Here is a 144,179-nt window from a genome sequence, read left to right on the forward strand (position 1 = left end):
TTGCCTACCTTCGGTGTATACCATCAGCAGAAACTGGGCCAGATCCGGATCGTCTTTGATTCCAGTGCGCAGTTTCATGGAATCTCATTCAACAATGTGCTTCTCACGGGACCTGACATGATCAATAACTTGTTAGGAGTAGTGATCCACTTCAGAAAAGGAACAGTTGCTGTGACAGCTGACATCCAACAAACGTTCTACTGCTTCGTCGTGCACTAAGACTACAGAAATTACCTAAGATTCCTATGGTACCGTGACAACGACATCAATAAGGAGATTGTGGAATACCAGATGCGAGTGCACGTCTTCAGTAATAGTCCATCACCTGTAGTAGCCACATACGGGCTCAGAAGGACAGCCCAAGAAGGAGAAAAAGAGTACGGCGCAGATGCCACACACTTTGTAGAAAGGGACTTCTATGTAGATGATGGACTAAAGTCCTTACCTACTGCAGAGGAAGCAATTGATTTAATATGGATGACACAAGCAATGCTGGCAGGCACCAATCTAAGACTCCACAAAATAGCCTCCAATAGTTCTGAAGTAATGAAAGCATTTCCTTCAGGTGATCATGCCAAAGACTTAAAGAACTTGGACCTGAGAGTGGACACACCTCCTCTCCAATGAAGCCTTGGATTAAATTGGGATCTAAAGAGAGACGTCTTCCCATTCCAAGTCTCAACCCAAGATAAACCGTATACTTGCCGAGGTGTCTTGTCCACAGTCAACAGCCTGTATGATCCACTGGGGTTTGTGGCTCCAGTCACGATACAAGGAAGAGCCTTGTTAAGAGAGCTCTCATCAAGTACTACCGAGTAGAGATGTGAATCGTTTTTTGACGATTTAAAAAAATCGTCAAAATCTGATCGGTAGAGATGTGAATCGGAATCGGTTCCGATTCCAATTCACATCGCTAATTTTTTTTTAGTGAGGCCCGATCAGATAAAAAAAAACCCACCCCGACTCTTTAAAATTGACCCCTTAGCTTCCCCCACCCTCCCGAACCCCCCCAAAACCTTTTACATGTACCTGGTGGTCTAGCGGTGGGGGGGAGGGGGGGTGTCCGGGAGCCATCCCTGCACTCATACCCTCCGTGCCGGTATCAAATGGCGCCGATAGCCTCTGACCTACTATGTCACAGGGGCTACCGGTGCCATTGGTCAGCCCCTGTCACATGGCCATTGGCGCCCTCTTGTGCTCCTACCATGTGACAGGGGCTGACCAATGGCACCGGTAGCCCCTTTGACATAGTAAGGGCAAAGGCTATCGGCGCCATTTTGCTTACTGGCAGCCAATGGCACGAGTGAAGGAGATCGCTCCCGGACCCCCACTGGACCCCCAGGGACTTTTGGCAAGTCTTGGGGGACCCTCCTGACCCCCACAAGACTTGCCAAAAGTCCAGCGGGGGTCCGGGAGCGACCTCCTGCACTCCGGCTGTCGGATGCCAGTACTCAAAATGGCGCCGATCGCCTTTGCCCTCACTATGACACAGGGAGTGACGGTCGGCCCCTGTGACTCAGGCCGTCGGCTGCCAGTAAGCAAAATGTCGCCGATAGCCTTTGCCCTTACTATGTCACAGGGGCTACCGGTGCCATTGGTCAGCCCCTGTCACATGGTAGGAGCACAAGAGGGCGCCGATGGCTATGTGACAGGAGCTGACCAATGGCACCGGTAGCCTCTGTGACATAGTAGGTCAGAGGCTATCGGCGCCATTTGATACCGGCACGGAGGGTATGAGTGCAGGGGATGGCTCCCGGACACCCCCCCCCCCCACCGCTAGACCACCAGGTACATGTAAAAGGTTTTGGGGGGGTTCGGGAGGGTGGGGGAAGCTAAGGGGTCAATTTTAAAGAGTCAGGGTGGGTTTTATTTTATCTGATCAGGCCTCACTAAAAATAAATTAGCGATGTGAATCGGAATCGGAACCGATTCCGATTCACATCTCTACCGATCAGATTTTCTTCTCCCTCCAGCCGAACCCGATCGTTAAAACGATCGGGCACACGATTCACATCCCTCCCACCGAGTGGGACACCCCACTACCTCAAGCAATGAAGCCAGAATGGGAAAAATGGAAGAGCTCCCTAAAAGTGCTTGAACAGATCCACATCCCACGCACTTATGTCCCAATACCACTTAACACAGCCAGCCACAAAGAGATCTGTGTTTTCTCTGACGCATCTGTGAAGGCCATAGCTGCGGTAGCCTTTTTGAGAGTGGCAGACGCAGAAGGAATATTGCATGTGGATTTCATCTTCGGCAAAACCAAGTTAGCACCACAGCCTAACCACACCATACCACATCTGGAATTGTTTGAAGCGGTGCTAGCAGTGGAAATAATGGAGTTAATAACAGCTGAAATGGACATGCAAATTGATGCTATTCATCTTTACACGGACAGCAAAGTAGTACTGGGCTACATCTACAACCAGACAAGAAGGTTCCATGTGTACATCAGCAACAGAGTTGAGCGTATACATAAGTCAACATGCCCAAAACAATGGCATTATGTGCCCAGCGACCAGAATCCAGCTGATCACGCTACAAGAAGTATACCAGCATCCCACTTAATGAAAACGACGTGGCTGACGGGGCCAGATTTTCTCCGGAAATCAGAACACAGGTCCCCTGAGCGCTCACTTGATCTTGTAGACCCCGACGCTGATTCGGATATTCGCCCAGCCACAACTACTCTTCTCACCAGTATTGTTCCTGAAAGCAATTTGGGAGCTCACCGTTTCTTTCGCTTCTCAAGTTGGACAACACTGAGAAGAGCAATAGCGCACCTCAACCATATAACACTCTCAAGACACCAATCAGCTGATGACAGGCCGGACACCTGTCATCGATGGCACCTTTGCACAGAACCCCTCTCGGTGAATGAGCTTACCCAAGCGGAGAGTGCCATCTTATGCTGCGCACAACAAGAAACATGCAGAAGAATGGAGATGCATCAGCAGAGGTACGAACTTACCCAAGGACAGTACCCTTCGGAAGTTGAACCCTTTCATTGATAAAGACAGCCTGCTGAGAATTGGTGGCTGCCTTACCCATGCAGAACTAGATTGGGGTGAGAAGAACCCTGTTGTTGTTCCCGGTCCACACCACATAGCCACCCTGCTCGTGCGACACTACCATGAACAGGTCAAGCACCAAGGCCGGCACTTTACAGAGGGAGCCGTCAGAGCCGCAGGATTATGGATCGTGGGAGCAAAATGATGCATCACCTCTGTAATTTACAAATGCATCAAGTATCGCAAATTACACAGCAACCTTTAACAACAACAGATGGCTGATCTGCCAGCAGATTGACTCAGCACTGAGCCCCCGTTTACCTATGTGGGGCTAGATGTTTTCGGACCCTGGTCAGTTATGTCCAGATGTTCCAGAGGGGGATGCATGAATAACAAGCATTGAGCAGTGATATTCACCTACATGAGCATTCAGGCTGTGCATATCGAGGTCATCGAATCTCTGGACACTTCAAGTTTTATAAATGCATTACATAGATTCTTCGCGATCAGAGGTTCAGCCACTCAGATCCGCTCTGACTGTGGAACTAACTTTGTGGGAATCTGTAAAGAGTTGAACATTGCATCTGTTAAGATTGACTATCCTACCGTAAAAAGGTACCTTTGTGATCAGAAATGTATGTGGATATTCAATCCTCCCCATTCTTCATACATGGGAGGATCATGGGAGCGCATGATCAGCACAGCACGCTGCCTTCTTAACGCCATGTTAACAGAAACCAAGCCAACTCGACTCACCCATGAAGTCTTAACCACCTTTCTGGCAGAAGTGGTAGCCATCATAAAATCAAGACCGCTGGTTCAAGTGTCATCTGACCCTGAGTCGCCACTGATCCTAATTCCAGCTATGCTTTTAATGCAAAAGACTATTAGTATTCCTGAGCCACATGGAGACTTTGATGGAAAATAGCTCTACAAGCGTCAATGGAAACAAGTCCAACAGCTTGCCAACTCCTTTTGGAGTCATTGGAAGAAGGAGTACTTGCCAACTCTTCAGTATTAGAGCAAGTGGCAATCCAACAAGCCCAACATTCGAGAAGGTATCCTCATCCTTCTCAAAGGCAGTCAAACCCATCACAACAGCTAGCCTCTGGGACTCATCATCAAGACTTATTCTGGAAATGACGGATGTGTTCGCAAGATTGAAGTAAAGACTGTGAACCAAGAGACAGCTAAGATCTTCTACAGGCCCATCAATGAGGTGGTGCTCCTCATGCCGCATAAAGAGACTTGAACTCTGTGGACCGTTGTCCACTTTAGAGACTCTTTCTCTCCTTGTGTTGTCTGTCTCTCATTTCAGCTTGGTGAAACCCTTTGAAGAAGATATCGTCTGGATGACTGAAAGACAGAGATGATCATGAACCTCCCTGAACATCGAAGGATCCAGTTATAGTGATCTTTGCACTGTTGCATAATGATATAAGAAGTGATATAGTGGTATCTTGCGAAACCAGACGGGGAGTGTTCTGTCCCCAGCAGTGGATACATGTTTGTATCTGTCTATATTGTAGTTAATTGTGTTTAGTGCAGTCCTTCCTTCTGAGGATTCTTAATACTGAAGCACTGTTTGTAACCTATGATAAAAATCTGTGAGGCTTTGCCTTTAAGAGAGGCCCCTCCCACCTCCACTTTCACCATCGGGAGAGCTTGAATCCCACTCAACCTAACTTAAGTTTTCCAGGGCGCCTTATAGGTTCAAAGGACTGCCCTTCATGCTCCCTCTGTGTTACATGGTTCTTAGGCTCGCTGCCATTGGACCCTGACCCTTGCCTCTAGTTTGTGGAGGTGTTTCCTTTAGTAGCTCTCGACGAGAGTTCAGTTTGCTCCATGCTTGCTTCCAAGTAGCAGTGCTCTGTGTGACCCCCTGAAATGGATTGGATTTCACCTTCCCTTTATCGCCTTTTTCTAAGGACTAAATCAGCCTCAGATTCCTCTTACCTTCTCATCCTTGCAACACAAGAAACTCCATTCTCCCTTCTCCTACCTCATCTCCAGTTACCAAAGATTCTTGCCTGGGGCTCGCGTTTCAAATGCAACAATTGTGAGTAGAATTTACTTGTACAATAAATGATTTCAGGCTTACAGAATCTTTGTCTTGAGGACTGACTGGAAGGAAAGTTTAGCTGCCTGGATAATAAAACACATATGTTTTATTTGATCCAGAACACCCTAGTTCACCCAGACCTCCAACCCAGTCAGTACCACACAATAAACAACTTTATTATCCCTTATGCCAGATAATTAACAGGTGTGAAAAACAACTTTTGAGGAAGTTGGCAAATTTATGCACGTCATCAAAGTTTATATTGACAGCCTCTTAGCCAGTAATACCAAATGCTGAGAAAATGGATTGAAAATGGATTGAAAATAAATATGGATATGTTTTCTTCCAAAACATTAGTCATTCTTTTCTATTGCATATTCAGTTTATGGTTTTTGGGATACATATGTACTTAAGGTGGATTTTCAAAACATTGTGCCTGTAAAAATTAGCATATACGCACGGAAGTAGCATCTAATCGTGTATTATGTATTTTATGAAAGTTGAGAATACGCACATATTTTCACATCACACACAGAGAAATGGGGGCAGTATAGGGGCATTCCCAGTGGTGCCAACATTTACGCATGCAAGTTACTATTTTAAGACAGTTACTCAGAATAATCAGGATTGGGTTGAACTAGTGACTTAGTTGCAGTGCTGCGAGCTGCTAGGCTGAAAGTCTGAGTATAAATCCCAAATTCAGGTTTTCAGGGTGGCCAGGGCTTGGAGTACAATGAAAACAGCTCTTACAATTCCCAGGGAAGAGGAAGCCATAGAAATCGTTCTGTGCCAGCTAATGGATTGAAAATATCAGCTTTGAATTAAGTGCTCCAAAAGGAATGCTATGTCTCTATGATTGTATGCTATGGCTTGCTGCTTTCCTTGGTTCCGTTAGTCAGGATTACTTGAGAGTTCCAGGTCACAATAATGATCAGAGAAGAGGAGGGATATATAGGACACTGGGCTTGATGGATCCTTTGTCTGATCCAGAATGGCATATCTCATGTTCTTAAAGGAGAAAGTAAGAAGCCTGGTTATCATTTATGAGTTACGTATTCAGTGGCTGTGTGGCTCTGCTGGCTAACAGGATAAACTTCCCTGGCAAACCAGTGCTGTACATTCAGTGGTGCCACTGAATATACCTGATTATCTTAAAGTTAGCTGGTTAAGTTTATCCAGCTAATTTTAGCACAGATTGATGAGACAACCAGAGTTTTCTGGAAAACTTAACTGGAAAACTCAATTTCTCTCTGGACCGCCCCTGGAATGCCCCTGACTTACCCAGAAAATTCCAGCCAGATAAATAGTTATCCAACTAGAGTTTAGCCAGATAAGTGGCCAAATTTTCATTTAGTTGGACAACTCCTTAGTCATCTACCTAAATGCACTTGAATATGGACCTCTATAATTATTATAGGTTACTTTTTAGACTTAGATTCCCTAGTCTCAGGCTTAGTGTTGGGTTGGAATAGGTCCTCATTAGGATCAGAGTGGAAGAAATCACTGAGGGAAAAATGAAAAAGTAAAATGTGACAAAAATTGCTTATGATGAATCCTAACTCTTGAAAGCATGACAAGGAAACTTAAACAAAATTAGCACTGTTCTAATTCTGAAAAAAATAAAATTGCAGAAGAATTAGTTTGGTTGTCATCCTTTGTTAACAGATAAAGAAATGCCATCATTCTTAGCTATGTCAGCTACTTCCCTGTTGCTAAATTATAAGTTCTTGCTCTATAAACCTTCAATATGGCTGGCTGAAATAAAAGTTTCTTCAAAGTTTATAACAATAAACACCAGGAAGTCAAAACGCAAAACAATAGCATACACAAACGTCTGACATGCTATCTCATGATAGAAAATAAATGCTTCTCCCCTTCTATGCACACACACACACACACACACACAAGTACACACTCACTGAAATGCAATGCAAAAATAAAACGGGATCATGGTAAACACCTTATGCAGGGAGGGGGAGAGAGAGTGAGGAGAACCTCTGTATAAGGTCAGTCTGACACTCTCTCTATAGGTAACACTGTAGAAGGGCCCTTTGAATCGAGGATGGGTTTTTGGGAGGTGGGTTGGGGTTGGGGGGAGGGGGTGTTACAGATACATTCAGAGGTATTCGTTGTAAAACTGACATCACCTAGTTTGATGCTCTCTCTACCTTACTGCTATCAAGCTAGATTGAGAGTACAATCTACAAATCTCATCTTTTTATACCTTTTATCACTCCAAATCACATCAAATCTTCACTGATATGTACTGTGCTGTTCATACCTCTGACTGTGCATTTAAAGTGCCCCCAAAACTTAGGCCACCACCAAAACTTCACCCCGAGTTATTAGTTATCCCTCTTACATGGTATAAAAAGTTGACTGATATGTGTGCCTTTTAAAGAAAATCTCTCTCTCTCTCTCTCCCCGTCCCCTCCCTCCCCTTCCCCCCACATGGTAAAAGCCTGTCTGGGCACTTTTCAGGGTGTGTTACAGTATCTCAAAAATCACCCATTTTTGCTATACATATAGCAAAATGTTAAATGTAGGTCTTAGTTGAATATCACATATATCCCGCTAAGTGCCTGATTTACTAAGGCCTTTCTTCCATTCTGCATTTATAGGATAAAAGCTTAATAAATCAGGTCCCAAGTTAGCCAGATAACTTTAGACCTGCTGCAGAGTTGGTCTGAATTTGTCTGGCCTTGTGTGGCCAGATAATTTTACACTTAACCAGTTATATTCAAAAGAATATAGTCAGTTAAGTTACGTTCCTGTTTAAAAAAAAAGAAAACATTGCAGGCCTACAGGCTCAAACCTGTTCCCTGCCTTCTTTCCATCTGAGTTCCAAAGGCCCTACAGGGCCGAACCTGCCACTCCCAGCCCCACACAGCCCATTTCACTCTTAAAAAAATTATTTGGGTTGGGAGTCCCCCCTCTCCCAGTCCCTGCTTTTTTTTTTTTTTTTTTTACATTTCATTGGCTCCAGAACCCTCTTCCCCTCACTGCCCACCCCAACCCTTTCCCTTCTTTGCCTCCCCGCCCTGTATCTTACCTTGTAGTAGTTTGCCCGGATCGCGGTAGCCTCCTGCCAGGATCCTGACCCGGCGCTTCTGCCGTTCCCAGGCTACTATGAATATCCGTTTATGTTACATAATGGCTATGGTTAGTCGGTTAACTTTAATGGAGAATAACTTATCCACTAAACAGCGAACTGAATACTGGCCTCACAGTTATCTTCCCTCACATCCCCTTATCCTACTGTTGTGAGTCCTACTCTGTTCACTCTGCATACAATCACAGAAAGGCAATTTTTAAAGGTATTTCCGCCGGTAAAATAGTACGTTACCCGCGGAAAGGGAGTCATTGAAAACCGCATGCCCTATCTGCGGATGAAAGTACTCGTGTTGTACCACTGCATGCGTATGTGGCGGACCCTCCTCCCCCCACCCCCGATCTGGCCACCAGATGTCACTGTCCTTGTAGTATAACTCTCTGGTGAGACGCCATCCACACCCCTCAGTCCCTCCCACCTGAAGGACCTGGATTGGATGCTTGAACACTTTTTATCCCAGCCATCTTAAGACACATTGGGATAATTTTGAGGAAGCAGTTGAAGAGTAAGCATGTATACGTTTTACACCCTGGCCTCCCAGCTTCACCCAAATGGAGTTTCTGTTAGACGTGATACCTCATCGTGCACTCCCTGCCAGAGGGTCCTCCTTCTGTTAATCTGCAGACAGATTTTCAACCTGATACTCTTTAGGGGCAGAAGGGCTCTCTACAGGGGCCCAAAGACCTGTCAGACTACTCTAAACCTTAAGTGGGCAAGCACCAGTGATGGATCCTGCTGTGAGAGTCAGTGAGGGCAGAAGATGTATCCAGTTTAACTTTTGAAGTATTTTTTTGGACTTAAGCAGAGTGGGGAGGATTTTGGATCTCCTTTCCCCACTGGGCTTGCAGTGCTGACAACTTGCCTGATCCCACTGACTTTTCCCCAAGAGAAGTCCCCCAGAAATATTAATAAATAGTGGATAGAAGAACAAGATTGGGAGACCCAAACCAAGGGATCAGTTGGCTGGGTGTCCGAGGAGAAGATGACCAAAGGTAAGATTTTTGCAGTAAAGTCAGGGATCCCCTCCAGTCCACTACGATTCCTGGACAGCCACTGGGAGAATTAATGCATTAAATATCACCATGGGCTCTACCAAGGGGTCTGAATAAAGGACACCTATGTACAGAGGAAAATCAGAGATGTACCTTCATTTGGATGTAAATTCTAGGGATGTGAATCGTTTTTTGACGATTTAAAATATCGTCCGATATATTTTAAATCGTCAAAAATCATTAGAGGCGATATATAATAGGAATTCCCCCGATTTATCGTCAAAAATCGTAAATCGGGGGAAGGAGGAGGGGAAGGGGGAGGGCGGAAAAACCCTAAAACAACCCTAAAACCCACCCCGACCCTTTAAAATAAATCCCCCACCCTCCCGAACCCCCCCAAAATGTTTTAAATTACCTGGGGTCCAGTGGGGAGATCCCGGTGTGATCTTCCACTCTCGGGCCACGTCTGCGTTAATGGTGCCGGCGCTATTTCGGTTCCTGTCCCCCGACGTCAAGAGCGCAGAAGATCGCTCCCGGACCCCCGCTGGACCCCCAGGGACTTTTGGCCAGCTTGGGGGGGCCTCCTCACCCCACAAGACTTGCCAAAAGTCCAGCGGGGGTCCGGAACGACCTCCTGCAGTCGAATCGTATTGCCATATGGCCGGCGCCATTTTGCACAAAATGGCGCCGGCCCCCCTCTGGACCCCCTCTGGACCCCCTCTGGACCCCCTCTGGACCCCAGGTAATTTAAGGCATTTTGGGGGGGTTCGGGAGGGTGGGGGATTTATTTTAAAGGGTCGGGGTGGGTTTTAGGGTTGTTTTAGTGTGCCGGTTTTCCCGGCACACTAAAACACGATTTAAACGATATTTACAAACCTAAAACCGCGACGATCCGATTCCCTCCCCCCCCCCCCCCAGGCAAAATCAATCGTTAAGACGATCAATGACATGATTCACATCTCTAGTAAATTCACACTTCTGTACAATGGACTTTAATGATTTCCAATCAGTAAACTATTATTTTCACACCAGAATTTGCCCTGACTGAATTATTACAGCCTCTCACCTCATGAGAAGCACTAATAGATTATAAACACACACTGGGAGCCTTTTAATATCATCTGGGCCACAAGCAAGGGCTTACCACCATACAAAGAATCCCCCTCCCCCCAGGGATTAAAAATCAAGCGTGGGATGGAATTACTAGCCAGAGCAGCCCCTAAAGTTATAAATTAGTTGTGTGTCCTGAAGGGAGTTACTACTTCCCAAAAAAGGGTTGCACATACTTTTACCAGCAAAGTGGGTAGGACATTCCTGGGGGATGGAGTCACGGCAGGATTAGCATTTACACACGTACTTTTTGTTTTTAAAAATTTCCAAGAAAAAAATACCTGCACAGAGAGCAGGTACAGGTCTGCATGCATACTTTTTCCAACTCAGTTTTCAAAGGGAACTTTTTCTGTCCGTGGGTAAAAAATACTCACAGAATTTACACTTTGGAATATGGTCTGAAGGTTGCTCACAGAAAGGATAATTATTATTATTGCTATTTATCACTTCTAGAGCACTACTTGACATGTGCAGCACTGTACAAAAACTCATGAGAGACAGTCCCTGCTCGACAGAGCTTACAATCTAATCAAGGCAAACATATAGGGTAAAACTGGGAATTTCATTTATTAAGAAAAGGTTCCTATTCAATAAGGGGCGGATTTTCAGAGCCCTGCTCGCGTAAATCCGCCCAAAACCGGGCGGATTTACGCGAGCAGGGCCCTGCGCGCCGGGAAGCCTATTTTACATAGGCCTACCGGCGCGCGCAGAGCCCCGGGACTCGCGTAAGTCCCGGGGTTTTCGGAGGGGGCGTGTCGGGGGTGTGTCGGGGGGGCGGGCCCGAACTGCGCGGCGTTTTCGGGGCGTGTCGGGAGCGTTCCGGGGGCGTGGCTACGGCCCGGGGCGGCCCGGGGGCGTGGCCGCGCCTCCGGACCCGCCCCCAGGTCGCGTCCCGGCGCGCAGGAGGCCCGCTGACGGGAGGCGTAAATCCCCCGACAAAGATAAGGGGGGGGTTTAGACAGGGCCAGGCGGGTGGGTTAGGTAGGGGAAGGGAGGGGAAGGGAGGGGAAGGTGAGGGGAAGGGAGGGGAAGGTGAGGGAGGGGAAGGTGAGGGGAGGGCAAAGGAAAGTTCCCTCCGAGGCCGCTCCGATTTCGGAGCGGCCTTGGAGGGAACGGGGGTAGGCTGCGCGGCTCGGCGCGCTCCGGCTATACGAAATCGATAGCCTTGCGCGCGCCGATCCAGGATTTTAGCGGATACGCGCGGCTCCGCGCGTATCTACTAAAATCCAGCGTACTTTTGTTTGCGCCTGGAGCGCAAACAAAAGTAGGCTATTCGCGCTCGTTTTAAAATCCGCCCCCTAGGATGTGAGCGGGAGGCAAGGTGGGGGTCGACCAGGACAGCGACCATTAGGCCCTGTCCCGGGGAAACATGCACTGGCAGCCAGCCGGTGCGCATAACTTACTTCTGCTCATCAGAGTAGATAAGTTTAAAAACAAACAAAAAAAGCAAGGTAGGTAGGGGTTAGGGGTCAGGAAGGTGAGGGGAAAAGGTAGGAATTATAGTTAGGGGATAGGAAAGTTCCCTCCCAGACTCCTTCTTATTTAGAGCGGACTGGGAGGGAACTGGGAAAAAATGGGATTGCATCACTGCAAGTATTTAAAAAAATTCTGCCCTGCGCACACGAGTGTGGCACCCGCGTGCACATGCGCGCGCTGATACAAAATTGGGCATGCATGGGCGAGTGGGCATCGGATTTTATAAAATGCGCGTGTCAGCGCACATGGATTTTAAAAATCTACGCTTCCATGCACACTTTCCCTGCTTATTGTTAAAGCAAGTGCAAAGATCCCCAGTGACCTTGCAGAAGTGAATTTTTTTTGCTGGGAAACAAAATCGGGCACGCATGTGCATGCAGGCATCAGATTTTATAACACGCGCGCGTGTCGATGTGCGCATGTTATAAAATTGGCGCGGCCATGTGCGTGCACACGGGTTTAAATATCTATCCTTAAGCAAATAGTTTGTCTGTGAAAATCAACTTGAAGGTCGGCAGCAGGGCATTTGGGAAGGTAGGGCAACAAAGGCAGCTACTCAGGGCACCGGGCCAGAGGGGGCACCGTGCCACCGCTGCTGCTGAGCACAGCTTCTACATGGCCATTCCCACATGACTACATCATCGGAAGGGGACCAGCAGATGTCATCTGGACAGGTCTCCCTCTGGGCCGGCTACACCACCCCAGGGAAACTCTCTCTTCAACCCCCCATGATATCAGAGGAGGCCCATCCCCGACCACCTGAGTCACTGTAAAGAGCAACAACAGTCCTGGGCTGTGCATGCAAAGATATCTGTGGACTTTGAAACTATCCGTCCTTCTGATGATTGCCCCCAAGAGGGGAATTTTTCAAAGAGACTTTTATGAGTAAGAAAATGCGTTGTCTGTAGAAATGGTCTTTTGAAAATTGCCTGGTCGATATGTGCATAAAATCGTAAGCATACACCTTGTAGGCATGTAATTTTAAGTGCAGCGGGAAGAAGTATTCTGGGCGTAGGGGAGGCTGGAGTCCTGGTAGGGTTTGCATGTAACTATGCACATACTTTCTGCTTTTGAAGAGCATGCATGTGAAAATTTCCCCTAAAACTTTCCCTGCCCAAAGTAGCAGATGTAATTGCATGCAGGGTAGTTTGGATGGGATAATTTTCAAAGTGAATTTATGTGCTTAGGGATTTACTTTGAAATTTGGTGTTAACAAATTTAGGTAGGCTGTTGTAAAATCCCCCCCTCCCTCTGTGTGTCAGCTACCCAGCTCACTGTGTTACTGGAAGAACATTTAAATCGCCCATGACTACAGAATGACAAAACATCACCAGGAACCTGCTCTGAAAAGCTGCTTTTTCCTCCTCTTCAGAGTAGCACACCCATCTGATTTCCCAGCTGAAATGATGGGCTGCACGCTTTGCCATAGTCAGTTTTGTAGACAGCGGCACTTCAGGGGTTGTAAGTTTATTTTCTGAACAGTGCTGTTAAATATACTTAGCCTACATTCAGCCTGAAAAAGAAAAGAGAGCAGAAGATGGATCTTGCTGTTATAATGCAGCTGTCAGAAAATCATTATCCTCATTAAATTATGGTGGAAAAGGAGAACATAACATTAGTTATGTGTCCAGATTTTTCATGAAATGTCAGCACCACCACATCACATAATATAATTTTGTTTTATTTAGCATTTTTCAGAGGAAATGCTTCTCAATGAGCTTTACAGTGACAGCAGAAAACACAGCAGCGTAACACCACACACGTCATGAGGTAGGAGAAAGCAGAGACACAGCTCCAGGATGCTGTGTTTGGGATACACCAGAAAACTGAAAGCCAGTAAAACGCGAAAGATCAGGGGACCTAGTAGCTGTCTAGGACTCCAAAAGCTTTTCATTTTCAGATTCTTTGATACAACCTGAGCCAATTTCTGCTATGTTTCACAGCTAGGAAAGTCCAATAATTCTATTAGATTGCTGTCTTATCAATGCCAATATAAATGATCTAAACAATGATTTGTTAGCAAACTAATAACCACATTGAATTGCAGCTTTTCACAAGCATGCTAATATTTATTTATTGACATTTGAAATTCCTCTTTTTGCCATGAATGGCCTCAAAATGAATTACAATAAATTTAAAGAAGGTTACAGTAGTGTTAAATCAACAATATTGGTTAATGATCTATACATTTATATAGGTGATCTATATATATGTAGTAGTTTATTTCAATTTTTGTGTCTGTGTTGGTCATTTTAATTTGTTTTACTGATATCCTGCTCAACCACAAAGGAAACTAACAACATGCCACATTATATTACTTCTACGTGCAGGTCCCCAGAGGCAGGCAGAGCTCCAGAGTTTCAATGCGTGGATGAGACGATGGTGCAGGGAAGAGGGATTCAGCTTTGTAAGGAACTGGGGAAACTTTTGGGGAAAGGAGAGACTTTTCCGAAAAGATGGGTTCCATCTTAACCAGAGTGGAACCAAGCTGCTGGCACTAACTTTCAAAAAGGAGATAGAGCAGCTTTTAAACTAGAACAAGGGGGAAAGCCGACAGTCACTCAGCAGTGCATGGTTCGGAGAAATGTATCCTTGAAGGATACTAATGAAACAGGAGAGTTGGGTATCCCAACAGAGAGGTTCCATTAAAAGTAAACATAATTCATATGCCTATATGTAAAAAATCACCAAAGCAAATGATTTCCGAATTATCCCAAACAACTGAAAAGCAGGTTGTTAAAACAAGCAAAAACCACACTTTGAAATGTCTGTATGCCAATGCCAGAAGTCTAAGAAGTAAGATGGGAGAGTTAGAGTGTATAGCAGCAAATGATGAGATTGACATAATTGGCATCACAGAGACTTGGTGGAAGGAGGATAACCAATGGGACAGTGCTATATCAGGGTACAAATTATATCGCAATGATAGGGAGGATCAACCTGATGAGGGTGTGGCACTTTATGTCCGGGAGGGTATAGAGTCCAACAGGATAAAGATCATACAAGAGAGTAAATGCTCAGTAGAATCTATATGGGTAGAAATCCCATGTGTGTTGTGTAAGAGTATAGTGATAGGAGTATACTACCGTCCACCTGGACAAAATGGTCAGACAGATGATGAAATGCTAAGAGAAATCAGGGAAGCAAACCAATTTGGCAGTGCAATAATAATGGGAGATTTCAATTACCGAAGAACAATAGTGCAGGAACAAATCTCAGTTCCACCAAATGTTTCAAATAGTGTGTTGTTTATTTCACAGTGTTCAACTGGCAACTCCACAAGTAACAACAATAACTTGTCAAAGTCCCCCGACACGGTCCCGTGTTTCGCTGTGGCTGCATCGGGAGGGACCAGGCATATAATTGCAATCTACAACAAAATATACATGTAAATAGTGGAACACAAAAACAGGGCTACCATATTACAATAACATTATAGACACATACCTTTTGTATCAGTCAAAGGAGCGTGAATGCCCTCAAAAGTGATAGCCATTTAAAGAAGAAGAAAGGCGCAAAACGGGAGTCTATCGCGAGATTCATAGCAACCAATCACAACAGAGCACAGAATCACTCACTCAGTCAAACAGATACCATTCAATCTCTTTGCTCAAACCTTTCGGAAAAACAGTATCAAGGGTAAATATCCATCTCTGCTCTCTCCGACCCAGCACCTCGGTAAAGTCACCCTCCCCAGGATGGGTGGGCAACTACCTCCAATACAGAGAAGGAGAGATCAGAGATGGAATGTCCGCTGTGGGACCAATGGGACACCAAGGGCTCATCCATTCTTTGCTGCCGGATATTAGAATAATGTTCAATCATCTGTGTTTTCACCATCCTAATGGTCTTACCCATGTACAGGAGGGGACAAGGACACCTCACTATATATTCGACACCTTTTGTGGTACAATCAGAATTAGAACGAAGTTGAAAAATACGACCGGTGATGGGGTGTTCAAATGATGAAACTGTCCGTATGACTACACATGGTGCAATGCCCACACGGTCTATAAGTCCCCCCCGTGCTTAATGCTCTGACAGCACCTGGAAATGCAGTGTGAACCAGCTGATCACGTAAGTTTCTACCCCTCCGAAAAGTGAACCGCAGGGGACCATGGAAAAGGTTTGATAGTGATAACGCATGCCAATGCCTCCTGATCATATGGACACAGTTTCATGATTTTATGTGTATCTACTCAAAGTAGATCAAATTCCCACATGAAACTCAATAGGGGTGTGTATCAATAAAACTTTCATTTTGTTTCATTTTGTTTTTCTCCCTTATTGTTTTATGTTTTTTGTTTCAATAGATTTTCTTTTGTTTTTAATAAAATTTAGTTTAGTGCACACTATTTTGATTTAGTGTACACTACTTGAGTTAGTACACATTATTTGAGTTGTAATAGTGTGCACTAAATTGTAATTGTGCACTAAATCAAAATATTTATTTATTTATTTAACATTTTTCTATACCGAACTTCATGACAAGGTTCATATCAGACCGGTTTACATGGAACTTAGGGACTAACTAAACATAACTATATAACAGGAAGACCGAAGCGCAGTTACATATAACAGGGAGATAGAACTTGGGGGCTAGAGTAGCCAGGAAATAAAAGGACAGTAACGAACTAGAAGCTGAGAAAATATATCTATACTGTGGCTGGACCGGGCGTCTAGCCAGTTGGGCTGAGTCTGATAGAGAGTAATGTTGAAATGTTAGAACTTAAGGGAAGGCTTGGAGGAAAAGCCAAGTCTTGAGTTTTTTTCGGAAGGTTAGCAGACAGGGTTCCAATCTTAGATCAGTTGGCAGGTTGTTCCAGATGGTGGGGCCCACTGTGGAGAATGTCCGTTCTTTGGTGGAGGTTAGACATGTGGATTTAGTTGGGGGGACTTGAAGGGATCCTTTATGTGCTTCTCTGATGGGTCTTGCAGATGAGTGTAATTTGAATGGGAACTGAAGGTCTAGGTGTAGTTGGTTGAAGATGGATTTGTGGATTACGGTGAGTGCTTTGTGCAAGATTCTGTATTTTATTGGCAGCCAGTGCAGGTTTCTAAGTATGGGAGTGATATGCGCTCCCCGGTTGGTGTTGGTTAAGATCCTGGCAGCTGAGCTTTGGAGCATCTGTAGTGGTTTGGTAGCAGAAATCGGGAGTCCTAATAGGAGAGTGTTACAATAGTCAGTTTTAGAGAACAGTGTTGCCTGGAGGACAGTTCTGAAGTCCTGGAGATGAAGAAGGGGTTTGAGTCTTTTCAGAACTTGAAGCTTGTAGAAACAGTCCTTAGTGATATTGTTGATTGATTTCTTTAAGTTCAAATGGTTATCAAGGATGATTCCTAAGTCTCTAACTTGAGTGGTCTGATGGATTGAGCCTGTCTGATCGGAGCTGGCTGAGCGGTCGGGGGAGATAAGAAGGATTTCTGTTTTGGCTGCATTGAGAACCAGGTTCAGGCTGGTGAGAAGGCTATTAATGGACTTAAGGCAGTTCTCCCAGTAGGAGAGTGTTTTTGGAAGGGATTCTTTTATACGGATCAAGATCTGAACGTCGTCTGCGTATAGGTAGTGAATTAGGTTTAGGCTAGAGAGCAGCTGGCAGAGGGGCAGTAGGTAAATATTGAAGAGGGTACGGGATAGAGAAGAGCCTTGAGTAACGCCTAGAGTAGATTTGAAATTTGGGGATTCTTTGTTATTGATTGTAACCTTAAAACTTCTGTTATTGAAGGAGTTGAACCATCTGAGGGCATATCCAGATAATCTAATGTCTGAGAGGCGATTTAGCAGGATGTTATGGTTCACGGTGTCGAACGCCGCAGAGATGTCTAAGAGGACAAGCAGAAATGAAAGCCCTTTATCTAGGCCCAAGAGGATGTGGTCTGAAAGAGAGATGAGGAGGGTTTCAGTACTGGATGACTTATGGAAGCCATATTGGGATGGGTATAGGATTTTTGTGTTCCTCCAGGAAGTCCGAAAGCTGTGTGTTCACCACTTTCTCTGTGAGTTTCACTAGAAAAGGGAGGTTGGATATGGGTCGGAAGTTGGAGAGCTCTTTTGTGTCAAGGTTGGGTTTCTTCAAGAGGGGTTTAAGGGATGCCGTTTTAAGATCATCCGGGTATATTCCTTGGGCTAGGGAACAGTTAATGATGTCCGTCAGAGATCTGGAGACAGTGCCTGGGATGAGGAGCAGTAGTTTTGTTGGAATGTGGTCCATCGGATGGTTGGATGGTTTCAACTTCTTGAGTATCGATTCTATCTCCAGTGGGGTAGTGGGCTCGAAGGAGTCTAGGGTGGCTCTGGGGGAAAGTGTAGTGGTGAAGTTTAGAGTTGATGGGGTTAAGTTAGTAGGGAGAAGCGCAAGCGTGTTTGCAATTTTATCCTGAAAGAAGAGTGCTAGATCATTAGCTTTGGATTGAGCCTGATCATCGGGAATGGTAGGGGCGGAAGGTTTAGTGAGTTGAGATACATAGGAAAACAGTGCCCTGGCGAAATATTGAATATCATGAATTCTGCTGGCATAAAAGTCTTTTTTTGCTTGTAAAAGAGAGATCTTATAAAGATGCATGGTGCGTTTGTAATTGGATAGTGTTTGTGGTGTTGGGGTTCTTCCGCCAGGTGCCTTCCTTGTGTCGGAGGTCTTGCTTCATCATTTTAAGTTCTGTTGAGAACCAAGGTTGCTTCCTTTTTTGAGTCCAATTGATGGTTTTCGTCCATCAGTAGTGTGTGTTGCATTCGGCGGGCCACGCAATAGTGTGTTTTGCATTCGGCAGGCCACGGACCGCGGACCGCCACTCTTACCTCCAGTCCCAACACCACAGCGGTCCCCCACGAGCGACAATGCGACCGGTTGCCACACTGAAACAGGCTTGATATCGCTTGCTGCAGGACACCGCTGACCTCGCTCAGTGCAACCTCTAGGTACATGCACGTCTGCCTCAGATTTAAAGGGTCCACAGCAGGAAATCCCTCTTGGTGCCCACTTATAATGTCACTGACTTCAGCCCTTAAAACGGCCTTACTGCCATCAATCCACACCACAGCAATAAGTCGACTACTTCCAGTATAGCAAATTGCCTCAAAGTGTTCCTGGTCTTGGTTCCTGCATTCCTGGTCCTTGTCCTGGAACTCTGGTCTTCACTCCTAGGTTCTTTGTCCTTATCTTGTGGTCAGTCTTCAGTTCTTCATCATCATCCTGTGGTCAAGTCTTGGGTTCTTCAGTGTCTTCTCCTACCAACCTGTGCTGTTCCTTGCCTCCCTGCCTGCCTATCCATCCCTTCTTCCTTCTGATGGATCTCTGGTTCTGACTTCGGCTTGCCACTTGACTATGACTGAACTCCTCCTGCCACATACCACTGCTTGATTTTTGTCCATGATTGAACTCTACCTGCCTCTGACTACTGCCTGACTCCTGACCATAACTGAATGCCGCCTGCCCTGACTGGTGTCTATCTCAGACAACGCCTGCACTCAGCCTGCTCCGGACACTGGCCTGTGACTTGATTACCCCTACAGATCTCCACGTCAGCCACAGAGCTCCATGCCAGAGTCCTGCTGGCCCTGGCACCCAAAGGTTCAACCTAAGGGGAATAAAAGCTGATATATTGAAACTCCAGTGGGGCCTCTGCCACAGCCAGCTCCGCCAGTCAATGGTGGACACTAGTAGGGCTCCTCCCTGCAGGTTGCGCCAACTCCCCCTCAATCCAATAGTCCACGCCTGCAACAGTGCGCACTAAACAGAAAATTTTAAAAACCGAAATTCTGTGACTTTTTTCTATTGTTTCACTTTAGAAATGATATGAAATGAAATAGAAAATCTATGTTATTAAAACAAAAGCACATTCCTAGAACCCAAACCACAATCCCACTTAGCCCCTTTTAGGGCTGCAACTGCCACTCTGTGCAGGTTACCCCATACTTTCAAGGGGAAGGAGTGAGGTTGGCTTGAACAAGCCTGCTTTGCCCCCTCCACTTCTTCCCTGCAGGATAGCAGGGAAGGGAAAACAACAGGAAGGGATGGGCTGGATGCTTCTTAATGATGCATATACAGTATATAGACAGATAAATAAATAGATATAAATATAATTTGTAGTCACTTATTCTGTATTTGGTAGAGTTTTTCTGTGTACTGTTTGTGTGACCAAATGAGGTATTCTGCTAACTTGTATCTTCTTTGTACTCCAGCTTGTCCTGTTTTCCCAATAGAAGGCATATTGCTATTAATAAATTTGTATTTTAGCCTGCAATTCCAAATATTTCAGGTACAATAAGTCCTTGATCAATGAAAAATTACTATTCATTTGCTGATTTTAACAAATTAAAAATAATAAAAAAGTGAACACAGCATATGCAAATATTTGTGCAACATCTCAGCTTTGACTCAAAAGCTCTATTCGCCTTCGTTTCCAGCCTCACTAAACCTATCACTCCAGATATCCCACCCGAACAAGCCCAAACTAAAGCAGACGAACTGGCTCTTCATTTCAACAAAAAAATATCGGATCTTCTTAATCAGCTGATTCCAAACACTACTTCTCCAGATAACACATATCTCCCCCAAAACAAAGACATCCAGCTTAATGCCTTCAAACCCATCACAATCACAGAGATACAAACGGTGTTAAAAAGAATGAAACCGTCATCACACCCATTTGATCAAATCCCTTCCAAAATGCTTCTTCTCATCCCGGACACAATAGCAAAAACCCTAGCAGATATCATAAACTGCTCTCTATCACATGGTATCTACCCAGATGACCTAAAAACTGCCTCAATCAAGCCACTGCTAAAAAAAACCAAATCTAAAGGCATGTGATCCCAACAACTTCCACCCTATTTCCAACCTCCCATTCATAGCTAAAATCATGGAAAAATTGGTAAACACCCAACTATCCAACTACTTAGAGGACCACAGTATTCTGTCCCCAAACCAATATGGTTTTCGCAAAGCCGCAAGCACCAAAACGCTACTTATCTCACTCATGGACTTCCTACTCTCTGGAATTGATAAAGGCCAAGCATATTTACTAATCCTCCTTGACTTCTCGGCGGCCTTCGACACCATCAATCACGCCCTCCTTCTAAATCAGCTGGCAAACATTGGCTTAACAGGTGCCACACTAAACTGGTTCAAAACATTTCTAGAAAACAGAGGATATAGAGTCAAAATTCACAATAAAGAATCCCAATACCACCCTTCTAATAGAGGGGTGCCGCAAGGTTCATCACTTTCACCCACCCTCTTCAATGTCTACCTGCTACCATTATGTCAACTACTTACAAAATTAAGCCTGAAACACTTCCTTTTCGCAGACGACGTACAGATCGTGATCCCCATAGAAGAATCAATCTCAAAAACAATGGAATTCTGGGACAGTTGCCTATTAGAAATTAAACGTCTCCTCACCAGTCTAAACCTTGTACTCAATGCTTCGAAAACAGAATTCCTGCTCATATCACCGGAAAACAATAACACACTTCCAAAACCACCCACACTCCTTCAAACAGCCCACGTAAGAGATCTAGGAGCCATCCTAGACAATAGTCTCAACCTCAAACCATTCATTAACCAAACCACCAAGGATTGCTTCTACAAATTACATATCCTGAAAAGAATTAAACCACTTTTCCATGCTCAGGACTTTAGAACAATCTTGCAAGCAATAATCTTTTCCACTGCGATTAGCAATGGTTACATGGAATAGACTTAGTTTTTGGGTACTTGCCAGGTTCTTATGGCCTGGATTGGCCACTGTTGGAAACAGGATGCTGGGCTTGATGGACCCTTGGTCTGACCCAGTATGGCATTTTCTTATGTTCTTATGTTCATTACTACTAGGCCTCCCAGCTTCTTATACCAAACCTCTACAAATGGTTCAGAACTCTGCAGCCAGAGTACTTACAAATTCCAGGAAAATTGACCACATTTCACCTATCCTCAAAAACCTCCATTGGCTACCGATCCACTATAGAATCATGTACAAAACCATCAACATCATATACAAAACTATCAATCAACACACGCAACTCAACCTACAAATACCACTTAAAAAATACACTTCCGCCAGACCCATCAGGGAATACTACAAAGAGTCACTCCAAATTCCAAAGGCCAAAACCTACCAACATAAATCCTTGAGTCTCAGAGCCTTCTCTTCAGCAGGTCCAGCTCTCTGGAACTCTATCCCACCAGATGTGAGACAGGAGCCATGCTCTCTAACATTTAGGAAAAGACTAAAAACTTGGCTTTTCAAAAAAGCATTTCCAAGCCTTGAATAAAACCTCCACTCAATAGCACAAACTCGTATGCAATAACTGGATCTAAATACGAATTAACCAACCTTAAACCTACACTCATCAATACCTGCTGAGTTTTTATCATACCATTACCATTCACATCTGTGTCATATTTATTCATTATGTACCGTTTCATAGTGATGGACCGTCACATTTACTCACATAGTCTTATTTATTCACTTTACTATTCTATTACATTAATAGGCTGAAATGTAAATATTGCTCTGTTCAATCTCTCCCCACTTCCAGTTCCAAGTTAATTTTCCCTGTTTTATTGTAACTTTCTCACATCCTTTATCTGATTCTCTGTATTTAAAGTTCAAGGTTCTTATTGAAAATATTGTTTTTTACGTTACGTTATGCTTTACACTCTTTGTTATTTGTAAACCGGGTTGATGTGATGCCTGTCATGAAACTCGGTATAACAAAAACAATAAATAATAATAATAATAATAAAATAATAATAATAATAACATGTCAGTCATTACTTTGCAACACCTCTTATGGTAGAAATAGCAGCTTCCAAAGGTTTCCTGTAGCCAGCTATGAGACTTTCTATTCTTGCTTTTGGAATTTTTCCCACTCTTTCTTGCAGAACTCTTCTACCTCAGATATATTCATAGGTCTACTTGCATGCACTCCCGATAGAATTTCCATAATATCCCCACAAATATATAAAGTTTATACACTAAAGTTTAACATTTAGAAGTATGAGGTAATTTTCAAACTATCCATTTTGGTACTTTACTCAATGGCTTTGCACTAGTTCTCAAAGGGAAAGTATGAACAGGTTTAGGAACTTCTAGGGTGAGCAATTTTCAAGTGGTGTGTAGTTTAATGAAGCATATTAGACATTGATCAATCTGCAGCTGCATCATGATGTGTATAACACTACATATTTCTATGAGTCACCCTGAGAAAAGTTCAATTTAAAATGCTACTATTGTATTTATAATACAACAGATAAAGTTTATTAGCATGGTGTTATTAGTAATGTGGTTTATCATATGACCTATTCTTAGCACTGCTAATCTTAGATTATAATGCTATATATAGTGATATGAATTATGGGAGCAAGTTCCAGCACCAACCCACTGCCAGCATCATACCAATGAATAACACAAGGTTCTTAAACATCCCATCTGCCTGTCTATTTTCACCTAGGATTTGAGTCTGCCAAATTCAGTGGTAGGTGAAAAGTGACTAACAGTGATACTTGGAGTGAGCAGTGAACACAAGTATAAAAGGAATAATCCCACTGAGAGTACACATGTGTAGGAGTGATGTACTTCTGTTCCTGCCATTCCAGAAATTCCCACGCACTCTCATACCTCCTCTCCAAGAGTATTTCAGTAGAAATCCTGAAAACCAAATTGCAAAATACTACACCATGTTTTATCTCAGGCCTAGTAGGCAGCTAAATATCACACTCATCAGCAGCAGTGTAAACTCCACCTCATCCCCACAAGAAGAAGATCCTCAATACTCCCCCCAGAAAAAAATACCTTCCTCCTCCCAAAAATCACTTTAATTATTCTTCTAAAAATTTAATAAAGCTACTTTTTAGTTATTCAAAAGAATTAGTCTTAATATCAGTATATTTTTGTTATTACAGATGCTGGTGTATGTGCAATGTGTGTTTATGGTCTGTTTAGAATTTTTGGAGAGGATCAAGTGAGAGCTAGAAGCACAGAATGGTTAGAGTAGGAGTGGGCAAACTTTTTTTTTAACAGGGTTCATATTACTAGTTCCCACTTATAATAGGGGCTTGGGGTTCCTTTGGAGCTCCTTAAATGGGAGGTGTCTCCCTTGGAACTCCTTGGCCTCCCTAAATCTCTTTCTCACTCATACACACTTTCTCTCAGACACATTCTCTCCCTCACATACCTCTCTTCCTCTCAAGTGCTCTCTCACTCATACATGCTCTTTATCTCTCTTTCATACACCACTCTGCCTCTCTCACTCCTTCCCTCTTTCTTGCATTCATTTCTGCTGTGGACAACAACCCCCAGGAGCTTCCATTCACATACCTGCTGTGGATAACAACCCCAGGAACTTCCATTCACATACCTATCTCCCTTTCATACATTCTGTCGCTCACACTCTTCCTCTCTCTTATCCACATATCTATTTCCCTCTCTCACACACTTTACCCCTCTCTCTTACTCCCAGTGGCGTATCCATGGGTGGGCCATGGCCCACTCACTTGGGACTCAGACCCACCCAATCAGGGTCATCTGACACTAGAAGAGGCCTGAAGAATGGCCACCACCTATCTCCTCTCCACTGTGACCAAAGAAGAGGGCCTGGTGTAGCAAGGCTGCTGTAGGATCCCATCCACATGGCAGCAAAGAAGAGGGCCTAGTGAAGTAAGACTGCCATGGGATCCCATTCTCATGGCGGGGAAAAAGAGGCCCTGGTGTAGCAAGGCCACATGGATCCCATCCCTGTAGTGGTGGAAGAAGCGACTATGTGTGTTTGTGTATGAGAATGGGAGTCTGGTTGTTCATATGTGTGTGAGAGAGAGAGAGAATGTGAACCTGGGTGTGTGTGTGTGTGTGTGTGTGTGTGTGTGTGTTTGTTTGAAAATGGGAGCCTGTCTGTGTGTGTGTGTGTGTGTGTGTGTGTATGAATGTGAGCCTAGGTATGTGGAAAGTGTTTGAGAGAATGGGAGCCTGTGTGTGAGTGAGAACCTGGGTGTGTGGGAGAGAACTTGTATATGTGTGGGTGGGATGGAGCCTGTATGTGTGTTTGAGAGAGAGTAGAATTTGTGTGTGTGGGAGAGTATGTGAGAATGAGAGCTTGTGTGTGTGTGGAAGAGCATGTCAGAGTGAAAGCTTGCGTGTCTGAGGGCATCTCTGAGAGAAAGCTTGAGCCTGTGTGTGTGTGTGTGTGTGAGGGAGGAAGGGAAGAAGATAGTAGGAGTGAGAAGAAACAAAAAGAGAAGAGACACCCTGAAAAAGGAATTAGGAAAAGATATAGAATGGGAAAATGGAAAAAAAGAGACTGGGGCCAACCAATTAGAAAAATAAAAGGATCAGACAACAAAGGTTAAAATATATATACTGTAATATATATATATAAATATATATATATATATATATATATGTATGTATGTATTGTGTTTTTAGCAATTGGAATATCCATCTTTGGCAATGTGCATTTCTTATATTTTTATATTTTGCTTTTTCTTTAGAGTTCCGCTGTTCAGATTCTGGTTTCTCAGGCTTTCTATTTCAGTTTTGCCTACATATTTTTGTTTCTAATTTGTAGTCTCTTATTTCTATATTAGATAAGGGTCGGTCTATATTCTGCCTGTGCGTTTCTGAGATGCAGTATTTCTGCTAGCGTGTAATTTCTCTGTAGGGATTTGAAGCAGTCCAGCTTGTTCCCTTACCCCAGTAGGGGATGTAGTAATGTTCTGGGGCCTGGTGTAGAGTCTGCATTGCTGCTTTTTCATAAATAAGCTTGCTGTTATTTGAGTCCTGAGAGTTAGTGCTAGGATTGATTGGTATGGCAAGGTTCTAGGCATCTTTTTTTTTTTTTTTTTGCAGTGGTTTGTGTTACTTCACAAAATGTTTAGCAATGATCAGATGTTTTTTTGCTAAGGTGACATCAGAATTTGAATATATTTTTTTCATGATGGGTCGTAATGTGAACTGTCCTAATTCTGCTCTGCACCCTTTCATATGATTATTATTATTGCTATTTTATTGTAGTTATGATTATCTCTGCCTTTCTGGAAAGAGGATTCAGGAAAGAATACATTGTTATTTGATTTATTTCATGATTGATTGAATCTGATATTTGGGTTTGTAACCCTTTATTTTTTTTTGGGGGGGGGGGGTGGAGGGGAGGAGGGAAGTGCTGTATCCCAAAGGGCCAAAAAAATATTTCCTTATTGGGGCTGCTTCCAACTGCTCTTTTCCCAATATCTTGTCCCAAAGGGTGAGTTCTTTTCTACTAGGGGGCAGGATGACCCTATTTTATTTAATTGTAGTGGTTTACATCGTTGCAAACAAAATTAAACGAGTATTACATTAAAATAATAAAAATAGCAAAATAATGTTTAAAAAACCATGCAATACAGGTTGAAATGACCTTCTAAAAGATCAAAAAGTTGTTACTGTCTTCAGAAACATTACATATAAGAGGACTGCTGCTCCCAGATGGAAAAAATTGTTATGGGGGTACTTTTGAACTTATTCTGTAGCATTTCAATGTCAAAGGCCTTTTTACACAAGAAAGCTTTTAGATAGCGTTTAAAAGCACTTAACTCTGTGCAAGCAAGTACATTGTTAGGCAAAGTGTTCCAGAGTAGGGGGCCAGCAGCAGTAAAAGCTCTCTTTCTAGTAATATCAAGCCCAGCTGTTTTCATGGTAGGGACATCTAGCAAATTTTTTTCTAATGTGCGTAATTGTCTTGTCGGTTTGTATAGACGTAATGATGTGCAGGTCCAGATAGAAGTTTCATTATGTATAAGTTTAAATATCATTGTCACTACATTATATTGAATTCAGAAATGTACAGGTAGCCAATTAATGACGCTAAAGCGGGGGATATAGGACTCCTGTGATTGGTATTTGTTAGAATGCGAGCAGCTGAATTCTGGTCTAGTTGAAAGGGACATGTGTATGCTGGTAAGCCCAGGTAGAGGACGTTACAGTAATCTAGTTTAGTGACTGTTAAAGCTTGAAAAACCATTCCAAAGTCATACATATGCAGTAAGGGCCAGGCAGGTGAAGGGGATCCACAGTCATTTGTCTGTTACTCTGGTGCCTTGGGATAGGTACACATACGAACCAGGCTGGAATCACTGGATGGCTGTTCAAATAAAAGTTTACTGAGATATGTTGTAAGGTTATTAAGAAGTATATAAATAACATAATGTCCAGATACATCCAGGTTTAGTGATAGTAAGAGAGTGTAGGTTTAAAGTCTCTGTAAACTTGTGTAAGTGTCCCTCAGTGTAGGGCGTTGAGATTTGCGTGTCCTCCATGGGGTGGAACAATAAGTTTCCCAACATGGCCAGGGTGTCCTAGCAGTAGATAGGGTCCCCTTTCTCCCATGATACCCGAGGTCCACAGAGTAATCCCGACCTTCAACCCGGCTGTTGTCTTGTATCCCAGGGTGGAAACCCTGATGTGGGCTTCCAGGTGTGTTTTTCAGTCCTCTTCACACAAATGTTTTTGGGATCTTCCAGGGGGAAAGGTCTATAGTGGCAGCAGGTCTTATCTTTCAATGCTGGGTAAGGAAGGGGGCAGAAAAATACTTCCTTCTCATTTAGATGGAAGAAAAACTCAATTCTAGAAGAAAAAATGCTGGAACCTCATGGTTGTCTCTGCAGACTCCTCTTACTGGGGAAAAAGGGTATAAAGATCCATCCTGCACATCCGGAGAGGGGGTTCCTGCCTCTCAAAAGATACAGAACTCAAACACAAAATTTCAAAAAGCTTAGCCAATAGGACAAAAACCTCTCTCTGTCTCTCTTTCCTCCAGTCTTTATCCTAAAGACCTGGTAGGGTATTGACTCTCCCTTCCTTATCTAGGTGGGGGGGCCTAAACTCAAGAGAGTGCACCAAAACACTTCTGTCTCCTCCTAAATCAAATCTACACTGCTGCACACTACCTTAGGCTAACTCCTCCCCTCCCCCCCCCCCACACCTTCTGGACTGGGATTCTATTACCTCAGGTATTTTCAGGGGGAGGTGCTGTAGGGAATGGTATCTCCCTCCTAGTTGTCTAAATTCAAGGGCAAGGATCTAGGGTGATCTAGTGGAGACCTAGGGGTCTGTACATGATATTCTCATATATTTACAAACTGTAATATATATAAAATAAACCAATATAGATTACTAAGGCAATTTACAGATGGTAAGTGCTTGAAATAATTGCATTAAGATATTTTAAAGTGTCACTCATGAATCATGATGGCTGTTGCAGACTACTTAGAAACCCATTGTAGGGTATATGCTAAAGCATATTTATCAATAAGAATGCAACTAGTAGGGCTCAAACCTATATGCCTATGGCCCAGCCATATTAACTGTGGACCCATCTAAAAAATCAGCTCTGGGTATACTACTGCTCATTCCATAACTCTCTCCCTCTCTCTGACTCACTTCTGCCACAACTGATATCTTAGGATCCTCTATTTCTCTTTAGCTGTTGGCAGGATGGATTCTGCCAGTGGCTCCATGGCTTCTCCTTCTCTTCAGCTGTTGACAGGTTGGGGCTCTGCTGGTGACCCCGGGGTTTTCCTATCAATTCAATCAGTAACAGCCATTATGAAGGATTATAACAACCCACCCACTCCCCCCCATGCCCCCATCCTCCAGCAGCCTGCCCAAGCAGCCTGACATCATCAGTGATGGCTCATGTTGCGTGCATCAGCATATCATTACGGGACATTGGGCAGGGTGCAGGAGGATGGTGGTAGCACAGCAGGCTGGATCCTATAGTGAATGCTTGTAAGGTAAGCAGGCCATGAGGATGGGCGAGATAAACTGGTTCTGACCCACATGCCATAGTTTGCTCATCTTTAGGGTTAGAGGGTTAAAGGAAGAAGAAAGTATGTGTGGGTTAGTGTAAGCCATGGACTAAGGGAGAAAAAGCATGATGAGGTGTAGAAAGCCAAGGAAGAGTGAGGTTGACAGCAAATAGATCTTCTTCACCCCAACCCCATTCCAAAAGATTATCAAGAATATCATTTGCAACTTAAATTCTAAATGAAGGAAATAGCATGAACCGAAGTAGAGCAGTACGGTATAAGAACATAAGATAAGAACATGCCATACTGGGTCAGACCAAGGGTCCATCAAGCCCAGCATCCTGTCTCCAACAGTGGCCAATCCAGGCCATAAGAACCTGGCAAGTACCCAAAAACTAAGTCTATCCCATGCTACTGATGCTAGTAATAGCAGTGGCTATTTTCTAAGTCAACTTAATTAATAGCAGGTAATTGACTTCTCCTCCAAGAACTTATCCAATCCTTTTTTAAACCCAGCTACACTAACTGCACTAACCACCGCAGTATGTCAATTCTTACAGGTATAATTTTAAGCAAAGTATTAGGATTGCCACATTAGTCCACTTGAATATGTAGAAATAAGCATTAAATAAGTTGTAGGTGAGACATTTTTATTGGACTAACTTACTGACCTGATTAAGGGAAAATAGCTCTCACAAGCTAGTCACAGTTGTATTGAGTTTGTCCAATTAAGAAGTATTGTCTATAAATTGTATGTCCCATATTTCTACAAGTATAATTTTAAAGAATTGTGCATGCACTATATAATTTAATACCACAGAAAGTAATGTATTCCAAAAACTAAACTAAAGATAGAAGATTTTTTTTCTACTTATGTTGTCCATTTGCTTTACCCCCTTTGTACAGTTCTACTCATCTTTGCTTTCATCTTATCTGTCATCTCTTTGCTCCTTTCCTGGAGAGTTAGCAGGCATCTCAGGAATCTCCCAGAAAACTTTGGCTATCAAGAGAGGTGAAATGTTTTTGGGGATTAACTGAGCCCAATCCTGCAGCAGTAAATAAGGCAGTAATGTAATTGGATTTTAAAGTTTAAGGTGACTACTTTAACCTTGTTTCTTGATAGCTCACCAATGTCCCTCCACTCTTCTATGCCTGGATCACCTCGTGAAGTAAAAGAATCATTTAGACTCCATGTCTATTCAATTTTTGTCCTCTCTGCCAACAACAGTGCCAATTAAGGCCTAATTGTGAAGTTATTTCTAATAACATGGTTACCTATATACTGGCAACTGGACAGAAACCATCAGCTCATTTCACACAGGCCATCAACTGATAATGATTCTCTGTCACTAACAGTTTGATCTGGAATTGAACTCATGACCCTTAAATGAAAGCTCCTGTAATTCTGTGCCAGACCCCAAGTTATCCAGTTCTCAACTACTTCATAAATTATGTGCTATGAAGAATCATGAAACCATCAATAATGAACTCTATAAACCCAATGTTGCGCCGGAGGTGGACCCTTGGGCCGAGGTGGGGTTGACGCAACCCGTAGGAGGGATCCTACAGGTCCACACCATCGGCAGCCGGACTGGGCTGAAGGACGGAGTGGAATGGAGAAGTCTGTACTGGACGAGGCGGAGTCCCGGAGACCTGGGCGCCAATAGAACCAAAGTCAGACAGGGGACGCCCGAGCAAGAACAGGCTGAAGCCTGAAGAGGCCAAGTCCAGGACATAGACTGAAGAGGCGTCGTAGAGCAAGCTGGAGTCATGGCCGGTGGCAATCAAGAAGTGGTGGCAAGACAAGGCTGAGAGGTCTGGATGAGGAGAGAGTCAGTAGCGTAGTCAGACGATGCAGAGATCTGGGCTTGGAGAGAGTCAATGGCGTGGTCAGGCAATGCAGAGGTCTGGGCTTGGAGAGAGTCAATGGCATAGTTGGGCAATGCAGAGGTCCGGGCTTGGAGAGAGTCAATGGCGTAGTCGGGCAACGCAGAGGTCATGTCCGAGAAAGCAATCCAATGAAAGGTTAGGAATCAGGAATGAAGGAGTACAGAAACAGGAACTTGCGAGGATCAGGAACCAGGAATGCAGGAGAATCACCAGGAGGCAACGAGTACATGACCAGCGTGGAGACCTGTTGCAAAGGCAATCATTGGAAGCCAAGCCTGGCCTTAAGTACCGGAGCACTGGTGACATCATCATCTGGGTCCGAGGCCAAGTTCCCATCACAAGCTCTTCATAAGAGTCAGCGATGCACGCGCGCGCACCTAGAGAGGGGTGCAGCGCTGGACGGCGGCGTCTCTCCACGGGCCATGCGGAGAGGCCTGACGTGGAGCACAGGAATCTGTAGCTGAAGCTAAGGCACCGGGGCCGGCCCGAGGATGGAGCCAGCAGCCCACCGCCGCCAGGGATGAGGAACCAGGCACTGGATTCACCAGAGAGAGGTGAGGGGGCTGGACCATGGGTCTGCCGCAGCCGACACATGTAACACCCAATCCATAATTTTTCTAAATTTCATTGCAGTGACTGCCATTAGGACGCTGGAGAGGAGGCTGGTAGCACCTAAATTAAACTGAAGAGGAGTAAATGGCAACATTACATGAATAACGGGTTGCAGCGAGACGGTAACCCCTGAAGAAGGACTTCATTCAAAACTTGTAAGTCGGGTTGAGCGATCCATTTAAGAACGAGCAGAGGATACCATAAACTTCAGCTATGTAGTCGATCATTGGCGGTTGTTGAATATAAGAATGCTGTTGATGGCTCAGTATGAGCACATAAATTAACTGAGGTTGCACATTAAAATAGTAAACTACAAATTTTATTGTTTGTGGCACAATTTTGATAACACAAGAGGAGGGAGGCTGGTGTGTTTATGATTATACAAAAGGACGGGACAATCTGGATGGTTCCTGCTTAAATATTATATGAAACCACCATCTTTCACTTCAAAAAATTTTATTCATACATAATTGTTATATAATTTGTATAGAAACATAATATGTGACTTAATCAAAGTAAGTGCTAGTTGAATCCTGAATTGAAGCCTACCTCAAATAATACACATACTTCGCATAAATTGGAGAAAAAGTGCCAGTCACATCATATGTCATTCAAATGCCATCTTAAATAACAATATTTTCAACAATGTTTTGAACTTATGAGAATAAGTTATCAACTGCCGTTGGTCTGGTAAGGTATTCCAAAATAGTAGTCTAGAAACAGAAAATGTGTCCCAGGTCTCTGTCAGGTGTGCCAAACATAGTGAAGGAACTTCATGAAAGCCACATCATGCTGATCGCAGTGCTCACATTGGTTGATATATTTTTAGCATGGCACAAACCCATGATGAAGTGTTGCTGTTCAGGAGTTTATGAATAAGGATGGCAATTTTATATCTTATTCTCCATTGAAGTGCTTGCAGAATAGGGGTTACATGATCTCTAGTGATTGTACCAGACAAAATATGAGCGGCAGAATTCTGAATGATCTGAAGCACACAAATTGCATAGGCTAGAAGCCCCATAATCTGGGTTTTCCTGAATAGCAAGTGCAATCAAATCAGCTATTCAGGAGATATCCATATAAAACTCCTAAATATTAGTCACAATTGTAAAAAAAAGTTTCAGAATGTGCAGAAGGATCCAGCATAGAAACTTTAACATCTTCTACTCTCCCAATGCATCTGCCCTCAAACACCTATTTGCCTATCTATGTATGTACTTCTTATTTACCTCCAGCAGCCCAAAAATCTTATTAGATTTACTCCAGAACACCATTCCTAATATCCACTTTCCTCCCCATTTCCTCTTTTGTTTCTCTTTTAATACTATTCTCAGTATTTGCTCTCTGCTCTAAAACTGGTACCCTGCATGATGTCTCCTCATCCTATGATCTTTCTCTTCTTATTACCAAACATAGGGGGTTATTTTCTAAGGACTTATTGAGAGCATTAGGGCCTTATCGCATGCAAAAAGGGCCTTTTCATAGTGGTAACATTAAAATTAGGGGGAGGGGAGGAATCAGGGCGGAGTTAGGGAAAACTTGGCGGCAGAACTGCTGCTGGTGATAATGTTTTGGTTTTTTTTAACATTTCTTTATTGATTTTTTACATGAACTTATGACAAACCCAAGAGAACAGATTTAACAGTTCTATTAACCCCCTTCCCTCCCCAGTATATCTCTCCGTCTACTGTGGTAAGTCTTTGAGTGCAGTGAAAACCTTAGGTGCAGGTCGGGATTATTCTGTATACTTAAGGTCTATATATTTAGTGAGAAGATCTTTCTTATAACGAGGGAGTATTGACCAATAGTGGCTCCAAATCAAATTACACAATTGTTGGGCTTTTGGTGCCTTAGCTTTTGCAGTCATATACTTGAATTAACATAAAGTAAATAAGCGAGTCCACCACTGTTCCTTCGTCAGGCATTCAGTCGAGATTCATTGTGTTGTGATCGTTTGAAGTGCTATCATCAGGGCTTTTCCAAGGAAGATCCAATTCAGTTCTGTAAGAGACTCCAACATAGGTCCAAAAATATGAAATAAACATATCTTAGGGTCCCTTGGAATCTGTAAACCCATACACCGTTCCAACTCCCCTAATATGTCCTCCCAGTAATGACGGATCATTACATATTCCCATATACAGTGAAAGAGAGTTCCCTTTTCTGTTTGGCATTTCAAACATAGATCTGCGTCACACATTTTTGCTGCATATATCCATGTGCGTGGCATGTACATTCAATGCAAGATTTTGAAACCTATTTCTCTCAAGGTAACATTTTCCGATATGGTGTGACACCCCTTAAGTATCTGTAGGATTTCTGCGTGCGTTAGGGAGATGTACACATGCTTTTCCCACTTGCTCTGAACATTGGATAACACAGTAACATTTATTATACTTTTTAGATCTCTAGAGAAAGTGGAACATGAGTTAGATTTATGACCTTTGGGCATAAAGAACCACTGTACGATGTCATTTTTTGGGAAGTCTTGGGCATGTATCAGCACTGATTGGATATAGTGTCTTATTTGAAGATAGGCAAAAAAGTCTTTGGAAGATATCCTATATAGGTCTTGAATATCTTGGAACCCCTGTACTATGTGAGACCCCTTCTCAATAAATTGTTATATTCTCACTAGCCCCACTATGTTCCATTTATAAAATACCTGCGCTTCCAATCCCACTTGAAACTGAGGATTGCCCCTAATCGTAAGGAAGGATGTGGCAAGCCCTCTCATATGTAGTTTTACCATACATAAGAAATGCCATGCTTTCCTTCCCAAGTTGATGAGCTGGCTGTGTTTAAATTGTCTGGGAACCATGCCTCCGGGTATTTGAATAAGGTTTTCCAGTCGGTACAGATGCATCCAGTCCAGGGTGAGTTGGAGAGGAGTGCTTATACTAGTGCCATTGATCCAGTCATACATATGTCTAAGGATGCATGCAAGGTTATAATCACACCAATTAGGACCTCTGAGCTCTGTCCATCATCAAAGAAGATAGAGGGAGTCTGGCTCTCTGTCTACCCCATAGGAATGCGCTCATCGAGCGATTTATTCTCGTAATGTCAAGTTTTGTCAACCAAATTGGTATCTGCTGCGAGACATAAAGCCAGCGGGGAAGCTCCATCATTTTGAGCAAGAAAATGTTTGTAGCTTTTGTTCCATATTTTTGAGTAAAGCATCTATGTTTGCCCGATACAATGTGGTTATATCCCTGGGAACACGGATACCAAGATAACGCATCTCCTTCGCCACCCATTTCAATGGGAAAATTCCCACCCAGGCCACTTGTAATGATGGACCTAAAGTAAGGTTTCTGACTTATCGGTATTTATCTTCAAGCCTGCAAACGTTCCAAACTGAACTTGATGGTGAAGTACTTTTCGTAACGATTGCTGAGGGTCAGTGAGGAAGACAAGAACGTCATCAGCGAATGCGGATAATTTAAATTGTTGCCTCTCCCATGTGATCCCTTGCATAAGAGGGTCCGCCTCTATTTTGAGAAGCAACGGATCTATGGATAATATGTATAATAGGGGGGAGAGTGGGCAGCCTTGCCTGGTACCTCGAAATAACTGAAAGTTGTCCGAGATCTGCCCGTTCACTAGGATTGCAGATTTGGGGTTATGGTAGAACATGGAAATTGTGGGGTAGATTTTCAAAAAGCGCGATTTTAGTAGATTTTCAAAAAGCGCGATTTTAGTAGATACGCGCGTAGCCGCGCGTATCCGCTAAAATCCTGGATCGGCGCGCGCAAGGCTACCGATTCCGAATAGCCAGCACGCGCCGAGCCGCGCAGCCTACCTCTGTTCCCTCCGAGGCCGCTCCGAAATCGGAGTGGACTCGGAGGGAACTTTCTTTTGCCCTCCCCTCACCTTCCCCTCCCTTCCCCTACCTAACCCACCCCCCCGGCCCTGTCTAAACCCCCCCCCTTACCTTTGTCGGGGGATTTACGTCTCCCGGAGGGAGACGTAAATCCCCACGCGCCAGCGGGCCGCTAGCGTGCCGGGACGCAACCTGGGGGCGTGTCCGGAGGGCGGGTCCACGCCCCTGGACCCGCCCCCGAAACGCTACGTCCCGCCCCGAAAACGCCGCGCGGATCGGGCCCGCCCCCAACACGCCCCTGACATGCCCCCTCGGAAAACCCCGGGACTTACACGAGTCCCGGGGCTCTGCGCGTGCCGGTAGGCCTATGTAAAATAGGCGCACTGGCGAGCAGGGCTCTTAAAATCTGCCCCATTATGAAGAATTTCGCCATGGAATCTATATCTTTCCAAAACAGAAAAAAGATATGGCCAGGATACTCTGTCAAAGGCTTTTTCAGAGTCAAAGCCGACCACCCTAGCCTCCAAACCTTTCTGTTGGCATTCCTCAATGGAGATAATCAATTTGGTCATATTGGAACTAATGGATTGCCCCTTAACAAACCCCACCTGGTTTTCTGTAATAATGGAGGGAAATACCTTACTTAACCTATCTTCAAAAATTTTTGCAAACACCTTAGCTTTGTAATTGAGCAATGAAATTGGTCTATATGCTGCCGGGGAGGATAAATCCTTTCCTGGTTTTTCTAGGACTGTGATAAAAGCCCTAGTAACCACTTCTGGGAACTTATGGTTCCTTTGAGCTGCTTGGTAGAAATGTAGGAGATCCTCTGTGGCATGGTTAATCAGTATTTTGTAATATTCGGTGCTCATGCCATCTGGTCCTGGCATCTTGTTTCGCTTGCTACCTTTAATTACTGCGAGTAATTTTTCCAACCCAATGGGACCATTTAGTCTCTCCAATTGCTCTTCCAAAATTTTGGGAATAAGAAGGTCTTTAAAAAATTCTTCCTCCTGCCCTGAACCCCCCAACCTATCTTCCTTGTAGAGGGATTCATAGAATGTCCTAAAGATAGTGTAAATGTCCTTGCTTGCGGTTATGGGTTTGCCCTGAGGGTCTTTTGCTTTGTCTATGTAGGTTTTCCCTCTGTGCAACCTGACCATATTAGCTAGCAGCCTCCCAGCCTTGTTTCCAAATCAGAATAACTTATAGGCTCCCTGATGTAGTGCCTGCTGCGCCCTGATATGCAATAAAGATTTCAGTGTCTGTAAAATCTCTTTATAGGCTCTCTGGTTCTGGCTATTGTTATGTTGCACTAGCTGCAATTTAGCTTGACCCAATTGGAATTCTAACTGAATGATATTCTTGTGTATGGCTTTTGACTTCGCTATCAGATAGAAGGTTATTTCCCCCCGCATGACCACTTTGCTTGTCTCCCAATATAAGGTCGGATCTTCCTTATGGATATGGTTATGGCTTTCAAATTCTCTCCATCGATTCTGTAGGAATAACTGAAAATTTCTATCCTCAGCTAGATGGTTGGGGAACTTCCACAGTTTGGGAATGGACTCGCCATTGCCTGCGAGGACATCTAACCAAATCGGTGCGTGGTCAGAAATTGTGATGGACCCGATGGTTGCACGCTGGACTTTGGGGAATAATTTATCAGATACCAATAGGTAGTCAATCCTAGACAGAGTTGCATGCGCCCTTGAGACATGGGTATAATCCTGCTCAGTGGGATGTAGAAGGCACCACATATCTAACAAGTGAAGCTCTCGGCACAGGTAAGCAATACCCTTATCTTGTAAACCTCTAGTCTGCACATTTGCCTGGGATTTATCAAGGCTCGGCTCATGCACACAGTTAAAATTCCCCCATCAAAAAGAGGGGTCCTTTCATAAACGGGAGTAGCATACTGACTAGCTTCTGAAAGTATGAGTGTGTATATGTATTTGGAGCATATCCTGAGCAAATAGTGACCTCCCTTCCTTGAAGTCTGCCAATAATTATGAGGATACACCCCTCTGAATCCGTTAGTTTGTTCATGAGTTCAAAATGTAAACTTTTATGGATTAGAATTGCTATTCCGGCTTTACGACCCAGCACTGGAGTGTAAAAACATTTGCCTACCCAACTCCGTTTAAGTTTCCTGCTTTCCACCTCCGTCAAATGGGTTTCCTGCATACCCACCACGTCTACCTTATGTCGTTGTAAGGCGCTAAGAATTTTTTGTCTCTTTATTGGTGTGCCCAGCCCTCCCACATTCCATGAACAATACCTCAAGTGATCTATCCGACGGACTTAATGTACTCAGTGCTACCTTTTCACAATTATTTACTTACACTGCATTTCCCTTATTTGAAATCCATTTCTCAAACTCCTCTTTTCCCTTCCCTTTCACTGTTATTGTTTTCTATCACCCTCTATACTGAGTCTCCGTTAAGAACTTTTTCTGCTTCCTATTCTCAAGTTCTTCTAATATAATTTAATATTAAGAACATAAAAATATAAGAAACTGCCATGCTGGGTCAGACCAAGGGTCCATCAAGCCCAGCATCCTGTTTCCAACACTGCCACATCTCTGGCCTCTGTCTGCTCTTCCTTCATGTTTTCTCTCTCTAACCCATTCTGGCAGTCATCAGTTCAATCTAATGTTCTATAGCAGGGGGAGGCAACTCCAGCCCTGGAGTGCCACAAGCAGGTCATGTTTTCAGGATATCCATATTGAATATGCATGAGATACATTTGCATAAAATGGAGGCAGTGCGTGTAAATCTATCTCATGCATATTCATTGCGGATATCTTGAAAACATGGATCTGTTCGAAACACTTGAGGACCAGAGTTGCCTACCCCTGTTTTAGAGATTTATTTTATTTACATAACGGAGCTTTGGCAGTCACTAATATTTGCTCCCAAGTAATTTTTCCAGCAATGGTCATTGAAACAAGGGCTTTTTGGTATTTGGGATGCCTCCCCTTGCCATAAACCCATCTTTTTTAAGGAAAGGCTTCAATGGGGTATAAAATCTTCTGGAGCATGCCCAGAGTTTCAGTGGGTTGGAGAGTAATGGGGTAAGTGCTGACAAGAAGGGAAGAAGCTAGAGATCATCCCTGGATCAAGTGAGTGGGAAGGCAACTGGAGAAGGAGTAGGAGCTTGGCTGTTGGATCTTTTCCTCATCCTTGGAGGACCTGACTAACAGTTGGGATTTTTGGAGTAGAGAAAAGAGAGATTTTTGAAAGAAGATTGATTCAGAGTGGAGGGAAGTTGATCCCCCAGGATCCTGAAGGGTTGGAATCAGAGAGATTTTTGCCTGTACAAATAGAGACACAAGGGTGAGAAGAATTTGGGACTCTTGACCAGAGAACTCAAGAGATGTGCCATTTTTGGAAAGTTGGATTACAGTCTGAGAGTTTTGACCGTTTGGACTTGGTTCAATTTTTGAGCTGGGGATGCTTTTCCATCTTTTGACCAGTGCATTCTGCAATTACACTCCAGTTACCCTACCCTTCAAGGGAAGGGATTCTTTAACATGGTGGGTGGAGCAGGAGAAAGGAGACCAGTAAGGAGATCTGAAATAGACAAGGAAACTATGGTTTTCATCACTTTAATATTTTCAATGCTATTCTTAGTTTTTTTCATTTCTGGCCTGGATACTCATTTTTAAGTTAAACTCTTATTTTGAACACCACCCAGGACTCTGATTATTTTTCTAGTGCCCCTTTGTTGTATAGATGGACCTTGGGTTGATTGCTGTTTAGCCCTTTTGCTAATTTTTACTTCCTTGCTCCTATTTTAGACCTTTGCGCACTTGACAGGCATCATCCAGCTGGAGTGTGTGCTTGGGTACTCAAGAGCTGGTGACCTTGCCAGGGGTCCAGGAAGATAACATTAACCCCACCTGTAGCACCCTGGATGAGGTTTACCACACAAACGGGGGGACAAGCTACATTTATTTACTAAATAAATTGTGTTTGAATTTTTTTTGGGCAGGGTTCCTGCCGCAGAAAGGGAGGGAGTTTGTTCCAGAGGACAGGCACTATCCTTAGCTGGGCCTGCCCTCTGGAACAAACTCCCTCCCTTTCTGCGGCAGGAACCCTGCCCAAAAAAATTCAAACACAATCGAAAAACCTGCCTCTTCAAGCAAGCATTTGCATAACAGCTTTCCCCTTTGGGCCTTTTGCCACTTGTAATTCAACTTCCTTTTTCTTTATTTAACCACACATTTTTCTTGTAAATAGCTCCTTCCTTCTTTCCCTATTTTGTATTTTATTTCTCCCCCTTTTATAAACTGATGCCCTTGTAAGTTAATTGATGTATCTCTCCGTTAGTAATATTATGTATTCATTCCTTTTGTTTATTGGTTCCAAGTTTCTCTGTAAAGCTTAGTTAGCTGTATGTTGTTTCATGTAAACCGATGAGATGTTCCCAACGTTCATCGGTATATAAAATCCTCTAAATAAATAAATACATAAATACATAAATAAATCTTTTGAATCACCTATTCAAAATAGGCTCTAGGCATGGTTATCAGGATATCTATAATTAATATGCATGAGATAGATTGGTATGCACTGCCCTCTTGTATGCAAATATATCTCATACATATTCATTAGGAATGTGCATTCCTTTTAACTGAATTTGAAAAACACAATGAATAAAGGTGAATTTGTTTCTTTCGGGGGTTCAAAAAAGAATTGAGGGTACCCCAAATTAAATTAATCCTATTCAATTAATTCAGTTAAATAAAATCTCTCATTGGGCCTACACCTAGTCCCCAAGGCATAGACCAAGGCCTAAAGTGGGTTTCATGGCCTATGCCCAAGTGCGATGCTGTGGTATCAGCCTAGGCCTGGGCTCAATGCTGGGACCTCAGCTGAAATTCAAGCAAAGGCCAAGATCCTCCCAAGAAATTTTGATGGGGTTGGGATATTTCCCGACCCCCACTTACCTAATCCATTGGGGACATGATGGCTTCCAGCCTCTGGATAGGGCGCTGGCAATGGGACTCAGCCTCTGGGCTTGGGCTCTGGCCTAGGCTGAGGCCCAGGCATTGGGAACTGGTTTCTGGGCTGGGCCCTAGCATTGGGCATGGGCCAGGCTTCAGGACCCAGCCAAGGTCCTGGTGTCTGGCCAAGGACCTAGCATCTGGCCTAGGTCCCGACATTGGGCCTCGGATCGAGGTGTCATGATTAGGCCTCCGAGCCTCAGCCTTGTGTAGAGCCTAGACTGAGTTCTCAGTGACCTACTACAGCCTAGACATATGTAAGGCCGAGGCTTTGGCCTGGGCCTAGGCCTCGCCAGCAGATTCCTACCAGACTGGATAAGTGGAGGCCACAGGGGATTCTGTCCCAGCATTTTTCTGGGTGCATGGAATGAATGGTGTTGATGGGAGGACGTAGGAGGCCCCATTTCCTTTCATTTTCATTTTTTTTTAAATATTTGAATCTTTTATTTTAATAAAGGAAACAAATTAAACATAAAAAAAATGAAATTTGTGGAGGAAACAACCTCCGAAAATGAAATGAGAAACAAAACACATTTTTTTACCTTGCACACTTCTAATATTCATTATGAATATCTTGAAAATCAGGCAAGTTTGTGGCTCTTGAGAATTAGTGTAGGCCATCCCTGGTCTAGACAAGTATCAAAGTTAAACATTCAGTATTATATCATGCTCTTCTGCCCATTTCCCATATCTGATTACTTTCTCCTTTTCTTTATGGTGTCTATTCATTATTCATCTTCACCTGCTTCTACTTACTACACTATTCACAAATGAAACTGTACACTTAATGACGCTATGCCTTCTAATCCCCCATCCAAATTTCAGTTTTTGGTATTAGATAAACACCAAAAAGAAAGAAAGAAAGAGAGAGATGTCTAATTGGGGTGAATTAAATCCAACAATGGTATTGTAGCCCTCTTGCTGTCAAATAATATGACGTGAGCTCTCTGGTGTTCTTGTCCTCTGACTCTTCTGATTGCTCCCTGGATTTTGACCCTTGGCTTTGGATCTGACCTATGCTTGTCTGCTACCTGCCCCAACCTCTGGCCTGTCTCCTGGATCTACACTTGTCTGTTGCCTGCCCCAATCTCTGGCCTGCCTCTAGGATCTTTGCTGTCTGCTACCTGACCCATCTCCTGCTTGGACTCGGACTCTCACCTCTTATTCTAGAGCCTCCTTTCCAATGAAAAAGGCTCACCTGTGCATGAAAATCTTTAAGAGATTTTAATATCTCTATCATATCTCCCCTATCTCACCTTTCCTCTAGGTTTTACGTGTTTAGATCTTTAACAAAGACCACTGACCATTTTAGTAGCCACCCTCTGGACAGACTTCATCCTGTTTATATCCTTTTGAAGGTGCGGTCTCCAGAATTGTACACAGCATTCAAATTAAGATCTCACCAGGGACTTATTCTGGGGCAATATCATCTCCCTTTTTCTGCTTACAATTCCTCTCTCTATGCAGCCAAACTTCTTTCCGGCTTTTACCGTCGCTTTATCCACATGTTTGGTCACCTTAAGTTCATCAGATACAATCACTTCCAGATTCTGCTCTTCCCTTGTGCTCAGAAGAAATTCACCTCCAATACTGTACTTTTCCCTTGGTTTTTCATCTTAAATCCATTACTCTGCATTTGATATCATTAAATCTTAGCTGCCAGTTCTTAGACCATTTCTTGAGCTTTGCTAGATGCCTCCTCATGTCTTCTGCTCCTTCCTGGCTACCTACCCCCTAACCGATTTTGGTGTAATCGGCAAAACCCTTTCCTAACAACCCTTTCATTATCTCGCTTACAAAAATGTTGAAAAGAACTGGTCCAAGGACCAATCCCTGAGACACCACTAGTAACACCACCCTCCTCAGAGAAAACTCCATTTACCACCACCCTTTATTGCCTCCTACTCAGCCAGATTTTAACCCAGCCATACCAAGGACATATGATTTATAAGTTTTCTGTGCGGAACCGCATCAAAGGCCTTGCTGAAATCCAAGTACACTATGGGGTAGATTTTAAAAAGGAGCACGCGGGTGTACATGTGCACCTGCTACCCGGTGCGCACCCATGCACGCCAGATTTTATAACATGCACGCCAAATGCCGGTGCGTGATTCCTGGCACAGTGGCAAATATGGCCACTGTGCTTGGGAGCCTGACCCTGCTTCCGCTCTGCCCCAGACCACCCCCGCCCATGCCCCACCCCTGTGGTAAAGCCCCGAGACTTACACGCATCCCGGGGCTTAACGCACGTCACCGGGCCTTTTGAAAATAGGCCCGGCGAGCGCAACCTTTTTCAAATCCGGCCCATTGTGTTCACCACGGCCTAAGGTAAGACTGTTGTCTACTAAGGGATTCGTTATCAAATCCGCAACAAAAAAGAAGCAAGAATAGCACGGAAAAGCAGATTATTGCTGTTTCCTCAATCTGTCACGTCACAAGAGACTGAGCACAATGAGTGAAAGAGCCGACAAAATTTGTCAGACATCAAATCGTCCAGACCCCACAAGCAAGCAAGAAAAGGAAAGTGAGAAACAAAAAAGAAGCCTGTACCTAAAAGAAAGCTGGGTTTTACTGGCAGTTATAGAAGGGAGACTGGCAGCCAGGCAGCTATAAGAGAAGGAATCAGTGCAGGACTGACAGTCGCATCAGGTGAAACCAAGGGAGTAGCGCACAGGCCACAAGAAAAGTGAGGTGCCAGAGACTCTTAATGAAGGTGTTATAACTTTGTAAGGATGTGAACCCTGGGCCGAGGTGAGAGATGTCTCCGCCCACAGGGAGGAGCCCTGTGAGCCTCACCGCTGGTAGGCGTGGTCTCAGTGGTGTCAGACACAGCTGTGGAATAGAGTCTTTATTAAGAAAGATGAAAGGCACAGCCCACAGAGCAGGAGGTGCAGCAAGTACAGTTCAGAGCAGAGGGGAATATCCCAATGATGATACCTCCAATGAGAAGATCAGGTAGTGGCCCACAGAGGACAAGACTGTTCAGGAAATTATAGTTAGAAACTTTTAGAGAAAAATGTAAAGAGTCTTTTGAAGTAAAAATAAAGGTTCTAAGACTACCAGTGTTTAAATAAAAAAAAAGTATTAAACACTGGATAAGATGTTATGATTTCCAATGCAATTGAAGTTAAGTTTATACTAATTTATTTAAATTAATGTATATGTTGGTCTGCACATTAGTGCAATATTAGATAATAGATATTGAAGACACATTAAGGTGGTGAATGTGAGTCATTAGCTGCTCTTTGGTTTTAGCAATAGGGTATAAGAATTATCTTTTATTTTTTACTTAGCCAGAAAGTACATATTTCCAATAAGCCATTGTAGACACTCATTGTAGGGAGCAATGCAGACCTAGATTTTGGAAGATCGGGAGCGGTAAAGGGAGGTAGGGTTTTTTTTTTAGTTATTTAAAGAATAAGTTAGTAGGGTGAAGAAAGAAAGAAAAAAGAAAATATCTACAACTGGCCAGCAATGAGAGACAAAGAAAAGAAGAAAAACAGATAAGTGGTACCATACACATACAGAAGCAAAAATTTGACTTAAGCCAAGCCCCAGCTCAGGTTAAAAAGTAATAAATACTATTAAAGAAAGAAAAAGGAAAGAGTAAAGAATACAGAAAAGAAACACAAGGAAAAAGAAATACTTACCAGGACATCATCCATCCTTTAGAGACTGTCTTCTTTGCTAAAAGAAATAAAAATTCACACAAAGGATCAGTCCTTAACAATTTGAAAGTTACAAATACTTTTAAAGAGAACATTTAAAGAAAAGATTATTTTCTTATCTGATAGAGATAGTCTTATTATATGGTTTTGTTGGAAGGTATCTAATGTTGACTAACACCTAAATAAGAATATAAGAAATAGAAGTTATATAATACATGTTGATATCTATTGCTTTTTATTCAAAGTACATTTGATAATAAATTGTACACAAATAAAAGTAAAGTCTTGATTTTATATTTGTGAAGCTATTAATTTAATGTTTTATGGTAAACTGTATTTCTGTGTATATAACTCCTAACACTTGCTGCCACAACTACACAAATACCACTCGGCCAAAAGAAATCTTTGCACGGAAATAGGTTTACACCAGCAAAGCTGAGTTTATTTAATTTATTTAAGTTATTTATTTAAGTCTTTTATATACCGACATTCATATGCACATCATGCCCGTTTACATATAACATTGATAACTGGAAAAAAGGAGTTACATGGAACTGGTTCAGGGTTAACAAAGGAGTTAGGAACTTAAAAAATTCAAGAGAAGAGAAACCGTAATATAAACTCAAAGAGAACGAGCAATAAAATAACTATATGAGAAACTGGCTATGATGAAACATAGTGGAGGTAGAACAATTGTAGGGATGTGCAGCAGGGACGGATTCGTCTCATTCGGTATTCGTATTCGTCGGGACCCAAATCCGTTGCATCCGTTCTCGGGGGACCCCGATCCATCCATTAGTTACATATTTATTTGTTTCCCAAAAAAGAACCCCATCCCAACCATTTAAATTTAATTAACTACAACCCCTCAACCTCCTGACTCCCCCAAGACTTGCCAAAAGTCCCTGGTGGTCCAGCGAGGGTCCTGGAACGATCTCCTGCACTCGGGCTGTTGGCTGCCAGTATTCAAAATGGCGCCGATAGCCTTTGCCCTCACTATGTCACAAGGGCTACCGGTGCCATTGGTCAGCCCCTGTCACATGATAGGAGCAATGGACGGCCAGCGCCCCCTACCTCTCCAAGACTTGCAAAAGTCCCTGGTGGTCCAGCGGGGGTCCTGAAGCGATCTCCTGCAGGATATGGCACAAGATGGCGTCGGCCGTCCATTGCTCCTACCATGTGACAGGGGCCGACCAATGGCACCTGTAGCCCCTGTGACATGGTGAGGGCAAAGGCTATCGGCACCATTTTGAATACTGGCAGCCGACAACCCGAGTGCAGGAGATCGCTCCAGGACCCCCGCTGGACCACCAGGGACTTTTGGCAAGTCTTGGGGGGTCAGGAGGGTGGGGGGTTTATTTGTTAGTGATACGTTGTATTCGGGGGGGTTCACCAAACGTTCCATGACCCTCACGAATACAACGAATATGGCATATATGTTGCGGATTGCCAATACGTTGCAAACAAATGCACACCCCTAAACAATTGTGAGAATGCCGTAATATAAACCGTAATATAAACTCAAAAGGCAATGTAACAGGCATGAACAAGTGAAGGGGTGAAGGAGGAATTGTAGCAAGACTCCCAAAATGAAGCAACAAAAGCAGGGCAGCTTCATCTTGATTGGTCCTCTGCCCTGTTTACCTGCCTACTTCTATCACCTTGGCTCTGAGCTAGCTACTACCTCACTCTGGAATTTTATGGTTGCTATAGTTACCAGTCTCACCGCAGCAATTTCTAATGGGCCATAGATCTGAATGTGAAACATAAATGAATGAAACAAAAATGTTCATTTAAATTTATGGGCAACATCCAGTCATTTCGGGAGTCCACAAATGAAACTTAAATGGCCTTATTCATTGTATTTTACCCAACCATTTCAAACAAATACACATCCCTAGTTCTCAGTCAGCTTGCAGAGGCTGGGTGTTTTAATACTTTGCTTTGCAGATGATCCCGTACTGCTGAAATGGTGACAGCTAGCTATCCTAGGCTGTTCAGTGGATTCAATCCACAGGTTGCAAGTTTAAATTTAAAGTGCCTTTCTTTCTGTACTATTGCTTTTCTGTGCTTTTGATCCTAACACATTTTTTACCTAGGTTATAACATATTTCTCATCTTTTTGTCATTTGATCTTGATTAGCTATTTAGTTGAATGCCTCTTTTCATTTTGTTTGGAGCCATAACACACAGCAGGCTGTATGTTAAAGGATATGAGCATGTAATGCCAAGATAACACAAACCAAGTGCCTTGAGCAACAGAAAGTTCATACTGTGAAATCCTCTAATGCAATCTTTGGAATGAGTAATTGAACTTGTAAAACAACCAGGGATTTAAAACATCCAGTGCTGCTTTAAAAATCTTTTCATTCTTTTTATTGTTTGTTCAGCAGTTTCAGGTGATATTTCAGTAAAGCTAGTGTACCCTGTGATACTATCAGGGATTATTAAAGCTGCCCTGATTTTGCTTGGTGCCTTATTTTTCATTAAAGGATTTCAGTGCCTCATGTCTGATGAAAAATAACCAAAAAGTCAAGGTTGGTAATGTAGCTGGATTTTTTAAAAAAAGTTTTGGATAAGTTTCTGGAGGACAGGTCCATTAATAATTATTAGTCAGGTAAATGTAGGGATCGCCCCCTCTTACGTTTGGCAATGAGCAACAGGAAGGGATCTTCTCAATAGAATTTGTCTGGTTCTTCCAAGTGACCCAGAATGGTCACTAAGGCTAAGAACCAGGGAAAGGGGGTTTAAATCCTGCTTTTACCACTGATGCTCTATGTAACCTTGGTTACATTACTAGGAAGGTGCATTTATTTTTCATGAACTGCATATCAGGACCCAAAATTTTTAGGTATTTTCAATTCATAAAAAAACCCAGGACTTCCTCATGGTGCTTTACTGAGAGGCATGGGTGTGAACTCTGCTGCTGCCGCAGTTCCTTTTTCCTCTGTTTAACGTGCCTTATACCATATGAAAAACTAAAATCAGGGAGACTGATTTGAGACAGCAGAAAATTGAAGGGTTCCTATCCTTTATCCCATCATTGCGGTCTACTCCGGGAGTGGGGTCTGTTGTGGTGACGGCCGCTGGGCGGGCTACTTCATTGCTGGAAGAAGAATTCTCTTTGAGCCCTGAAGAGCCATAAAACTCCTTCCCCCCTCCCCCATTGGATTGCATCATCGGCGGAGGACTTGCTTCCTGGTGTCCCCGTGAGTGGCTCGATCCAGGGCGTGTCTGGGGAGCCTTTTGCCCTCGATTTTGAGGGACCAGGTAGTGAGAGGCTAGTGCAGCATTTGTCTCCAATAGAAACTTGGGTGAGTCGGCACTGGAAGGAGCTGCCTGTCAAAGTCCCTCACTTCTGGCCTCTAAGTCTTTGGTAGAGGAAGAAGATGCTTCAGGCCTTGCCGCTTGAGACATTAGTGTTCCAGATCAGGTGAGCACTGTTTACAGAGTTTCTTTGAGTAAAACTGCAGTTATTACACTAGAATCTGTTTGGACTGCTTTGGTTTCCCTCAAAAAATCTATTTTGTCTCTGGTAGATGTGACTTCTGATATTAACTGATCTATTCAGTCTTCTGAGATTACTATCTTTGCCCATAAATAGAAATTAGATGATTTGGATCAGAAAGTTACCTCTATACGAAATATACAAGCTAATCTGGTCTAGAGTGAAATGAATCATGAAAAAAAGATTGAGAATTGAATAAGATTTTTTAAACTTAGGGTTCTGAATTTTCCTATTTTGGATTATATTTCCCCAATAGATCTCTTTAAAAGATATACCTTTGAAGAGCTCAAAATTTCCTTTGCGGTGACCCTGCCTGTTGCCAAGGCTTACTATGCATTATCTCGAAGAAGACAAAATGACCTAATCAATTCAAGATCACAATTTAAATTTAACTGACCTTTTGGAAACATCAAATGAAGTTCAAGCGTCTAGCAGAGCAACTCTTATGGTTTCTTTTGTTTTTGGTCAAGATTGGGACTCCATTTGGAGACTTTTCTTTCGAAATAGTACCACTTAATTTTATAGGCAGAAAATCTGGATTTATACAGATATTACCGGGGCAACTCAAGAACGCAGGAAAAAATTCTTAGCTAGGCGTTCTGAAGTTTTGGCATTGGGGCACAATTTACCTTACGGTATCCATGTAAATGTTTGCTGCATCATCGTAATTTGAAGTATGTTTACTTTGAACCTTCCAATTAAGATGCTATTTGGATACCCAAGTTAATAGCGGCTAGAGCCTGTTGTTTTGGCTTTACTGTTAATGCAATGCTGGTCCTCTCAGTTTTCTTTCTATATTTTACCTTTTTTGTTACACTCCTATGTTCTTGTATCCCCCCCCCCGTTTACCTTAATTTGAGAAGAGTTTATTTCGTTTTGGAATTTTCTGTGTTTGATTCAATTTGAACAATTCTTTTTTTTTTTTTATCTTCTCTGTTTTTCTGTAATAAGGTCTCTTGTTTATATATTTAAATGCAATAAAAATAAAGTTATAGAAAACCAGGACTTCCTCAAGGCACTCTATCATCCACCCCAGCCCATAAAGACAAGCTTGGGGCCTGGGCCTACCTGACTGGATTGAGATGGGCCAAGTTAGGGCCTCCCCAGGTCCCTCCAGCTCCCACTTCTGACCTATAAAAAATTGCCAAGGCCGAAGATCTCCCTGACTCCCACTTACCCCATTCATAGGGGACCTCAAGGCCACTAAATGGCACCCACATCCCTCAGATCAGTATCAAATTGTCATCACTTTGGTACCTGCCTGAGGGATGGCCAGCCCCATTATATTGTATGTCTATATAACTTAATGGGAAAGCCTCGGCAGTATGAACGTATGGCCTTGGATCAAAATGGTACTGGCCAGCCTTGAGACATACACCAAATTTGTGTTAATCTGAAACTGATCTGAGTGCCACTGTTGCCATCTTAAAAGCACATAGCAAGAAGGCAGGAGTGAGTGGGCCCCTCTCGACCTTGTGGACCTTGAGGTAAGTGGGGGTCAAGTTTTATGGGATGGGAGGAGGAGTCAGAGGGGCCTGGGGAGCTCAGTTAGGTAGGCCCAGGTCCTGGGCTTGTATTTACAGAATGAGGGGACATCAGAAGGGCTGGGGAGGCCCTAGCTGGACCCAGATCAGCCCAGTTGTGGAGGCCAGAGCTCCAAGGTTGTCTCTGCAGGGCAGAAGGGGGGTGTGGGGGGGGGGGGGGGTGTTGAAGGCCCATTATTGGAGGGAATTTTTGTTTTGGAGTTTTTTGGGGGTTATTTCATTTTTTTTTTTTAAGAGTTGAGAAATGAAACACACACACACACACACACACAAAAGATTAAATGAACCAAAAAACAAACCTTGCTATGCTCCAAATGAAAAACAAACGAAAACCAAAATGGTTTACCTTCACATCCCTACAAGTTACCTTCCTATCCATTGCCTCAGGTACTAACTTATATTATAAGTCCTTTGGGACAGGGACATACCGATCATATCTGAATTGTAACTTGCCATGAGCATAGATTTAGAAAGGGAATTAAATTAACAATCCACACAGATGATGCATATTATATATCTGGAGATCTCTTGCATTGCTTGATTTTGCTGAAACATTATATATTATCAAATAATACCTGCTTCTTTTTGTCTGTTTAGACAGACACTGACTTGGAAATCTGGAAATACCAGTAACAGATACAACTTCATCTGCCCCTCACTCTCACCTATTTCCCTTTCCATTCCAGCCACTTTCTTATCTCTGTTTCTAACTCATCCATTGCCCCATCAACTAGAGATGTGATTCTTTTTTTTTTTTTTAACAAATACAAAAAATAAGACCATTTTGGGTTCATTTCCATTTTACCCATTCATTTTAAATAAACACACATCCCTTATTAGTCCCTTCTTAAAGGACAGCATGAGGGAGATTGATTAATAGTGTTCTGTGGCTACATCATAACCTGGTAGTGATCTGCCGTGTCCCCTTTCAGAAGGAACATGCCAGACACTTCCGAGAGACTCTGTGAGAGCCTATTAAAAGATTTTCTTGCCTGTGATAGATTTATAGGCATGATTAATTCATATTTTCAAATCAGAGATAATGGGAAGACTTCTCTAGAGCTAGAGTAGGATGCCTTTAAGATACCATCATGAGCTTTGATTTGCAGAAACCTTGCAAGGGGATGTTAGCAACCTAAACCTACCTTGAAAAACAAATAAATGAACTGGAAGATACATATAAGAGCCATAGTTCAAAATATTGTTAACATTAAACTAGTTTCAGCCAGGAGCTAGCTACTTATAGAAAAGACGGAGCACTCCCCATGGAAAACCAAACAACTTTTCAACAAAAAGGGCAATAAAGATGACAGATGACTGGCTCAGACTCAGACATAGGGTAATTAAAGCGAATATATCTAAAGGGAAAGATATAAAGGAAGCCTGATATATATAAAATCAGCTATACAATATTTCTCAGAGATTTCTGCAGTTCTACAAAAAAGCTACCTAGTATATCAAAGGTAAATCCAGAGTATGCTCAAATCTTAACATGTCTCAAAGAAACAGGGGTGGCTGGGGGGGGGGGGTAGGGACCACCCATCCCCAATAAGTAGCTTACTCACTCCCCAGCCCCCCCCCCCCCCCCCCCCAGTCTGGCTGGATCATTTTGCTGGAGGGGCAGGCACTTGGTGTTTGCCCAGCCTGAAATTCACTGTGCCCCACCTATGCCCACTTCTCCGGTACAAACATTTCTTGAGCTGTCGCTGCAAGGAAGTTAACCTTCCCCATGAGGATCTACACCAGCTAAATGGCAGAGGAAGTTCTGCCAGCAATTCAAACATTGAAAGTGAGGGAAAACTCCTGACAGATTATTCCAGCACCAGTTCCATAAGATCTTAAAGGATTGCTGTATGCCCCCTTGCCAAAGCTTTTTATTTCAATGATTAAGGTCTCCAGTTTGCCCCTTAGCTTAATGCAAGCCAGTATCTCTGCTATCCTGAAACAAAGATCCAGCAGAATGTAATTCCTACACATTTATCTTCTTTCTCAACCTTGAGATAAAACTCTTGGCAGAAATGATTATAACATTACATTCGTACCTGTCCTAAATTCTTCTAACCAAGCAGGTTACATGCCTAATAGAGAATTCTCAGACAATATTGAATGGTTTTAAAATAATTCATTTCTGTACAATGAGAAAAATCCTCAAGCCTTTTCTCACTTGACCAAGTCTAATGAAGATATCACAATGCATTCACAAAGCAGAGGTGGGCACTGAAATAACTTTGCTTTTGTGCCATTATTTCATTTCATTTGCCTTCTTGTATTATTTCATTTGTTTCAGCTCAAAAGATATATTGTTTATTTTATGTTGGGGGGGGGGAGGTTCTTTTCATTTTTTTCATTTTCATTGAAGTCAATGGGGGAAGCAATGCATCCTATTTTGAACTCTAACTATGGGGCTTTCCATCTACGTTTTGTGAAATTTGCAGGCAGGCATCAGCAGCAAGGGCAACGGAGTTCCAAAACTCCCAGACAGGGGCAAAAGTGGCTCAAATAGTGGCATGAAGCTACCATAGCACCGCAAGAGGGCTTAAGTGACTGAACTGAACAGTAGCATAAACACCCCACAGCACTGCAGGAGGAGCAATGTGGACAAACAGTGGCATAAACACCCCACACAGCACTGCAGGAGGAGCAATGTGGACAAACAGTGGCATAAACACCCCACACAGCACTGCAGGAGGAGCAATGTGGACAAACAGTGGCATGAACAATTCAATTCACTATGTAAGGGGCAAAGCAGCACACAGAGTGGCATCAAGACCCCAATGCACTGAGTAAAGGGTAAGGCAGCATGCGCACAGTGCCATCAGCACCTTAAGACAGTGCGTGAAAGGTAAGGCAGCAAGAAGAGTGGCTTCAGCACCCCAAGGTAAGAAGTACAGGATCAAGGTAGCAAGAAGAGTAGCATCAACACGGCAAGGTGCTGAACCAAGAGTGCAGCAGGGCAGAGGGAACAGGCAGGGCAGAAGCAGCATCAGTGGTGATTAGATCCTAAGGCATCCAGAAGGGGGCAAGAGAGGAGGTGGGGGGTTTTTTTTTTCTGTTTTTTGGGCAGGGGGGCCAAAATATCCCAGTGGAACCAAGAGAGTGGCAGGGTAACCAGGAAGAGTCTGGGCAGCAGTAGCAAGAGTGGCAACAACACAGCAGGGCACTGAGGGCAAAATTTGTGGGAAATGGTTCAGTGGGAGTGAGCCTCCAAAGGTTTGTCCGTAAGTTTTCAGTGGGAATCCCTCCCCCCCCCCCAAGATGTGAGATGTAGCTGTGCACTCAGTCCTTCTGTCATTCACATGGAAAAATCAGGAAAGTGGAACAGAGGGAGGTTTATCTTAATGAAGACCAGCTTCTCCATCTAAATCTTGCACCAGCTGTAAATAAAGTGGACTGATGATGTCCCCCACCATTGAGAATACCCACTCTCTAGGCATGCTGGGTGGTGAGTAGAAAAAGAAATGCTGGGCAACCTTAACAAGTTCTGGCCAGACCACATTTTTGTGAGCCCATCATCATCATCCATCTTTTATTTAAAACCATCTACCCACTATTTGTAGAGATCCCCTTGGGATCTTCACTAGTTGGCCCTAGTCTAAAACCTTGACTAGAGGAGTATAGGAGTGGAGCAAAGCACATGCTACAGCAACCTTGTGTGGTGGCTGAAGTGCCATGCTTCTTCAAAATGCAGGCAGGGTTAGAGATGGGTTGTGGCACTTTTGGTTGGAAGTTGAAGGAGAAGGAGCTGATTTTTGACTTGGTTCCCCTCTTCCTAGTGGATTAGGCCTCACATCTCTGGCTGTACAGAATAGGAAGGTAGGAATTATCTTGCTGGTCCACAACTTGGATAAAGAGGCTTTGCAGTTGTTGAAAGAATTTTGGACTTTATTTTGGAGTTTTTTTTACTTGCATCCCCTAGACTTAGCTCAGGGAGGGAAATCTCCTATCCTTGGAAGGATAGGCAGAGGGGCCTGCTGAAATAGGTCTTATTGTTGTGAATCTGCCCACGGCATGCGGGCAGATCCCCTTCCTTTTCTTTTCAAACACGGCAGAATGCCGCTGACTCTGTCCTCCGTGGCCCGGAGGCCACGGCTGTCTCCTGCCCTGAGCGGCAGGGCCGACGCCGTCAGGAGCCTCTCCCCTCTGCGGCTGGATCACTGCTGCTGCTCCTGCTTCCTCTTCGTGGCTGGAGCCGCTGCCGGGGTCCTAGACAGCAGGGAAGCCATCCCCACGACTGCCTGCCTCTTCACCATCTTCTTTGTGGTAGGAACGCCGCCAGCATGGCCTTCCACGCGGCGGGAACGCCACCATCGGGTCTCTCCCTCTTCTGCTCTCCAGTTCCCTAGGTGCAGGCATGTGCCTCAGCTCAACAATTAAAGGAAGTGCTCCTGGCCCCACCTGATGATGTCGTCCTGTGCCTGCCCTATAAAAAGGGCCTTTTTTCAGTCTCTCCAGGCCTTCAGATCGGGTTCCACAGTTGGCTTCTCTCCGGTCCAGGTCCTCCGTGGTCTTCTGCTTTGATGGCTTTGTCTTCATGTTCCTGATGTTCCTCATCCAGGTCTTCAGTCATCTTCATGTTCCTGATGTCCTTTGTCCAGGTCTTCAGTCGTCTTCATGTTCCTGATGTCCTTCGTCCAGGCCTCCAGATGTCTTCAGGTTCCTGATCTCCTTCGTCCGTGTCTTCAGGTGTCTTCATGTTCCTGATGTTCTTCGTTCGTACCTCCTGATGTCCGATGTCCTTCCTGATGCCTTTGTCTTCGCCTCTGCCTCCATGCTTTGGTTCCCTGAGGTCCACTTTCCTGGCGTGCCATTGTCGTGGTCTGCAACCAGTCCCATGGGTGGGCTGTGTAGGGTGCCTCATGGTACAAAGGCAGTCTTCATCTCCACAGTGCAACCCTCTGGAAGACTTCTGCTTCAGTCCTAAGTTTTAATCCTTGAGAATCGTTAATTCTGTGCTTGAGTCTTGTCCTGGTCTTTGGACCCTATTGTAAACTGTGTCTGTCCATGTCAAGACTCTGTTTGAATCTGCTCCATACCAGCGTGGTCCGCGACCAGTCCCGCGGGTGGACTGTGTAGGGCACGCTGCGTCACAGTCTCGACCCAGCACTTTGGTCCCATGTCTTGAGCCTTCGTCTACAGTGTCCTCGCTTCAGTCTTCATCTACAGTGTCCCCGCCTGAGTCTTCATCCCAAGTCTTCTGTATTCCAAGGACTCGATCTGCCCTCGTCCTCTGTCCAGCCTGCCGCCTCTTGCCGTAGCCAGCGGCAGGTCCGAAAGGGCTTGGAACGGTCGGAGAACTGTTCATCAATCAACATTTGATTGTTGGTCATCCTGGGGCATGCAGGTCCGGTAGAGGGTCAGACCTTGTATCCTTGTCTCCGCTTCAGCCTTGTCCTGCTCTTCGTTACCCGTGCTCACACCAGCTCACCTCCCGTGGTGTGTCTTGTGGCTACTCCCTGAGTCATGCCGTGGCCCAAGGGCTCACAACACCCGCTTCAGAAATGACCACGCCTCCGCACTTGTAATAGTAGCCGAAGGTCCCAAGCCCTCGGTTCGTAACAGCTGCCGGAGGCCGCGCTCGTAACACTTATACCCAGTGGTTGGACAGTGGTCACTCTATGCTGAGTGAATCTGTTTTCAGTATTTTTGAGTGGTTTTGCTTTTTTCTGGCTTGGCAGGAACATTGTTTGCCACCCTTCCTGCCCAGAAGTAGGGAGAGAAAGAAAATGTCTCTGCTGTTTTGAGTATCAGGGCTTTCAGTCCAAAAGATCTCACTTTTCCATCTGGAAACTTGAGAGTTTCTTCTGGAGGACCCCCATAGGAGTCTCTGCCTTGGAAGAAAACAGAAAATTAGAGAACTGGAGCATTAATTATATGTATGCATACATATATATTTTTTTTTATTTAGATTTTCAGCCCGCCTTTCCCATGGGCTCATAGTGGCTGACAGAGTAACATAAAGGCATAATAATATAAAAATATAAATAATATAAAATGGCTTACAAATAACATGCATTGAAGGCCTCCAGTGTCTCCAGTCATTCCTTCCCCTATATATTATATTTTTATTTTTTTTAATTTATATACAAGAATGATAGGGGCTCAGTGGCCCCAGTACACACACACACATACACGACATAAGATTCAAGAGACCTCAATGCCCAGCTATAACCTCCCAAAACCCCTGCCCCACCTCCCCAGGCAAGCCTCTCCTCCACCGCCCACTTCCTGCCCCTTCTGCGTAGACCCAAATGACATTCAAGGCAGGAGAGCACAGGACCTCTTCCCGCCTCACTTGCAACCAGGCGCAGATTGGCCTATCGGGGCTTCAGAATGACCAGGTGGACCAGTAAAATTGGCCACATGGTCTCTGTTTGTTGTGTCCTCACTCTCTGGTGAGCATAGAAGGAAGTGCCCAAAGGAGCTGCCACTGGAGCTCATCCCATTGGCAGCTGAAGAAAGAGGAGAGGCTACACGCTGTCAGCAGCCATAAGAAGAGAAGAGAGCTGCAGGCTGCCACTTGAACTCAGGCCAGAGGCTTCTGAAGAAAGGGAAGAGAGGCCGAGGGTGACCACCAGATCCCAGGCCAGCAGTGGCTGAGAAAATAAAAAAGAGGCAGTAGACTGCTGCCAGAGCCCAGGCCAGTGGCAGCTGAGGAAGAAAAAATAGGTTGTCAGTTAGAGATGTGAATCGGAACCGGAATCAGTTTGGATTCCGTTTCCGATTCACATCGTGGTTTTTTTCTTCGTCCGGCCCGATCGCAGTTTTGTTTATCGGCTGCACCCGAGCCGATAAACAAAAAAACCCACCCCGACCCTTTAAAACTAATCCCTTAACTTCCCCCACCCTCCTGACCCCCAAAAAACATTTTACAGGTACCTGGTGATCCAGTGGGGGTCCCGGGAGCGATCTCCTGTTCTCGGGCCGTCGGCTGCCACTAATAAAAATGGCGCCAATGGCCTTTGCCCTTACCATGTGACAGGGTATCCGTGCCATTGGCCGGCCCCTATCACATGGAGGGAGCACTGGATGGCCGGTGCCATCTTTAAAAATGGCGCGGGCCATCCAGTACTCCTACCATGTGACAGGGGCTGGCCAATGGCACGGATACCCTGTCACATGGTAAGGGCAAAGGGTCATCGGCGCCATTTTGATTAGTGGCAGCCGACGGCCCAGGAGTGGGAGATCGCTCCCGGGACCCCCACTGGACCACCAGGTACCTGTAAAAATTTTTGGGGGGGTCGGGAGGGTGGGTTTAGGGGTTATTTTTGTGTGCCGTTTTTCCCACCCTCCCCCAAAACGATAAGAGAACCCCCATGAACAATATAGTGGGGTTTTCCTATCGTTTTGGGGGAGCCCCCGATTTCTGATGATTTTGAAAATATCGAAGATATTTTCAATCGTCCGAAGCCCGATTCACATCCCTATTGTCGGTTGCTGCCACTGCAAAGGCCAGTGGCAGCCGAAGAATGTGTATGTTTGAAAGAGAAGGGAGTCTGTGTTCTGTGTGTGAGAGACAGAATGGGTGGAGGGAGAAAATTAGTGCAACCCTCCTCTCTCCAGCTAATCTGCGACAATTTTAGGATGACTGGAAATCAAACTTTCCCAGATGTGGAGAGCAGGGGATTTTTTTTTAATCCTTACTAGTTTTAATAATTGGATGTTTTTTTGATGTGTCTCTCAAACACCCTAAAAATTTTTCAAAACTGTAAATTTTTTTAAAAGTGTGAGTGTTTACTTATTTGGTATTCTATTCATCTGCTATTTTTAAGTAGATGTTCTTTTCTTTTTAGTATGTATGTACTATTATGCTTTATATTTCATGAGTTTATTGTTTAATGTTTTATGAAAAATAGTTATGTTTCTGTTTTTCATATACAGTGGCTGGCTTGTTGTGGTTTCCAGTTGAGTTTTGTGTATATGTTTCTATTTATACTTTATGGTCTATTAATTCTGTATTTGTCTGTGTTCTGGCTGTGTCAGACTGAGGTGAGGTCTTCTGTTAGGGAATAGTTTCTATGTAGGGGTTTTAATACTTTTTTAAAATGGGTTCCACCTTGAAGAAGTTTGATCGCAATGATGATGTATTAATTACTGTGAACATGATTTGTATATCTTCTACAGATAGGCCTGGATTTTAAATCACCTACACGCCGGGCCTATTTTCTAAGGCTCAGCCATGGTCGTAAACCCCCGGGACATATGTAAGTCCTGGGGTTGCTGAAAGGGGCTGTCCGGGGGGCGGGGGGCAGGGCTAGAGGCACCTGGCACAAAGGCCATTTGCCACTGTGCCAGGGGATCATATGCTGGTGCACACAACTTGTGCCTGCTTGAAGCAGGTGCAAAAGTTAAGACAAGGCTTTTGGGGAGGGATTAGAATAGGAATAGGGGGGATGGCAGGATAGCAGAAGGGTGACGGAGGTCAGGCTAGGGGATTAGGAAGTTCCCTCCCAGTCCGCTCCCTAAATGGAGCGGACTGGGAGGGAACTGGGGAAGGCCTTGATGCATTGCAATGCATAATTGCAAAATTCCTCCCCCTTTGCACATGCCAATGCAGCATTTGGTCACATGCACGCACCAGCACGTGCATGTTATAAAATCACATGTCCATTTGTGCGCGCCGGGTAGTGTATGCACATGGATGCATGCACACAATCTTTAATAATCTACCCCATAGTGTTTAAGTACCATCATTTCTCACAGTTATTTATACAACAGTTTAGTTTTCATTTCATATTAGTTTTGACCAGATAAAAGGGCTGCCGATTGATTATTATACTTTTTTAATTTTTTTTGTATGAAGTGGTCTGTGTTGTTTACTTTTTGGTTAGTTTCTGTTTTTTGCATGTTTTTTGTTTTTTTGCTGCATAATTTTGTATATCAATTAGTGGGGATAACATGATGTTTCCCCCCCCTTTTTTTTTTTTGTATTTCATTATAAGGACTACTTTAGAAATTATTATTTACACATTTTTTGTTTATCCCAATTGTGATTTTGTATTTACAGTACCAAGAGGTTTACTAAGTCTTCAGGCTCTCTAATCTCATGTAGATCTTTAGGTTTCCCCTGCTGCGGCATGGGGGAAGCTTGATAAGATAATCATATAACTTAAGACAACTATTTATGCAGTTGGTAGATTTTAGTAAATACTAGAGATGTGAATCGTTTTTTGACGATTTAAAACAATCGTCAGATATATTTTAAATCATCAAAAATCGTTAAGAGTCGCGATACAATAGAAATTCCCCCGATTTATCATGAAAAATCGTAAATCGGGGGAGGGGGGAGGGCGGGGAAAACCAGCACACCATAAAAACCCCTAAACCCACCCCGACCCTATAAAACGAATCCCTTACCTTCCCCCACCCTCCTGAACCCCCCCAAAACTTTTTACGAGTACCTGGTGGTCCAGTGGGGGCGCGGGGCCCGATCTCCCGCTCTCGGTCTATCGGCGCCATTTTGGCTGCCACTCAAAAATGGTGCCGATGGCCCGATAAAAAAAACAACCCACCCGACCCTTTAAAAACGACCCCTTAGCTTCCCCCACCCTCCCGATCCCCCCAAAACATACCTGGTGGTCTAGTGGTGGTCCCGGGAGCGATCTCCCGTTCTCAGGCCGTCGGCTGCCACTCATAAAGATGGCGCCGATGGCCCTTTGCCCTTACCATATGACAGGGTATCCGTGCCATTGGCCGGCCCCTGTCACATGGTAGGAACACTGGCTGGCCACCACCTTCATAAAGATGGCCGCCACCATATTTAAAGATGGCAGCGGCCATCGTAAAGATGGCCGCTGCTATCTTTAAAGATGGCGCCGGCCATCCAGTGCTCCTACCATGTGACAGGACCCGGCCAATGGCATGGATACCCTTCATATGGTAAGGGCAAAGGGCCATCGGCGCCATCTTTATGAGTGGCAGCCGACGGCCTGAGAATGGGAGATCGCTCCCGGGACCACCACTAGACCACCAGGTATGTTTTGGGGGGGCTCGGGAGGGTGGGAGAAGCTAAGGGGTCATTTTTAAAGGGTTGGGTGGGGGGGGGGGGTTTATCGGGCCATCGGCGCCATTTTTGAGTGGCAGCCAAAATAGCGCCGATGGCCCAAGAGCGGGAGATCGGTCCCCGCGCCCCCACTGGACCACCAGGTAATCGTAAAAAGTTTTGGGGGGGGGGGGGGTTCGGGAGGGGGGGGAAGGTAAGGGGTTAATTTTAAAGGGTCGGGCCTCACTACAAAAAAAATAACGATGTGAATCGGAACCAATTCCGATTCACATCACCCACGATCAGATTTTTCCCCCCCTCTAGCCGAACCCGATCCACATCTCTAGTAAATACATTTTTTTCCTTATTTTTAATGCCTTCAATACATCCATATATATGCTAGGTGTTGTGTATGCATTTAATTATATGGGGGGATTTTTTCTCAACTATAAATTGTCTTCCCCCCCCCCCCCCCCACAGCGTTTTTTTCCCCTGAGGAAGCCAGTTTGGCGAAGCAAGGGCCTTATGGGGATATCACAACAGCTTACCTAAGAGGAACACCTTTTTGTAGTTCATATTGCTAATACATTGATAATGAATGGGACATTGTAACAGCTTACCCAAGAGTATATTTCTTTTTTATTGTTATCAAATTGAGCATCAATGTGATATTGTAACACTGTACTTGAGACATTGTGGTAGTTCACATAGGAGGAATATCTGTTTTTAGCTTCTCCAGCTTTTTGTGTTAACATCCTGAGTGTTTATGTAACACTGTTAAGGAGTATCATTATAAAAGTTTAATCTGTTGATCTATCCAGAGCTATGGCAACAATTTGTTACAAGGGATTTCTCCCTCTCAGTTTTCTTTGTTAATACATTGAATGAATGTTACATTGTAAGATACATATGTTTTGGTTATCTTTGAGATGCTTTTTAAACTGTTTTCTTACATGGGTCTTATAGGACTATTATAGTTCTGGTGCATTAGTGTCATGTAGTTCTTTCCACTTGTAATGTGTAGATTTTGTCTGATATTTATATATATAAAATTAAAGGATTTTTGTAATAAATTGATTTTTTATTTTTAGGATATGCAAGCTTGTTTTTGTGCAAGCTAAGTGCTTTTGCCTCACTGTCTGGGGCTGCGGTAGTGATGCATATAGTCTTGGCCATGGCTTAATTTCCTTGTTCTTAAATCCTGGAGGTTGCAGGCAGTATGAGATCACTTCTGGTTCCGCCCCCCCCCCCCCCCTCAGGAACTCAGGAATAGATAGGCAGAGGGAACCATAAAAGCAACAGACTGCGTAGGAGTGGGGGAGGCCTTGAGAAGTGGAGGCAACCTCACCCTCTCACAGAAAGGGAGGTGATGAGCCAGAAGGCGGTGCCTGTGCAGCGCTAGTGAAGCTTCTGTCTAAGGTGGTTGGACTGAGGTTTTGAGAGGGAAATTTGGCTCAGGAACCGGGGAGTGTCCTGGAGATTGAGGATGCCAAGAAATGGGTGAGCATGGGAAATGGAGGGGCCTGCAGCACGGCTGAGGAAGGGCTGGCGACAAGCATCAACTTTTACGTAATGATGTGGCAGGTCTGGGCTCAGGGGGACACTCACCAACTGAGCACAAGAAGAGAAGCAACACCACAGCAAATGTCTGTGTGCGCCTGAGCCACTGACTGGCAGTGCGGCTGTCACTACTTGGCAACTGGTTCAAGAGCTGATTTGTAGGCAAAAGACTTACATCAGACCAGGAATCCAGGATCAATGAGAGATGTAATCAGACTTGCGGCGGGGAAGGGGGGGCTGCATCTCAGTTTGCTCACCTCCGGTCTAGGATGTGTTCAGTTCATCCCCATTTCCCACAGTTAGGAGACAGGTCCTCCCAACCCCCCCCTAGTTTAATAGCTTTTATTCCCCTCCCCCCAGTTAGCCCTGACCCCCCGCAGATCTGCCTAGCTTTATTTCATTTTTAACTTACACGTCATGCACAGCAGAAGTAAAGTTACATGGCAGGGGACCTCAGTGCACGCAAGGTTGCGTAAGTATTTACGTGCACATCTCAGGTTCACGCCCCAAAACCCCATGCCCCACTCCTTTCTAAAAACTTTTAAGATGTACCTGCTGAGGGAGACACATGCATATCTTGGTGGCTTTTAAAATCTGCTCAGTGCGCGCAAGCCTGACTTATTCGCGCATCCCCTAATTAATGCACGCTTCTGGCTTTTAAAATTCACCTCAAAGCACACGAGTGAGTCACAGATACCCTTGTGGGCTGGTTCCGGAAAAAATCCCCCGAGCTGATGTTTGCCTGCAACCTGTCCTTGCTCCCAACAACATCAAAAATGACACTGGCTGACTTCTCAAGCAGCTCAGTGCCAGAGCCAGAGCTCTTGTGGCTACGCTCTTCTTTTCTCTGAAGTTACTTTGGTGATATGATTGCACCACCTCCCTTACACATGAGCTGCTACCTTTTCTGATAAATTCTCATTCCATCCCTTCTAGTCTCCTGCTGCTCAAATCGGGGAATCAGTACAGCATACTGTAATAGTGCATAAACCCTATGAGATAAATCGGTATGCATATGTAACCCCAGCTAGGGGGGGTGCTGAGGGGTTTTCTTTCCTTGTACTGGTCTGTGGGTTCAAAACCAGTAGTTGAGCAGATGGTGTAGTGAAAAAGGTCAGAGGTATCTTTAGTGATTCTTCTTGCTACTCAGGGAAAAGCTTTTCCCTTCTGTGGCTTGAGCAGACTTCCCCTCACATCAAGGTTTGGATAAGTTCCTGGAGGAGAAGTCCATTAACTGTTATTAATCAAGCTGACTTCAGGAATAGCCACTGCTATTCCTGGCATCAGTAGTATGGGATCTTCTTAGTGTTAGGGTAACTGCCAGGTACTTGTAGCCTGGTTTGGCCTCTGTTGGAAACAGGATGCTGGGCTTGATGGTCCCTTGGTCTGACCTAGAATGGCAATTTCTTATGTTCTTATATTATTTTCTGCCACTAACAAACCCAAACCCTGGACTGGCAGCTCCAATAATGCCACATTTATTAATGACCATATGGATCAGTACTGAACCTGGGCCACACATCGATATACAATACATGTTTTAAAAATTTTATTGTGCTCTCTTTTTCTCTTTTTGTGGAGTCAATGTACAAAAGTGCATTAAAGACAATGCAGAGTTAACACAGGTTAAACTGGTGTTAACGCTCCCAGGAAATAGAGCTCTAGGAGGTTGGAGGGGATTTTGGAGCAGAAGATGTGGATGGTCAGACTGGATGGGCCATATGGATTTTATCTGTTGATGTGATCTATGATGGTAACTTTTAAACTGCTGCTAGGCATACATGTATGTGTGGATGGCAGCTCATGCAAATGGATGTGACCATTTTATAGCACATGCGCATATATGCATGTATGATATAAATTGGCTGAATGCAAGTAGATGTGTGTGCAGTTTTTTATGGACTTGCCCTTGTGCGTGAAAATTCCAGCTCTACCGTGTAAGTGGGGGAATTTTATTCAATACGCGCGCCAATGCCATTACCAGTTTCCCCAGTCCATTCCCAGTTCACCCAGGTAAAGCCTCCCAACTTCCTAACCCTCCTAATTAACCTTCTTCCCTTTTACCTTATTAGTCCCAACCCTTCAAACTCCCGCTAACCCAGATATTTTTATTTTTAAACTTTCACGTCATCCATAGCAGAAGTAAAGTTATGTAGTAGGGGACCCTGGTGCTCGCTTGTGCACACAGATATTTACGCGTACATTTTAAGTCACCTTCCCAGAATCCCCATGTCCCTCCCATGCTTCGTCCAGACCATGCCCATGCACTGCCCCTTTTTTTACTATTTCATTTGTGCGCGTACCTGGAGATATGCTTCTTAAAATGGTGCTTCTTAAAATCCACACGGCATGTGCCAGCCCGAGACATGCAGCTGTGGTGTGCATAGGGCTTTTAAGATTCACCTTTATATTTCCATATTGAATATGTATATGAAAACACATTTTGTTAATCTAATTAACCTGATTTATCTAGTCATTATAAAGCAACTAGATACTTAATCTCAGCAACCAAGTGATAAAGTCACAGTGTAATTAATGAAATATAGAAGCAAGAGTACTTCAACTTTTCCAGTACTCAGGGTGAAAAATTTCACCAGCTAAGTAAGGCTTGTGGGAGGAAGTGAGACATATGCTGACTGTACCAAAGTTTCTTAACTCTATGAGTGCCTCCCCCACTGGAAATTTAGAGCTATACTTATTGGAAATTACCAAAAACTTTAAAACACAATTCAGGGCACTTAGTTTATGTCATGGGACAATGAGTAAATGACTAGTTTGCCTTCAAAAAGTCCCTCAGTTGATAAAAGTCAATGTTCAAAACTGAGATTACTGAGCTGATTGTCTGTGACTGTTCTATGACTTTCCAATCATGGAGGCTCAGTTTACTAGAGAAGAATCTGATTTAGGCATTCAGTTACACTATAATAATATATGTAAATAACAAAAAAACTGAGAAATGATATGTTTTGAAGTCAGCACCAATAGATAATGCTATCAGGCCTAGTGCTCTTGAGTGACGTGGTTATACACCATAAATTCCCATTGGCCTGCCCAGCCAGTAGTGGGAGAGTATGAAATATAAGCACAACCTCCAGCCACAGAGCACCAGCAGTGCAAGAATTATTGCTCAGTGGTAGATGACTTCACAGCCCCACAGTGACATCATGGTGAATACCTGCACAATTTAACTCTGATTTCAAGTTAAGCTAAGCCAGTAAGCAAAAAAAAAGATGCTGAGGCACTCTGTTGCCTGGTATACAAGAGTGAAATAAAAAGAACTACAGAGAGGTTGGAAGAAAGGAAAGGGAGAGATACAGTCTGCTTTATTGTTTTCACCAACACATAATCTGAATCTCTCAGGCAAGAAAGAACTTTTATTGATCGGGCTTCAGGTATACAAGTGATAGGAATGAGCATTTGTTTGAAATGAAACAAGAAATGTTAACAAATTTTCTGTTTCCTTTCAATTCACTTTTAAAAGATGTCTTCCTAGAGCCTCAAATGAATTAGAGAGAGGAATATTCAAGTTGGCGGCATGGCAACATGCAACATTGCAAGTCCCTCCTTCTTGCCATCATTATACTTCTTTGCTCTCTTGGTGTTTAAATTTTTATCCTGATAGTTAGGAAGAGAAAGGAAAGGACATGAGCTGTAGGACACCATAGATGACGAGTCCCATAGTCCATTGTCACAATTTTGACTTCAGTTGCTGACCAGCTTTTGAGGCAACTGGCGAGGGAAGATGTGCCTCCAGCTCCCTTGGCTTGGAAGTTTCATCTGACAGATCCAGCTATAGAGCGAACTTCCATGATAATGGTGACTTGGGCATATGCCAATGATGTGGATAGACAGCTCCCAACAATGGGGAACGTGCTTGGAGAGTAGGAAGCAGGAGTGATCTTGAAGGGACTATTGGATGTGATAATGCGAATGGAGCTGGAGATGGTGTTGGATCCCCAGGAGGGAACTCCCAAGATGAACAGAAGGCATTTAGGGGGTCATTTATCAAAATGCGATAAGGTGTTTTCACATGCATAAACGTGTTTAACGCATGCGATAGCACCATATCGTATGGTGCGATGCAAATTCAGAAATAGGAGGAGTTAGGGGCAGAGAGTGGGCTGGGTTAGCCTGTCAGTGAAGAGCTATCACACAGCTGTAACGCTGATTTTAACTACACTTCTTTGAATTGTGTTAGCTGCCGTGACCATGCGATAAGGTTTCATCACCTTTTGTGATGTCTCCTGTAAGGCCTATTTCAGGAGGAGAGAGAGAGAGAGAGAGACTGGCCATAATGTCATCCCCAGAGGTAGGTATTTGTATCCCTATGGTAGGCCCACCTAGTAACTGGAGGTGGGGTTTAGGTATGAATGTAGGGGGTTAGGTGCCACTTTGACATTCTATGTGACACGTACAAACAGAACAGTGGTCTCTTGTGAAGATCTGATGGCCTTCAGAGTGAGGAAACTCACTCCAAGATGAGATTTGGGCAGTGTTCTCTCAACCTAGCTTGATGGACTCTAGAACACTGCCCAAATCTCATCTTGGAGTGAGTTTCCTCACTCTGAAGGCCATCAGATCTTCACAAGAGACCACTGTTCTGTTCGTACATGTCACATAGAATGTCAAAGTGACCCCTAGCCCCCTACACTCATACCTAAACCCCACCTCGAGTTACTAGGTGGGCCTACCATAGGGATACAAATACCTTCCTCTGGGGATGACATTATGGCCAGTCTCTCTCTCTCTCTCTCTCTCTCTCTCTCTCTCTCTCTCTCTCTCTCTCTCTCAAAAATGGTCCTCCCAGTGTTCATATGCAGGAAATACAACAGGTCTGACACCTATTGCAATAAACTGATTTTTTTGGATAAACCACACCCCTTCACCCCTTTTGCTATTGAATGTGGTACTTACCGCATTTTGATAAATCCAGGCCTTAGTTTGCTAAGACTTTCTACCTTAACACTTGAACACTTGAAATGATCTGAGAAACTATTGAGGGCCTGAGTAACACTATTACCGTATGAGTATCTTTGACAGAGCAAAACAATATCATCCTGGAGAATAAAATTCAAGCTTTGGAAAATTTTATAAGTGAAGCAGAAGTTAAGCAAGAAGCTATTATTAAAAACAATATCTATTTGAAATCTGCTTGAAAATATTGTGAATACTGTGAGGAGGCGTAATCTTCATTTTATTAACTTTTCCAAACTACTTATATAAGAAAATTAGAAATTGCCATATTTGGTCTGACCGAGAGTCCATCAAGCCCAGAATTCTGTTTCCAACAGTGGCCAATCCAGAATACCTGGCAAGTACCCAAACATTAAATAAATCCCATGTTACTAAAGCCAGTAATAAACTGTGGCTATTCTTAAGTCAACATCACCATTAGCAGTTTATGGACTTCTCCGGGAACTTGTCCAAACCTTATTTAAACCCCTTTAAGCTAACTGCTTTAACCACATCCTCTGCCAATGAATTCCAGATCTTAATTATGCATTGAGTGAAAAAGAGTTTTCTTCAATTTGCTTTAAATGTTTTTTTTGCCATCGTTTGGAAACTTTTCTAAACTAGAGAAGGAAGGAACAGCATGGCAGCCATCAGTACTGATAACTTCATTTGAGGATAGAAAGTTGAAGAAGCCTTCGGAGTCAGAAACAGGGAACTAGTACTGAGAGCATAGACCCAGTTAGCTTAGAGCCTGCTAAAAATATATAACTCAGTCAGAACACCAAAGACCATCCTTCATTGGATGGGCCAACTGGTCTCAATCTACTGTTGAGTGAACCTGTAATATAATTGTAATTGCTAAAGTCTATTTATTTATTTATTTATTTGTGAGGTTTTATACACTGACATTCGTGTGGAACATCATGCCGGTTTATAATTAACAATAAAGTTGGAGAAATTACAATGAACAGGGAGGGGGTAAGGGGAGAAGGCTAGAAAAAAGAGAGGGAGAGAAAAGAGGGAGAAGAGTTAGCGAGGAAAATTAGAGGAACAGTTATATTGTAAGAAGTAGGGAACATATCTATAAGTGGTTACAAAATAGATGGGTATAAGCAAAACATATGTAGGTATAAGCAAATTACAATATATACAGTCTTAAAATTACAAAGTAGCCATGGATAAGTGAACGCAGTCTTACACTATATACTGTCTCATGTGGACGCAGAGTTCGAATACACGGTGCGAAGGTCTAAGTTTTGCAAAAATAAATTATCAGCAAAAGAAAAGATGAGAAATGCCTACAATCCGATGGAAATTTTTCAGCTAATGTATTGTCTCTTCCCATGTTGTGAGACCTTAAGGGTCATATCTCTGACCAAGAAAGTGGTTTTATACAGGGGTGCTCTTTTTAAATGAAGTGCTGGGTTGCTCCTGAGTCTGGGATAGGTTGCCATTAACTCAGAACTTTTATTTTCCAGCAAGCAGCAAGGTCTCCAGTAAGCAAATACACAAGTGGAAAAAAATTGTACGTCCACAAACAGGTAGAAGGTTTTCTCTTCTTAGACTTTTCTGGGGGTAAATGGCTATAATTATATTGAAGTTCAGGTTGCAGCTTGATCATTCTCCACATCTTTAGCATGCGAGCCCAGATTCCACTGAATCTCTCTTTCTCAGAGCTGAATAATTATTTCTATGCTTTTATCCCTCTGTGTTCTTTTAAAGTAAAAGCAATCCAAACCAACTGTCTTACTCTGAAGCTTCCTGCTTCCCTCTAGAGTCTAGTAATAAACCTGGTCAGTTCCTGCAGCTTTCTTCAGCTTGGATTCATGGCATGTGACAAAACAAAAAACCTTTTCTTTTCACAACTTGCCCTCTAACCTGGCTGCTTCCTTCAAACAGACGCAGAGCTAGGCCCCATCCTGTTTCAGGGCCCTGTTATAAGCCTGCTGTCAGACCAGGTGCTGTGGTTTAGCAATTTCCCAGCAAAACCAAACTGGAAGCTCTGTAAAGCCTTCCTAGAAATAGTTTTTCCAGAGACCTAGAGGGCACAACCTCTAATTTGAGTAGTACACTCCCTCACACCATTTGATAAAATAGCGCATACCATAGGTTGTTTTTTCTGTAAAAACATATTAAATATATTGATTTGTAAATGATGTTTTACATCTTTACAGGCTGCTCTGGGTAAAATACAATAATAAAAAAGTATCTTACCTGATACTACATAAAACCAAAAACAATAAAATATTTTCAAAAACAAGTCAAACAATCTCTAATCCACAAGGAGATTTGAGCTCTGGCTCAAGCAAATAATTATCTGGTCTTTCCACATTGGGCTGTAAAGATGAACATAGAAACAAAGTTACATTCCTCAGCACTGTCACTACAGAATAATTCAGTTTTTAATGATCTGAAACCTGATGAAATGGAACTAATGTATGCAGCGTATGGGAATGAAACTGGAATCCAAAGTGCCTTAAGCTTGCTAGAATTATGTGAAAGGCTCAGAAAGCTATGTAGAGAATATAGTAGATGATGTGTTAGATCAAATCATAGGTGAAGATCATTCTAAAAATCATTTACCAAACAAAATTGGACAAGAAAGTGACAGAGGACAGAGCTGCTTGAGCTGCCCACTGTTCCCTCTAAGCTATGTGGATGTGTGTATGCACACAGGTCATGCACCTTGTGCACACAGCAAAACATAATGCACATAAGAAATGACAATATTTGGGGTAGATTTTAAAAGGTGTGTGTGCATCCATGGAGCGGACTGGGAGGGAACTTCCCTAACCCTCTGCCCATACTCTCTCCCTCTTCCCCTGTTCTTCCCACCCCCTAAACACTTTATCCTACCTTTCCCTTTTTCTGTTATATTGCTTACTGCTCTGTTGGAGCAGAAGCAACTTGCATGTGCCAGCCAACTGACGGCATGCGCTTCCCCGTCACAGCGGCAAATGGTCACTCTACCGGTCGCCTCAAGCCCTGCCCCTCCCCAGACCGCCCTTTCCGCCCCCCGGACTGCCCCTTTCTATGGGCCTGGCACTTCTGCATGTAACAGGGGTTATGCACGTGGCTAGGCCTCTTTGAAAATGTATGTGGCGCGCACAAGGCCCAGCCACATGCATAACCCCCATTTTTTATGCTCGTGGCTGATTAAAAATTTGCCCGTTTATTTGTATTATACTGATTCATAGTGCACAAATTTGAACTTGGCTTATAAAATGTAGCACATGAGAAAAATGCTTGTATACACACTCTCAAAATTTGAGGGAACGTTGGAGCTGTCCTGTGGGGGACTTTTCCATCTGCCTTCTCTGCGGATAAATATGCCCAACCAGACTGTGGATGCACCCTGACACTGCTGAGGTCCTGTTCCATCCCACTGAGGTCATCATGGATTGCTGTTCAAGATGGCACACCCTGGGTTGTGGGTTGCCCTTTGGGGAGCTCCTTAGAGAGCAACAGAGAAACAGGGAGAGATGGGGCTAGGTATGGACATCAGCACTGGGGCATTTTTGGATAGCTTTTGGAAGGTATGCCCACTTGGGTTAGGGTTAGTGCGATTTATTACTTGTTATGCTAATTTTTTTATTTTGATATGTTACTTTATGCTAAGTTGCTCTACCTCTTTACCTAGTGAGAGTGGTAGTTAGGGTAGAGCTATGTATTAGGGTTATTATGCATTTATATTTTTGGTATTGATATATTATTGTATTTAATGTTGATATTACTGTATTTTCAAATGCTGTCAACTGCATTGGGCATATGTTTGTTGAAGATGGAATAAAAATGCAAAAAAATGAAGTTAAATAAAAAAAAAAAACAATCCCTAAAAACATAAAACAAATAAAACCCTAGGACCAATCAGCCCTAACTATAGAACACAACAAAACTTAAAAACCTTCAAAAAAGATCTAAAAAAACCCTGGATATTTACCAAAGCCTACCAACTCACCCAATGACTCTAAAACACCACTTCCCTCCTAATGATCCTATGCAAACACGTGGAACCAGTGCAAGAAAGTAATATAACACATAACCGAAACCTGTATAGCTTGACATATGAACTACATTTATAAAACCGACAATATCTATGCTAACAATCACAAGAACCTTTTGGAAACTCTGTTAAACATCGAAACTTTGTAAACCGTTGTGAAGGCGAAACCAAATGACGGTATATAAAACTCGATAAATAAATAAATAAATAAATAAGCAATAAATTCCAAAACAGAAACAATATCATAAAACCAGAAACAAAGGTAGCTAACACAAAAGCAGAAACAGTATTAAGCATGAAAATTATGAAAAAGGAGTGTCCTTTTCAAAGCCATTTCTGAAGGCAAAACAGTGCTTTATCTATGGAATTTGTTTTTAAATTGCCCTCCCAATATGTAGGTACATTGGGTGGGCAATGTATTGCCTTTGCATACATTCCGAAAGCAGAGAGTTAGTTGCACCATATTTTTATACCAGGTACATTTGTTGTTTCACAAGAAATTAGATCTCAAACATTCTTCTATTCAACAGCCCCAACATACAGCATCTTAAAATACTATAGTTAAATAACTAAAAAATGTGTCCACATATTGTTACATTCATATCTACTAACACAATTCACAATGGGTAAGAAAAGCAGAAGATAAACATTATAAACCATCATATTTAGCTTGTATACAACAGTTATGATTTAATATAGATTTGGAATAAAATTATAGCACACAGAAAAGTAAAAATATTCACATGCTGAAAAATAAAGCATAGAAAATGCAAATTAATTTATACATTTCAGCATTCTGTCTCTGCATGCATGGTCAGTAGTAACAGTGAGCACAGACTAATGGACATGAATATTGCATGCAGTACTATTACCACTTGTCATTTCTATAGCCCTACTAGACATCTGTAGCATTGTACAAATAAGACAGCCCCTGCTATATAGAGCTTATGATTTATTCAAGACAGAAAAGAAGGGCCAATAAGAGACCTAGGGAGTTTTATTTATTATAGAAATGGTTAAAACCAACAAGTCAGGAAAACCAGGGGTTAAGATTTAAAAGCAACCTCAAAAAGTTGGGTTTTCAGGCTGGATTTGAATAAGGCCAGACAGGATGCATGATACATCAACTCAGGAAGACTATTCCAGATGTACGGAGTAGCGAGGTAGAAAACACAGAGTCCAGAGTTGGGGGATGGAGATAGATAAGAGTGACCTTCCTACTGAGCAGCGCTCACAAGGAAGGGTATAAGGAAACATAAAAAGCTGCAGAATGAATGCACTTGGTGATTAAAAGAAGCTTGAACTTTATGTGAGAACAGAAGTGGAGTCAATGTAGTGCCTTGAGAAGAGGGGTTATATGACTGACTGTAGCGACATTGGTGGAAGACAATTGTGCAGTTGAACTTCGAATAGATTTTAGTAAAAAGTGCTGGTTCAGTGGAAGACCTGTGAGGAACAGGTTGCAGTAGTCTAATCAGGGTGATGATAGCATAGTTAAGGATTTTTGGTAGTGTATTCATAAAAGAACAGATTTTGGTGATGTTATAAAGGAAGAAACAATGCATTTTAGCAGTGTTTTGGATGTGTGTATAGAATGAGAGAATGGAGATGAAGATGACCCCAAAGTTATGGACTGAGGGAACCAGAAGTATGATATCTGAGAGGAAAGAAAAGAAGGTTATGTCTTGGCCAAGTTAAATTTAAGGTGGAGGTGGGACATCCAGGTGGCAATGTCAGGAAAGCAGGCTGAGATTTGGGACTGGATTCTAGAGGAAATTTCTGGTTTTAAGAGGTAGATTTGAAAGTCATCTTCATAAAGATAGAATTTAAAGCCATGGGAGGAGATGAGAGCACTGAGGGAACAAGTATATAGAGAGAAGGAGCCCACAATCCAAATGAGGACAGAGTACCAAGTAGTAGTTGGTGACAACAGTGTCAGAAGCAGTGGATAGGTCAAGATGGATGAGCATCAAGTAAAGACCCTTGGATATGACCAGGTCATTGGAAACATTAGCAAGGTCTGTTTCTGTGCAATGTAGAGAGCAAAAATCAGATTGGAGTGGATCAAGAATGGTTTGGGGAAAAAAAAGTCAAGACAGTGGAAGTGAGTGACACATTTGAGAACCATGGATGCAAAAGACAGGAGGGAGATGGGATGATTGTTAGCAGGGCAGGTAGTGTCCAGAAAGAGTTTTTTCAGGAGAGGTGTGAGCGCAGCAGTTGCGGTGGAAAGCGATAGCTGAGTATGTGACAGATAGAGGGGGATGATGGCAGGAGAGATAATGCTGAGATGCTGGGTGGGAATGGGGTCAGAGGCACGGACAGTGCGTTTGGAGGAGGAGAGAAGAAGAGTAGTTTTCTCCCTTGTGAATTCTGAAAGAAGAAATGGTGGCAGGGGCCAAAGGAAGGGGAAAGGAATGAAGTGGGGGAGAAAGAGATGGATATGACCTGGTAGAGAACTCAAGAATTCAGCTATCATCTGTCTGCTCAGACAATGAAGATGGGGTTGGAAGTGGAGACAATTTAAGAAAAGAATATATATATATGATTATGCACTTTTTTTTTTTATTTAAACCACATTGGGTGCTGCTTTGTTGGATCAGAAAGGTGGTATATAAACTCTAGACTAGATTAGATTAAATTGACATAGTAGCCTTGCTTTGCAAGTCCAATAGCAGACTAGAAGGAAGTCAGCATGAATCTGAAATGTATAAAGTCAGCATGAGCACAGGATTTTAGGCAGAGATATTCAGCTCAGGAACATAGGGAGCAAATTCTGTAGGTGATCCACAAGGCAGGGGTTCAAATTAGACACCTTCCATTGGATGCTGTATGTGTTGCTTATTCAGACTTCATCTAAAATATTTCTTCTGCCAAGTGAAAGACTGACAGTACACAGGCACGCTTTGTGATCATGAGCAAGTTTCTCTGGTACTGTATACTAAATGGCATTAATGCTTACGCATGTATTAAGGGGACAGTTTTGATCAGTCCATGTTGTTTACAATGTGCGCAGGCACTTTTAGCCCTTTATGTGCACCAGGCAATTTTCAAAGAGGAACCACCCTTGTTGTTTACCTTCAAAAACGAGCAGCCACAAAGCACTCACACTGAAGAGGGAGGCACCAGAGTCAATTAACTCTGACAAGTCCCCAGTGGATGCCGTCATTTTCAAGAAGAAGACAGAAGAGGTTGATACACTGAGGCCTGGGCTCCAATCGCCGGCCTCAGTCAGAGCTGAGGCCCCATTGTCGGGCCTGGTCCCAGGTCTTGGCCTAGGTTGAGGCCTAGGTTGAGGCCCTGATCTCAGGCCACAGCCTCCAGACTGGGTCCCAGCCTAGGCTTAGACCCTAGCATTGAAGCTTAGTGTGGAGGCCAAGTCCTGACATCAAGGCAGAGGTCCTAGTGTCAGAACTCGGGCTCTGCACTGAGCCCCGGCAACAGACCTGTGTTTGGGGCAAGGCCACAAGGTCAGGTCCCAAGCCTCCAGACTGGGCATGAGTAAAGTCTGGGCTTTGCATAGGCCTAGGCCAAGGTCGTGGTGACCCACCATGGCCTAGGCTTACACAGGATTGAGGCTTCAGCCTGGGCCTAGGCCTCATCATCAGAAACCCCTGCAGACTGGGAAAGTTGGGGCTAAGGAAGATTCTGGCCCTGGCATTTTTTCGGGTGGGGAGGAGAGGTCTTGGGACGCCCTGTTTCTTTTTTTTGTTTGTTTGTGGGGGTTATGTTTATTTTGGTTTTTTTAAACTAAACAAAAAAAATAAACATTAAACAAAATTAAATTTGTGGGGGAAAAATCCCCCAAAACCAAAATGAAAAGCTAAACAAAATGTTTACTTCTTCCCATCCCTAATTGAAAGCTCCTTTGATCATAACTCCTAGGGATGCACCGGGGCATACATGGGATTCTGGCATGGCCCAGCAGTACTTGGGAAGCTGCTGAGAGACTCGTGGGGAAAATATGGGAAACCTACAATGGAGTAGCTCCTAAAAAAAGTATTTTAAACTACTTGTTTCAAGCTGGAGTTTTAATGGGGTGCTCTGCACATGTCCCCTAGCCTGTGCTAGGGTGGTTATATATGGTTATGGTGGGCAGAAAAGTCCCTGAGACAGCACTCCATATTCAATAGGGATCCAGTTCTGATTTTACCCTATAAGCAGTGGGATCTATTGCAGCCTTTCCAAATGGCATGGGCTTTCCTCGTGGTCTTTTGGAGGTGAGAAAGCCAGTGGAGGGTTACCATTAAGGAGGTAAAAAAAGAATTTGCATTCACAAAAAAGCAGGGAGTAGCTTGCTTGTTACGATGGTTACTACCCCAAACCAAATAAGTCTGATACTTCACTTTCAATGCATATCCAGCATAGCTCTCTGCTTCAACGGCAGGGGAGAAAGACCGATACTTCACACACATCCAATATAGCTCTCTGCTTCAATGGCAGGAGAGAAAGACCGATACGTCAAGCATATCCAGCATAGCTCTCTGCTTCAATAGCAGGGGAGAAAGTCTGCTACTTCACTTTAAATGCATATCCAGCATAACTCTCTGCTTCAACGGCAGGGGGAATGAAGAAAAGTGGATCTATATACAGACAACAACCAACAAGGACTGAATTACATAGTCTGGATAAACAAATAAGCATGGGTGTAGCTTGCTTATTGCAGCGGTTACTACCCCTAACTTATTAAGCTAGATATTTCACTTAGATGCAGTTCCAACACTGCTCTCTACATTAATGGTGGGGGTGGAAGGGAAATAGAACCAAAAGGTTACTAAGAGCCAAGAGAAACAGATAAGTATGAGAAAAAAAAGTGTGAAACTTGCTGGGCAGACTGGATGGGCCGTTTGGTCTTCTTCTGCCGACATTTCTATGTTTCTATTTCTATAGGTAAAGTGACAAGTCTTTGGGGTTTCTGGGCACTGGGCAGCACTGTTAGTTTGAAGAGCAGTATAATAAAGGTGGCTGGCAGTTGTGCCATGCTATGTGGAAGCTTGACAGTGATAAAATTTGAGAGGATGAAGTTTTAAATCTGGGGCTCTTTGCTATGATGGCAAAGGTGTATTGATCCCAATGGGAAGAAAAAAAAACCTCGTGGACACAGTTCTGCAGATATTGAGCTGCTGCTGACTAGAGGGACTGCTAATTGTCAGGTAGAGTTTGTAGCCATGGAGGGATCATTATGGGACACTGATCTGTGTTGGGTTAGAGCCTGAAGAGAATGTTTAAAGATCTGGGATAAGGTAAAATGAAAACTGCTAAGGTTAAAGCATTGAAGAGTGATAGTTAAAAATACAAGAACTGCTGGGAACATGGATTTTTACACACAACATAGCCAAGTAAAAGAGGAAAACTGTATATAAATGTGACTGATATTTCTAAATTATAACATTTGAAGCGAGAGTCAACCTGACATTTTCCTGCCTAAAAGAGGTTAACCAGCTTGCTGATTTGTCTTATGTGAGTACCAGGATCAAGTGAATGAGTGAGGAGCTACCAGACTGTGGACTGAGTCCAAATAATGTGTAGACATCTGAGATTCAGATCCAGTAACATTTCACCTCAGAGTCACTGCATAAACTGAGACAATGCTACCCAGTGCTCTGGATTTAAGACATTTTTTGCGTAAGCAGCCCTGCAAGCAAAAATAAAATAAAGAAAAGAGAGAGAGAAGTTTCTGACTGCAACTCTGGCTCTAAGAAACCTGAAGTGGTGTCCATTATATTGGAGCTGGATTTGAAGGAATAAGAGATTGCGATTTGTTTTCTTTCAAGATCCTCACTGATCCAGTTTGCTGATCCCTCTGCACCGAGTAAACAGGGCTTGCTGCAATTATTTTTTATGCTCTCCATAAAATAAGCAAGTTCAATTAGATGACGAAGACACACACTGAGCAATGTATTAGCATTGTGGAAGATTATGGTGATAGTATAGCCAGTTACACTCGGTTATTTTATTTAAAGCACAGGGAAGAATTTTCTTTCTTCAGGGGAGGAACATCGTCTGAGGTCAGTGTGCTCCAAGGGCTCTGAATACTAGAGGAAGAGAGAGGCCGAGGAGACAAAGGTCATCAATGGAGTTCGGCAGCACCAGCTTCAACTGCTAGCCAATGGCGTCCTCAAGTCACTGGAAGGAGAAGGCCACACTTCTGTCTGTAACAGAGGTGGGTGTACTCACTGGGATACAAAAAAATACAAAGCATAGAGAAAGAGAGACAAAGGACAGACATTAACAGAGAAAACACACACACATATGTATATGTATGTATATATATGTATGTATATATGTATATATATATATATATGTAAATCACAGATAGAAAGAAGAGCAGAGAACAAATTATTTACTGTTTCTTCTTAACTGCAGTGAATACTTTCTTTTCATGGCTGAAATTTGATAAACCTGATTTCATCTGGAGGCAACTGAGAAGGACAATGTAAAAGTACCAAATCCTTGGGTTCACCTTATAGTTTACGTACTCTTTCAAATAGTATACTGCAAAAAAAAAAAACAAAAACAAAAAACAACCTGTAAGGATGGTTATCGGTTGAATAAAATAGATATTAGATTCTTATCAGAGAGCGTTTATTATACTGTTTTAGTTGTAAGAAGTGAAGATCCTGAGATTTCATATATTGTATAACCTGTACAATACCTAGAAACTTGAACGTTTAGTGTTGACAGAATTGTTACTAGTAAATTGTTGTTTTCATTTAACCTCATTTCTTTTATTTTACACAATAAATCATGTTATTCATTAGCAGAAGTTATCCAACTATTTTATTATTCCCTGCTTCCCTTCCAAACTCTGGGAGAATCACTGGGTGGGTGGGATTCCCCAAACACTCAAAATTACCCGGTCAGGAAGAGGGCAACTTGTAGAACTTCTGAGTTGCAACCTTGACTCCAGTACCACCTGTTTACCCCAAAAATCACTTAGAACATTTTAACTACCACAGTCATCATTACACCCGTTTCCTCAAGAGGGTACTAGATTAATATCTAAAATGGAGTGTCCCCCATGAATAAACCTCCACTCCTGGACGTATCTTCTAAGAGGAACTGAGGCTTGAAGTAGAGAAAAGGGAGTGATTGGAGAAATATGATTTTGATCTAGAGCCCAGCTGATACACCAAGATGCCATCTAGGTGTCAACTTATAAGAGAGGAGAAAGAGTTATCCAAAGGTATCTATGGAGTCCAAAGAAGGAGAAGAGAAAAGAAAGGAGCAGAGATCAAGTATTGGAGTAAAAGATACAACAGAGTGTACTTAGGAAGTCAGAAATCCAACCACAGTCCAGAGGATACCTAATTCCCAGGATGGAAGTGACGGGAACCCAGGAGTGATTATAGAAAAGGATCAGAAACACTTACCACCTTTTGCTTATTTTTACTTGATATTATGGATGCAACCAGGAGAAAAATGTGCCAAATAATGAGTTGAAGTTTTGAAGTAGAGACTTACACTGAGTGGAAGGTCTGAGATAAAATTACAAGTTTAATACCATATGCCTTGACGATAAAGCCTTCCTCTCTTCAGAGAACCATACTGTGACTGGAAAGAGTTAGTCAGGACTCAGTCAGATATTGAGTGGTGTCCCCTTGCTTAGAGATGTACTCAAGAGGGGGGGATGCAAGAGTTTGCTCAGATAGTATTGCCCAAGTTAAAAATAGGGAAAGAATTGTGTCAAATAGTCAAAAGCCTGCTGTCTTAACCTTCTGTATCTGCAGATGTTGAGCAGAATGGGGCCAATTTTCAAAGAGTTTAGGCTCCTAAACCGGCCCTTCTGAAAATTTGCTAGGGCTGAATTTCTAAATTTAAGTTCCTAAATGGCCACTCTTTTGGATTACAATTCCCATCTTTCCTAGCAACTGTTGCACTTGGAGGTGGACCCTTGTCCTGGAGCAGTGGAGAATGGCTCCCTTGTAGGGTCCAGGAACACCTGCCCCCAGGGAGGTGGAGCACAGGAGGAGACAGAGGCTAGGATGAGCTTCACCACTGGAAGCCTGTGGTCCCCCTGGGTGGAGCCTGTAGGGATCCGGGCCGCATGCACTTAGGTGGGCCTCGCAGGGTCTCCTGGAGAGGTAGTAGAGAGGCGTGCCCATAAACAGCAAGGGAGCATGGTCAGACACTAGGCTGTAGGTCTGGAGAACCAAGGAAGGCCAGTACAGCATAGGCAATGACAAGGCAAGGGACAAAGCCAGAATCAGGAAATGTGGTCAATGGCAGCCGGGGTCAGAATCCGAGGATCAGTCCGAGGAATAGTCAACGAAGCAGGGGTCAGGTTGACTAGATCAGACGAAGTCACAAGGCAGGCAGAGGTCAGGATCCAGGCAGCGAAGAGAATGGTCAAGGAGCAGGCCGAGATCAGTACCAGAGAGACAGTCCGAGTGTACTACCTGGGGAGACAGGACAGACAGACACTGGAGCAGAAGGAGGCTGGAACAGGAGAACGCTGGTCAAGGCTGGAACAGTAGGGCGCTGGAACAAGGTTGGAACAAGACTGGAATAAGACTGTTAACGCGGAGGCAAACTAGTACACTTACAGTGCCGACCCGATTGCCAAGGCAAGGAAGTGCAGGCAGGGATTTCCTTATATCGTTCATTCAATCAGGGTGCACCGTGGAGCTAGGACCTGCCCCTGGCCCTACAAGAGGCTGGGCGGTCCGCATGCACTCGTGTAGGGGCGTGGCCAATGCCACTGGAGATGTCGAACTCCGGCGTAAGGCCTGGTGTGCAGTGGAAAGCCTGGCGACTGCCGCCACGGGGCGCCGACCCCTGACCTGGAGGAGCTCGCGGCTGCCACTGGGGAGGCCGACCCCTGACCTGCAGAGGAGCTAGTGAGGTGAGCAGACCCATGCGCGGGCCGGTCACGGGGCGCACAACAGCAATTAGTTTTAAGCAAACCCCTGCAAGGAGGGGACTAAGGAGGAGAGGCAGCACTATCCCAGTCATAGGTTAACATGTGGCATAAATGAGAGGGAGTAGTGGAAAAGGAAGGCAGGAGAGAGAGCAGCAGGAGAAAGTCATAGCAACACAAAACTGCTCACCAACTGTGGCCATGGAGGAGATCTTTGTGGTGGAAGATCCCCCCCACCTGACCTTGAAACAGCTTCAGTCTAAACTGTCAAATTTTAAATTATTAAAAGACTTTTTCTTCCTGATTATGGAGAACTGGAGAAATGGGCTTAGGGAAAGAAAGTAAGTTTGACATAGATTTTCTGGTAAATCTGGCCAGAAGAAAGAGAGAACAGAATGAGCTGTGTTAAGTTCTACCTAGGAATTTATAGGGGTGGTTTTATGCCTTGGTAGTAAATCTTATATTCCTGGTTTAGGCAGCTAAACTGCAAGCAGAAAAGAAGAAGAGTCAAGCAGGGCCTTGAAATCTGGCAAGAAGCAAATCCCCTTTCAATGGAAAACAAATTTGTAGTAAACTAAGTTACTGAATGAGTTTACAGATTGTACACCTACTGTCTAGAAGCAGGAACATTGTAAGATCTTGCTTTCCCTGGTTCCTTAACTAAAACTCTGCACAAGCAAGCAGTACTATTGCTAATTGTATTGCAAGTGTGGAAGCAGAACTGAGTAGGTCAATTAAGAACCCTGAAACTGGTGGCAACTGAAGATCCACTGTTTGCTCTGTAACAGGTCAGCATTGTTAGGGAATCGGGGCATGAAGGCATTTTGTTACTAGCAGCCCTTTAAATTGTAGAAACGCGTTATCACAGAACCAGTGAAAGTTAAACTAATGAATGCTTAATTTGTACAGTGTTATATTAACACTAGCCGTTAAGCCCTTAACAATGGGCTACATTAAAAAAAATTTTCGGTCCATTTCCTTCCCCCACATTCTCCCTCCCCCTCATTCTCCCTTCCACCTCCCCCTCATGCTCCCTTTCCCCTTCCCCTCATTCTCCCTTCCACCTCTCCCTGCTACCTCCCCCTCCCTCTTCTCCCTTCCACCTCCCCTCCCCCATTCTCCCTCCCACCTCTATTCTCCCTCCCACTCCTTCTCACCTCACTCTCTCCTCCCTCCCCCCTCCCCTCAGTCACTCCCCTCTCTCAATCCCCTCCTCTCCCAGCTCATTCACAACCCCTTCGGATGGTGCACACGGAAGATCTCTGGGGGGGGAGGTCCCTCCCTCCCTCCCTCGCGTGCGCCGCCACTACTGGTCCTCGCTGCCGTCGCCTCCCAGCGCCATTTTTGTTAACAGGCAAACTCTGACTGACGTGCTCGCCCGCGCATGCGTGGTAGAGCTGCTCTCTACTGCGCATTTGCGGGCCATCGGTCAGAGCCCATTTATAAGGTAGATTTCTTTAAGATTAAGGGTATGTTCAATCCTACTATTAAACTAATGGAAATTAGGATTAATATTTGTTATTGAGATGCCGGAATCTCTGTCATAAGCAAATGAGAGCTGTGTGATTCATTTTGAATGTTCCAGACTGTTGTTGGCTTATTGAAGAACTGCATTATTAAATTCATAATAATAATAATCATAATAATAATATGGTTGTTAAGTTCTGTCTTTTGGATCTTTGAGAAAAGGGAGCGTAGTCTGGCTTTACTGATCCAAAGCCTTAGCAGCAGGGAGAGACTCCCTTTCCTGGCCTCCTCACTGCCATGATAGCTGCTCGCCACAGGCCTACACTTAAAGCCAATACAGCGCCCCCCTCTGGACGAGAAGTGGCAAATTGCTACACTGTCATGTCCCTTTCTTCTTCAGAATATACACATTTAGATCCTTGAGTCTCAGCTCATAGAGTTTTGATACAAACTGTATCATTTTGATAGTGCTCCTCTGAGTTTCCTATGTTATTATGTATATGTTTGAAGTATGCCGCCCAGGGCCTCTTGCTAGAAGTTCAAATAAATAAATAAATTGCAAATGGGACAAACAGGCTGTCATATGTGCACAGTTAATAATGCTATCAACAGTATTTCCATACACAACATCGCGAAAAAGATGCTAACAAGTCCTAAAACGCATGCAAATAAGGTTTTGCTTTTATATTGTCAATGTCCTCCCATTTGACAGTGCAATTGAGCTCAGCTGTGTAAGCCTTAAAGCAATGCACTCAGAATCTGTTGGAAATTACTAATTAGAGCACAACAAAACAAAGTACATCTTCCAGCTAAATTCCTTTTCCATTCTCTTTAGGAAGATAAAAACCTGCTTAAAAGTTCTTCAGAAAAGCAAACTTCTACAATATATTTACCATTTGCCACCGCACAATAGCTGCTTCCCTAGAAACAAAATGTAGCACCCCCCGACCAGGTGATGTGGGGAGAAACCTGCCACCAATAGCTGGAGGTGTGCTGCAGCAGAAGACCCCCTCAGCCCCCCCACCCCGTGTAATAGGACCAGATAGTAAGGAAAATGACCCAGGCACCCCTTCAATGCAGTTAGTAGTAGTACCCCTCCTGTTCCTAAGCAGGTGACCCAGGATATACCACGAGATGCTGAAACTTTCAACACAACTTTACTCTTTGTCAAAGGCGAAGAGACATAAATGCAATGGCAATCAAAACAGCAGAATAATGCCCCACAGTAACAGACAGGAATAGCAGTATATATAGTGCATTGAAGGGGTGCCTGGGTCATATATATATTTTTTTTTGGGGGGGGGGGGTCTATTTATTCATTTATCTAACAATTGCAGGATGTCACTTTTGATAACAGCAGCAACCCCAGAAACTGCAAAAGGCACGCAAGTAGCCAGTGTAAGCTGCTAGAAATAAAAATGGTTTTCACGTCCTGGTGGTGCATGCACAAGAAAAAAAAAAAACAAAAGCATGGCCGGATTCTGGAGTTCCTGAGCAAACCAAATGTCCACGCAAGGCTGCTGTGGCGGGTTGTTATGGACCCTCCTACGTGTTTGTTTGAGCAGGCAGACACTGTTGGTCCCAATGTCTACAGCACAGAGGTTTTCTCTAGATTGAAATCCCCCTGCAGTATGTCCCTCCTGTAGTATTTGCAAGTGTAGGGCAAATACACTCTGTGTAGCATCCAGTAAAAGAATACCCCTTAGGGCAAACCCTCTGGTATTCACTATTAAGAGTTAAGATTTAGAATGTTTTACTGGTCGTTTACTTATCTCTTTTGGCACCTTCAGCAGAGGAATGACACCCCCCCCCCCCTTCTACAGAAACTGCAGCCAGTATCTGCTGATCAGGGAAGGACAGCAAGGGAGGAGTTTATTTCCAACTCCTGGTCCCTTTGAGAGATTCTTTCCCTTTCACTGGTGCTCAGCAGTGCTTCTCTTGGAGTAGCGCATCTCTATGAGTTCTGAGGTTTTGTTTTTTTTTGCATGGGATTCACACAAAAAAACAGATCTCGGTCTCACTTCACTGCCAACTCCCTGTTGCTTCTGTCCTTTCCTTTTAGCAAAAGCCCTGTCTCTCCTTTTCCTTTCTCCCCATTGGTCAGAACCCTCCTTGCTTCCTGGATAGCTCTGAGGCTCCCATTGGTCCAACATACTTCCTGCAACATCACAGCTTGGCTGTCCTCAGGAGGGGAGGGAGAGACTTTGAAGAGCAGTCAACATTTATTCTGCATTCACTGTCAGTTCTCTTCAGGTTTTCTTGCTATAAATCCTTTTTATCTCAATAAAGGGCTGTCATAGTTGATGGATATTTTCCCTGCATGGAACTTAAAAGCCGCTTGTCAATATTAAGTCACTTTGTGCTGCTCAATCCAGAGGCATACACACGCTCATGGGGACAGGCACCCTTGTCACAAAAGAATAATTTCTTCCATGGTAGATGGTTATATGAGTTGGAGAGGTAAAACTAAAAGCACAATGCGGCAGAGAGCTATGAACGTTACATGTTGTTTATTTCTGAAATTTGTACCACCAACAAAAAACATCTTTCCACTGATGTGCAATGTGCAGTGGTATGAAGCCCCAGTACCCTTAGCACCTTTTTGGCACAGAAGGATATCAAGACTCTGCAATGTCTTTGCTCACTTCTTAACAATGGGACTTTAGAAATCCACCGGAGTCCATGTCCTTCTTGGAATTTTAACTTAACTGATTCCTCATATATATTACTGGTTTTTAGCTTCTGCAAAGCTGATAACTGTTAAGAAAGGAAAACGGACATCCTTCAGCATTCTTTCTGTCCCTTGACTTTAGGATTCTAGTTATGACATAACTAGAATCCTAAAGTCTCCCATTCGCACTCTCCCATTCGCACCAGCACGAGCATGCCATCCCCTGCAGATGTAAACAAGATTCTTCTTGATTTAAAGGAGCTGAGGACATTTAAATGACAAACTTGCGGCTTTTGACATGTATTAGGCTGAGAAACTTCATAGGTAATGGAGCTTAATACCCTACATATGACCTCAAAGCAATCCTGCTTCCAAGGCAAGTATCTAATTTCAGTGCTAGCCAACCACCGTACTATCCACTCCTTTGGTTTCTATTCCCACACTCTTAGACCTTGACATTACAGGGAAATCTTCATTTAACCATCTCTCATCCGTTACAGCCAGCTGAGTATCGATGCCGCTGGGCGCATTGCTTCTCTTCTGCTCAGTGCACATTTCAAAGAGGAAAGTGGTGAAGAAAAATTTTCAGTGATTGCAAGCAGTAATTTCTAGGTCACAATTCATTTCAATGCTTTTTTTCCCTCACTTATGGGCCGATGCAGTAAAGTGAGCTCAGGCTGAACGCACTGTCAGCCCCCGTTTGGCCACGCATTTTCCATGCGCTATTTTTACCCCTTATACAGTAAGGGGTAATAGCGAATGGAAAACGTGCGGCCAACCCCCCCCCCCCCCCGAAACTAATAGCGCCCGCAACATGCAAATGCATGTTGATGGGCCTATTAGTCATTCCCGCGCAATCCAGAAAGTAAAATGTGCAGCCAAGCCCCACTTTTTACTTTCAGAAATTAACGCCTGCCAGATGGTGCATATTATGGATATGCGAGGCTAAAAGTTTTGTTTCAATTTGTTTTTCTTGTTTTGAGAGGGGGGAGGAGTCCGAATTTGGTTCATTTAATGTGTATTTCAGATCAATTCATTTGCCATACCAAAATAAACATCGTATTTTTTTTAAAATACTTAATGCAAAAAGAAATGGCCTCCTTTCATGCAGCCCCCCTCCCCCCAATGGACCTCTGCCACCACCCTTTATCCTTTTGCGCAGATCTCTGAGATGAAAGGAATAAGGGCAATCCCCAATCGCCCCTTCCCTGCCAGCTCTAATTAAAAAATGGCACCGGTTTCAGGACCGGCTGGCACCAAGTAGTTTTATGACTGTATTGCTTTACGGCAGTAAAACAACTTGGCACCAGCCAGCCCTGAGACCGGTGCCATTTGTAAATCTGGGCCAGCGGGGAGGAATAATTAGGGATTGCTTCTGCCTCTTTCAACTTCAGAAAGCTATGGAAGGAGTAAACGGGTGGCATGGGGCAGTGAGGGGCATGGTTTTTTTAGAAACATTTCTTGGCAAACAGTGTGCGATTTTTGCCAAAATGAAAAATCCAAATATTTTCAGGTTTTTTGAAGGCATTAGGGATTATTTTCATTGGAAACAAACCGAATCAAAAAATTTTTATTTTTTGATTCATAGTCAGTTTTTGTTTGAAATGAATGCCTATCTATAATATGCATGTTAAAAATGTGTGTGCATGCTTTGAAACTACGCAAGCTTTTGAAAATTGTCTCTGAGAATTTCAGCTTCCTTGGTCATCAGGACAGAGATATCAGAGCTGATCATATATGAGAATGCTGCAGGGATAGCGCTACAAGCCAGTAGAATGCTAGGGTGGCTAGGCGGAGGTATTATTCAATATCCCGTATATTCCACTTTTTCAGGAACTTCAAAGAGGATTACATTCAGGTTCTGTAGGTACCCGTAGAATAAAGGAGATGATTGTTAGGCCTGTCGGTCGCAGATGGCTGTGACTGCGAGTACTCACCTCTTGCACCACTCTCCTGCCCTCCCTGGGTCTGCCTGCAGCGAGGTCCTGTCTTCACTGCCGCATTGCTCAGGATTCATCACAGCGGCATGGACACCGCTACTTCCTACTTTGATGTCGGGCCTTCCAAGGTGCGCGTGTCACAGGCCCCGCCTTTGAAGCCTCTTCGGCGGGGACCTTGGGGGCATCCCGGATTCTTGATGTCATTGGACTCATGTACTTAAGCTCCACATTCGCCACCAGCTAGCTGACTTGGCAACAAGTTCCGTACGAGTCCTCTACTCCTGCCTTGTGTTCCTGAGACGTTGCTACATGTCCGCTCCTCAGGGGTCAGTGTGCGCTCCTACGGGGACTTGCTCCTCTGGCCTACCCTTCTCCTTGGGCTGCCTCTGCACCTCTTGGGTCCTACTCAGCAACAAGGTTCTGCTACTCGGGTCTCCCTTGGAACAATGCGGCAACCTGTGAGTACCTTGGGTAGCCTTCCTCACTTCTCAGGATTGTGCCTGTGTTCTAGCAAGACTGTCTGTGCTCTCCCACTTCTCGGGCCATGCTCTCTACTCAAGAGGCTACCTAGAGCCTCCCCGCTCCCCGGGGCTTGCTCTGGTTCATTCATCGACTGTCAGCTGTCCCTCTCCTTGGGCTTGCTTCTCTACTAGACTGCTGGCACTCCTCCACTCTCTGGGTTCCTGCCAACGTCAGCAGCTGAGACTGGTCCCAGGCTTCCCTGCCTCGTGGGCTGGCCTACGCCTCCAAGTCTATGCCTACTACACTGCAGCTCTGCCCCTCAGGGTTGTCCTCCCAGAGAACCTTCTGCACGGCTAATCCTGTGCCTACCGTTCCACGGTCTGGTGCCTCTCTCTACAGGGTCTTACTCCAGGTACTACCAACGGTCTGTTGCCCTATGGGGGTCACCTCCTGGTCCCTGGGGATCTCTTCACTACTGTGCCCAGAGCTCCCCGCTGTGCCTGTACCTTGTTTCCTGATAGTGCGGACCTGTGGGGCTCCTCCCCATGGGCTGTAACAACTCGTACCTCGGGCCAAGGGTCCACATACCCACAAACCATAACAATGATGCTGCCTTCATACTTGTCATTGTTAAGACCTCATCTGGAGTACTGCAGCTAATTTTGGAGGCCATATCTCCAAAGGCATATGGATGGAGGCAGTCCAGAGAAGGGATACCAAAAGGGTACAGGATCAACACCACAAGCTCTATGATTTAAGACTTAAGGACCTAAATACATATACCTCCTTGTCCCTTGTATTCATTGAATGGATTATTACTACGTGCCTGCCTTTAAGCTAGTTTGACTCCAGGTAATTCAGCTTGGGACTTTTCTATTATTGTCCAACTATGTGGAATTTCTTGCCCATTAAATTGTGTCTAATCCCAGATATTAAGCTTTCTCACAAACAGTTAAAGGCGTTACTATTTCAAGATAATTTCTCTTAAAAGCGGGAAGGTCCTTATTCAATCACTGAGTCCATTACCTGCTATTAAGTTCACTTAGAGAATAGCCACTGCCATTAGCAATGGTAACATGGAATAGACTTAGTTTTTGGGTACTTGTCAGGTTCTTATGACCTGGATTGGCCTCTGTTGGAAACAGGATGCTGGGCTTGATGGACCCTTGGTCTGACCCAGTATGGCATTTTCTTATGTTCTTATGTTCTTATGTTCTTACTGTCCAAATAGCAAAAGTTAGCCAGATAAAGTTTTAGCACAACTCTTTGGCCTGACAACTCTTAGCCAGCTAAGGCCTGGAGCCTCTAAGTAGTGATGCTTTATCACAAAAGGAGTCCCAATATCGCGGGGGAGGGGGGTAGATGTTGCCTCACCTGAAAAGATATCATGGCTGTGTGGTGCATTTTTTGGTCTGGCAGCCAAACACTGAGTGCCAATCCTGCACCAGGCCAAGTGTCCACCTCCAGCACAACATTTTCATAAGGAAAGGAAGTTCTGGAATAAAAATTCATGACATGAGCTTTAAAGAAAGTGAACTTAGGAACAACATAAGGAAATATTCATCTCAGAAACAGTTATAGATACATGGAATAGTCGCACAGTGCCTACGTTTACACAGGGAAAACAGGACTTCAATTCATATCTATGGGCCTCTCCTAGTTCATAGTTCATTGCTTTGATCAATTAATTATCAGCCCCATAAAATAATGGTAGCTTTTGTTTAGATTCTGGAGCCTGGAGCATACTGTACAATTCCTTCATGTAAAGTGACTTGTACAGCAATAGAAATATTTCAGATGTTGTTAAAAGCTCTGTACTCTATCAGTGTTGGCTGCTTCCTAATTCCCATCCTCCCTTGTCTATCTTTCTCATAGGGACAAGCATGAAAAGGCCACTAAACTCATACATTCTATTTCTGTACCATGCTAAATTCTAACACAAAATGAAATCTGTAATGTAGTAATCCTTCAGATATTCCATTACAACTGCAGAGTGTAGTGCTTTTCCTCTAGTTAACAAGATTTGGCATGCTTTCCATTGCAGATAATTATTTCAGAAATAGCTCTTTTAGGTGCACGACTCTAAACTGAATCAGTTCTCAAGAAATACTGATTTGCATCCAGGACCTTTTTTTTTCAGGGGGTTATTTGTCAGTACTGAGCACCAGCACCTTTAACCTCCATCTGCATGATTTTACCCCCATGGCTTTTGAAAAATGACATGCATCTTGCGTATGAGTACTGGCAGGCCCATATTTAGGAAAAGGCAATGTGGGCAACTGCCTCCGGTGCCAAATTTTGATGTGCCAGAGTGTTGCCAGTGCTGCTGCCATCTGGGCCTCTTTCAAGCCCCATCCCCCCTGATAAATGTGAGCTTTTGAACCGGCGCACACATGCTCACATCAAGCCTTGTGGCACTCCAGCCCCTAGCACGAGTTGCTCTGGAAACCGGAAGCACGTCCTATAGCAGGAGATGCAGCGCCATGGGGCCAGGTGTAAGCATGCACACGCTGGTGCAAAGGCCCAATGTTTGTATGGGGGGGATATTTTTGCTGCAGCAGGGACAGAACATGGAAGAGGAAGAAAGGGTTGCAGGCTTGGCTGTAAGGGGAGAGGGAAAGACCTGGACAGCAGATGCTTTCCCCAATGATTTCTGGGGAGTTGGGGGACTCCGATCCTCCCAAATCATGCATAATTTCGGGGGGCGCTACCTCAACCCATATCCTTGTAGGATTTCTGGGACCCTCCCCCCCCCCCCCCCGCCCAAGTGCCTGCCTAAATTGTAAATCCGGCCTTGAGTATCATCAGCATCATTTTTTTCCAGAAAGAAAACACTTTGCATCTAATTTCACTACTGACATTCCATGCATAAAGATATCAGTTTCATACTCCACCTTAAAACAATGATCAGAAACATTGTCTAAGATGTTAGTGATCTCCTTTTTAATTTCTATAAAATCTGAAGCTCAACCCATAGGCTATCAGGAGTCATCATTACCATATGCGTCTCAGTGGCCGTTGCAAAACAAATTGCAAATGCCTAGGGACAGACTATGACACAGCTAACTGCTATGATTGTGCCTGGATGTTTCCAAAGTCTTAGAGGAACAGGGCCTGGAAAATAAAAGAACTTCACAGGTCAGTGATAAACTGGAGTTGTTCCTTCTCTTGGAGTGGAGCCTGCTCAGGCTCCATTCATGACGAGCTGATTAGGAATTCCTGGAGCAAAGCTCCCTCTTCTATGTCATTGGTTTCCAGATCTTCCATTCTGCCAGGATTGAGCAAGGGCCTCTGGGTCCTTCATTGCCCCATGGGGCTTGTCGATGCATCTGAGCCAGAAGTGTAGTCAAAGCAGCTGAAGTTGAGGATGGGATCAGTTCCAGAGATCTACCCAATGCCATTGAAGCATTAGGCCCCGGTGCCATCAATGCATCTGAGCTGGTGCCATCGAAGCATTGGTCATCGGCGCCAGCAACACTCCATGCCCTCGGCACCATTGACATATCAGCCCTTAGTGCCATTGATGCTCCAGGCCTCAGGCCCTACATCCTTGTCAACATATTGAGCCTCAATTTAGTTGGCACAGCTATTTGCTCTGTGGACACATTCATCATCTGATCTGTTTATGCTCCGAACCCAGGGACAATTGGAGCACCTGTTCCTGGCCCCATTGAAGTATTTTATGCATTTGAAGTGGAAACAATCATTGAGAGGTCCAGAGGGTGATTCACTACTCTCAACGCCCTCCATCTCAATGTCCCTATCTCTGTCTTATCTCCTGAGTAAGGGCTCCATTTGGAGATGCTTGATCTGATATGCTCCATGGTGCCTAGGGGCTCCAAGGTGCCTACAGTCTCCATGCATCCACTAGTTCAGTTGACCTAGGAGGGGGGGTCTCTTTGTGAAGTCCTTTAGGAGCTTCTCAAGAGAATGGAGCTATACTGATCTCAGAATAGGATGTTTCTTCCCCAATTCCTGGTCAGAAGGCACAGCAGCCAATAGACTAGTTAACAGAATTGATGAAGACTTTCTTTGCCTCACTGGCAGATAGTGAGAAGCAGGGTACCCTTCAACCTCTCCTGGCCAGAATAACATATTTTCTGCCTCAGTGGGGAGTCCCACTTTCTTCCATGCCTTGGTTGCCCCCATCAGAAGTCCAGTAGTGGGATCTATTACCCAACCATTCCTCTTTGAGGAGGAATCTAGCCAATCTGAAGAGGGAGCATGGGACACCATCAATTGGGACATGCCCTAGGAATATTCCCCTCTGAGATTACTGAGGTCCCCACCCCAATCACCTTCATCATCACTAGAATATTGGTTTAGTGATCCTTTACCTCTTGGTTCCGAAGAAGAGTCTATAGGAAATCCCTGCAACCCCCTACTAGATCCGCTAGAACATTCTTTGCCATCAAAAGACATCTCATATGTCAAATTCTTGGACAAACTGGGTAAGGTATTTGGAGTGAACAATTCTTCCTCCATGCACCAAGGGCTTTGAATTTCTCCAGATTCTGGAAACTCCATCCAAGCCTGCAGCAATCTCAATTCACTCAGTCCTATGAAAGGAAATAGTCTAGTTTTAGATTCCCTGAAGCAGTAATCTTGAAAAATTGATACCATTGATGTCAGGATACCCATGTGAATTCATGTTTTTGAAGCAGCTAAGTACCATTTGACACCCTATTTTGAATGAATGATAGCTTGAAGTTGGGTAACAGTTTTTATCTGCATGAATTTAAAAATCTTTAAAAATATGGCAGATGATGAAAAACAGGTAGAGCTTTAAGTTTTCCGGAGTTGCCTGCTTGATGGCAATCATTTAACATGTGCTATGGAGCAAATGACATATGATAGAAGTTTGTTGTATTGTGTTCCACTTTAGTTATATGATTTTTCATTCATTGTTGTTTAGGTTTAACTCCTTTTTTGGTGGGTTATTTTATCTTAAGGAAGACCAACATTTCCACCAACTTTCCTGCCAGCCAATAACAATGTACACTTAAAATGTCCCCTGCCATTGAGAATACTTGTTGACTAGGCATGCTGGCTGAAGGATAGTAAAGGAAATGCTGGCCAGCCTTGGTGAGGTTTAGCCAGACACAGACTTGTATATCCAGGATGCCAATGGGTCTATATTCATGACCTTGATGGGTTCTCCAAAGTATCTCATGACTGCAGATTGTGCAGCAGTGTTCTTTGCTTTGGAGTTGGGGGGTAGGGGAGATACTAGTCTTTGTTGCCAACTCCTGAAGGAGAACCTGTTGTGTGTCAGCAAAAGGAGATGTCAGATAAAGGAGGGGGAGGAAATGGTAGCTTTCAGGGTGCTGCTGATCCTGAAGTACTGTGTAGGGAGTCCACTCTTTGCTGCTTCCCCAAAAGCCTTCTGCCTCTTGATCTCCCATTCTTACATCCTAACCACCAGCTTCTACTTCTAGTATACAAAAATGCCAGACTTGAGGGCAATACTTGTTGTGGCTCCCGGCCACGGAAGGCCACAGCCGGTCCCTCCTACCTCCTTCGATGCTCGGCGGAGTCCCTCTCTGCCAGCGCGGCATGCTCCGATCCGGAGTTGGCACCTGGCATGCCTCCCACGTGGTTCTGGATGTCGCTGTCCTCCTCCCTGCAGGTCTCTCCCTAGGTGTGCATGCAGAACATCCCTTCTCTTAAAGGGGCCATGGCAGGAAACTTCGGCCTGGCCCCGATTGATGATGTCAGGACTGAGGGGTATTTAAACCCTGCCTCAGTCCCCAGTTCTTTGTCTTGGCAACAGGTCCACCTCCTCAGAGTGCTAGTTGCTGTTCCAGTTCCTGACGTCTCCAAATTCCTGTCTTCTGTTCCTGATTCTGCTCCTGATCCTATCCTTTATTTCTGATTCCTGTTCCAGTGGTTCCAGTTCCTGCATTCCTGTCTGTTCCTGTGTTCCTGTCTCTGTATTTCTTCTCGCCCTCCAGTTCCTGTGCTTCCATCCTCAGCTTGACCTCCTGGTTCTGACTTCAGCTCACTTCCTCATTTCTGCTCGTCTGCTGCCTGTCTTGACCCTTGTCCTGGCTTCTCATCTTGCTTGTCTGCTGCCTGCACCAGATCTTCGGATTGGACTCTCGTTTTGCACCTTTGCTGCCAGCCATGAGCCGGATTCCTGACCTCACCTCTGCCTGCCGCTGTTCCAGTCTTCGTTGAGGCGACCCGCTCCTAAGATCTGCCGGTCCCCGTACCAAATGGCTCAACCTGAAGGGAACGAGGGCTGCTTTAGGTGAAGCTCCAGCTGGGTCATCCTCACCTGCACCGCAGCTGGCGATGAGGGCCATTGGGAGCCGTCCCTCAGTGATAGCACCAACACTCGTCCCGGTCCAAGGGTCCACAATCCCAACAGTTTGCCAAGGCCATAGACCCGGTGGATCTGTCCAATCTTCAAGCCATTCCAGGCCTGACCCAAAGTCTGCAGCAGCAACAACAATGCTTGGACATCTTGATGGCCACGGTCGAGTGCCTGGCCAATCACCTGGACTCTTCGCCCATGCCTGGGGCCTCTGCTCCACCTCCAGTGATCTCTCCGCCACGTCATCTCCCTTGCATCTTCCAGATCCTCCTCAGTATGCAGGGGATCCGAAGCAGTGTCATGGTTTCTTGAACCACCTCTTCATGAGGTTCTCCCTTCAACCCATGCAATTCCCCAGCGACCAGGTTAAAACCACATTCATCCTCTCCTTATTGGATGGCAAGGCCCTGGCCTGGACCTCCCTGCTGTGGGAATGCAGGGACTCCATTCTTGTGGATATTCCCCATTTCATTCGGACATTCAGGCAAGTGTATGGTGAACCAGGGCATCAGTCCACCGCAGCCTCCGAACTTCTTCACCTCTGCCAGGGGTCCCGTACTCTGGCCGAGTACGCTGTGGAATTCCAAACCCTGGCCTCTGAATTGGGCTGGAAGGAGGACAGCCTGCGGAGTATTTTCCTCGAAGGACTGGCATCTAGAATAAAGGATGAACTGGCTGTCCGGGAGTTGCCCGAGGAACTGGAGGCACTCATTGACCTAATCGGCCGAATTGATCAGCGCCTTCAGCAATGGATGAGGAAGCTGAAGCCGGGGCACCGGGTGGTTCCTTTGGCCCCATCCTTTTCTCGGCCTTTGGTCTCTCCTACCACCTCTGAGGCTTCGCGGGCTCTCAACGAGGAGCCTATGCAACTCGTCCGAAGTCACCTAACCACAGAGGAGAAGCAGCGGCGTAGATCCCTTGGTCTTTGCCTTTACTGTGCCAGTAAGGGACATCTACTAGCTCAATGCCCTGAAAGTCTGGGAAACTCTTGCGCCTAGGTGTCACAGGGGAGCTGACCCTAGGCTGCATCAACCCCGCTCCCCAATGTACGGTGCCGGTGACTCTCCAGTTTTACGGTGGATCCTTTACGACTCTGGCCTTCATTGACTCCGGGGCCAGAGGGAACTTTATTCTGGCTGAACTAGTGGGTCAACTGCAACTTCCTGTCGGCCGCCGCACTCGTCCGCTGCTGATCTCCTCCATCCAGGGAGACCCTCTACCAGGTCGAGTCACCTTCTGCACTGCTCCCCTGATTCTCCGCACCGGGGTGCTTCATGAGGAGGAAATCTCCTTCTTCATACTCGAGAAGGCCATCCACCCGATGGTATTAGGGCTCCTGTGGCTGCAGAAGCACTGTCCTTCCATCAGTTGCTGCCTGGGGTTCCAATTGCTTCTTTACCTGCCTTCGGGAGTTACCTCGTTCTCAGCTCCTGCTAGCTGCCACCGCCCTGCCTTTGCCATTGCAGTATGCAGACTACGCCGATGTGCTTTCTAAAGAGAAGACAGAGACTCTCCCGGAGCACTGCCCTTTTGATTGTGCAATTGATCTCTTGCCCGACATGGTGCCACCTCGTGGTCGGGTTTACCCCTTGTCGCTACCTGAAACCCAAGCGATGTCTCAATACATCCATGAGAATCTTGAGAGGGGCTTCATCCATCCTTCTATTTCCTCGGCTGGAGCAGGTTTCTTTTTTGTGGCCAAGGAGGACGGTTCACTAAGGCTATGCATTGACTATCGGGGGCTCAATGCCATCACCCACAGGGACTGATACCCGCTCCCGCTCATACCAGAGATTTTGGACCATCTTCAAGGAGCCAAGATTTTCACAAAGCTGGACCTCTGCAGGGCCTACAGTCTGTTCTGTATTAAGCCCGGGAATGAATGAAAGACCGCCTTTAATACATGTGACGGCTATTACGAATACCTAGTAATGCCCTTTGGCCTATGTAACGTGCCGGCAGTCTTCCAAAACCTTATGAATGAGGTTTTCAGAGATATGCTCCATGCCAACGTGATTGTATATTTAGATGATGTCTTAATATACTCCAAGGACCTGACTGCCCATCGTGCCGAGATTCGCTGGGTTGTTCAGCGACTAAGAGAGCATTGCCTATATGCCAAGTTGGAGAAATGCCTCTTTGAGCGGGAATCTTTTTGGGGTTTACAGTCTCCACATCAGGCTTCCAATGGACCCAGAGAAGCTGGCTAGCATCCGGGAGTGGCTTCAGCCTATGGGACTTCGCTCACTGCAGCGCTTTTTGGGATTCGCTAACTTTTATAGGAACTTTATATCGCGATACTCTCTCATTGTGGCACCACTCACTGCCTTAACCAAGAAGGGCTCTGATGCCAGACACTGGCCTCCTGAAGCCATTCAAGGCTTCGAAGAGCTGAAACGGGCTTTTCTGCGAGAACCCTGCCTCCATCACCTGGATCCTTCTCATCCATTCATTGTGGAGGTTCATGCCTCTAATATCACAGTGGGAGCAGTTCTCAGTCAGTACTCCACTCAAGGAGCCCTTTTACCATGCTCATTCTTCTCCCGCAAATTCTCAGCGGAGAGGATGTATGGAATTGGAGATAAGGAGCCCCTGGCCATAAAGATGGCATTCAAGGAGTAGAGGCAATAGTTGGAGGGGGCACAACACCCCATCACTGTATATACCGACCATAAAAACCTTGAATACCTTAGCAAAGCACAACGCTTGAACCCCTGTCAGGCCCGCTGGTCTCTTTTCTTCAGCCAGTTTGACTTTGTGCTACACTACAGACCAGTGTTAAAGAATGCCAGGGCGGATGCCCTGTCTAGACTCCATGAGACTGAGGATATACCCGATTCGCTTCGCTATATCCTGGATCCTGCCAGAGTCCTCCTGGCCGCCACCAACACAGTACCTCAGGGGAAGACGGTGGTCCCACTCCACCTTCAGCATAAGGTTTTAGCCTGAGGCCATGATTCTCTCACTGCTGGACATCCGAGCAGAGCCCGTACCCTAGAACTCTTGCCACGCTTCTAATGGTGGCCCCGGATGACCCAGGACGTTCAGGGTTATGTCAGCTACTACCCGACCTGTGCCCAACAGAAGCCAATGCCAGGTCACCCATGGGGGCTCCTGCAGCCTCTTCCGGTTCCTCAAGAACCGTGGACCCACATCTCCACAGACTTTGTCGTAGACTTGCCTTCATCCAACAGGAACCAGATGATCTGGGTCGTGGTCGATAGATTCTCAAAGATGGCACATTTAATTGCTCTACCCATGTTGCCTTTGGCGCCTGAATTGGCACGGCTATTTACTGAGCACATCTTTCACCTCCACGGCCTTTCCCAACACATCGCGTCGGACTGTGGTCCCCAATTCACGGCCAAATAATGGAGGTCTTTATATAAAAAATTTGGGGTACAATTAGATTTTACATCTGCCTTCCAACCTCAGGGAATGGCCAAGCTGAATGAGTCAATTGAGGCTTAAAGACCTTCATCCACTCTTTTGTTGGGAGCCGTCATGATGACTAGGCACTGTTGTTACCTTGGGCGGAATTCTTGCATAACATGCACATGCACTCTGCCACAGGGACTTCTCCCTTCCAGGTAGTCTTCGGCAAGCATAAGAACATAAGAACATAAGAAAATGCCATACTGGGTCAGACCAAGGGTCCATCAAGCCCAGCATCCTGTTTCTAACAATGGCCAATCCAGGCCATAAGAACCTGGCAAGTACCCAAAAACTAAGTCTATTCCATGTTACTATTGCTAATGGCAGTGGCTATACTCTAAGTGAACTTAATAGCAGGTAATGGACTTCTCCTCCAAGAACTTATCTAATCCTTTTTTAAACACCGCTATACTAACTGCACTAACCACATCCTCTGGCAACAAATTCCAGAGTTTAATTGTGCGTTGAGTAAAAAAGAACTTTCTCCGATTAGTTTTAAATGTGCCCCATGCTAACTTCATGGAGTGCCCCCTAGTCTTTCTATTATCCGAAAGAGTAAATAACCGATTCACATCTACCCATTCTAGACCACTCATAATTTTAAACATCTCTATCATATCCCCCTTCAGCCGTCTCTTCTCCAAGCTAAAAAGTCCTAACCCTTTTAGTCTTTCCTCATAGGGGAGCTGTTCCATTCCCCTTATCATTTTGGGAGCCCTTCTCTGTACCTTCTCCATCGCAATTATATCTTTTTTGAGATGCGGCGACCAGAAAGCAATCAAGACCTCCTCTGCCTCTGCCTCTAACTGTGCCTTCCCCAGCTGCCCAGCTCATGGCTCAACAACTCCATGACTTGTGGAACACCTCCAATGCCAACATCCAAAAAGCCGCCAACGCTGCCAAGCAAATGACAGATAAACACCTTCGCCCGGCTCCTCTGTTCAGACCTGGGGACTGGGTGTGGCTAAGCACACACCATATCCGCCTTCAGATTCCTTCCATGAAGCTTGCTCTTAAATATATTGGACTGTTTTCCATTAGCCCTGTGTCTTACCACCTACGCCTACACGCCGGCTTAAGGATACATAACTCCTTCCATGTGTCCCTGTTAAAACCGTTGGTGCTTTCCACATTCCATGCCACAACACCTAAGACTCCGGAGGTCTCCTCTGAAGAAGTCCCAGTCTACCAAGTTAAAGAGATACTGGATGTGCAACGAAGTCACAGGTGTTGGGAGTACTTGATTTCCTGGGAGGGATTTGGTCCTGAGGTAAACGTCTGGGAGCCATCCTCAAACATCTTGGACAAGTCTTTGCTTCAGCACTTTCATCGCACTCACCCCAACAAGCCTGGCCCTTCTGTGAGGGGGAGTAAAGGGGGGGTACTGTTGTGGCTCCTGGCTGTGGCAGGCCATAGCCAGTCCCCTACCTCCTCCAATGCTCGGCAGGGTCCCTTTCTGTCGGTGCAGCATGCTCCGATCCAGAGTCGGCCATCAGCGTACCTACCACATGGCTCTGGACGCCACCGTCCTCCTCCCTGAAGGCTTCTCCCTAGGTGCGTGTGCGTGGAACATCCTGCCTCTTAAAGGTGCTGCGGTGGAAAACTTTGGCCCAACCTCGATAGATGACATCAGGACTGAGGGGTATTTAAACCCTGCCTCAGTCTCCAGTTCTTTGTCTTGGCAACAGGTACACCTCCTCGGAGTGCTAGTTGCTGATCCAGTTCCTGACGTCTCCAAGTTCCTGTCTTCTGTTCCTGATTCTGCTCCTGATCCTGTCCTTAGTTCCTGATTCCTGTCCAGTGGTTCCAGTTTCTGCATTCCTGTTTGTTCCTGTGTTCCTGTCTCCGTACCTCTCCTCGCTCTCCAGTTCCTGCACTTCCATCCTCGGCTTGATCTCCTGGTTCTGACTTCGGGTTACTTCCTCATTTCTGCTCATCTGCTGCCCGTCTTGACCCTTGGCCTGGCTTTTCATCTTGCTTGTCTGCTGCCTGCCATGGCTCTTCGGATTGGACTCTAGTTTTGCACCTTCGCTGCCAGCCACAACCCAGACTCCTGACCTCATCTCTGCCTGCCGCTGTTCCAGTCTTTGTCGAGGCGACCCGCACCTAAGACCAGCCGGCCTCGATACCCAAGGACTCAACCTGAGGGGAACGCGGGCTGGTATAGGTGAAGCTCCAGCCAGGTTGTTCTCACCTGTACCACCAGCCAGAGATGAGGGCCATTGGGTCCGTCCCTCAGTGGAAACACCAACACTTGTCCTGGTCCAAAGGGCCACAATTCCAACAATAATCCCTTTCAGTGATGGGTTACATAAGGTGATCAGCATGGAAGGATTTAGCTGGATACATGTTTTGAGATGATTTTGCAGTTGCAGCTGCAAGGAATCCATGGTACTTCTGGTGCCAGTCCCTGTTCCTGACAGAAGCCATGCGACTTCTCCTCTAGGATACTGATTATTGTTGTGGAGCACTAGGGAGTAGTCCCAATTCAGAGGAGAGAGTTTGCCCTTGGACATAACCCCAGAGGAGGACTCTGGAGAAGCGCTGAGGTAGGTAAGATGCATCCGAGCACGGGTGGACAGGCTAGAGACTCAGGACCCTGACCTCTGCGGAACACGAACACACCAGAAGAGACCCAGCAATGCAATGCTCGTCTCTAGCGTAGCCCTCTGGGAATGGCAGGTGCGATAGGACGGAGAGAGGTCGAGGACAGGCGATGACACAAGAAAAAGGAAGAAACATAGGCATTAGGAGACTTGGATGAGACGAAGTCACTTGGAGACTTGACCGAGATGAGGTGCTAGGAGACTTGGATGATACGTAGGCAGGACCGAAGCTCAGGATGAAGAAGGGATCTGGGTAGTACTTGAAACAGGATCCAGCCAGAACGTGGCTCCAATGAACGGGAACGGACACTGGATCAGAAACGGAAATACTCACAGGCTGGTCATCTTGAGGCAGAGTCCGGCGAGATGGGCTAGGCTTAAAACCCAGAACCAGGAACTTAAGGATCAGGGACCACTGGACACAGGAGCAGAAGTACTGGAACAACTGGAGACAGGTATCGAAGAACTAGAATATCCGAGGATAAGGACATCTGAAGAGAGGAACTAGGACATCTGAGGACAGGAACATCTGATGACAGGGAGGATGAGGACACAGGATCCGACAAGAGACCAGGAACCATGGACGAAGACAAGGGAGCTACCATGAAGAACAGAGGGCCCTGAAAAAGTGAAGAAGGACCTCAGAGCCTCCTGGAGAGAAGAGCTGGAACAGATGAGTAATCCAGAAGCAGACTGGCTCCTTGCAAAGGTGATGGGAATTGGCTAGGGGCTCTTTTATAGGGCTGAAGAGGAGACGCCCAGATGAGTTCATCATGTAGGGCCGCGGGGCTTTTCCCATCATAGGCCCTTTAAATAATTGGAAGAGTTGCGGCCGCACACCTAGAGAGGGGCCAGGATCAGGGACAGTGGTGGCGGCATCGACGCCACGAAGATCAAGGCCAGCAGCGGCACAGGGCAATGAGATGAGGCCCGGACATCTGTGGCTCCACACCGCAAGGAAGGAGTAGGCCAGCTGTGGCATGCCACCGCAGGGAAGCACAGCGGCAGCAGCTCTGCCTGCTGCAGAGAGAGGATGGCGACGACGCTGGGCCGCACAGGGCAATGGCATCGGCGGCCTCCGCGCCACAAAGGTGAGAGACTGTTTGCGGTTATGCCCATGAGCAGGATCGCAACAATTATGAGGATGACCTCATCTAGGTGGCTGCTGTTGAACTCAGATCTTCCATGGTATCTTTGAAGCACTTAAAGACTTGTACCACCTGTGCCATGTGCAACCATTCCTTATGCCCCAGGGCATCATTCACATCAATCACAGTGATCACAAAGAACTTGTGAAGGAGTATCTGTTACTCCAGTAACCTGTATATCAGATAGGAGGAAGTCCTTCTGTTGCCTACATCTTGAATAAATTGGTGCACAAATATCCTGACGGCATCCTGATTCTCAAGAAACTACTGTCCACCACTGTAGTAAAAATGCCCTACTATTTTCCTGCACATGTCCACCAGTTCTCAAAGGACAAAGATGCTACCTTCCTTGGTCCCCAGCCCCATGTAATTCCTTACTGCCTGATGTACCAGATCCCTTCTCTGGACCCTTAGGTTCTGCTGCGGTTGAGGGTAGACCAGGAGATAAGAGATCAGAGGTATCTCACGCTCTTAACTGCCTGCTGTTCCTAGGGGATGATTTTGACCCCAACAGGACCATGCATTTTATCTGTGGCTATGCTCACCAGTTATCATGCTAACTAAGTTCTACAAATCCTCCTCAGCTACCTAGTTTTTCAATTTCTTCTTCCTCTAATTCTTCAAATCCCTCAGCTTCAGAAATAGAATGGAAAAAGAGCAATGTACTAGCTTTAGCTGTTGCCTTCTTAGTTCTCTTTAATGGCTGCTGCCGTCTCTCCACCAGCATGAATGCAAGAATATTAGGCACCTAGGCAAACCTTCAATCTTGAGCTCCCTTACACACCTGCCTATCAGCAGCAGATCTGGCACAGCATCCCCCTCTATCGCCCCACTCAACATTCACCTCTCGCTCTCCTCTCACATCTAGTAAGTTCTGCATCCCCCTCCCACAGTACTTAGCATCCTTTTTGTCTATTCCCCCTGTCCAGCATCTCTACTCTTTTATTTATTATTTTATTAATTAATTCCTTTATTTATTTAATAAATTTATAGCCCAGACTTAATTTACAGCTCAAGGCAGTGAACAAAAAAGATATTCATAAAATAATCATATACCAAATAAAGCACAGTGGCATAGAATACAAAGACTTTGATTCAGACAGAAAGTTAAACCATCTGATAATGTCCAACAAGATCAAAATAGATTTTCTGTTGATAAATAAGCAAGAGCATGATAAACAATGAGACAGAAAATGTTCTTTCTCTGCAAGCCAAGAGTGACATAATAAAGGCATATCCAATAAGCCATGTTGGGATGACCTAAGCTTCCAAGAATGATTGTAAATGTGTATTATAGCATTTAGATACAATACAACTGAACATAAGCAAAAATGGGTTCACTATAAAATAGAAGATATATATATCAAAAGAAACCCCATGTGATTCTAATCACATAATCTTTCTGCTATAACACTTCAAAAAACATATGATTACTAGAGATGTGATTCGGCCGAACCTTTTGGTTCAGCCTTCGTTATCGGCCCGCCGTGGGAAATTTTGTTTCCCATGGTTCGGGCTGATTTTTTTTAGGCTGTTCCAAACCGAAAAATAAAAAACCACCCCGACCCTTCAGATTTAATTAATTACAATCCTCCGCCCTCCTGACCCCCCAAAAACTTGCCTAAAGTCCTTGGTAGTCCAGCAGGGGTCCTGGGAGTGATCTCCCGCTCTCGGGCCATCAGCTGCTAGTAAACAAAATGGCGCTGGTGGCCCTTTGTCCTTACCTTATGTCAGGGCTATCGGTGCCATTGGCCGGCCTCTGTCACATGGTAGGAGCAATGGATGGCTGACGCCATCTTAAAAAATGGCACGGGCCATCCATTGCTCCTACCATGTGACAGGGGCTGGCGAATGGCACCGATAGCCCCTGTCACATGGTAAGGGCCATTGGCGCCATTTTGATTAGTGGCAGCCAATGGCCTGAGAGGGGGAGATCGCTCCCAGGACCCCCGCTGGACCACCAGAGATTTTAGGCAAGTTTGGGGGGCGGGGCGGGAGGGTGGGGGGTTGTAATTAATTAAATCTGAAGGGTTGGGATGGGTTTGGGTTTGTTTTTTTTATGTGCCCTTTCTCCCCCCCAAAAAATGATAAGAAAACCACATGAAATTTTGTGGGTTTTCCTATTGTTTCGGGGCTCCCCCGAAATGCGACAAAATAGGAAATAACGTCTATATTTCCTATTTTGTCGCAAACAAATGCACATCCCTATGATTACAGATAACTAGTACCAATATCATACAAATATATTTCTTATAACTGAATGAGTTAGAAACAATGCACCAAAAATGTTTTACCTGGTTTGTATAAATGTTTAAAAATACTTGCTATCATGATATATTTCTGTGTTAATATACATTATCCCCACCACATAGTATACCAAAATACAGTCAGGCCAATATTCATCTGTTGAGCAGCTTAGCTAGTTAGCTGGATAAACATATCCAGCTAATTAGCAGCATATGCTTATTCGGATAACTTTAGGACAGCCTTACAGCATGACCAGAGTTAGCTGCATTAATTAAGCAGCTAACTCCAAATATCGGTGTTAGTTACATAACTTATGCGGCTAACTTTGCACCTCCTCCAAACATCTCCTGCCTACCCCTGGCATGTCCCCAACTTATGCAGCTAAATTCTAGACACATAACTCATTATGCAGCTAAAAGTTAGCATACAGTTTTTAATATCACTGGACAGCCATTTAGATGGATAACTTTTCAGTTATCCATCTAACAGAGTCATTCATCAAACTGCGTTAGGGCCTTTTGATGCGATAAAAAGGGTCTAATGCACGACAAACATACAATCTTTATTGCATCATATGTTAGCATGCAAATATGATAACGGGTATGCAAAACCAGGAAAATTATGAAAATGAGGGACTCACTGCATTTTGTGGTAAAATAGCACATAATAACGCAGGATTTAACGTAGGAAATAACAACACTTTTTTTTTGTGATAGAGGAAAAAGGCCTTCTCTCAGACATACCTACACTGCCCTGCTAGTCCAATAAAAACAACTTTTGTTACCTGCTCAGTCTTCCTAAAGCTACAGTGTTAGGGGGAAGTGTACTAGTAGTGGAATACTGGCTGCTTTGGGCTGCTCAACAATACTAACAAGAACAACTACAACAGGCAAGGCAGGTTCAAATGTCTTCTAGAGAAGTACCCACATTGGGACCAGAGCCTTAAGCACCACGGCATGGTTTGCCATGCAGGAGACACACAAGCGGTACAGGGTGTGCATCTTTCATCCATAAACCACATTGCTGGGCATACCAGAGAAAAATGTAGCACCTCACCTCAATAGTTTGGTGAGGTGAGGCTATACTGGGTCTCAAACTATTGTGTGTCCTGCATTTTGTGGCATCTGGGTCCTTGCAAACAATAGTTGGAGACATTGGCGGAATGTCCCAAACCTCTTTTTCCCACTGTCTGGGCTAAGTCATAACAGTTGTATGTAACCGTATTAATCGTTACATAAGATTCCCTCATGAAAAACAGGACTTGCTGGACTTGAAGAGAGGGTTTTATGCCATTGCCAATTTTCCTAATGTTCTGAGAGCTATTGACTGCATTCACGTAACCATCAACCCAAGCCGTGGCAAGGAGGAGATCTTCCGCAACAGAAAGCTCTTCCACTCCAACACTGTGCAAGTGGTCTGTGACGCTCGACTGCGCATCCTCGATGTGGTTGCCAAGTACCCGGGAGCTGCGCATGATTACTTTATACTTACACAATCTGGCCTGTTGGAAAATTTTGAAGAAAGCCTCTATATTAATGGTTGGCTCACAGGTAAGAGCGAAGCTTCTTTCTATACTCCTTCTCCGACTATGTGTTTATAACAAATACCACTGACATGGGGGACTGTTGGGCCCAGAAAACAGCAAGGTAGGCATGCCGTGAGGATAACAACAAAGAATAGATGCCCAAGGGTCTTTTTCCAAATCTTTAATTGGTGGAGACGTATGTGATTAATTAAAAGTGCCCGACTCGTGCCCAGTTTCGCCACATTCCAGTGGCTGCCTCAGGGGCTATGAGTAAACATAAATATGAATATAATAAATCATAAATACATTAAAAATCATAAAATAAGTCAAAAATAAATTAATAAAATGCAAAACATTTAAAACAAATAGTGAATAAAGTTAAAATATAGTAAAAAGAACCTCACATAAATAATAAATAATTAGAACATACATTAAAATATAAAAATCAATGTAACATGTAAAAATCAATATAGCATACATATAAAAAGGCATACAGACTAATAACTGAATAAACACGACATACAGACTAATAATTGAGTAAAAAAGACATACAGACTAATAACTGAGTAAAAAAAGCAGAAATGTGACTGCATCAGTTACATGATAAGTGGCTTGTGCAGTTAGATCTACAAGCCATAGTGCCAGGGCCAGACTTTCTCTCTCCATGCCACAAGCATATTGTTGGGGTGCCCGAACAATACACTTGCGGCAAAGCTCTGCATGTGACCGAGCACTACAGACCTTCTACTTGTTAACTTTTAGCAAGTAGCTGTTCAATTCCTCTCTCTTGGAGCTGTTGAAATGTCACTTGTCAACCAAAAATGTTTTGTGTTCACAGTGCAGGGACTCCCAGGTCAGGTGTGCCCTGTTAGTGCTCTGTCAGCCAGGATATCATACGCAGTTTTGTCTTGATCATCATGGGGATACAATGGTTCGATTGAAGCTGGGGGTTATGTATTTTGGGCCAATCCTAGTCACTGTGTCATGACATACAAATGTATATCTCTGGAAGACATAGTGCAGAACAGCCATGGACATGCACAATCATACCAGGAGGTTGATGTCTTTCTGCAATTACATGTGTGGCAGCTGTGATGTACAGCTTCAGTGTTAGAGGAGTGATAGAAACGGGTAGTGATAGCTTGTTTGTGAGCAACATGGACACTTCTGCGGGGATTTTAAAAGGCCGGCTCGCGCCAGTACCGGCAGATATGCGCATGGAAGGATCATGCGCCCGCCGAGTGCATTTTCATAGCGACCCAGTCACGCGCATTTCTGCCCGTATGTGCGGAAGTGCCAGGTATCTAAAAAGGGGCGGGCCAGGGAGGACCAGGGCCATGGTCTGAGCGGGGCAGGGAGGAGAGGGGAAAAGGGAGGAAGATCAGTTAGGGGGATAGGGAAGTTCCCTCCCAGTCCACTACAATAAAGGACTCCAATAAAGGTGCAGACTGGGAGGGAACTGGGCAAAGACAAAATTGCGTCACTGCGCGTTTTTTAAACTAAAATACACCACTTGAGCGAGCTGATATAAAATCAGGCTTGCATGTGTGCGCGCAGATAACTGATTTTATATCTTGTGTGCGTCGCCGTACGCATGTTATAAAATCAGCGTGTCAATGGGCACGTGCCGGGAACCATGCACATATGGATGCCTGTACTTCCTTTTAAAAATTAACCCCATTGTGTAGGAACACCACATGCAGTTTTCCATTCAGGAAGATCTGACTCAGCATAAGCAAGTGCTATAGCGTACGTATAGTGTCACAGTAAAAGATGGCATGGATTTTGGGTTTCGAAATAGACTTTTAAGGCTCATGATAAGCTAGAGTCTAGCTTCTAGTATGTAACAGCATGCTGAGGTTGGCAGCAATATCACAAAGTCATGGTGGTATGAGTGACACAGTCATTCTCTCTTTGCCACAGGAGATTCAGGATATGGTACAGCACCTCTAGCCAAGCTTTTCTACACCTTTTCCACTGGTCTGCATATAGAGGTGACCACTAGCTAGATAGCTAAGGATGTGCTCTCTGGAGAAGGCAGCACGAGCCACTTATGAAGATCCACAGTAATGAGTTTACTGTTTGGCTCTTGAGTCTTCCTTGGGAACATCAATGAGATTTCAGTTTTAGGGTTTAGGCCATGTGGTCTTGCATGTGAGAAATGTGCCTAGTTAGAAAGGCCAATGGCACTCTTGCATACAAGGTCATGTGTGTCCCAAACCTTTTACCTAGTGTACCCTTAAGACAAAATCCACACAATGAAAAGATACAACCAGAGAGTAAAGTTTCAAAGCATGTTACCACTTTATTAAACAACTGTAGTCACCAGATTCAAGGCAAGTCAACATCTTTGGTAATCATATTCTGCAAGGACAAGATATCAAATAGCACATGACATTTTAAATGAAATGAACAGCACATTTAGTGGAGACATGTTCTTACATTGTTACAAATGTCAACATGACATATATATAATATTATTTTCCTATCCTTTTAAAAAATCATGATTACTGCAAAGAACCTAGAAAGTGGAAGTGACAATCCAGTGGCTACAGTACAGCTCTAAGGTTAGAGCTGATGCCAGCACAAGGAAAGCCCAGACAGTTCATGTTAAACGAGTACATTCAAAGGGGGACAACCTAAGGGCCACAGCAGCACAGTTCAAGAAGAAGGCACAATCCATATTGAAAGAGTGCACTCAAAGCGGGACAGTCTAAGGGCCACAGCAGCACAGTTCAAGAAGAAGGCACAATCCATATTGAAAGAGTGCACTCAAAGCGGGACAGTCTAAGGGCCACAGCAGCGAAGTTCAAGAAGAAGGCAGCAGGACCAGGACCGGTCAGCACAGCATGGAGGCAGCAGGACAAGGACCAGAGAGCATAGCATCGAGGCAGGAGCCCTAGGACTGTAAAGCACATCATGGAGGCAAGAGCCCCAGGAGATGAGACAACAGCATGAGGGAAGCAGTGGGATGAGATGAGGAGAGACAGCAGCAGGACTGTGACTGGAGACTGCAACAAGGAGGCAGGACTATAGGGAGAACATAGAGGAGGGCATAACAAGTAAGGAACAGGACAACACAAGCAGACAGTAGACAGTAGACCATCCCCATCAGAACAGGAACATTGTAATCAGGATGGGCCCAGCAGGCATCTTCCATCTAGCTGACACAGGAACTCTGTAGTTAGGATGGGCCCAGCAGGTGTCTTCCATCTAGTCAGCATAGGAACTCTGTAGTCTGGATCTGCCAGGCTTGTTTGGGCAAGTCATATTGTTTATGGAGCTCAAGATGGTGGTTAGGCCCTGCGTCAGGGCTACTGTCTGCACCTGCAGGGCCAAGGCTTGCAGGATCTGTGCCCTCCTCAACCACACCAGCTCTGCCATATATGGTGGAGGTGGAGCCTATGCTTCCTTTTGATGCAGTCGAGCGTGTCTTGAATTGCCTGCTCTGATGCTGCTTGTGCTGCTGGTGGTGTGGTTGTACGTGCTTAAGGTGTTGTCTGTCACACAAAAGTCAGCATGCCTGGGTTGGTAGGCTGATGTGTCTGAATGTCTGGTGCATCCTGCTGGCAATGTGGTGTGCTAGAGGCAGGTGGGGTCTGGCCAGCTTGCTCCCAGTGCAGGGATGTCACCTCCATGAAGCATGAGAGTGTAAGGCTTATGTCAAGGGGTAGGGTGATGCAAGGGGGTGCCAGTATTTGGTGCTATTCTGGTAGCAGCTGATGCTGCTTCTCCTCCTCTTCTTCTTTACTACACTGTGTCTGTGCACTAAGTTGCAAGGTTGCAGTGATAGCTGGTGCTGCGCTGCTGGTCTCTGAGGCTTCACAGCTGGGATGGGCAGTTTCCTGGGTGAGAGCTGTGGAAAAAAAGAAGACATAAGTATGAATGCTAAGAAGTATACATGTATTGTTTGGCATAAGATGCACAGTTTGCATCAATCAATGTGAGCATCTTATGCTAAAATATGTGGACAACCGTAGCAGACATGATAGTTACAAGTGAGGTGAACTTACCGGCCCTGGTTCATGTGATGTCCAGAGCTCCTCCATCCCCTTAAAAAGTATGGTACCATCGTTTGATCAGGCCCAGCTCATGGTGGTCAGAACTATGGGGTAAGGGGCTTCTCCCCCCATATGGCACAGATACCTATTGTGAATCACCACCTTATTCTTCAGCCTGGTCTTGATGTTGTGGTAGTGGTGGGCCACCTGCTCTCTTGCCCTCTTTATCCCACTGCACTGGTATATGGCCTGTGAGCTGATGTGCCATATTTGGCCCTTGGTTGCCCTTGATATCTTCTCTGCATGGTTCCCAAACAGCATGCTGTAGTTTTCGAGGACCCTGATGATGAGCATCTCATTGTCCTCGGCAGAGAACTTGTACGGATGAAAATGAGTCCGTCCTGCTGCCTGGCTGCCAGATAAATGGCATGCCACTTTTGCTTCTGGAGAGGTGTCACTTTCCTCACTCTCGCTCCCACTCCCCACATCTCTCCCTTCTTCCCCCCTCCTGCACTTGCCCTGACAACTCTCATCCCCTCTGTCCTCTCTGGCTATTCCTACCCTGCCCTTCTCCCACTTTACTTGCCTGCCTGTACTCTTCTTCCTCCCTCTGTCTACACCTATCCCTACTCCTACTCCTCCTACCACTCCTGCCATCCTCCTCCTCCTCTCTTCTCCTCTCCTCTCTCCCCATGCCTTCCACGTTCTATCCTTTCCACCACTCATCACCACTCCTCCACCACACAAAGACAGACACATTTGACAAACACACAATAACATCCACACCCAGATAAAGACAAGAGACAAAGGTAAAGATAAATAAATGGGAATACAAAACAACAGGAAAACTCACTCAGAAATCGCTAAACAACGCCTACTCTAATCACTAAACTCCAAGAACTCATCTCTTCTCCTCACTTTCCCATGTCTGACACACCACCAAAGAGGCAGCGGTAGGAAGCTGGTACATATAAAGAAACAAAATAATGTTCAACACGTAAAATGGTGCGCTATGCATGCAATGACACATAACGTGCTAATGTGTTGCACAACACGATACTGCATTGTGCAAGGTGATAAATTATCATGAGTTGCACAACTTACCTATGTGATGCTGTAGATCAGAAATGTCCCTAGCCATGCCCATTTTTTTTTTTATCACAGACTTTAACTCACCATATTTCTGCTTTATTTATAGCATTTTGCTGAATCTAAGCTTAAGTTGCTTTTGAATATTGACCTTTGTATAGTTTACAAAATAGAAATATTTATTTTTACATAAATTTTACATATTATTCAAAAATATTCTCTATCACATCCATACCACATCCATACCAACACCCTACAAACACATTTAACAACCACACTGTTAACATGCTGGTGAGCTATACATCAAGCACAGCCTCTGATTATAATGAACAGTGTCCCATTAATTGGAATGATAACATCCAACTTGCTTCTAGGAATGAAATAAAAATATATCTTTTCATAATATTTCTTCAAATACTGACTGTCTATTCATTTCTTATATTGACTTGTCAACTGTCTATTCCCATAATATCCTGACAAGGGACCCTCATTTTGCTCATAACGAGCTTCTTCAGGGGATGCAACTCTAACAACTATCATCTACAAGACAAATACAACAATCAATAATATTTCTTCACCTAAATCAATCACCCAATTGAAGCTTCCGTAAACAAAGTGCACCTGCTCCTAACATGGCGACACTGTCAAAACCGTTTATGCGACTCATGCTGCGTGACGTCAAGTGCACTTTAAACGCCACTTTTATAATTGCTCCCACTTCTTCCCTATCTACAATAAAAATAAAACCAAACTCTTGTAACAACTATTGATACAACTCTTAAATGCCCATCTCCTAATCAGAGAATCGAGACTAACTGGCAACAAACTTCTAGCATTTTTCACCTTACTGTCTGACTTAACAATATACCAACACAACTAGCTATGTTCTACAATTTAAATATACTGTCAGCCAAAGTCAAGAGCTTGAGATAGCCAATGGCAAACTTGTGCTGTACTGCACAATCAAATCCAATACAAATCACATCAGAAACGATCAACTACATCCCTCTAAACCTGTTAATTAATCTCCATTGAAAAACCAAAACTGATCAATAACATACTAATACCTAATATATTGGTAACCAATTACAAAAATACTGGCCATGCTACATTGAAATTCAATCCATTACAAGCTGATGTATGCCACTGAAAGATAAGTCGTTGTTCACATTGTAATAATTTATGAGAAAGATCACTTCCCCATGATGATCTTATCTGAAATAATACAAAAAACTTTACATTTCCCAATGTATGAAGCTTTCTTATCCAATGTGCCACTAAGAGTGCTGCCTCTTTTTTCAAGTATTTGCAACTTCTATGCTCTATAATACATGACTGAATTTCTTGTTTAGTCTGTCTGATATATATCAGCTAATAGAGACATACTATCGCATATACTGCACCCATAGATTTACAAATAAAACTACCTAGTAGCACATAAGGACATTTTACAATAGGATGGACAAACCTACCCAGCTGAAGTTAAGAAAGGTAGGAATTTGAGGGCCTTTTTAACTTCATATTGTGAAACAAGGAACTTAGAAGTTCAAGAAACACAATCAATTTCCATGTTCTGAGTGCGCAGTATATTGCCATGTGCTTCAGCTGAGTATTTACCACGTAGATTTACTTATAAATCTGTGGGCATAATGTATGCGATAGTATGTCCATGTCAGCTGAACAGATGTCAAGCCTCTCTATAAAACACAACCGGAAATCTAGCTTCGCCAACATTCCAACCAATTACACTAAGGACCCTATAACTCAATCTATACCGAATAAACCAAAATCATAAAATACACAGTATCTACATTTCCAGTACAAAGCTAAATAAAACCACTGACCCAAATCATAAAATTGCTGATCACTCTTTCTTTGTTCAATCCTAGCAGGTGAACCGTATTCAAATAACTCTAAGATTGTTCTGTCTGAATCAAAATAATGTCATGATTGCCACCCAATGATTTTGGTGGGGTTTATCCAAAACTGAGAATATAAGATCTGTAAAAGTATGCCCACAGCCCAAAAAATGTTATACCAACGTTTCTTCTTCGTAAGGCAACTATGATGTGCTATAATGTGTGTCTTTAGCATCCAATTAGTCATACATTTTATTACATAGGCATCATATACAGTAAAATACCATTTCAGTAGGCAGGTAGTGTTGCGGTCCCGGTCGCAAGCCTTGCGACCGGGTCCTTACCTCCGGTCTCGTGGCGGCAGCGTCGGGACTCTCGGGGTGTTCAGGCTCGTTCTGGCCCCTTGGGAGGTCCGCTGCGGGGCGCGCGGCGCGTTGGGCCTACTCGGGCCTTCTCGCGGTGGCGTCTCCATGAGGGAGACGCCGCCGAGCCCCAGAACATGACTCCTCCCCCTCTGTGCACACCCACGTGCGAGGAAGCCTGATTTAAATGGCTTTTCCCGCCAGACCGCGGGCCGCCCACAAGATGATGACAGTCGTCAGCTTGTATTTAAAGCCAGCGTCTGCTTCCTGTATTCGCCTTGCAAAGAGGTTCCTGCTTTTTGCAGCACTCCATTCCTGTCAAGTCTGGATCTTCTGTCAGCTCCTGCTCCAGTTCAGATCTTCAGCTCCTGCTCCAGGTTTGGGCTTGCAGCTTCTGTTCCAGTCTTGGATCCGCTGCCTCTCTTCCAGTTCCAGATCCCCGGTTCTGGGTCTTCTGCTTGTCTCTCTGGTTCCTGATTTCGGCTTGTTCCTGGCATCCGTCCTTGCCGCCTGCCTCGACCTCGGACTGTTCCATCGCCCTCCGCTCCTTCTGATCTCCTAAGTCCCAGCAGTCTGGGACCTCCCGAGCTCCTCTCGGGGGGTCCTCAGGCTTCCAGAGTGAAGCCGTCTTCTTGTCTCCGGTGATCTCCTAAGTTCCAGCGGTCTGGGACCTCATGAGCTCCTCTTGGGGTGTCCTAAGGCTTCCAGGGTGAAGACCAGCTCTATGTATGGCTTGGCGCCACCTCCCGGCCTACTGCCTCACCGCGGAGTGCTCTCCTCTTCCATCTTCTCACTCCGCTAGGCTGGCCCAAGGGTCCACTGCTACGTCCGCAACGGTTTGCAAGGCCATGGACCCGGCGGACTTGTCAGGCCTTCAGGCCATCCCCGGTATGGCCCAACGGTTACAGCAACAGCAAAATTGCTTGGACGTCCTGGCAGCTACCATGGAACAATTGGCCAACCGCTTGGACGCAGCACCTCCGGAAGTTCCTCAGGTCCCGTTACCTATGCCGGTGGTAAGCGTCAATACTCCGACTCAGCTGCCTGCACCTTCCCGCTATTCTGGAGAAGCCAAGGCCTGTCGCGGTTTCCTGAACCAATGTTATATCCGGTTCTCGTTGTTGCCTAACCAGTTTCCAATGGAGTCAGTGAAGGTGGCTTACATTTTGTCTTTGCTGGATGGGAAGGCATTGTCTTGGGCCTCTCCCATGTGGGAGGAGAATGAAACTCTGCTAGACAATTTGTCACAGTTTGTGACCAGCTTTAAGCAGGCCTTTGATGAACTGGCATGACTGGCTACCGCCACTTCAGAGCTGCTACAATTGAGACAGGGGTCTCGCTCGTTGGTGGACTACGCCTTTGAATTCCGTACATTCGCTCTTGAAGTTGGCTGGTGGGAGGACAGCCTTCGTGGCCTCTTTCTAGAAGGGCTGGCGGCACGGATAAAGGATGACCTAGCAGCCCGTGATATTCCAGATGACCTCAACGAATTAATTGACTTGGCAGGAAGAATTGATCATCGCTTGCAACAGCGGGTTAAGGAGAACCGTCCATTTCGACGCACTGTGTCTCTGGCACCTGCTTTCTCTAGACCATTAACTCTGGCATCCAGCCAAGGACTGGTGCACCCAGAAACGTCCTCTGAGGAGCCCATGCAGCTGGGGCGTACTCCATTGTCAGCAGAGGAGCGACGACACCGTCGTTCTTTGGATTTCTGCCTCTACTGCGGAGCGAAGGGTCACTTCCTGGCCCAGTGTAAGGAGCGACTGGAAAACTCCAGAACCTAGGAGGTCCTGAGGAGCTACTTCTAGGTTGTGTTACTTCTGCTCCTCAATGTACTGTACCTATCACTTTGGAGTATCCCGGCGGAGCCTTTGAGACCCTCACTTTTATTGACTCTGGTGCAGGTGGGAATTTTATTGTGAGTGACTTCGTATAACAATTACGGATTCCCATTCTTCCATGTGAGACTCCTCTGCGAATTACCTCCATTCGAGGAACACTCCTTCCAGGGAGTATCTCCACCTCCACAGTGCCTCTCACGCTCCACACTGGGATTTTGCATTCCAAAAGGATATCCTTTTTAATTTTGGAGAAAGCCGTCCATCCAGTGGTACTTGGGCTACCTTGGCTGCAGCAACACTCCCCAGTTATTCATTGGGACACTCTGCAGATAGCGGAATGGAGCCCCTTCTGCTTCAGCAATTGCCTCCACATTCCTCGTGCACCCAGCATTCCTCTCCTGCATGTTGCTCTTGCGCCCCCAGCGGTCTATGCGGACTTTGCTGACATTTTTTCCAAAAAGAAGGCGGAGATTCTGCCGCAACATCGTCCCTTCGATTGTGCTATAGAGCTGGTACCAGGAGTCATGCTACCTCGTGGGAAGGTATATCCGTTATCCTTGCCTGAGACCCGAGCTATGTCAGAGTACATAGCTGAAAACCTTGCTAAAGGATTCATTCGACCTTCAAAGTCGCTGGCAGGGACTGGCTTTTTCTTTGTAGGGAAAAAGGATGGCTCCCTAAGACCCTGCATCGACTATAGAGGTCTTAATGCCATTACCAAACGGGATCGCTATCCCCTTCCGTTGATCCCTGAACTCCTAGACAGGCTACAAGGGGCCAAGATATTCACCAAACTAGATTTACGGGGTGCCTACAACTTGGTTCGGATCTGCCCTGGTGACGAGTGGAAGACGGCTTTCAACACCAGGGACGGGCACTATGAGTATCTCGTAATGCCATTCGGCTTGTGCAACGCTCCAGCAGTTTTTCAGCACTTAATGAATGAAGTACTCCGTGATCTCCTTCACTCTTCAGTTATTGTGTACTTGGATGACGTGCTAATCTATTCTCAGGACTTGGACTCACATCGACACGTAAGGCAGGTTCTTCAAATCCTCAGGGCCAACCATTTGTTCGCCAAGTTAGAGAAATGTATGTTTGAACAGGAGTCTCTTCCGTTTCTAGGATACATAGTTTCTGCAACAGGATTCCAGATGGATCCCGGGAAAGTAGCAGCTATTAAGGACTGGCCGCGTCCAAGAGGGTTGAAGGCTTTGCAACTTTTTTTAGGGTTTGCAAACTTCTATAGACACTTCATTCCACACTACTCTTCCAAGGTGGCGCCTCTCACCGCTCTAACTAGAAAGGGAGCGGATGCTGTGGAATGGCCGGAGGCGGCCTGCCAGGCATTCGAGAAACTCAAGGAGGAGTTTGTGCAAGACATTTGCCTACGACATCCAGACCCCCTCCGCCCATTCATAGTGGAGGTGGATGCATCCAACATAGCTGTGGGAGCTGTGTTAAGCCAAAGCACTACTTCAGGGAAACTACTGCTGTGCTCATACTTCTCTAAAAAATTCTCTCCTGCTGAATGTAATTATAGCATTGGGGATAAAGAACTCTTAGCGATCAAGCTTGTGTTTGAAGAGTGGAGACAATGGTTGGAGGGGGCAGCACATCCCATTACAGTTTTCACGGACCATAAGAACTTCCTATGCCAAGCGCAACGCTTAAACCCCAGGCAAGCATGCTGGTCTTTGTTTTGTTTTTTTTTTTATTCTTTATATATGAATTTTCAAACACAAATTAAAATTCACTTGTTCTGTTTCCAATTATACATTGACATTTTTAAGGAAAATGAGGAACATAAACATTGTATACATTATTGAGAGAAAAAAAAATAATTTCCTAATTTTCCAATTACCAAACGATATGGGAGCCCAAAGAGCAGACCTAACATATTCTTTTTAAGAAGAAAACAAAATTCTAAATAGGTAAAGAGAGAAGAAACACAGATTTACTTAATTCCAACTACTTTAACTGGAGGAATCCGCTGCCTGACCCTGAGTTCTACGTTCTTCCAGGAACCTTTCCAATTCTGAAGGATCATAATACACATATTTTATACCATCAACCCTCATAATGCATTTACATGGGAATCTTATTATGATATAAATTCCAAAAGTTCTAGCTAAGTTAGCTAGCGTAATAAACTTTTTTCTCCGTATTTGGGTGTCCTTTGCTACATCCGGGTAAACCCATAACTTCTGGCCCAGGTATGAGATGGATCTATTCTGCATAAAAAGTTTAAGAATTTTATCCCTTTCCATAGAAAGGGCAAATTTTACTATTAGTGTTCCCCTTTTCTCAATCTGGTCACTAAGAGAAGTTTCTATAAACTCGGTAATATTCAAGGTATTTTCCTGTGGGGGAATAGTTAAGTTAACATTTTGATTTCCTTCACCCAGAAAATACACATTAATTATAGATGGAAAATTATCAGATGGAAGGGACAAAACTTCAGTAAAGTAGTTCCTAAGCTGTTCTATTGATGAAATCATCTTGCATTTAGGGAAATTTACAAACCTTAAATTGGGATATCGGACCACATTTTCTAGGTTCTCAAGTTTCCTAGCTATAATACTTTCCCCTTTTATTATAGATGTTTGCACTTCCTTTATTTTACTTATTTCTACTTCAACTTTCTTAAGAGTAGTCCCATTACTTATTACCCTCGGGCTTAATCCGAGCAATGTAGTCTGTACATCCTTTATATTGACATTTAAATTTTCAACATATTTCTGTAAAGACATTATCGCTGTCCATAACATTTCCAATGAGACTTTTTTAGCATCCCCAAGATCAACATTAGGGGCAGGTGGCATATGCAGTAGTTGAACCAGTTCCTGTTCTGAAGTATTACCAGTGGGAGGAACAAGCGCACTAGCTCCAGTTGTCATAGTTCTCCCACTTATTTCACCAGATCTTTGATCCAATCGCTGGAGTAGTGGGGATTCCCACTTCTCCTTTACCATCACTGCTGGATTATTATGAACTTCCTCTAACGGGCTAACCGGCACATACGCAGTCCGTAGTACTGGAGAGCCTTGGTCATAAATACCAGCAGTGGTCATTGGTGGAATTGGTGTCGTTGGGACCCCGGGACTAAGGCTCACTTCTCCCGACAAGGGAGATATCTGCTCAAAATCTCCACTTGTAATGGGACACTCCGGGGTTACATTTTCTGTGCGAGAGTAAAAACCAGTCAAGGTAGTTTGTAAGGGGCCTGGTCTGGCAGGGGTAGAGGCATCCTGCCTAACCTTACCCTTTCTCTTAGTATGAGGCATATTTATAGTCAATACTGTAATATAACACCTTGTGGGATTTACTCACTCTTCCGTCGCCGATAGATAGAGGTAGAAGGATGAGGATTAGCAGTTCGTCGGCCAAGTTGATATCAGCCTCCCAGCCTGTAATGAAGCGCGCGGCCTAGGCCACTGCCTAAGCGGTGCGCGCCGACAGCGGCGAGCGCCGATTGCTCCTCAATTTAAAGGAGCGGACGCTCCACTGACGTCACTTCCGCCTCATTTGGGGTCCCAGGAACCGGGTCTCCTCTGCTGTACCGGGGCTTACCCTGGTTGTTATCGGGTCTCAAACAAGTGACGGCAGGACTGGTCGCCCCTCTTTCCTCCAACTCGGGCCCCAGATAAAACGCCGATTGCTCCTCAATTTAAAGGAGCGGACGCTCCACTGACGTCACTTCCGCCTCGTTTGGGGTCCCAGGAACCGGGTCTCCTCTGCTGTACCGGGGCTTACCCTGGTTGTTATCGGGTCTCAAACAAGTGACGGCAGGACTGGTCGCCCCTCTTTCCTCCAACTCGGGCCCCAGATAAAACGCCGATTGCTCCTCAATTTAAAGGAGCGGACGCTCCACTGATGTCACTTCTGCCTCGTTTGGGGTCCCAGGAACCGGGTCTCCTCTGTTGTACCGGGGCTTACCCTGGTTGTTATCGGGTCTCAAACAAGTGACGGCAGGACTGGTCGCCCCTCTTTCCTCCAACTCGGGCCCCCGCTGGTCTTTGTTTTTTAACCGGTTCAACTTCGTGCTCCACTACAAACCCGCTTGCAAGAATGTGCGGGCAGATGCCTTATCTCAAACCACTGAGCAGGAGGAGGAAGGGGAGCATCCCCAGTATATCCTAGATCCTGCAAAGGTAATCTTGTCCAGTACATCAGTAATATCTGTAGGAAGAACTGTGGTACCATGATGCCCTCGAAGAAAAGCTCTGATCTGGGCTCATGAATCCTTTACAGGCGGCCATGCTGGCCGCGAAAGAACACTTGACTTGCTCAACCATTTTTCTGGTGGCCCACTATAAGACAGGACGTCCGTGCTTATGTTAGCTCATGTCCCATATGCGCACGACAAAAACCGCTAGTAGAGAAGCCATGGGGGTTGCTACAACCATTACCCATACCTACTGAGCCTTGGACATATATTGCCACAGATTTTGTGGTAGATTTGCCTGTTTCTGAAGGGAACACTGTCATCTGGGTAACTGTGGATCACTTCTCCAAGATGGCTCATTTTGCCCCTCTTCCCAAGCTGCCTTCTGCACCAGAACTCGCCCAGCTCTTCACCCTACATATTTTCCATATCCACGCCTTCCCCAGGATATAGTGTCTGATCGAGGGCCCCAGTTTACGGCCCACTACTGGAAAGCATTGTGTAAGCAATTTGATGTGCAGCTTAGTCTGTCTTCAGCCTTCCATCCACAGAGTAATGGACAAACAGAGCGCGCTAACCGCTCTTTAAAGACTTTTCTCCGCACGTTTACCAATGAATGGCAAAACAACTGGGTGAGTCTACTACCTCTAGCCAAGTTCTCTTACAATAATCACACCCATTCGGTGACGGGCAAATCCCCGTTTCTGACAGTGTTTGGTAAGCAACTCAAACCACCACTGTCTTTGCCGACACCCAGTATCTCGCCAGCAGTTCAAATATCAGCCCAACAACTGCACGATCTCTGGCTCTCCATCCAAGACAAGCTTACTAGGGCGGTAAGTACAGCCAAGAAATGGGAGGACCGTCACCGCCAACCTGCACCAGTCTTCCTCCCAGGTGACCGGGTTTGGCTTAGCACCCAGAACATCCATCTTCGAGTCCCATTCCGAAGATTGGCTCCACGGTTTTGTGGACCATTTTGTGTGGCAGAGAGAGTAGGATTGGTATCCTATCGGTTATGCCTTCCTTCTTCCATGTGCATTCAAAATGTGTTCCACGTCGCTCTGTTAAAACCTCTCATTCTTTCTAGATATCACTCTAAGGTTCCTGAGCCTGCGGACACAGCTGTGCACTCCGATCCCATCTATCAAGTTCATGAGGTTCTCGATGTCCGGTTCCATCAGCGACGATGGGAGTATCTGCTAGCCTGGGAGGGCTGTGGTCCTGAAGACAAAACCTGGGAACCAGCCCGTCATATCTTGGACAAGTCTCTGCTTCATCAATTTCACCTCAGTCAACCCGGTAAACCTGGTCCTTCCAAGAGCGGGTGCAAGAGGGGGAGTACTATTGCGGTCCCGGTCACAAGCCTTGCGACTGGGTCCTTACCTCCAGTCTCATGGCGGAGGCGTCTGGACTCTCGGGGTGTTCAGGCTCATTCTGGCCCCTCGGGTGGTTTGCTGCAGGGTGCGTTGGGCCTATTCAGGCCTTCTCGCGGCGGCGTCTCCACGAGGGAGATGCTGCTGAGCCCCAGAACCTGACTCCTCCCTCTCTGGCACACGCGCGCGCGAGGAAGCCCGATTTAAAAGGCTTTTCCCACCAGACCGCAGGCCGCCCACAAGATGACGTCAGACGCCGGCTTGTATTTAAAGCCGGCGTCTGCTTCCTATATTCGCCTTGCAACGAGGTTCCTGCTTGTTGCAGCGCTCCGTTCCTGTCCTGTCTGGATCTTCAGTCAGCTCCTGCTCCAGTTTGGATCTTCAGCTCCTGCTCCAGTTCGGATCTTCAGCTCCTGCTCCAGGTTTGGGCTTGCAGCTTCTGTTCCAGTCTTGGATCCACTGCCTCTCTTCCAGTTCCAGATCCCAAGTTCTGGGTCTTCTGCTTGTCTCTCTGGTTCCTGATTTCGGCTTGTTCCTGGCATCTGTCCTTGCCGCCTGCCTCGACCTCAGACTGTTCCATCGCCCTCCGCTCCTTCTGATCTCCTAAGTCCCAGCATTCTGAGCCCTCACGAGCTCCTCTCAGGGGGATCCTCAGGCTTCCAGGGTGAAGCCGTTGCCTTGTCTCCGGTGATCACCTAAGTTCCAGTGGTCTGGGACCTCATGAGCTCTTCTCGGGGAGGTCCTCAGGCTTCCAGGGTGAAGCCATTGCCTTGTCTCCGGTGATCTCCTAAGTCCCAGCAGTCTGGGACCTAACGAGCTCCTCTCGGAGGGTCTTCAGGCTTCCAGGGTGAAGCCATCGCCTTGTCTCCGGTGATCTCCTACGTCCCAGTGGTCTGGGACCTCACGAGCTCCTCTCGGGGGGTCCTCAGGCTTCCAGGGTGAAGACTTCAGCTCTACGTACAGCTTGGTGCTGCCTCCTGGCCTGCTGCCTCACCACGGAGTGCTCTCCTCTTCCATCTTCTCACTCCGCTAGGCCGGCCCAAGGGTCCACTGCTACGTCCGTAACAGGTAGTGTGTTGACGTAACTTACAGGAGTTCAAAACAGATAACTGTAGTGAGGACCCTGTGAAGGACTAATCACAATCAGAACAAGTGCCTGAAGGAAAGCATCCTGGGTCATTGATTACTATAGGACATAAGTCACCATTTGACCTATAGACAGAGCTAACTTGTCCCAAAGAATGCATGCGCTTCTAAAAGCAAAACGTGGGGATACCTGAAATACAGATTGAAGTTGTAGAATTGGCCAATGTTGCTGTACACTGTGCTGCACTAAATGAACTGCCAGTGAATAGGCATACTTGATTTGAAATCACTGATGGTTTAGGCTGAAGTAATAACTCTTGGGACAACCATCTAGCCCTAGTGTAGGTTATCTTGATGATATGAGCAGGATAACTTCACTGAAGAAATATGTTTCATCTCAGAGGCTTTCTATTTAAATTCAGATGGAGAACACAACCTCCGTAATTTTAAGAATTGCCCAAAGGGAAGTTTATCATGCAACCATCTAGGTGAACAACTCAAGTAATAAAGGAGAGTATTTCAATCTGTATTCTTATAGTGAATTGGAAATATAAATTTCCCATTGTCCAAGGTGATAGTGATATTTTAATTGTCCCCGTTTTTTGCTTTTAGAAGGGCATACAATCTTTGTAGGGACTTCAACCAGCTTGGAATCTAGACTGACCATGATTTTGGTGAAGAGATAATTAATTCTTTAATCATCTCACCTGCATCAGCCGATATCAGAAAATGTGGACTCACATCCTCAGACTGGTCCTTCAGCTGATCCCCCATTCTCAAGAGCAATCTGTCACCCACATCTTTTTGTTTAGAGGGGTTGTTCAGATCACAGGGAGGGTATGGATTTTTTCACTGTTTTAGTGTGTTTATTAACCACTAATCCAAAGAAAACAATGCTCATAGTGGATTACATTATTTAAAATAAAACACACAGTAATATGACATTTCCAAAAACATAAACACAATAAATACATAACAAAAATCAGGCAATAATCATTACAACAATACCAATTAAAACAAAAACCATAGTACTTCAATTGCTTTACATCTAACAAGAATGAATTGTGGGCTATAATTCAAAACCACCAGCCCAGGTCACTGACTGAACCACCCATCAAGATGAATTCCCTGAGAATGGCTGATCAAAAAAAATTGCCTTAACCTTCTTCCAGAAGTGTTAAAAAAATTGTCTTCTTACAGAGTTCCAATGGCAAAGCATTCCATAATAGAGGCCCCTTGCAGGATAGAGGCTCAGTCCAAGTTAAATTCATTCATATCTTTCTGAGTATACGCAGACAATCTATCTGATCCAGACAATCTTAAAACCTCAGCCAGCTAATATGGTACCAGAACAAACCACAGGTAGCCAAAAGCACTCTGTCTAATGGCTTTAAAAGTCAACATAACCACTTCAAATTTGACTCTCGAGTCATTATGTTGTTTTTAAATATGTTATCCATTGCCTTGGGCAACAATTTTCTTTGGTAGCACGATAAATACATGTGAAAATGAAAATAAATTAAACAAGTCTACTTAGAGGCTTAGTGTACAATATATCATTTGCCTAGTGTTTTATGTAGAATTTCAATGATTTCCTAACTTTGTAATTCACATAACCATGGTAAAGAGAAATGGCTCAGAGCACATTTTCACTTTCCTACAGGCCGATGCAAGAAAACGTGGAGAGCCGGAGTTCCGAGACAAGAGCCAGCTCTCCTGACGCGTGCCCAAGCACCTCTCCTGGGCGTGCAATTTTGTATTCAAATTAGGGCCCGCGCTAATAAGGAGGTGCTAGGGACACTAGCACGTCTCTAGCACCTCCTTATTAGTGGAAGTGGCAGCTGTCAGTGGGTCCGACAACCGGCGCTTAATTTTATCTGTGTTGGTTTTCGAACCCGCTGACAGCCATGGATTTAGAAAACGGATGCTGGCAAAATTGAGCAGGGCAGCTTTTTTAAATATTTTTTATTGTTTTATTTTTGGTGCCTCTGACTTAATATCCCTGTGATGGCAGGAGAATCGTCATAATTTATCCCATAAAACTAAAAGGTTCCTTTATCTGTCCTTGTGCAGCAAAAGCCTTCCCTTGGGCAGGCGTTAATTTCTGAGAGTAAAATGTGCGGCTTGGCGGCACATTTTACTTTCAGTATTCTGGGGTAATAGTAAATAGGTTCATCAGCATGCATTTGCATGTGATGAGCGCTATTAGCTTCAAGGTGGTTGGTCATGCATCTAAAACACGCAGCCAAACGGGGGCTAAACGGTATGCTCGGCCGAGCGCACCGTTCTGTATCAGCCTGTTTATGAAGCAAGCTGTTCAGGGCATTGTTTAACTTGGAAACTAAAACTAGCAAACCCTTGTCTATTCCTCTTTCTCCTTCTCTTCTATCTATAGATGCCTATTTTTTTTCTCCTCCACACGCATGAATTTTTTGGCATTGTACTTCTGCTTTAGCGATCTAAGGTTACTCCTGAATAAAGACCTCTCCTGGCAGACAGTTACAAAGAGTCTTGCGCAGGTGAAGATCACAGTGTCAAAGCCACACTGAATTAACCCTTGCTTTTGCTGCACAAGGACAGACAAAGGAGCCTTTTAGTTTTATGGGATAAATGATGACGATTCTCCTGCCATCTTCACAACCTTGTTTCCAAAAGAGTGCCTGTGAACGCAGGAATGGCTGTTCTTATTAAATAGTTCTAGCAAAGCCTCTTTGACTGTGTTCTATCCCGTAACTATAAGAGGCATTTATTTAAATCCTCTGTCTCTGGGGGACTGCAGAGCCCTGTGAGAACCACCGACATTGTTCCATAGAATCGTATGTTTGTCAGTGATGGGTAAATCAGGTGTCTGGCACCAAAGAGTAAATATACAGTAAACATAAAGACCATAACCAGGCAGCCATTCACATACACAAAATTCTTAATATATCATTATCACCAACAACTAATGGGTCAGAATACAAGTGAAATCCCCATACAGTCTCCAGAAAAAGCTCCTGCACATGTCATGAGAGAAACAAGAGAATGTGCATAATCAGTACTCAGGTTTGCAATAGAGGAAGGTGCTCTGGGCACTGCTGTTTGAGGAAGCTGGCCCACTGCCCAGTTTGACAAAGAAAAGCTTACGCCTTGTGAGATGCACAGAAACAGCAACAACTCGCTATTGTGTGGCGAAGCTATTGTGCATTGTACATTACTATCTCTTAGTTTCAGTCATTGCCTGAGGAGGTTTCCTTTATGAGGTTTACATATATTGCAATTCACTGAACTATTGTTTCTCTTTTTCAGAGCAAAATGATTTTGATGTGTGTCATTGTACTTACTTCTCAAAGCATAAATTGCAATTGCTTTCATATCTAGAAACGATAATGGGTCTGGATATGAAAGGGAAATAATCCATGTTCTGAACATTTAAATACATATTCTTGCTATTTATTAGGGGTGTGCACAAACATTTGTTTCATTTTATTTTTCATTTTGCTTGGGGTTTGTTTTTTTTATCATTTTGTTTTGTTTCTTTTTGTTCATAAAAAATAAAAACAAGATAAACAAATAAAACTTTAAAAATTAATAAAAATAATGAAAAACAATGGTGGGCCCCATCAGAAAAAACTCTTTCTAGTTGTCCCTTCTGAAATTTACCCTCAAGCCCACACATACACCCCCAAAGCTGGAAAAGCACGATAAAAATGTTGCTGTTATTCTGCACTGGCAACATTATTATTGTACATTTCCAGCACTGCAGTTAGAGCAACATTGGGATTAGTCGAAAGCAGACAAGAAACTATCGCGCTCCCAGCTGGGGTTTAGGGGAAGTCCTGGAGTAGGGGAGGTTTGGGATAGAGATTATGCTTGGGTGGAGAGGGAGAGGTAGGGGGCAGGAACTTGGGGACATTTCCAAAAATATTGTGGAAGGAGAGGAGGTCAGCCAGAAGGTGCTATGGATGTGTTTTTTTGTTTTTTGTTTTTTTTTTGTTATTGGGTGTGGTGGAGGGCAGGGGATGTTCCTGCTTTTGCCCACAATTATTTCAAAGTGTTTTAAGAGGCAGGGGGCTACGGGATTAAGTGTGAAGGTTCACAAAGTTTTTTTTATTTTGCAGCCATTTAACTGGATTTACGTTGAATATAGCTAGTTCAGGCTAAATATATCTGGGTACGTATACCCGGATAACTTTAGACTTGATTTTACTACAATTAGACTTATTTGACTGAACTTAGCCTCATAGCACTGTGCTATCTGGCTAAGTTGCCCTGCCCCCATATACTTCTTTTTTATCCTAGGAAGGTTTATAATGACTTGCCCAGCTAAAAATTATCCGGACAGCAGGGCAAAATATTTAAACCACAGAGTTATCCAGCTAAATTTTGAACTTAACTGGATACATCCTTTTGAATATCAAACTCATAATGGACAACTCTTACGCCTTAGAGTTTACAATCTAGTCAAGACGGACAGACAGGATACACAATGAAAAATAAATAGTAGGCCTTGGGCAATTAACATTTTCAAAGGCTTAGTCAGGAACTATAGGAGTACAAATGGGGTTTGCATGGATAGAATGTCTGAGTCTTCCAAAGTGGATTTTAAGAAAGCTAAAAGGATTTGTGCAGTTCTACACCATGTGCACTTGTAGCTGCAGTAAAAGGCGACGTTCCCAGGGGCATAACTTGGTCTTGGAGGAAAACCATGTGTGAACTGTCAAGTTTCAAAAAGATATGCGAGTACCATTGTTTTAGAGGGTCTACTTATACACACATACTTCTAGCCACAAATCAAACCAATATTCCAATACAAAAGTACACAAGTGTTTAAATACTGACTGGATTTGTGTGAACTAAACAGTAAGAACAGAGACTGTGCAGTTAGGTGCCCAATTAAATATTTATCACTAAACATGCATCAAAGAGCAAATCATATACTAGTGCCATTATTTTCTGATTTTCACATTCAGTTATAAGAGCAACCTCCTGGGATCAGCACTGAATGAGCATAATTCAGCTTTCTGTAAGACTGCTTTCAACAATGTGTGCCAAAAGGCACCGTTAGTCCTACCCTCCTAGGCTACATTCTCTACTTGGGCATCATTAGAAGCCCAAGTCAAGGAAGTTTCAGAAACATGGGTTGTGGATTGAGCCTAGCTCTGCCATCTGATAATACACCACCAGTAAAGTACTAGGCCACTAATCTGGCCTGAGGAGAGTATTTAAACTACTGAGTGCTAGAAAAGGGCAATTAAGCACAATAGATATTAATCTTTCAATCAAAACCTCTGAACTACCTGGGTGGGCTAAATAGCCAGCACATTTGGTCTTAGTCAGATAATGCTGCTGTCAAGCATTATTCCATAGTGGCTCTAGAGTTCATTATTACAGGACCTCACAAGCTAAGCCATAATCAAAAAGATACAAAATAAGTGTATTGTTTAAAAACAAGAAAGGATCACATAAAACTATTCATGACAGGCAAATACTGTCAAAATACACCTTTTACAAAAACTGTCATATTGGGTCAGATTCCAAGGTTCATCTAGTTTCTGAAAGTGGCAAATAAGAATACTTAGTGGAAGTGTATAAGAAACTACTTCTTATACACTTCCATGTGTAGAATGGTCAGTCCCACGTCATGAGTTCCAACAGTCAGGATTTCAGAATACACTGAAAGTGGCATTCTATCTAGGCTAGGGATGTGAATCAGGCTTCGGACGATTGAAAATATCGTACGATATTTTCAAAATCGTCAGAAATTGGGGGCTCCCCCAAAACGATAGGAAAATCCCACGATACTGTTCGTGGGGGTTCTCTTATCGTTTTGGGGGAGGGCGGGAAAAACGGCACAGAAAAATAACCCCTAAACCCACCCCGACCCTTTAAAACTAATCCCTTAGCTTCCCCCACCCTCCCAACCTCCCCAAAAATGTTTTACAAGTACCTGGTGGTCCTGTGGGGGTCCCGGGAGCGATCTCCCACTCCCAGGCTGTCGGCTGCCACTAATCAAAATGGCGGCGATGGCCCTTTGCCCTTACCATGTGACAGGGTATCCATGCCATTGGCCAGCCCCTGTCACATGGTAGGAGCACTGGATGGCCCGCGCCATTTTTAAAGATGGTGCCGGACATCCAGTGCTCCCTCCCTGGGTTTTTTGTTTATCGGCTCGGGCACAGCCGATAAACAAAACCGCGATCGGGCCGGTTGAAAAAAAAAACACGATGTGAATCAGAACCGGAATCCGAACCGATTCCGGTTCCGATTCACATCTCTAATCTAGGCATGTTGTGTTTATAAGACGTTGATTGGCCCATCTTCAATAAACTTATCTAATTCCATTTCCCAAAAAAGAACCAAAAAAAAAACCAAAGTGAAAATCACCCTGTGTTAATTTAACACAGATTTAGTCCACAATGTGTTACGCGCGCCAGCCGCAGCAGACCCGCAGCTCGGCCCCCTCACCTCTTTCAAAGTGATCCAGCATCTGATCCCTCGTCTCTGGTGGCTGTGCGTCCTCGGGCTGCCCCTGGGGCCTCCGGTTCTACTGCAGCTCCTGATGTTCCGCGTCGGGCCTCTCCGCGTGGCCCGCAGAGAGACGCCATCCCGACCAGCGCCGCACCCCTCCCTAGGCGCAAGCGCGTGCACAGCTAGTCCTTAAATAGGGCCCATGGCTTGAACTTGGCCACTACCCTGGATGATGATGTCAGCAGAACTCAGGTATATAAGCCTGGGCTCTGCTCTCTCAAATTGCCTTTGCAACAGGTCCCCTCGCTAGTCAAGTACTCATTGCCTCTTCAGTTCCTGTTTCCCAATCCTGATTGCCTTCGTTCCTGTTTCCTTGTTCCTGTGTTCCTGTTCCTTCAGATTGCTAACCTGGTTTGACCTCTGCATTGCCTGACTACTCCGTTGCCTCTCTCCAGCCCTGGACCTCTGCATTGCCTGACTACTCCATTGCCTCTCTCCAGTCCGGACCTCTGCATTGCCTGACTACCCCGTTGCCTCTCTCCAACCCCGGACCTCTGTATCGCTTGACTACGCCGTTGCTTCTCTCCAGCCCTGGACTTCTGCTTCATCTGACCATCCTTTGACTCTCTCCTCGACTAGACCTCAGCCTTGCTTGCCATTTCTAGATGGCCACCAGCCCTAACCTCAGCTTGCTTAAAGATGCCTCTTCAGCTTTGTCCTGGACATGGTTCACTCAGGCTTCGGCCTGCTCTTGCTTGGGCGCCCTCTATCAGACTGTGTTCCTATTTGGCACCCGGGTCTCCGGGACTCCGCCTCGTCCAGTACAGACTGATACCTACACTAGTTGCTGCCTCTGGGCTGACCTCGATCCATCCATCAACGACTACTGTCGGAGGCCACCTAAGTCCAGCCGGCCCCGGCACCCAAAGTCTCAACCCACGGGGAATGAGAGCTGGTATTGGTGAAGCGCCAGCCGGCCTCCGTCCATCAGCCCTCTCCTCCTGCCGGCGGTGGGGACCCGGAGGATCCCTACTACGGGTAGCGTCAACCCCACCTCGGTCCAAGGGTCCACCTTCGGCGCAACACAATGTTTGCAGAAGCATTAGGAGGATATTCCTGGGAAAAGTTATTCAGTCTTTTGTGATCAATAGATTTTTTGGTGGTCTTTAAATTTGAACTATCCTAAGGATCTAAACCAGAATGGTCTAATCTAGCAGCTCTTCAGGCTGTGATAGCCACTTGAAGGGAATGTGATTCTAGTTTCTCCAAATTCATACTTAAAATCATATATTAAAATGAAAATAACTATGGAATAGAAAAAAAACTAGATGTGATAAATCAGGGATGGCGAACTCCAGTCCTTGAGGGCCACAAACAGGCCAGGTTTTCAGGATATTCACAATAAATATGCAAGAGAAAGATCTGCATGCACTGCCTCCACTGGATGCAAATCTTTCTCATGTGTTCTCATTGTGGATATCCTGAAAATATGGCCTGGTTGCAGCCCTCGAGGACTGGAGTTCACCATCCCTGTGATAAATAATAATCATCCCCTCACCTCTTTATAGCACTCTGAAAGGGTTTATATCCCACACAGGGACAACAGGCAAGAAAATATACCATAGCTAATCAGTCAGTACCAGAAAAGGCATTTGACTTTAACTCCAGTGAAAAAGAATTGAGAAAGAGGAAAGCAAGCCTCACAAGAGAGGCAAGGAAGGCCTTTGGGTGTGTGAGGGAGGCAGGAGGGAGCTTCTGTGGATAGGAAGGGCCAAAGCTCCTTAGACCCATCCCTCAAATAACACTAGGGTAACCAAGGAAAAGAGAGGGAGAAAGAAGAGGAGAAGGAAGTCTTTGACTGAATGCCTGGATCTTTGGAAGACAAATGGCCTGAACTCCAGCTGGAGAGATGAAATGAGAATGTGTGAGGTTTCCCACTATTTGAAGGTGGAAATAGTTTCCTAGAGACTAAAAGAATTGCTGAAAATCTGTATTTGCTGAAACACCTGGCACAAGCCAAGTGGAGATGATTCAGGGAAACCAAACAACCATTCACATACCTGGGAACTTGTAGGTTCTACTCACCCTGAGGTTAGTGGATATTAGCAGGGAGTTGGATGGGGAAGGCAGCTCAGACTTTCTTTCATCTCCTTTCATCCCCTGCAGATGAGTTATCCCAGATCTTCTCCATCTCTCTGCCTGCCTTCTCTCTCCCCTTGCTCATCTTCTAATAACTTACTTATGCTCACAAACTGGCTTTTATTCAGAACTCAACAACAATTCTGACTCTGGTGTGCAGCAGTCTTACATCAACATGGTTGTAAAAGACTTCCGAGGTCGTAGAATCAACTTGTTCCCTAGAGGGGTCTGTCTATAAATGCCACAAAACATTGGTTAGGGATTGTCTAACAATTGGCATTGTAGAAACTTAGGGGGTCATTTTCCAAGGAGTTACCACAGGAGATAAGTCCGCAAATCACACTAACACAATTTGTGAATTTTTAATTCAGGGGCAGAGCATATGTAAAGTTATCGTGTGCAGCAAAACAGCTGTAGTGTTAGTACAGCTCCAACCCTTTCATTCACAATACATTGTGCACTAGATGCTAGTAAGGGGGGGGGGAGAGAGAGAGAGAGAGAGAGAGAGAGAGAGAGAGAGAGAGAGAGAGAGAGAGAGAGAGAGAGAGAGAGAGAGAGAGAGAGAGAGAGACTTGCTATAATGTCTACTCCCTAGACATGTATTTGTATCCCTATGGGAGGCCCACCTAGTAACTCGAGGTGGGGATTAGGTATGAGTGTAGGGGGTTGGGGCCACTTTCACATTCAACATGAGACGAACGAACAGAACAGTGGTCTCTTGTGAAGATTTGATGGCCTTCGGAGTAAGGAAACGCACTCCAAGATGAGATTTGGGCAATGTTCTCTCAACCTAGCTTGATGGACACTCTACCTGGGCAACAACAAGCTAGGTTGAGAGAACATTGCCCAAATCTCATCTTGGAGTGAGTTTCCTTACTCTGAAGGCCATCAAATCTTCACAAGAGACCACTGTTCTGTTCGTACGTCTGATTCCACAGAGTCTTGAAGGCATCAGCAGTGGCTTGCGCAGCTGGAGAGTGTACAGACAGCGGAATTGGTAGTGGGGGCCGTGGCTGCTTACCATAAACAATAGAAAATGTCGACACTCCTGTGGCAGCAGCGATGTGGGAGTTGTGGGAAAACTCTACCCAAGGAAGAAGTTCTGCCCAGTGGTCCTGCCGATCATTTATGTAGGCACGGAGAAAGGCCTTTAGAAAACAGTTCATACGTTCGGCTTGAACGTTAGCCTGCGGATGATAGGCTATGGTGAGGCTGATGTTAATGCCGAACTTGCAGCACAGAGCGTGCCAGTAGCAGGCGACGAACTGGGGACCTCTGTACAAGACTATGTCCTTGGGTAAGCCGTGCAAACAAAATATTGAGATCATTCAAAGCCCAATCACACTCAAAAACAACCAAAAAATAGAATTAGCAGAGAAAGTACGGAACCTAGGAGTAATAATTGACACAGAACTTGCAAGAGAAAAAGGAACACGGGATCAGGGACCCGGATGATGAGTGCTGGCTCAAAACCGCCCTGGCACCGATAGCAGAGGCATCCAGGAAGGAGTGGTTTGGGTCCGGGTGACGGAGACATGTTCCAGCGAGGAAGGCCTCCTTAAGGCGCTGAAAGGTTGTAAGGGTTTCTGGAGTCCAGTTCCGAGTGTCACGGCCCTTACGGGTCATAGCTGTGAGAGGAGCCGCCAGAGTAGAATAGCTGGCAATGAAATGTGTTGCGTCTGTCAGTCTCAGACGGCTTTGACCTTTGTGCCTCACTTTTCTCTCTGCTCTCCCCGCTAGCCTTGCAAAGATGGCTACCGTTGCGTCTGCAAGCCACGCTCTCCGGCGTCCCTGGTACGGCAATGGCATGCCTCATGCCATGTTTCTCCTAAGTGCCTCCTAGGGTGCGTGCGTGCATGCCACCCACATCTTTATCCACGTCATGGCGGGAACCTCGGGGGCGTCCCCCTCGAATGACGTCACGCCATCCAGGTATTTAGCCTGCCCTTGTTTGCTAGCTCATTGAGTTAGCAAGGATTGGATTCGCCTCTGGTCTGAGCTACTCTGCCGCTTCCGTGCTGCTGCTGGAAGCTCTCTCTGCCCTTCAGGGTAATTTCTAACCTGGGTACCCGCTCCTTGGGGGCCCTTTACTTTCTTTCAGGTGCCTTACTGGGATCAGGTAACCGCTCCTCGAGGGCCTGCTCTCCCTGCCTCGGTGCTGGAATCGCCACCACACAGCTACCAACTAGTGAGTACTCTCTTGTCTCATCTACAGCTCTGCTGCTCTGGGAACCTGCAACCAGACTTCCCTATACCATCTCAGTGAGACGGGTCTCCTCTGCCGAGGATCCCTGGACTGCTATCTCTGAATTGCCTCACTACTGCCACCTCTGGTGGAATTCATCAGCTGTTTAATAAAAGACAAATCTCTGCGTTTGTGTGTCCTGAGTCTATCCTGGTACTGTGGCTCCCCACAGGGCTCCTCCCTGTGGGTGTGGTCATCTCCACAGAACCCCGAGAATCCACTCAAACACCTCAAACCATAACAAAATGGTGGTAGCAATTTGTGAACACGAGGAACCATTGTAAAGCTCGGAGGCCCACAGGCTGGGGCCAGTCATGGATTCTGAAACACTGCCATGTCGGAGGAAGAACTTCGGGACTGCACATACTGTTCAATATATTTATAAATGATCTGGAAAGAAATACGACGAGTGAGATAATCAAATTTGCAGATGACACAAAATTGTGCAGAGTAGTTAAATCACAAGCAGATTGTGATAAATTGCAGGAAGACCTTGGAGACTGGAAAATTGGGCATCCAAATGGCAGATGAAATTTAATGTGGATAAGTGCAAGGTGATGCATATAGGGAAAATAACCCATGCTATAATTACACAATGTTGGGTTCCATATTAGGTGCTACAACCAAAGAAAGAGATCTAGGTGTCATAGTGGATAACACATTGAAATCGTCGGTTCAGTGTGCTGCAGCAGTCAAAAAAGCAAACAGAATGTTGGGAATTATTAGAAAAGGAATGATGAATAAAACGGAAAATGTCATAATGCCTCTGTATCGCTCCATGGTGAGACCGCACCTTGAATACTGTGTACAATTCTGGTCGCCGCATCTCAAAAAAGATATAATTGCGATGGAGAAGGTACAGAGAAGGGCTACCAAAATGATAAGGGGAATGGAACAACTCCCCTATGAGGAAAGACTAAAGAGGTTAGGACTTTTCAGCTTGGAGAAGAGACGACTGAGGGGGGATATGATAGAGGTGTTTAAAATCATGAGAGGTCTAGAACGGGTAGATGTGAATCGGTTATTTACTCTTTCGGATAGTAGAAGGACTAGGGAACACTCCATGAAGTTAGCATGGGGCACATTTAAAACTAATCGGAGAAAGTTCTTTTTTACTCAACACACAATTAAACTCTGGAATTTGTTGCCAGAGAATTTGGTTTGTGCAGTTAGTATAGCGGTGTTTAAAAAAGGATTGGATAAGTTCTTGGAGGAGAAGTCCATTACCTGCTATTAAGTTCACTTAGAGAATAGCCACTGCCATTAGCAATGGTTACATGGAATAGACTTAGTTTTTGGGTACTTGCCAGGTTCTTATGGCCTGGATTGGCCACTGTTGGAAACAGGATGCTGGGCTTGATGGACCCTTGGTCTGACCCAGTATGGCATTTTCTTATGTTCTTATGTTCTTAACCTCTTATGTTGTGGACTGAGATAAGTGTATACATTAGTGTTTTAACAATATACAGTGCCTGCCTCTTTGATATAGCCCCGGAAGGAGAATATCTAATATCTACGCAGCCTATGATTAGACAAGCCCAGCAGAGATGTGAATCGTGTGCCCGATCGTTTTAACGATCAGGTTCGGATGGAGGGAGAAAAAAATCGGATCGTTAGAGATGTGAATTGGAATCGGTTCCGATTCCAATTCACATCATTAATTTTTTAGTGAGGCCTGAGCAGATAAAAAAAACCCCACCCAGACCCTTTACAAATGACCCCTTTGCTCTCCCACCCTCCCGAACCCCCCCCCAAAAATGTTAAATTACCTGGTGATCCGGGGGGGGGGGGGGGGGGTCCCCGGCGCGATCTCCCGCTCTCGGGCCATTGGCGCCATTTTGGCTACCACTGATAAAAATGGCGCAGATGGCCCGTTAAAAAAAAACCCACCCCGACCCTTTACAAATTACCCCTTTGCCTCCCTGTGACATAGTGAGGGCAAAGGCGATCGGCGCCATACTGGCAGTCGATCGCCTTTGCCCTCATTTTGTCACAGGGAGTGACCGTCGCTCCCTGTGACATAGTGAGGGCAAAGGCGATCGGCGCCATTTTGAAACCAGTCCTGCACCGACACCGGCACCGAGGGTATGATTGAAGGGATGGCTCCCGGACCCCCCACTAGACCACCAGGTTCATGTAAAAGGTTTTTTGGGGGGTCGGGAGGGTGGGAGAAGCAAAGGGGTAATTTGTAAAGGGTCGGGGTGGGGTTTTTTTTTATCGGGCCATCGGTGCCATTTTTATCAGTGGTAGCCAAAATGGCACCGATGGCCCAAGAGCGGGAGATCGCGCCGGGACCCCCCACCACCACCACCACTGGACCACCAGGTAATTTAACATTTTGGGGGGGGGGGGGTTCGGGAGGGTGGGGGAGGGTAAAGGATTGGTTTTAAAGGGGCGGGGTGGGTTTAGGGGTTGTTTTGGTGTGCCGGTTTTCCCGCCCTCCCCCCAAATAATTCCTGTACTTGATTTAAACGATTTTTCACGATAAATCGAGGGAATTCCTATTGTATCGAGTCCCTTACCGATTAATGACGATTTTAAAATTATCGGACGATAATTTAAATCGTTAAAAAAAGATTCACATCCCTAAAGCCCAGTGCTATTCAGGCTGACAGCAATTTGGCTAGACCATCAACATTGATTGTGACTTTTCTGTTAGAATCCGACAAAGATTGGGTGCTTAAAAAATATTTCCTAAATAGATTAGAGGTGTTCTTGAATTATAGAATTCAAATGTTTCTGGATTTGTCCAGGCAATCCCAAAAACGAAGGCGACAATTTCTATTGTTAAAACCTCAAGTGGCACAATTAGGAATGTTCTTCATATTAAAGTTTCCCTGTAAATGTCTAATAAAGCACAGAGGTATATTATATGTATTTTTTCAGCCATCTCAGCTAACAGAATTTTTAGCTAGTAGGGGTAGACCGCAGCTTAGCTCTTCACCATGCCCTGAATAAGGCACTCTTAAGGTGGAATTTAGATCTCTCAGAAAATTGAAACTGTCCTATAGCTAAATTGCTTTGTTATAAATATAATTTTGTGAAGTTGTGTAATCTTGGATTCAATTGAGGGCTTGTAAGACAGGTGTGTCAGATAATTTCTAGCAGTAATGTTGCTTGATGATTATGTTTGTAAAATGCATAAACAGATTTAAGAAAAAAGCGTAATCTTGAACTCATCCACTGTTACCATGGGCAGAACACGCCAAAGCAATAACTAGAGGTTGTGGGTCAGGATGCGACCAGGGAGCAATGGGAGTTCATGTGTCAATGGTCTCCGTGCGTTGTGCCGAGGTAGGAACTCTCTGGCACCCCCTTGACAGCGAGATACTGCTCTGAGCGGCCCATTTCCAGCTTTGAGAAGAATGGAGCGAATGATCCTCACAGCATCTTGCAAGTCTTCCAGTTCCATGGGACCATAGGTGTACTGGGACCCTATCTCCACCCAAGTGAGATTTCTCAGATTCCCCCCTCCCCCCAGCAGAGTTGAGGGTATCGCTCCCCATGACCCCTCTTACAGGCATTGCAACTGCCTTCACCAGAGCGGTCTTGGGTAGGCCGCCACGTGGCAGGCCCTTCCAGAGCCCCTCATAGACCTATCCGGTCATTGATCCGTCAAGGCCCATATCTCAGATTCTCTCTGCCCAAGTGGGATTGAGGCTCTCACTCCCCATGACGGACTCTCTACCTGGGTAACATCCAGCCTGGTTGGGAGAACATTGTACAAATCTCATCGTTGGGTGAGTTTCCTCACTCTGAAGGACATCAAATCTTCACAAGAGTGTACTGTTCAGTTCTTACATCTCACTTTGCATATAAAAGTGTCCCCTAATCCCTACACTACTACCTAAACCTCACTTCGAGTTACTAGGTGGGCCTCCTATGGTAGCATAAGTAGCTGCTTACTAGGGTGTTACCCCCAGAGTCAGTCTCTCTCTCTCCCCTCCTCCCATATCTCAGGCCCTTCTCCAGCCTAAAAATGTCCAAAACAGAATTTGCAAAAAAATCACAAATTGCATTATGGGCATATCGCACAGCTTAACGCAATTGAAAATTGTATGCCTTAATTTTACATTGTCTAAAATATTGTAATAGTCTGTTGTAAGGCCTTCTTACTGCAGTTTTGCAAAGGCTGAAGTTGATTCAAAATACTGCTGCAAACATTATCTTGGCAAGAAGAAATGTGATCTTGCCTTCCACTGTGATTAACATTGGGACATTTGTGGTTAGCTTTAAGTGGTTTTGATTTTCATCACAAGTGGTCTTGGTGCATTGTGATTATAACTGTTCTCCTAAATATGCCCCTGTTTATTGCATATAGTGTTGAGCGATTGTATGAATGCAACATTTTCACTTTTTAAACCATCATTTTGTTTGTTTGAGTGTAGTTACTGGAGAACTTTAGGGTAACAAAAGTCTCATCCCCTTTGCATTGCAGGACTTTTAGCCTATTGTTTATGCTATGGATATCTATGGTTTGTGCATGTTTCTTTTTAAAGGATGCATTTTAATGTTTTGTATGATTTTGCAATTGATGTCTTGTAATGTTCTGCATGTTTTTTTGAAATTGATGTAATTTAATGGGTTTTTTTTTGTTTTAATTGTAAATCACTTTGATATATTATATGAAAGGTGATAAAATCAAATTTATTAAATTAAATTAAACTAAACTAAATATTTACCTGAATTTATCAAATAGCCACTTTTTTTTCAAGCCAAGTTTGAATGTCATTTAAATTCAAATTTGTGGTCGTGAACTCAGATTCTTTTTCAGATTTGCTTATGCTTGTTCAGTGGACCATAAACATTCAAAATAGCAGCATACTAAATCAATAAGAAAGATTTCTTCTCAGAAAGGATGGTGCAGGCACGAAATAATGGAAGGGGGTGGGGGGGGGGGGGGTAGTGGAAATAATGATGGGATTCAAAAAAGGCAAAGGACAAGCGCAGACCATCCTAACGTAAGGGTAAGGAAGTGAAAGTAAATCCAGAGTTCAAGTAGGTTCTGTTGCATTTAAAGCAGGTAGCAGAGCAAATTGGCTTTGCCGTTTTAGGTGTTTTCGTATTTAATGGTTTCTATGATGGCCACTGAAGATTTAAGGTAACTTTTCTTCAACACATTGGCCGGTCGATAAGAAACATGTTAAGGCTTGAACTGATTTGAGTCAGATCACATTCTCTTCCTAATATGCCAAGAACTGAAGCTCTCCAACATCCCAGTACTGAAAAGGGCAGGCCGCTTCCCCTCCTCCCCACCCCCATTTCTCCCCACATGTGGCACCATAACAGTAGCAGACAGATGCTACACAAAGACAGACACACCTGATTAACCATGAATACAACAGCTGTTGTCGTTTCCCACCACCACCACCACCACTCTGCCACCTCCCTTACCTCCTCGGATGTTTCCGTTTTGCTTTGTCTTTTTGGTTTTCTCCTTCCTTTTCTTCTGCTCTGCTTTAATAAAGAATTAAACCTACCATTAAAATCAAAGTTAGTGGGAGTGTGTCAGCAGCCTGATCCTTTGTCTTCTTTCTCCCCCATTCATGTAATAGGTACCTTCTGATTGCCCTTTCATCTGATGAAGTAGAGACAACCCACTGCTATGAGCTTAAGTCATCAAGAAACCTGAGATGGGAAAAAGGAGAACAGCAGAATAGCTGCAGCTTCAGTTTACTGGGGAAATTAAAAAAAAAAAAAATCATGCGTTTACAGAGAACTAAGGATATTTTAAGCATTAACATTCACTCTTCTATTGTCTTGCTGTGCTGTGTTGTCAGTGCAATTGGTTATCATTACTAGTTGCTTTTGCTTGGCATGTGGGGCCTGTGTACTAAAGGTTAACCTCCCATTACGAGCTTAGTTCATGGGGCCCTATCGATGTAGTTTCACTTACTAGTTACTCAAAAAACAAAAGTAGCTGGTATGGGTTACTTTATTGTAAATATAACCATGTACAGGATGTTGAGCTTCATGGACCTTTGATCTGACCCAGTATGGCATTTCTAAAGTTTTTACTTTGGATCCACATGCGGGCTAAAGAGGAATCTCAGGTCAGCCGTCGTCATTTTGAAAGGCAGTCTCGGCAGTGCACAAAAAAAACCTAGGGTTCATTCTTACCCCACAAAAGACTAGAGGATCCAAATGGCAGAGGGGGACTGGGGAGAAAGGGTGTTTTGAGGGGAAAATTCCAATGATTCCAATGATTCCTAAAACACCTTGCCGTTTTGTATATAACATTTATTTTGTATACTACATCTAAATTGTATATTGTTTAACCATTTCTATCCTCTCCTCTCTTCTTCCTTCTCCAAGTTCGGCCACCCCTGTTAAATGTAACTGTACCTTCTGTCACCACAGTTCTAGTTCTATGTATTTATTGCACCCCCGTTCTATGTAAACCAGCAAGATATGTTTTCATGATTGCCGGTATATAAAAACTCTAAATAAATAAATAAAATAAATAAAAGGATGCCAGCAGAATTTTGGGTGGGGGAAGAGTTAGCACCAAGGGGGCAGGGCTTCATACTGAACACTTAGAAGGAGTGTCACAAAGGAGGTGGAGAATTTGGGGAAAAAAAGGGGCTTTTTGGTGAGGGGGACTGTGCTATAGGAGGTGGGGGTTCTCATGTGGGCTTTAGGCTCCTTGAGATATTCACGGGGTTGAGGGGCCCTGAGGTATTCACAGGGAGGTAATCGTGGGACCGCACATTCCTGCAGGCAGTAGTAGTAACACACGATGTTACAGCTGATGATGTAACACACGATGTTACAGCTGATGATAACACTGGTGTATTCCTGTCCACTGAAACAATACTTTGGTAGTCACTAAACTGTGGTACTTATCTATTACAGTTTAATAAATACTAAGGTAACTAAAGAGTGTTAAGAGTGCATTAATACACGTTTGTAAACAGAGCTCCAAGGCAGGGCCGGTGCAAGGATATTAAGGTGCCCTAGACGAACTTTCTGCCTTGCTCCTGCTCCACTTCCCCCAGTCAAAAGGCGCCGGCTCTGGTCCCGACCTCATTCACTCAGACAGGCCCCCCCCTCCTCTTACACACACGTAGGTTCCTTGTCTCATTCATACACGCACCCTTACACAGGTTCCCTCCCTCTCTCTCATTAACACCATTGCTCTCTCATACACACACAATCTCTCTCACACACACACACACAAACAGAGGCACCGCTCGCAGCTCTCGAGTCTCTGCCGCTCACAGCCCGCCAAGTCTCTACTCTCGGCCATGAGTGGGCTAGGCTCCACTCACGGCCCCACATAGTTGCTCCTTGCTTCCCCATAATGGCTGGCGCCCTAGGCAACCACCTAGTTCGCCTATTGGGACACATCGGCCCTGCTCTAAGGGCCTGATATACAGGAGAGTTTCTCATTTTCTGTCTATGGGGGAAAATACTTAGTACACAGGACCCTGAAGATAGTGGGAAACTGACACAGAGTGGTCACTGGAAAATAACCCTATTTTGCAACTGTGTAATTAATTGAAAATCACAGCAAAGGTTCTCCAGAAGGTATGGAGAAGAAATGTAGTCCTTGCGGAGCGCAGAATTTGCGCAGAATCCCCCCCTGCACAGAATTGCCAAATTCTGCACAGAAAATGGCAGAGGAGATCCAGGCATGCTGCCAACGGACAGCGTGCCATTAGAAATGAAGATGAACGCTCTCTGCTTGTAGCAAAGATAAGGGTTGAGTGAATGTGTGTAGAGGATGTGTGTGTGTGTGTGAGAGGAGGGGGAGGGGGTGTGAGAGAGGGGAGGGGGAGGGGTGTAAGGGATAGCGAGAGAGCAGGGGGTGATAGAGCAGGGAGGATGAGCAGAAAGGTGTGAGAGAAGGGAGGGGGAGGGGTGTAATGGGGAGAGAGAGAGCAGGGGGGTGAGAGAGAGCAGGGGAGGTGCTTGAATGTGAGTACCAGAGAGAGGGAGCCTATATCAGGAGATTGTGAAGGACTGTGTATGTGTGTGTGAGAGATTGGGAGCTGGTGTGTATAAAAAAGGGATTGTGTGTATGAAAAGGGATCATGTATATAAAAAAGGGATCATGTGTGTGTGAGGGTGCTAGCCTGTGTGAAGGGATTATGAATGTGTGAGAGAGACTGCGTGAAAGGGTGCATGAGAAGGCAAAGAAGCCAGGGAAATAGGGAGAGCGAGTGGAAGGGACACTCTAACAGTGAATTTCTAGGGAAATTCTGCTCAAATTATTTAAAATTCTGCATCTTTAAGTAATAACGTTTTTCAGTATTAATTTAAAATGTAATTACTTAAAGACTGTCATGTAAATTGTGTTATTTTGACCAATATAAAGTGTGCAGAATTTCAAGTTTGTGTGCGCAGAATTCTCCCAGGAGTAGAAACTGAAGGAAAATATACAGTACTCACTAATCCTTTTAATAGAGGTAAGTACAAAGATGTACTTTTGCATGAATTAGCTTACAGTTCACTTTATACAGATCTCATCACTTAACATACCCTAAAAGCGAGTGTTACTGGACAACCTTTTAAAAAAAACTAACAGGAAGTTTTGTTTTTCTCAGAAACTGTTCTCTTTTCCAGCTGAAAAGAATTTCAGGTAAGAAACCATAGAAACATTAACTGTTAACAGTATCTTTTACAGGCAAAATTCTAATCCTGCTCACTTTCATTTTATCTTAACAGAAGACCTCTGATGTTTTGATTCAGAAGAATTATAGGATTTTTTGAAAAAGGTATTACCTGCTATCACATACTACACACCTCTTCTGCTCTGAAGTTAAATCAAAATGATTCCACCGAACACTAAAATGGCTGCACTAAATAGGATGCAGCATCCAATCCAAACCCTCCAGGTTGGGAGGGGCAGAAAGGAATGGAAGGCTCATTGATGTAAAGGTTCTATGCCGGGATCTAGGGCCATCTAGTGTTCTAGACTCCTATACCATTCCTCAGGGGGAAGAAACACACTTTCTTCCCCCTGAGGACTTACTAACATGGAATAGACTTAGTTTTTGGGTACTTGCCAGGTTCTTATGGCCTGGATTGGAAACAGGATGTTGGGCTTGATGGACCCTTGGTCTGACCCAGTATGGCATGTTCTTATGTTCCGTTCCCATACTCTCAGACTGTTATTGTTTGTAAGGTTTGGGTGGACCCTTGGACACTGTGGCAGCTGACCACGCCCACGGAAGTCCCGTGAGGGCCACAGGTCAGGCTCAGTTTTGGGACACACAACACAGAGTTATATCTTTTATTAGACAGAGTTGAGAAGCCACCAGAGGTGGCAGTAGTGAGTAGAGATGAAGCCCGGCTGGGCTAGGGTTCCTCAGGATACTGGAACAGCGATTCCCTCTATGGCTGTGCTGTAGTGGAAAAAACTGAGATAGTGAGTACAGTGGAGCATACACAGAGTTCTGGTAGAGCCTCGTTGGTAAAGTTACTCACACAGCAGTTTCTCCCGGAAGGTGACACAGAAGCTGGAATAGAGGCAGGCCCTCGAGGAGCGAGTACCTGGTTCCAGGGAGCAGCTCTGAGGAAATAGGCAGCGGTTTCTTCCAAGCAGAAGCGATAAGTTCAGGCAGCGAGTCAGGGAACATGGGTCCTCGAGGAGCGAGTACCGGTTCCTGATAGCGACCTGAAAGAAATGAGAGAGGCCCCAGAGGAGCGGGTACCCCGTTAGGATAAAGTCCAAAGGTTGGAGAGGCAGAGTAGCTAGGTATGGAGAACGAATCCCATCCGTAAGGAGTCCCTTTGCTCACTCGATTAGCTAGCAAAAAGTGTAGGCTTTTGTATCCGGGATGCGTGATGTCATCACAGGGGGACGCCCCTGAGATTCGCGCCAAAGAGAGAATAAGAAGCAGGGCCACGCGGCGCGTGCGCCCTATGGTACCTGGACAACATGGCGGGATGCAGCACCCAAGCCGGACCGGGGATGCCGGAGAGGACGGCAGGCAGACGCCGCGGCAGCCAGACGTCCATCAACCACGGGAGGAGTCGCAAAAAAGGTAAGGTCGTAACACAGTCGTAACACAGACATTTTCCCTTGAAGGGAAAAGCCCATGTAGGGCCCCATTCTATTTTGGGGTGGTCCCTGGGCCTACCAGTCTGCTGGCTGGCTACTCCAGACAACTATAATCTGGAGGTCCCTTCCTCTGCCAGCTCCATCCTAGATAGGGCCAAGTCCCACCAAAATCTTCCGCTTTTATACATTCCACTCAACCATTTTCCACCAATCACATACCACAGATTCTTAAGGGGATACCCACCATCCCTTAAGCCAAACCACATTGATACATTACATTACAACACTAGTTATCACAACATGCCATCCAATGTTTATTTGCTATTACTACCAGGGTAAACACTCAAAACATTTCCCAATAGGTCAACCATGATAATCTCAGGTCTCCCCCACCCAGCATATTTTGTGCTACCAGAAACAAAAAAGAGTTCAATTTTAGGGTCCCCACACAATTATATTCTTTTTTGTACAGGACTTTAGGGTGAAATCAACTATTAGTCAGATAAGTATTGTCTTTATATTCTTCTTTACTGTTCTCTGTTATGATGCAGCTCACGGAGCCCATCCTGCGATCAGCCTTTCACTTGCACCTGCCCGACACCGTGCTAACCCGACATCTTCTTGCGGCCTAGGCCTCCCCAGGCTGCCACTGCCGCTCCCATGTGGCCCGACACTGCTGTACGTGGCAGGAGGGGCCGTCCTTTTTCACGGCACAGAATCCACACCCAGGACACCTTCATGGCAGAGCCGCCACGTCTTCATCCTCTTGGCGGCATGGAGCCGCCACCAGGATGCCTCATCTTCGCGGCACGGAAGCCGTTCTTCCTTCATCTTCATGTGGTTTTCTACTACATTGACAAAATGTAGTCTAGATTACTTTATTGGTTCATGCACTGAATATATATATAGTCTGGCCAGAATGTTTCTCAAATGTGAGTGTGCACACTTATCTCCGATTCTTTTTCTTGTCAATGCACTGGTGTGATGGTCCCCATTTCAGTGGGCATCTCCTGGGTGATGGGTCTGGTGGGCAGTCCTTCCTTCATTGGCAATCTCTTCTCCAAAGTTAATTTCCTAACTACAAAAATAATTACAAAGCCTAACTTCCTAACACTGAGACTCTTCCACAAGCTAGGAGTTCTCTAATGAGGTCTGTTAACTTATTGAACTGAGTTTCTAACTATGAAAAATAAAAGAATAAGTAAAAAAATTCCCTTCTTAAACTTGAAGGAGGGAAGAGTCTCTGTATTTCATTTTTCATATTCCACGCTTTCCTCTGTTAAGGACAGGTATAATATTCTTCATTCCTGTCTGATACTTTATAATTATTAACTACCCTGTCCCCTTGGCACAGGGAACCTGAAGTAACTTTCACTCTACACCACTTTTGCTTCTTCCAGTTCTTTCACACACACACAAATATAACTATACTAATCCCTGTAGATATTCCCCTTAAGTGATGGCTGGCTCATCCAAGTTTTGCCTGGAGTTCGACAGAGCTGGTAAGCAGCATTTCTGCCCAAGTTTCTACTATAAGACATTTTTTTCTTCAATGCAAATCCTGTTCTAATGACATCACCACAAAAATAATATCATTTTAAAAGTTCTTACATGCTTTATCCCTGCACCTCCCGGCCTTCTCCATATCATGGCATAGGTGGCAACTGTTGCTATTTAATTTTTATAATTTTGTACAGTAGCTGAGTTGCCCATAAACTTCCAAGGGCCTGGTCACTTTTATGGACAGCCATTTCACTTCTTTCAGGCATAAGCCTATTTTCATGCTGATGTTGTTGTTATGGTAGCCCTCAGTTCCAGTGAGCTACCCTCAGTTTCATATATGCAGCAGGTGATAAAACCTAGCATGGAATCCTGTACATTCTGGAGCCCTGGTTTAGGGGTTTCCCTGGCTCAAAAAAATTTGCCCAATCACTTTTGTACAGATGATGGGGGCTTGCACAAGACACCCCATCACCAATCCTGACCCAATTTATTTATTTTAAATATTTTCCCTGGGAGGTGCAAGGGTGACCCACTTCCAGATTTTCCCTGACTTGCCAAGCACAGCAGGGGCTTTCCCGGTGCCCCTTGCTGCAGTGCATGTCCTCCTCGTGCCTTTGGTACACTCTTTGGGGTTTATTACTGCAGTGGGAGCTTGCTCAAGACCTGCAGATGCTTTTGTGCCCCTATCTTTTCTTTTCTTTCCCTTTTTAACTTTTATTTTGTTTCTGCCTCTTTTTTTTGTTTCTTATATTGTGCCACCCCTGTAGCACCACAGGCTGATCCTCTTCTGGATTGCGTGGTGATGACGTCACCACCAGGCTCGGACCCAGCCATAGCTCCATTTCAACAGCAGGAACTTTCCCAAGGCTCCCCGCCATTTCCTCCATTCCCCACTGGAGCAGGAATGAACAAAAACTGCTTTAGCAGGAGCTTATCTTCCCCTGTTGTGGCTGAGAGAGGCCGTGGCAGAGTACAGTAATTTACTCCATCCCTCTTCCTTCTGCAAAACTGTGGGAGGCAGGAAAAGTGCTCCTGTGGCTGCTAATGGTTGACTCCCTTCTCCGGATGTACTGTGAGAGGCAGAGAATGACCTTCCCACAGCTGCTGCAGCTCTGTTTTTGCTGGAGGAGGCAGGAACATGACTGCTGGACCTGCTTTTTCCTCATACAACATGGCTCTGCTCTTCTTCACATTCAGCAGAATTTTTTTTTCCCTCTGTCAACACTTCTGTGTCCAAACATCCAAGGTACTGAAACTACTCAAGGAATATGCATTCTGTGAAGAACTGAGCCCTTGAGGGAAGCTTTCTCATCCCCTTTTGATGCATAATTTTTTTTAAACTAAATATTAGGGATGTATACAGATAAAGCCTTTGCTTCAGTTCATTCATTCATTATGTATGCCTCCAAAATTAATTGGTTCATTTAAAATGAAAAAAAAATCTTTTGTTTATTTATGTCATTTGTTCATTTGTTTCTCATTTAAATCAAGGGGGGAAGCAATGCAGCCCATTTCGGGCTTCAAAGTTGAGATTTTCTAATGAATTCCAATGAAACGTACAGGTAGACATCATCAGAAGGGTGAATAGCATTCTAGTACACTAAGGCTGTGTCAAAGTGGCACCAAAAGTGGCTTGAATAGCCCAAAGCATCACGACAGGGCAAAGTAGCCCAAATAGAGGCAGCCACACCCCAAGGCAGCAGCAAGGCTAGCAAGAACACCCCAAGGCTCTAAAATAGGGATAAAGGACACCAACAGTGGAATGAAGAGCTCAGTGCACTAAAGGAGGTGCAAAGCATTAGAGAGGGAACAAAGCACCAAATGTGGCAGAAAAAACTCCAAGGCATCAATATGGGGTCAAAGTAGAAGAAACATTGTCACGAAGACCTTAGAGCACCACGAAAGGTACAAAGCAGCCACTCAAAGTGACAAGAACATCTCAAGGCTCCAATGAGGAGTAAAGAGCACCAATATAAATGATATGAACACTCCAAGACATCTAGAGAGGAGCAGAGAACACCAACAATATTGACATGTGCATCACAAGGCATCTGAAAGCACAATAAATGGCATCAAGAATAATGGCATGAGCACCACAAAGCATCTAAAGAGGAGAAAAGGGCACCAACAACAGTGGCATGAACAGCTGTGTCCGTCGGTGCCCAACGCCCTCTCTCTGCCCTCCTTACCTCTCTGGCGTCTCCCTCTCCGTCCACGGGAAGACTGGCTACCGCGGCGTTCTCCTGCCACTTGTCCTCAGGCGTTCCTGGACCGGCTCGACGCTGCAACCACCATGTTTCCTGGAGGCCTAGGGGCGCGTGCGCGGCGCAGCCCCGATTGAAGTACTGACATTGGCGCGAACCTCGGGGGCATCCCCAGAAGATGACATCACCCGTGACGGATATTTAAGGTCTTGGAATTTGCTAACACATTAAATTAGCAAGGACACGGATTGACAACAGTTTCGCTTTGTCTATCTAAGCTACTCTGCCTCCTCGGACTTACCAGAGGTACCCACTCCTCTGGGGCCTCGCTCTCTCCTTGTTTTTTCAGGTAACAGTCTGGAACTGGTACTCGCTCCTCGAGGGCCCTCATCCCAGACTTACTTCGTATACTCTTCTGCCTGGAAGTCTTCACTACCATCTCAGCTACATCAGTGAGTTACCATCGTTCTCTCTGAGCTTTCCCTGGAACCAGGTACTCGCTCCTCAAGGCCTATACTTTCCAGCTCCTGGGCTTCATTGGGACATTGTGTGAGTGTTACGTCTGCATAACCTGCCTACTCACTATATCTCAGTCTCTCTTCAGCTCAGCCTCCAGGGATCGCTGTTCCAGTATCTGAGGGACTACAGCCCAGCCGGGCTTGCCAGCTCACTACTGCCATCTCCGGTGTGATATGTATCTTATACAGGAACATCGGTATATAAAAATTATAAATAAATAAATAGATCTCTGGTGGTTCAGTAGACTGTCTAATAAAGAACTAGTGTGTGTTTGTCTCCTAACTCTGAGCCTGACCGGTGGTCCCTCTCAGGATCATTCCCTGGGGGCGTGGTCATCTGCCACTGGTCCAAGGATCCACCCTCAACTATCTGATTGCTCCTCCCATCAGGCAAAAGATTGCTAACTCCTCATGGAGAAACATAACACCAGATCATTTATATATATATATATTGAAAAGCACTGGTCCAAGTACAGATCCCTGAGGCACTCCACTGTTTACCCTTTTCCACTGAAAAAATTGACCATTTAATCCTACTCTCTGTTTCCTGTCTTTTAACCAGTTTATAATCCACGAAAGGATATTGCCTCCTATCACATGATTTTTTAGTTTTCTTAGAAGCCTCTCAAGAGGGACTTTGTCAAACGCCTTCTGAAAATCCAAATACACTACATCTACCGATTTACCTTTATCCACATGTATATTAACCCCTTCAAAAAAATGAAGCAGATTTGTTAGGCAAGACTTCCCTTAGGTAAATCCATGTTGACTGTGTTCCATTAATCCATGTCTTTCTACATGCTCTACGATTTTAATCTTTAGAATAGTTTCCACTATTTTTCCCAGCACTGAAGTCAGGCTTATTGGTCTATAGTTACCCAGATCATGCCGGAGCCTTTTTTAAATATTGGGGTTACACTGGCCACCCTCCAGTCTTCAAGTACAATGGATGATTTTAATGATAGGTTACAAATGTTAACTAATAGATCAGAATTTTCATTTCTGAGTTCCTTCAGTACCCTAGGATGCATACCATCTGGTTCAGGTGATCTGCTACTCTTTAGTTTGTCAATCTGGCCTACTACATCTTCCCGGTTCACAGTGATTTTGTTCAGTTCATCTAACTCATCACCCTTGAAAGCCATCTCCAGAACTGTTATCTTCCCAAGATCCTCATCTGTAAACATGGAAGAAAAGAATTCATTTAGTCTTTCTGCAATGGCCTTATCTTCCCCAAGAGCACATGTGCACATAAGTGAGGTCATTTTAAAAGGGACGCATGCTGACGCCATTTGCCATTTTCCCAATTCGTTCCCAGTTCGCCCAGTTAAGGGATAGGACTTCCAAACCCCCCTAATTTAATAGCCACCCTTCCCCCATTAGCCTGACCCTTAAAACCCCACTAACTAGCCTAGAATTTTTTGTTTTAATACTTACACGCCATCCATAGCAGAAGAAAACTTAGGTGGTAGGAGACTTCGGCACATGCATGGACGCATAAATATTTATGTGCACATTTCTTGGCCAGTCCCCAACATGCCC

The sequence above is a fragment of the Rhinatrema bivittatum genome, chromosome 2 (genome assembly GCF_901001135.1).
Source record: "Rhinatrema bivittatum chromosome 2, aRhiBiv1.1, whole genome shotgun sequence".
NCBI classification, from domain to species: Eukaryota; Metazoa; Chordata; class Amphibia; order Gymnophiona; family Rhinatrematidae; genus Rhinatrema; species Rhinatrema bivittatum.